Raw genomic sequence first — 129099 nt, forward strand, 5'->3', positions numbered from 1 at the left:
TTAGCAAGGAAAGCATGAGGCTTGGGACTATAATGGTAATAAGGCTTCTTTCGAGAAGGCGTTTCCTGAGGGGACTGCTGCTCCTGGCTCACTACTGCTGAGCTTTGCTGATGAGGAAGTGAACTCTCCTCATAATGAAGAAGTCAAGGATGCCCCAGAGGTGATGAAGCCTGTTGCTGAAGAAGTAGCTCCTGCTGACAACATAGGGGAGAATTAGTTTAACTTGTTCTGCGTCACCTTTTTTATAAAAAAAAAAATGTAAAACTTTTGAATGTTGTTTCTGTTTACTGCCTTAGTGCAGTTTGGATAATTTTGTTTTTATTTTGTGCTACACTTCTGTAGCTGGATGCTCTTTCTAATTTTGTTGCAATGCAACTAAGTATTTCTGTCTTTCTTGCTGTGTGGTTGACTTTTTGTACAGTGTGTTGTGATTGTAGTTGTATCACGAATGTATTACAGTTGTATTACAGTTGTGATGCTACTTACATGTGTTTGTATGCTTTGTAAGGATAGTAGGTCTGTTCTTATCAGGAATGACTTGTCTTTGTTCTGTAGTGAAGGGACTTGTTACATTCTTGCTCAGTAATGTCAGCCGTGTTCCTTGCAAAACAGAAGAAGGTGAGGGGTGGCCATGGGTTTCCCCAACGGCCCTCCGATGCCAAAGTCAGTACTCGTAATGATCGTAAAGCAAATTGACAAAGGATAGAGATAGATGAGTACCTTTCGTGCTGATTTTGGCTGTTGGAGATTTTTGTGTTTTTGTGTTTTTCTTTTCTTTTTTTTTTTTTTTTTTGTAAATTAAAAGACAAAATAGAAATAATAACTGCGTACCTTTCTTCAGAAATGATATAACTTTAAATGTGCTGCGTTCCAACTTCGCTGCACTTCTTTTCCTTCTGCATTCCTGAGTCTGTATGCTCCATTACCTACTACCTTAGTGATTTCATAGGGTCCTTCCCAGTTGGGTGCTAGCTTTCCTGCATTGACTTCCCTGGTGTTTTCGTATACCTTCCTGAGAACCCAATCTCCTATCTTGAAGACTTTGATTCTGACATTCTTGTTGAAGGATCTTGCTACTTCCTGCTGATATGCTGCCATTCTCATTTGCGCGTCCTCCCTGAGTTCCTCCACTGTGTCTAAGTTGTGGATTAGTTCTGCCTGGTTTCTTTCTTCTGTCATTAGCCCGTACCTCGCTGTAGGTACTTCTACCTCTGTTAGGATTACAGCTTCACATCTGTAAACCAGTGAGAAAGGGGTATGACCTGTAGCGCTTTTAGGAGTTGTCCTGTCTGCCAACAATATGTTGGGTAGTTCGTCTGCCCATTTTCCCTTGGCTCCTTCCAGCCTTTTCTTCATGTTGTCTATAAGGACTTTGTTGCTCGATTCTGCTTGTCCGTTTGCTTGTGGGTACCTTGGTGTAGATGTGATAAGGGAGATGTTCCATTCCTTACAGAACTTGGTGGTTTTGTTGTTGATGAATTGGGACCCATTGTCTGTAATGATCTCTGTTGGTACTCCGAACCTGCTTAGAATGTTCCTCTTTATAAATGAGATGACGTGCTTATCCTTGATTTCCTTGTATGCTTCTGCTTCAATCCATTTGGAAAAGTAGTCTGTCATTGCTAAGAAGTAAACTCTCTGTCCTGATGACGGGGGTAGCTTTACTATATCCATTCCCCACTTCATAAATGACCAAGGTGTCAACGTAGGGTGTAATTCTTCTGATGGCTTGTGTGTCAAGGGCGCATGTTTTTGGCATGCTAGGCATTTCTTGGCGAACTCTGCTGCATCCTTCCTCATGCTGGGCCAGTAGTATCCCATTCTAAGTGCTCTGTCGGCTAGATTCCTTCCTCCGGAGTGATTTCCGCATTCTCCACTGTGTAGGGATTGTAAGACCTGCTGAGTTTCTTTTCCTTCCAGGCATCTTAAGAAAGGTCCTGCTGCAGATTTTTTGAAGAGTATGTTGCTGATCAGGCAGTACTTGGAGGCTTTCTGAGCGAATGCTTTCCCTGTTGGTTTCGTGTTGCCCAAGAGGTATTCTTTCACAGGCGTTGTCCAACTGTTGTCTTCTTCTTCTATAGGGCCTGCTTGAATTTCGTAGACACTCATGGTTGACTCCTTCTCTATGGCTGGTGAGAGTACGTGTACTAGTGGGATTACCCCGAATTCTTCTGGATTGATGTTTGACCCTAAATTTGCCAGTGCGTCTGCCTCGGTGTTCAGGTTTCGGGGTACTTGTTCTATCTTGAACTCCTTGAATTCTTTGATGAGCTTCTTTGTGACTTCTAGGTAGGCGATCATTCTAGTGTCTTTTGCTGCATACTGCCCGTTGATTTCGTTTACCATGAGTAGAGAATCAGAAATGACTTCAAGGTGTTGTATCTTCATGTCCTTTGCAACGGTTAGCCCTGTGATTAGTGCTTCATATTCAGCTTCATTATTGGTAGCTTTGAAGTTACACCTTATTGCCTGTGCTATCTTGTCTCCTTGGGGTGATGTTAGTACTACTCCTAAGCCTACTCCTCGTATGTTTGCTGCACCATCTGTATGGAGTGTCCATTTCTGCGCAGTTTTTGGTTCCTGTAGAGCTAGCACTTCCTTCTGCGCTTCTTCTTCAAGTGTAGGGCTGAAGTCTGCCACGAAGTCTGCCAAGGCTTGAGATTTGACCGCTGTCCTGGGTTCGTACTGTATGACGTACCTGCTCAAATGTAAGGCCCATTTCTCCATCCTTCCTGACATTTCTGGTTTTCTCATGATAGCTCTGATGGGGTAGTTGGTTCGTACTTGTATGTAATGGCTCTCGAAGTATGGACGTAACTTTACTGAAGCAGTGAACAAGGCTAGAATGATTTTCTCTAGTGATGCATATCTTGTTTCCGCGTTGAGTAGGGTCTTGCTTACGTAGTAGATTGGAAATTGTTCCTTTTCTTCTTCTCTTGTGAGAACTGCACTGACCGTCCCTTCAGATACTGCAAGGTATAGTTGGAGTGGCTCTCCTTCTTTGGGCTTGGAGAGAATAAACGGGTTGGCTAGATATTCTTTCAGTTTCTGGAATGCCTCATCGTGTTCCTGTTCCCACCTGAACTCTTTGTTCTTTTTTAGTACCTCGTAGAAAGCTTTATTCTTTTCTGAAGACTTTGAAATGAACATGTTCAGCGCCGCGATTTTCCCTGTTAGGCTCTGTACATCCTTCTTGGATTTTGGTCCCTCTAGGTCTAGGATGGCTTTGACTTGTTCCGGACTGGCTTCTATTCCCCTTTGTGTAACCATGTATCCCAGGAACTTTCCTGATTGTACTCCAAATGTGCACTTTATGGGATTTAGCTTCATGCCGTATTGCTTCAGGATTGTGAATGCTTCTCCAAGGTCTCTGACGTGATCTTCTGCCTTCTTGGATTTAACTACCATATCATCTATGTATACTTCCATTGTGTTTCCAATTTGTTCTTCAAACATCTTGTTTACCAACCTTTGGTACGTTGCCCCTGCATTCTTCAATCCGAAAGGCATCACCTTGTAGCAGTATATTCCTTGGCTGGTGATGAAGGTTGTCTTCTCTTGATCATCCTTGTGCATGAAGATCTGGTTGTAACCATTGTAGGCGTCCATGAAGGATAGCAACTCGTGTCCTGCTGTGGCATCTACCATGGCATCGATATGAGGTAAAGGGAATGGGTCTTTTGGGTAGGCCTTGTTGATGTCCGTGAAGTCTATGCAGATTCGCCATATCCCATTTTTCTTCCTTACTACCACCACGTTGGCAAGCTATTCTGGGTACTTTACCTCTCTGATCTTTCCTGTCTTCAGTAGGTTTTGAATTTCCTTGTTGATGATCTTGTTCCTTTCTGGCGCGAATTTTCTTCTTTTTTGCTTCACTGGTGTATGCATTGGATCTACGTTCAACTTGTGGGTGATAACTTCTGGGGAAATGCCTTTCATCTCTTCATGGGTCCAAGCAAACACATCTTTCTCTTCTTCCAGAAAGTCGTAAATTTGCTGTCTGAGTTCTGCTTTCAGCTCTGATCCTATTCTGACTTTCTGATCTGGATGTATGGGGTTCAGCTGGACTTCTGTAGCTTCTTGCTCTTCTGATATACTCAACTTCTCTTGGCCCAGCTGACCCTCTGATTGCTATGCTGAACTCTTTTCTGCAGATGTTGCCTTCAGTGCTATCTTGTAACATTCTTTAGCTTCCCTAGGATCTCCTCTGATTTCTTGAATTCCCCATCTAGTAGGAAACTTAATGACCTGATGGTACGTAGAAGGGATGGCTTTCATTTCGTGTATCCAGGGTCTTCCCATAATCATATTGTATGAGGATAGAGTGTCGATCACTAAGAACTTGACTTGCAGGTTGATCCCTTTTGCATACGTTGCCAATGTAATCTCCCCACTTGTCTTCTTGGTTTCCCCGCTGAATCCTACTAGCATTGTTGATTTGTTGACGATATTCTTCTCGTCTATGTTCATATGCTTCAAGGTGTCTAGCATGATGATATTTGCAGAGCTTCTATTGTCAATTAAGATTCGCTTAATCATGCAGTTTCCAACTGGGAGCGAGATCACTAGGCCGTCATGATGACCTTCTACTGCGTCGTTTTCTTCAAACATGATAGGGATGTCTATCTTTGATTTTTCCCTCTTATCTGGTTGCTCTTTGTTGCTTTCTTTTGCGTGCCGCTTTGCTGCTGAATATGTTAGACCGCATACTTCTGACCCTCCTGATATGAAACAGATGGTTTTGACAATTGGAGGTGGGGGTGGAGGACCTCCTTGCTTGGGCTCTCTGTCCTTCCCTGAAGCTTTAGATCTATCTGACAAGAGTTCTTTGAGGTAGCCTTTCTTTAACAAGTATGCAACTTTCTTTCTGAGCGCGACACATTCGTCAGTAGTGTGACCGATATCCGAATGGAAATCACACCATCTGGATGGATCCTTCTTCTCTCCAGGCCTATCACTCCTTCTGGGCCATTGAACAGTATCTCCCATCTTGTTTAAGGTCCTTATTACTCCTGCAGGATTGACATTGAAGCAATACTCGTGCAACTTGGGTGGGAGCTCAGGATCTTCCCTCCAATCAGAAAACTCTCCTTCGACAGCATTAACTGATCCTTCATCAAAGCGGGAACGCTGATATGGCTTGAATCGATGATCTCTTCTGGGGAAGTTGTTGTTCCTTCTTGACGGACGATCTTCATCCTTTCTGAGCTCTGGAGTCTTCCTTGTATACGCATCTTCCTCGAATCTGACTTGAGCCATCGCCTTAGCTTGTACATCTTCAAAGGTTGTGCATGGATATTTGGTTAATTCCTTGTAGAGTTCACTGTGATCTAGCAATCCTCTCCTGAACGCTTCAATGGTTGTGGGAGCATCACACTTGTGTATTCCAATCTTTTCCCTGTTGAACCTGTTAAGATAATCCCTCAAGGATTCACCATGTCTTTGCACAACACGGTATAAATCCGATGACTGCTTCTCTATTTTCCTGCTGCTGGCGAACTGGACTTTGAATAGGTTTACCATTCCTGCAATAGACCAAATTGTCCCATTATCTAAATTAATGAACCAAGTTAAAGCTGGACCTGATAATGTGGCTCCAAAGCCTTTGCACATGATGGCCTCTCTGATGTCTCTAGGGATTGAGCTGGTCATCATCTTCTGCTTGTAGAGGGATACATGCTCATCAGGGTTTGTCGTTCCATCGTACATGGCCATGCTGGGTGTGCTGAACCTCTTTGGCACTTCTACCATGGCGATCTCTTCTGAGAAAGGAGACTCTATATAGCCATCTGACGCTTCTTCCTCCATGGGCTTTGGCATTCCAGGGATCTTGGCGATCTTGGCTTCGATTGCTTTGAGGTACTCTTTGACTATCTTCTCTATCTTTCCCTCCTCAGATCCTTCTTGACCATTCTGCTTAGGGGTTCCTGCATTCAAAGAGTCAAGGTCTAGGGTTGTTTCCCTAGTGTTAGATCCTTTTTCCCCATTAGGGGTATGAAAGGTACCTGACATATCAAGCTGCATGGCTATACTTTCAGTGTTCTTTCTGGTGTTAATGGTTTTGGAAGCGACTGATTGTATTTGGCTACGGAGGGCTTCATTTTGCTTGGTGAGACTGGTAAGCTTGGCTTCAGTTTGAACCTTTTGGGCCAACAGTGTTTCGATTTGGCTTTTTTGTTGGTCTAAGGTCTGACGGAATGCGTTCATTCCCTCATTGATTTCGGCCATGGTAAAGGGTACTTGGTGCCCAGACATGGTGTTTGTATTGGTTTTTTGGCGAATTGGTAGGTTAATTGATTATCAGCCCCACGGTGGGCGCCAAATTGTTTAGGCAAATCTCAACAAGGACATATGAGAATCTGCTAGGTTTGAGGGGTAATAACAATCATACTACCAAAAGCATACAAAATAGCGATAAAGCAAGAATAAAGCAGTAGATAAGGCTTTCCAATCAAAAGTTTAATTTCAAAGCTAATAATATTTGAGCTAGGTCAAAACGGTTAATTTCAAAGCTAATAATTGAGTCATATATCTAAAGAGTAATATTTGAGCTTAAATGCTGGAAATCAAACAAGCATTTAAAGAAAAACAATAGACAAAAAGAACTAACCTGTATATTTTTTCACATAATGTTGTAATGATTCTCATATGGCTTGTTAGTTTATAAAATCTAATAGTGTTTTTATTGATTATATCACAAAATATGTTGTTTATATTGGCCAACTTAGTTGATCTATATTTATAAGATATTTGTTTATATGTTTGCCTCCTCCCACGAGGGACTATGTATAATTATTCCATCATATATGATGGAAGTAAGTGTTCTTGTAACATTATACCAAACAATAATTAATCCCACTACTATATTCTAAAGAATGTTGACAATACAAGCTACTAGAGTGAGATATAACTTTTCACGAGCTGCTTACACAACCAGAGGAGTATATATATATATATATATATATATATATATATATATATATATATATATATATATATATATATATATATGTATATAACTTTATATGTTAATAATCACAATGTAGCAAGTGTTGTATTTTTTTTTTTAATATTTTTTTTTAATTTTTATAATTTGCTCTTTATGTATATTATGGCTTATGGCTGCAACCTAGCTATGTACAATTAAATCAAGGACCATTAGTGGGGTGTTTGCATCATGAGCTCTAATGAAATCAAAGTGGCCTATATAAATATATAATTGTATTTACTTTCAAACTTACTATGAAACAACTTTATAAGTACTTATTAATTTTTTTTATGTATATTCTATAATTTTGTTATGCATATAGAGTATAGACCTTATTTTTTAAAGTTTCTTATATTCAGGAGCCTATTATTGCTGGTTAACTCATTCAAATCGAGCATATAACTTATTTGGTGTTTGGGTGTGCGTGCTTCGATTAGATGAGCTACATTTCTATATTTTATCTTGTATTTTATTATTGTTTTTAACAATTTTTTAATGTAGCTCGTCACATGTCATGATAAATATGGTATACTTATCTTAGATTGTTGCTTGTTGGTTGTTTGTAGAGATGTCATAATTATTCAAATTTGTGTTGGCTTAGTATTCATTCTTTATTTACTAATTACGAGTAAATACTACTATTCTTGAATCTTTAATATCTTTTAGGCCATGAAATGCACATTTATTTTTTAATATTGTAAAGAAAATTTTTTGGCTAGGCAAATCCCTTAAAGTTCTTTAAATTTGTGCATGCTATGTTCTTTATCATTAATTATGTGTTTGTAGAAATGGATCGTAGTTGGATATCAACGTCCAAGCCGGGTGACCCACAATATGAAGTTGGAATACGGGAATTTATTAATTTTGCAATGAAAAATGCTGGTGATCAATCTAAGTTACCATGTCCTTGTTTCAAGTGTCATAATTTTTTGTATAGACTGCCGAAGAAATTCTTAGCCACTTAAGCAAAACGGTTTTTGATAGAACATATACCATTTGGACATGGCATGGGGAAACTAATGAAGGAACTTCTACAACTGCTAAAGGAATACATGATGCTGAAGGTCTTAATCATAATGGGGGCGATAGGTTAGAGGACATGATGCGAGTAGCCCAAGATAAGTTCAATGAAAACCCAGCCACATTTGAGAGGATGTTAAGTGATTCTGAAAAACCCTTGTACCAAGGCTGTAAGAAGTATACAAGATTATCAACTGTATTGAGATTATATAATCTGAAGGCAGGTCATGGTTTGACTGATAGCAGTTTTACCGACATTCTTGAGTTAATAAAAGACATGCTACCATACGAAAATGTCCTTCCAAGACGTACATATGAGGCAAAAAAAATATTGTGCTCAATGGAGTTACCCTATGAGAACATCCATGCTTGCCCTAATGATTGCGTACTTTATCGAAATGATCTTGAATCATTTAATGAATGTCCAGTGTGCAATGTTTCGCGTTACAAGAAGAAAGAAAGGGTGCCAGCTAAGGTGTTGTGGTATTTTCCAATAATTCCAAGATTTAAACGCTTGTTTTCACATGCGAGTGATGCAGAAAAGTTAACTTGGCATTCTGAGGGGCGAATAAAAGATGGGAAACTTAGACACCCAGCTGACTCCCCTCAATGGAGGTTTATTGATGCAAAATTTCCCAAGTTTGTCAAAGAAAAGCGAAATTTACGCCTTGCATTGTCCAGCGATGGTATGAATCCATTTGGTAATCTAAGTAGTAGTTATAGTACCTAGCCGGTAGTTTTGGTTACTTATAACCTACCTCCTTCTTTATGCATGAAAAGAAAGTACATGATGCTCTCTTTATTAATTTCTTGGAAATGACATTGATGTATACTTAGCGCCCTTTATTGATGATTTAATGATGTTGTGGGAGAAAGGTGTAGAAGCGTTTGATTCACATCGAAATGAAATGTTTAATTTGAGAGCTATGTTGTTTTGCACCATTCAAGATTATCCAGCTTATGATAATCTTTCAGGGTATACAGTGAAAGGAGAATCACCTTGCCTAGTATGTGATGACGGTTTGAAGGGAAAGTGGTTATCAGCTTCTCATAAGACTGTTTACTTTGATCATCGCCCTATTTTGCCTATTAATCATGAATATCGAAAGAGGAAAAAACCATTCAATGGGGAACATAGATCAAAAGTCTTGAGTGGTGAGGAAGTGTTTGAAAAGGTTAAAGGTAACCTTTGGGAGGAAACATAGATCAACTCTTCCTACAAATGGGTACAAGAAATGTTCTAATTTTTGGCGCTTACCTTATTAGAAATTCTTTTTTGTTAGACATTGTTTAGATGTGATGCATATTGAAAAGAATGCGTGTGATTGCTTAATTGGCACATTGTTGAATATTAAAGGGAAAACAAAAGATGGTGTCAATGCTCGTGATGATTTAAAGGAAATGGGAATAAGAAGTGAGCTCCACACTGTTGATGGCATTAAAAGACATTTGCCTCCTGCAGCTTTTTCATTGTCACGGAAAGAGGAAAAAGTGTTTTGTGAAAGCTCCAGAGGGATTTTCTTCAAATATTAGCAATCTTGTTTCAATGGAAAATTTAAAACTTGTGGGACTTAAGTCTCATGATTGTCATATTTTGATGTATCATTTGTTACCAGTGGCTATTCGATCAATTTTACCTAAAAATGTTGGATATGCTATTATTCGGTTGTGTTCTTTCTTTAATGCAATGTATGACAAAGTCATAAACCCGAGAGACTTAGATCATTGGGAAACTGAAATTGCTGTCATTATATGTCAATCAGAGATGTTCTTCCCTCAATATTTTTTTGATATTATGATTCATTTGCCCATTCACTTGGTGAGAGAGATTAGATATTATGGGCCAGTTCATTCAAGGAATCAATGGCCTTTTGAAAGGCAAATGAAAACTTACAAGGGATATGTTAAGAATGCCTTTCATCCTAAAGGTTGTATTGCTGAACGACTCTTTTATGAAGATGCTACTGGATTATGTAGTGAATATGTAGAAAATGCAAAGGTTATTGGAATTCCTATATCTCGACATAGTGGAAGAACGGAAGGAAAAGGGATCATTGGTCGTAAACATCGTGACTTGTCTTATGAGCAGTGGCATCGAGCTCACACATATATTCTTTTCAACGAAGATGAAGTTGCACCATATGCTAAGAAACATACCGCCTTCCTGAAATAGTGCAATTGTAAGATGAGTCACAAATCATTACTTAGTGAACATACTAGATCATTTAGCACTTGGCTAAAGGATCAAGTAATGAGAGAGCTTCAGGATCCATCACATTCCATTTCTGAACGACTAAAGAGTTTAGCTGGAGGACCCAATTTTAGAGCATCCTTTTACTCTGGGTATGTCTATAATGGTTGCACATTCTACATTGAGGAACGAGATAAAATCAGTACTATGCAGAACAGTGGTGTAGTAGTTGAAGCCGAAGCTATGCACTTTGCTAGTGCTAAAGACAATCGTCCTACCTACGGTAAAATGTGGTATAATAGGATCATTGAACAAATTATTGAGATGCAGTATAATGATTTTATAATACCAATTTTTGGATGCAAATGGGTTAACAACACCGGAGTTGAATATGAAGATATAGGGTTTACTTTGGTTAATTTTTGATAAGCTTGGTCACGAGGAAGATCCATATATCTTAGTTAGCCAAGCAAAACAAGTGTTTTACATGATTGATCCTACTGATAAAAAAAAGGTCGGCTGTTATAAAACCAAGATCTCGGCATGGCATTGATGAATATGATGATGATATTGAGTTAGAGGAAAGTTCTTCCACACAGGTGGTTTAACTTGAAGATGTCATTAACGACCACGGGGATAATTTATTGACATATGTGCGTGATGACCATAATGAAGGCATTTGGGTTGATAGTGATGATGACAATGTATCTCGAAAGCGCCGACGTAAAAAGTGATAAGGTTTGTGTAAATAGGAAATTTATATTGTTGTCTTTACGTTAAATTATTTAAATTAAGTATTTGTTTCACATGTGATTACATGATATAAATTTATATACTCTCTTATATTTCATTAATGAAGTTTGTGCCTATTTGATAGTTTGCTTTATTATTTAACTTACTGCATCTTGCAGGCTAATGGCGAGAAAAAGAAAGCAAGTACGTCCACCTGAAGGTGATACAACCAATGGGAATGAAGATGATTCAGATGCTGAACGACTTAGTCGTGAAGATGAAAGGGGTCTTACTGTATTGGCTGCTGTTGGAAAGGCGATTCAAAATGGGCATAAGATCCCTTTAGAGTGGGAACCTGTTACCAAGATGCCATGTGGAGAACACAGACTTACTTTTTCCACCTACATTGGTGTAATAGTTCGAGAACGGGTTTGCATCACTTATAAAACATGGAAAGACGTTCCAGATCAACTCTTAAATGATTTGTATGACAGAATTAAGGTATGATCCAATTATAATCAATTAACAACTTATAAAATTCAGTTGTTTTTTTAATTAGTTTTAAAATAATGTTTATTAATATTAAGAATAATGAATGATGATGCAGAAGGGTTTTGTAGTGTTAGAAGAGCGTAAACCATATATCTTGCAGCAAGCTGATGACAGATGGAGGGCTTTTAAAACTAGATTGAGAAGAGATTGGCTGTACCATAAAAATAGTGGAAGGTTAAGAGAAAATCCACCAAATTGGAAATATCCTTGGATAACTCTGGACGTTTGGAAAAAGTTTGTTGAAGTGAGCACTACTGATACGTTTAAGGTATGGATTTCATATCATGTTTGCACTAAGTTAATAATTAATATATTAATTGCACTAACATAAAGTAGGAATTATACTAGGTTCAGGTCTTTCTAGTTTTGAAAAACATGTATCCTAATTGCTTCTATATAAGCTAAGCAAGAATCCTACGATACACAAAGTACAGTATGCCACATCTTGGATGTGTTGTAGGATGCTAGGATACTTTTGTTCTTCCTTTGGCAATATGATTGCAGGTAGACTGTGGGGAAGGTTATAAACCACACCTAAGCTGCGGAGGAGCCTGCCATGGCCTTATTTCTTGCCTATTCTTGAGAGCACTTCTACTAATTTGCAAGGAGTATTAATTAGTACCTAACTTTAGACCCAAAGCCAAAACTCAATTCATACCGGTCGAGCTAATTTATGCAGTACTTTCAGCTTAGTGTCTAATATTTTTTTTATACTTCTACTAATGATGAACTGATGTTATTTTAAGGCGGTGAATGAAGATAGTCGAGCTCGGTCAAAGCTCAGAACTTCAAGCTATTGTGGAGGCCCACTAGGTTATCAATACTACCGAGATAAGATAGTAAGTTTTGTTATCAAGTTCCATATTTATGTTAAATTAATGATTAATATTTTTATTTTGATGCATTTTCATGGGGATCTTGCACCAATTAGAGTGGATTAAAAAACTGCAATTTGACAAAGTTAAAAAAAATAAAAATAAAAAATCACACAAAATCAATAATCAAGCATAAGAGTCTTGTTTTTTCTCATGAGTTAACATTTATCCTCTTTGTTGTATAAAGGGATCCATATTGAGCAGGTGCCTCGGCATGAGGCTTGGTTGCGAGCCCATTCGCATTTCAAAGATGGAAAATATACTTTTAAGAATCCAACTGATCTAGAGACAGCTAATGCAATTGTATGTATTTGTACATGTAGTATGAATTTATGACCATACCAACATGCATTTGCTACTATTATGCTCCTAAATTTATATGGTTTCTTATTGTTGATATCAGAATGCATTAAAAGGTCAAGTGCAGAGAGGTGAAATTGTTTTCCAGAATCAGCGTGATGATATCTTGGCTCGAGCACTCAAAAAGAAGGAGCATGGTGGTCGTGTCAGAGGCGTTGGATCTGGTATAACAAATAAGCAGTACTTTGGGTTTGCAAAACCAACACCACCTAGCGAATTGCTTAGACAACTTAATTATGTTACGTTAGAGATGGCAATGCTGAAAAACCAAAATAATGCCATAATGTCTTTTTTGCTATCGGGCCAAAACATAGAGGGGGTTAAGAAATTGGTGGCCAAGCAGGTGTTTCAATAGGTCAAGGTAATGGTCAGTGCCAACCCAGCAATGCTTTTGCTCAATTGTCAAATGCTGCCCAAATTACTAATTCATCTGAATTTGGACTGGAAAGAGATTTTCTTACTAAATTCCTAGACAGGGATGTCAGTCAAGGTGGTGAAGGTGTCATAAGTTCTCATGGTATACAATACCCTCCATCGCAAGATCATCTTGAAACTTCAGACATTCAACCTCATAGTAAAGAGCAAGAAAATGAGCCAGAGCCCTATCAAGTTTCTTGGCCCGAGAATGCCAATGCCGAATCTTCCCAACATGAATACACTAGTGTTTCTTGGCCCGAGACATGATAAACTACCTATTAGCAATCTTCCTGAGGTATTATAACTATCATTTACTACTACTACTACTACTACATAATTACATCATTTTATAAAGTTGTCTAAATTGCTGAGATGCATTGAACTAACCTTAGATGTGTTTCATACTTGCATTATCCTGCAATAAATTACTAGAAACTAGTTCGTATTGTTTTTTAAATTGCATCCAAAGTAATGGAAAGTATTTACATTAAATGAAATTTATTTTGTTTCTTGGCGATATCTTTGACATAGCTAACATATATCTATACTAAATGATATACATGTATGTAAATAACAAGGGTATGCATGATTGTTGCTTGGCGATTGAAGAAAACAAAGGAAAACATTAGTGGTTAAAAATCATTTTTTTTATTTGACCACTGGTAATCATCGAGTCTATACTAGAAGATCTTGTGTCAACTGCATTACTTCCTTGTCCTACTCAGGATTTCATGTTTGTATGTCAAGCAAAGGAATCATTTGTTCCATGGCCAACTCGGTTAATTTTTCCAAAGAAAAAGGTATTCTTATTTAGTTTTTGCCAGTGAAGTCATTTTTTTTACTTACTAAAACACTACAAGTGTGTTTGCATATGATTGTAAAAATCTAATTTATATCATTACATCTAATTTACTTGTTTACTTTGTTGCACAAAACTCTTAAGGTTGATAGTCAGGTTAAAGATATGGAGAAAACCCCTATCTCAGGAATTCCATCCACACAAGTATCATCCAAAAAACAGTATAACATCACTAATGAAGATTGTGCCATGGTGACCTCTGGTTTATTAGAAGTTTTTAAGAAGGAAGCTATGGGAATGAGACATAGAAAGGAGACCATATTTTTTTTAACAATCCCATTTAGTGTGTTTCACAACGAGATTGTAGTTCTTCTTGATTACGAAGAGATGTTTGATTGGTACTTCCAAAGAGAGGTTGGAGCATCTCATATGTCGATTTTCATGAGGTATGTGCCTAGATAATTAACATTAGTTTTTCTTTCATATTTATTTTTATGAGGTATGTGCCTGTATAATTGAAATCTGTACATTTTATATGCAAGTACTTGAGCAAAGGGTGTAAAAAAGAGAGTATATCAGGGGTGTATGGTTTTTGCGACGTTAATTTTATTTCTCCGCTAACTCCGACAGAAGAAGGAGGAAGCCCCAGTTTCTCACCGTGAGAAACGAATTCGTTTCTCATGGGGGCATTTTTGTGAATAAATCAACAACTTTTTCAACTTTATTCAACTGTGGAGCCCACAATATTGAAAAAGTTGTTGATTTATTCACGAAAATGCCCTCATGAGAAACAAATTTTGTTTCTCACCATGAGAAACAGGAAATTTCCCCAGAAGAAGGAGCTCGATCTGAATATCTATGTAATGTTTTTGGGTGCAATGGTGGCAAGAATATTAACCAACTTTTTTTTTGCTCCGTACCATGATCAGTGAGTGATGTTTAACCCCTTTTTTCTTATACTTTTTTGTATATCGATCTTTGGATAAACTAATGAGCTATATATAGTTGACATTGGAGGTTAGCTGTCATATGTCCATGGCGTGGAACTGTATTCTGGCTTGATCCAGCCGGAGTTGAAAATGACATTCCCGAATTCGCTCGTCAAACCATTAACGAGTATGTATATTTCGATTACAAATATATCTTATATATAGTATCATTTGTCATCTAACATTTTTGTGAAAATTGTGTAGCGGAATTGTGAAATTTAGCATTATTCATCAAAAGGATATCAAGAAAATGAAAAAAAAAACCGACAACTTTGTGGCTTCAACCACAAGTATGTGATCTACACTTCAATTTTTAAGCACACTGTGATTTATATGCTCTGAACAATCAAATTTTATAACTCAATATTTTTTATGTTTCACTGTGATATAGTGTCTACAACAATATCAAGACACTAAAGACTGTGGATATTATGTATGCCGCTATATGCAAGAGATAATATCAAGAAGACAACAAGTGGTTCCAGAAAAGGTATCTTTTATTATTCACATTAATTTTGTGTATACGCCTAATTTAGTACGGCTAAAATATGGAATTTCTTTTATTCTGCACAATCTTTGATTAGTATATCAATTAAAAAGATGTAAAAGCACTAATTACAAGTGGAAAATGATTCACCTACTAGAAGTTCTATGCCTCTATTAATGTTTTCTTATTACCAAATATCAAGCACTAAAATATCAGAAGCAAAACTTTAAGTAGTCACTTTACAAGACTTTCTGCTGAATTTTGTATTACAGATATATATAAGCTTTTATTTCAATAATTATTTTTGTAGCATGAAATCTAGCTTAAGTTAAAGCAAGAACACACAACTTTAAAAATAAAGAATCCTGTTGTGAGGTTTCTGATGTATAGACTTGAGCTTCTTTCCATGCCCTTATGAAGTTGTGGGTTTCAATTTTGCATGTTTTGTCCTAGCTGTATGTTGTTGTGAATATAGGTGCAGCTTTATTTATTAATTTAGAAGAGTTATAGCAAGCATATATTACATTGCCTTCTCTTTAAATCACGCGGTGCACACATGGAGTTGTACCAAGATTAATGATAATATGACCATCCAACTAGGCATGTACTTTATATATGTTTTAATGACATGTACTGTATACTGTATAGTATAATCTCTAAAAATATTAAAATATTCTTGATACGTCTACAATTTAATTTATATGACTAATCTAAAAATAATTCATGATTTGCAGTATTTCCCCCAAGTTCCCGCTACTTACAATCAAGAAATGATTGATGAGATACGCGATACGTTGGTTACCTACGTTTTAAAGCATAAACAAGTCAACATTGATGGTATGGCTGCTGATCGTCAGTGATTATTATACATATTGGACCATCATATATTTTGGGAATCATGCTTATATCTCATATATGGAGGTGATCAAATGGGATAAAGCTCAAACTTTGGAGTATTGCGAAGTTTTTTTTTTTTTTTTTTTTTTCATTGAAAAAACAGATAGCTAGTAAGTTTAGTCAATATTTTTAATTTTTTTTAAACTTGCTTATAGTAAGTTAGTAAAAAAAAAAATTGTATATAAAGTTTGTTATTAATTATATAAAATGGAATATTAAATTTTTGAGCAAAATTTTGGATAGTTTTACATTAAATTTGATTTATGCTGTATCAAGTACATAAACAGGTTGTAGCAATTGTAACGTAAATTATTATGGGCATTTGTATAGCCGATACAATCCTATATATATATATATATATATATAGCAATTGTAACGTAAATTATTATGGGCATTTGTATAGCCGATACAATCCTATATATATATATGTATATATATATATATATATATATATATGTATATATATATATATATATATATATATATATATATATATATATATATATATATATATGACTTGAACCGAACCCAACTTGAACCCGAGAATGACCCAACCTGATCATAACCGGCAAATTATTATGGTCGGATCATTTCCAAGTCAGGTTCAAGTCAATAATTTTCTTTAATATAAAAAAATTAAAAAATATTTATATACTTGGAAATGATCCGACCTGATTATAACCCTCAAATTATTGACTTGAACCGAACCCAACTTGAACCAGAAAATGACCCGACCTGATTATAACCTGCAAATTATTGACTTGAATTGAACCTTACCCGAATTCAAAAATGACCGTAACTCGTTATAACCCATGAAAACCCGAATTATAGCTGACCTATTATTCACCCGACCCGAATGTAACTCGACTTGTTATTAACCTGGCCTAAACCCGACCGAAACCTGATAAGATGTAAGATCCAACATAACCCGACTCAAGCATGACCTAACCCGAACCCGGCCGACCCGCATAGGTTACGATATTAACCAAAATTGACCCACACTTAGTCAGATCCAAACCCGACCCGTTTACCCGAATTGGCATCTCTAGTAAATCGGGTCGAGTTCGGTTCGGGTCACGGACCATTTTAGGTCGGGTCAGGGGTCGTGAAATGCTCAACCCTAACCCAAAGTTTCGGGTTCAGTTCAACCAAATGGATTTAAAACAATTTTTTTTACTATGTATTTAAATTTTTTTTGCTAATTTTTAGAAATTTCTGTTTTTTCCGGCTTACATTGCATTTTTTCCCTACGTTATTTAATCAATTATTCTCTCTAATATATTTTTAGTCATGAGATGCCTTTACATAATTTAAATCGTCACCATTTCAACACAGTACATTAATTCCTAACTCATCTAAAATGTTAATAAAATTGAAACTTTTGAACATCACAAAATTTAAAGGAGAGACCAACATTATTATATATTAGGAGTATAATATCTCTCAACATAATAGACCTATCAATCAGTGGTGACGGACTAACGGCGATATGAGTTATGCGGATGCAATTTGTGTGGGTCGATAGATGGTGTTGGAGGTGATTGGTGTGGACTTAAGCAAGAGTTAAATGAGATAGGTAAATGAGAAAAAGAAATGAATATCGGAACGATGATAGACAAATGATCAAACTTAACCAATTAACTAGGTATTAATTTTCAAATAAAACATAATATTGGGTCAACAAGTCGGGTTTGAGTTGGGTTTGACCCACAAATTTACGGGTTAAACGGGTTCGAGTTAAATTGGGTTATTATGTGTCAAAAATTTTGTTCAAGACCCACAAAAACAGGTCGGGTTTGGGTCAAGTTTACGTGTTGGGTTTACGGTAAAGGTGGGCACGGGCCGTGCCGACACGCGGGCGGCACGGGCCCGGCACGACTCCGGCACGGCCCGGCACGGGCACGGGTGGCGGCACGGCACGGCACGACGGCCCACCTGTGGGCCGTGGGCCGTGCCGTGAACAAAAATCCGGATTCCGGCACGGGCATGGCACGTGGCACGGCGGGTGGCACGGTGGCCGGCACGCTGGCACGACCCGCCGGCACGGCCCGACACGAAGCCAGGCACGGCCCGGCACGGCCCGTGCCTTACCGTTGGAAAACTAGCCGTTTATGGCCGATCACAACATGTTTATCGTGGATATCTTCCATCCATGGAGGATAAATGGCGTAAATATTACACCGATATTCCTATGATTTATATTTTTGCTTCTATTTTAGATCCTAGACAAAAATATGATGGCACCTTTTTATTAATTGATATTTATTATGGTAACATGAATTTTGAAGATGATGTTGAAACTTTTAAGAATAAGGTGACGGATGAGTTTTTTAATTTATATAGAGTTTATGAAAGTAAATATGGAACCATGTCTCGATTTGCCCCTTCTCAAACATCCAAAAATGTAAGTAAACGGGCCAAAGGTTTATTTGCACAAGCTGCTAACTTGATGTCTAAGTATTCAGGTACAGAATCATCATCATCTAGGAGAACACAAAGCGATGTTTCGGAGTTGCAAATGTACTTAAGTTACGACTTCATGAAAGGCATGGACGATGAAGAGAAGTTTGGCCTCGACATCCTCGATTGGTGGAAATCACAAGCCGTGAAACATCCAATTTTGTCGGCAATGGCTCGTGATATTTTTGCTATCCAAGTCTCCTCCGTTGCTTCCGAAAGAGCTTTTAGTGCGTCGGGAAGAGTTCTAGACGATAGAAGAACAAGACTAAAACCCGAAACACTTGAAATGTGTGTTTGCTTCAAGGATTGGTTGGATGCCGAAACTCGTTCTCAAGATCGTACTTATGCACAAAACGATGACGATGAAGGAACGTCGACTTCTTTTAGTTCTCATACTTCTCAATCCACTCAATTGGCGGATGAACTTGAACCTCTAGGAGACGAAGATGAAGATGAAGACGAAGGAGAAGACGAAGACGACCAATAATAATTACATGATTACATATTTACATTATACACTATTGTATTCTTTTTGTATTATCGAACTTCGTATTCCGTAGAATAAATGAAGTTATTCAATATTCATACACTATTGCACGATTTTTAATTATCATCACTTATTTTGTAATTTTGTATTATTGAATTATCGTACATTCGTACTCGCTACCGTCATATAATAAAATAAGTTATTCTTCAATTTTTTGTGTTTTCGGATTATCGGACTCGTATTTTTTTTTATTATATGCATTGTTGTTTTTAATTCGTTTTTTTTATCATTTATTTTTTTTTTTAAAAAAAAAAAAAAAAAGAGTGGCACGGTTTGGCCCGCGGCTCGGCACGGCACGGCCCGCTAGGCACGTGGGCCGTGCCGTGGGCTGGGGTGTGCCAATTTCAGGCACGGCACGGCCACCACCCCGGCACGGCCAGGCACGGCCCGCGGCGGCACGTGCCCATGTTTAGTTTACGGGTTGGGTCGAAAATTTATAGGTCTAAATGTGATAATATGCTGCTAGGTTCCTTCGACATTAGACTAATGATCCAAGGTGTATGGTGTGTGGTTATGTTGAGGAAATCATCGAGCATATACTTAGACAATGCCTTGCAGCTAGAGCAGTTTGGCGTAAGTTAGGGGTGGATGTGCAATTATCGAGCTTTATCCTTCCTTTTCAAGATTAGCTGTTAATAAATCTTAAGCATTCGAAGGATATAGACATGGAAGGATGGCCTTTATACTTTTTCGTTAATTGCTGGTGGTTTTGGAAGTGGAGGAATTCTAGAAGTTTTGATAGAGATGTTTCAATTCCTTTAGATCAAGAGAGTTTTATCCATGCTAGAGTTGGTGATATCCGCATTGCCTATGCTAAGAAGGATGCTCGAACTCGAGGAAAAAGGAAACATGTTGAAGCCTTTATTAGGTGGGAAGGTCCCCCGTTGGAGTGGGTACAACTACAAACTAATGGGGCTGCCAAAGGCAACCCGGGACCTGCAGGTGCGGGGGGGTCATTCGAGATCACTTTGGTGAAGTTCTGGAGCTATTTGCAATGAATTGTAGGACTTGCAGCTGCACTAAGGCCGAGTTGTTGGCTGTTCTTAGAGGGCTTGCTTTATCCTGGAATGGAGGGCATCGAAAGGTGCAAGTGAGGATAGATTCAGAGGTGGTGGTATGCCTACTGTTGGGAGATAATCCTACTAGATCTCCTTACATTCTCATCATTCGTAAATGTAAGGCTTTAATTAGGAGGAATGGGTGGAAAGTGAGGATTGAGCATTGCTTTCGGGAAGCGAATAGGGTGGCTGACTGGCTTGCTAACCATGGCGTTTCTCAAGATGAAAAGTTGGTGTTTGATAAGTGGTTTATTTGACCACTTATTGTGTTAATTTTAACCCAATTTTGCAATCTTTTCCCCTCTTTCTAACCCGTTCTTGAATGAAAATGTTGTATCTCGGCTTCGCCCCTTTCTTTGCTTATGTTTGTCCATGGCTTCAGGTACTATATCTCAATTTGACAAGCACTCAAAGCATTGAGTGATGTACATGGCCTGAAGACAAAGAAAGGAGAGCCCGCTCCAGGAGGAGCGAACGTGCACCTCCTCTGGAGCGGGCGCTCCTCAACTTAAGCAACATTCTGCCCAAAATCCAACCCTTTGAAGAGCGGGCGTGCACTCTCCTCAGAGCGGGTGCTCCTCCCTTGAAGATTGAATCTGCCACAAGCTGAAGAGCAGGGGAGCGGGCGTGCAGAGCCTCTGGAGCGGGCACTCCTCCTCGATGTTTTGAATTCTGACTTTCTCTGAAGCAGGTTGGAGAGGGCGTGCAGGACCCAGGAGCGGGCGTTGCTAGCTGAGGAGCGGGCGTCCTCATTGTGGAGCGGGCGTCCTCATTATGGAGCGGGCGCTCCTCGCTGTAAATCCGTTTTATTTTAATGAATTTTCCTATGTGTTTCGGGGAGTATAAATACTTCCCCTTTAGCTCATTTGTAGAGGGAGAGCAGTAGCCTAGTTTTTAGAAACTCCTCTTAGTTTGAAACATTCCTCTTAGTTAATTTAGCTTAGTTTTCATCAAATCCAATCATTGTATTAGTGAAATTCAAGAATTATTCTCAAGATTTGACACTTTGTAATCAACATTTGAAGCTTCAATTAGTAATTTCTTCAACCTTCTTCTACTGAATTTCATATTTTACTTGGTGTTTGCATGTTACTTGAATCCTTTTAGTTCTTGATAATTTGTTGTTGGATGATAGTGAATTCAATTGTTAACCATTTTTCCCCAATTATTGAACTAGTTAAAACCCTAATACTTGTTTGCATGTTGATAAATATGAGTTGTGAGTAGTCTTCTTGCTAAGGGTTGGGTGAAGCTCAACCTTTTAGGTTAGTTATGCAAATGTGGGAGTAGCATTGATATTTGAATTGCAATTAAATTGATTGTATGAGATTGCTTGTTTTTTCTTCATGATAGGATTAGCTACCCTTGATTTAGGAGCTTGATAGCATGATATGCTTAGTTTGACATGGAAATGTGAATAGAGCATGGCATTACTTATTGCAATTTGATTATGTATCTTCTATTGCTAAACTAATGAGGAATCTAAGTTTAGTAGTGTGAGTTGTTTCTTAATTGTATGAGGTTGATCTTACATATAGTCCTTGCTATATTTTGTCTATTTTACTCCCCGTTTGCATAATTGTCTTGGTTGAGTGAATCTCATTCCCTAGTGTCTTTAATCCATCATTTTAGAACCATAATTTGTTTGTCTACTTGACGAACCCTCATTTCACCAAAGACTTCGAATTAGTTTAAGTGTTAAGATCTTTAGCAACCATATCCCGTTCCTTGTGGACCGAACTCTTACTTGTCATTATGCTTAGTTTGTAGGATGTTTGTTTATAAGTGAGTTTGATTGAGTGTGGAATGTGCGACCATTCTAACGCCCATCAGTGCTCTTTGAGGCGGCCCCATTGGGTCTTCGTACTATTTTATTGGAGGATTTGGGTGGTTTAGCGATACCTAGGATGGTCCCTTCTAGGGATGACATCTAGTTAGGGGTGTTCAGATCCGGGTACCCGGGTTTTTGGGTACCCGAAATAGCCGGTACCCGGATCTCCGAGTAGTTTAAAACTCGGCCCATGACCCGACCAGAGAAAGTTGGGTACCCGGATTTCGAGTACCCGATTTTTTCGGGTCACAGGGTACCCGGATGTTCTAATTTGATATGACAGTAATTTTTCCAAAATGTGAAAAATTATAAACAATCTAACAATCACTACCCAAACTTCACACAATTAGAAGAAGTTAAGAACAACAAAATTTACATACAATTGGAAGAAGTCAATTACAACTAAATTAGATCTTTTACTGTATTGAAGATTAAATTAAATTAAAAAAAAAAAAAAAGAAATCCAGATTTTCGTTAGTAGCTGACATTATTCACCAACACCAACTATCATCATCATTCATCAACACCAACCATTATACAGCATCTTCCTCCCCTGATTCTAACCCAGAAATTGAAGACCTAGTACTATCAACCACCATCTTTCTTTAATTATAACCCAAAATAAAGACCCTTTCACAAAAATCGAACCACCCACCGATGAATATATATATATATATATATATATATATATATATATATATATATATATATATATATATATATATATATATATATATATATATATATATATATATATATATATATATATATATATATAAGAGAAAGAGAGAGGTATAGATGGAGATTAGTGGAAAACCATAGAAAGAAAGAGAGAAGAGGAAAACGGCTGGGTAGAGGGTAAAAATTGGAAAGACAATAAACTATAAACCCTAACAAGTAAAAACAGTTATTGAAGATTCCAGAAGGAAAAAAAAAAGACTTAACAGGTATTTCGGGTACCCGTGAGCAACATAGATCGGCCTATGACCCGACCCGATAGCAACACAGATTTCCCTGGTCGGGTACCTGACCCGAAAACTGACAAATTTTTTTAAAAAATATCCGACTACTTTACACCGGGTCATCGGGTCGGGTCATTTGGGTCGGGTATTTTTTAACACCCCTACATCTAGTGTATTGTTTTTTTTAGTTTTAGTTTCTTGCTTTGTTTTTTCTTTTTAGTTTGTTTATGTGTCTTCGTTTTTTTTTCCTTCTAGTTTGTAGTTTCCTTTATTCTTGGGGCTTGCCCTTCGGCTTCACAAAAAAAGAAAGACTTATTTTATTAAAAAAAATCATCAGTCCTACCCCATCACCGCCCAGCTACCACCAACCGTAACCCATCATCTCCACCCACAAGCCCAGCCAAATCCCGACCTTCATCCACCACCTAGTCACCAAAATCCACCAACAGACCCCACACCCGTGATAGCCCCAACGAATCCTACCCCTGCTTACCATCCCGGCCAAAACCCTATCCTAGCCTTCCACCGTGAGATCCAACCACCAGCCCAATCACCGACAACATAAAACAGCCGCCAAATCACACCATAATCGCCTTCCCAGCTCCAACCGCCCAGAACATCAGCCTAAATCTTCATCCTTTCATGACCAACAGCCCATAAAAAACATTCGATATTGCGGAGAAGAGTGAGGGCTTGGGGCGGTGCGGGATAGGGAGGGGGATGAGTGGCGTTGCGGGAGAGGAGGTAGAGGGGGAAGGGACCGGTGCCGGTGGAGCTTCACGGAGGAGAAGATGGTGGGGATCGTTGCCGGTGGTGCTGTAGCAGGGGGAGGCAGTTGAAATAGGGAAGCGGATAAGTAGTATTGACGGGAGGAGAGGTTTTTTTTTGTTTTTGTTCTTTTTTTATATATATATATAATTAAGTTTTATTTAATTAAATCATTTTACTTAAAAAAAACAAAATTTGAAAAATAAAAATAAAAATAATAAACCTAAGCAATCACTATGTGCACGTGTCCGAGTTAACCTTTGAAACAGGTTACCGGTTTTTTATCCTATTTAAAGAAGATTCATGTCAAAGGTCATTTTATTCCGAAATAATCAAAAGGTCGTTTTATTTTTGGAAGACCGCTGAAAGGTGGTTTTATTCTTGACAATTTTTCCAATATTATTATAAGATTAAAATCAACCCATATTAGCTAGAACCCCGATTTCAGAAACCTTAAAATTTCGCATAAGTTGTGTAGATTGAGGCATATTTTTAATCTCCGTCGATGTGTGAATGTATTTAGGAGACAAATTAAAAATTATGAATTGGTGATTAATTTCTTCCATGGATGAAGAACCTTGAAGAACAATGAAGAATAGTTTTTTCTTTTTTTTTTTTAGTTTAATCTTATGTTTGGATTTTAGTAAAAAAAAATGATTTTGTTAAAATAATTATGAAAATAAAAAAAATAAGATTTTCGAAAATCAAAACCTAATTTCCAGAAAGAAGAAAAAATAAAAAAAAAAAAAAAGTTTGACCAAGCATTTTAAAAAAAGGAAAAATCAACCATTGATTTTAAGAATAGTGATGGTCATAATAGCGATAACTATCATATTTCAGACGCACTAACACATATTTAGTGAACAAAACTCATTAGATTTTGTAGTGTTTTCGTGAATGTAACTTTGTATACTATCCCTACCTTATAAAAAGTAGGAGATTGTTCTTATGAATAGTACACGGACCATTATACCCCTTAAAATATTTGTTACCTTATTACCCTCGTATGAAGTAGAGCTTGGCGACTCAATTAGATGGATGAATTTGAAAGACCCACAATTAATTAGAAATTAATTGGAGAATGGAATAATAATCTTTAAAATTCTTTATATTGAATGGGGTTATGATATAATTACATGACAACATTAGTCAATGGACACAAAATGTATTGCATTATGTTGGCATTTTTTTTCTTTATTTTGTGAAGGCAAAAAATAACAACTAACCCATAATTGTGTTTAAATTAAAGGAAATTGAGACTAGTGAAAATAACCTATGATTGTGTCGAAATAGATATACTAGGAAGTTAGGAAACCAAATTGACTACGGTGAAAAGGGGAAGAAAGCAAGCAAGGATTCAAGGAAATTATCAAGGATGGACAAAGAGGTTACAAGTGGAGCTGCATAGAGCTAATATTACTGCAAAACTAAATTCTTAGAAGCATTTTGTTCGAGTTTATTTTCCAATTAATTGTTAACTTCTGAGCATTGTTAAATCATGTGTATCTGAGTACTGAGTATTATATATTAATGCCATTACTATGTATTGTGATGTACCTTTGACTGCTATATGTTGTACCTTGTTGTTTCCAATTAGGTCAATGAGCGCAAAAGATATATTAGCACCGTAAATTCCTATATAAAGTGTTAACATGTTGCTTCTAAAATCGTATGTTATCTTTATGAAAAGCTACCGGATCGTCTAGATGCTTTCTCTTCCTCACTACTATAGTATTTGGTATTTTTGAGTCAAATATCTTGTCCTTTTCATGTGAAGTGCAAACACAAGCCAAGAAAAATTAAGCCGAAACAATAGATAGATAAATCTGGTCTTACTAGTGCTTTAGCCATATAAAGTGCAAATACAAGCCAAGAAAAATTAAGCCGAAAGGACTTATCATCCCGCGCGCAACGCGTGCGTTGACTGCCCTAGTAAATCTATAATTAGTAACATTGCATTATTGGAAAAGGGATTAAGCAATTGACATTACTGCAATATGCCAACATTGCCTAAGCTAGTGAATACTGAAAATGTTCATTTATGTGTGGGGCTAATACAAATGTACAATAATGTCTTCAGAGTCATTTGATGTAGATAGGTGAAGATGACATGAAGGACTAGGGAATTATAACATTTTAACAAAAGATTAAATTTCTCTTGGAATTTTTTTACACAAAGTGGTCCAAAATTGAATAGTAATTTGTACTCTATTTAAACATTATCAGGATACATGACAGACTAATATGGTACAATAATGCAATATGCAACGGTTCATGTCAATAGTGTGGCTTTCCACAAATTCGAAAGGAAGAAAAGATTTCCTCTTTAAGGGAAATTGTTTCATGAACCCCTGAGGTTTAGAAAAATGCACCTGAACGTGTACCTTTGAGGTTTGTATAAAATTGCACCAAATACTCTTAAAGTTACAATAAATGTTAATTTTGTTAAATTGAGACTCTCTAAGTATCAAATTATATGAAATTATTATAGTTTAATGTTACTTTAATGCTAAATCATTTAAGTATAAGTAAACTTAATTAATAAAGCAAATTCTAACACCCAAAAGTTTAGGATTTAGAATGATTGACAGAGTTTAAATTTTAATGTAATTTATGCTTTTAGGCGGTTTTACTACATAAATATAAAGTACTAAAAGTGAGTCAATGTGTGGGCATGATTTTAATTTGATAAGTCAATGATATGTGCTTTTGTTAGAGGATTAGGGCTATTTGGTGCATTTATTTACAAACGTCAGGGGTACATGGTGCATTTGAAAGTTTTCAAGGGTACACGGTGCATTTTTTAAAACCTTAGGGGTACACGAAACATTTTCCCGTAGAACAATTAGTTAGGCTACTAAAATTAGGAATAAAAGTTGATGAAGTATTCTGCTGAATGGAAGCAATTGGTGGTTCCTACAGGCGGATGCACGATACGCATGGTGCATTCTTTTTTAAAAAAAAAAAGCGAAAAGAACATTATATAGAAACGTAAAGAACATTTAGTTAAAGTGAAACGAACATGTTATAGAGTTGTAAATAACACTGTATAGGAATGTAAAGAACATTCAGTTAAAGTGAAAAGAACATGTTATATAATTATAGATAACATAACATGCTGTTAAATAATGTTCTTTGATTGTCTGTATAATGTACTTTTATTTGTGACATAATGTTAATTGTTTATTTCGAAATGTTTTTTGAATTTTGTCTTTAGATTATGGTGGTTGAATAAAAATAATGTTCATTATCTTTTTTATTTTGAAGAAAAATAATGTTCATTATTATATTATCATTAGAGGTGATCAAAAATTCGGGTCGGGCCGAGCCTTAACATAATATCTCGTGCCCAAACCCGGAAAATGAAGTGGGCTTTTCGGAATTTTTTTTCGGGCGGGTTTGGATTTTTAACTAAAAATGCATTTTTAGGCTTGCCCAAACCCGCTCTATTTTCGAGCAGATCGGACCGAGCCAAAATTGATCACCTCTAATTATCATGTTTTTTTTTATTAATATTAGGGATATTCTTTAGATACATATGAAGAACATAAAGTTGGAAGTTTTTTTTTTTTTTCTTTTTCAAAAATAGCTATATGTTCTTTATAAAACAACTATATATTCATTACAATACAACTATATGTGATGTTTTTTTTTCCAGAGCATCATGCATCCGCCTCCATAGAAAAAATTTCAGACGAAAACATTTCCTTGATAGAACAATAAGCTGGTAATTGTCATATTCTTTTTATAGAAATAAATAGAAGTGCGATTAATTTTGATATAAATACATAGAAGCGAAGTGAAAATTGATATGATAATGCTAATAACAAACAGCATGCGGTATCAGTACAAACTGCTAACATAGTAGTACTCAAATGAAGATCAATGGATAGGAAACCATAGTAAGTTTATTCATATTTAATAAAGGTTGTGAGGAAGGCGACGTATGAGGATAGCCTCAACCGGTTTAACTTTGACGTTGCTTAGTCCAAAACCTTGAGTCATGTCGACGGGTTCATCTGATGGAGTAGAGATCTCAAACCCATGTACCAAATTAGCAACGATAAACTGCATGGCTCGAAGAGCAAAGGATTTACCAGGACACATCCTTCTACCACCTCCAAATGGCAAAAAATCATAATTTTGGCCTCTAACATCGTAGTCCTTGTATGTCGTCAGCAACCTTTCAGGTTGGAAGTCCAATGGATTATCCCACACTTTTGGATCTCTCTGTATTTTGTGAAGATTAACAAACAGCTGAGTACCTGCTGAGATGTGGTAACCGTTCACGGTGCAGTCTGTAATGGATTCTCGAGGGACTGAAAGTGGTCCAGCAGGGTAAAGTCGCATACTCTCCTTAAGAACTGCTTGCAAATAGACTAACTTTGTGAGGTCTGATTCATTTACCTGTCTTTCTTTGCCCACCACAGTGTCTATTTCAGCTCGAGTCTTGTTCATGACGTCTTTATTGTTGAGTAGCAATGACAGCGTCCATATTAAGGTCACTGATGTGGTTTCTGCTCCTGCTAATATCACCGTCTAGGAGAAGAAATTTTATTAAATCATTTCTCACATTAATCTTATTTTGATTTATTTCAACCTGTAACAACTAATAAATCATAACCTGTTTATAAGTATTGTTCTCATTATTTATCTTCTAGAATTTATCTTCTAGAATTAATTAAGATTTGTTAACTGATAAATATGAAATCATATACGTATAAATATACTTACCATACATGTTGCTTTAATGATGGTTTCTGTATCAAATTCAGAAGGCTTTTGCTGTTCTGTTTCAAATGTACTAAGCAGCACATCTATAAAATCCTGATTTTTTTGTGCCGTATTAGAGCTTCTTGCTATTTTGTGCTCCTCCAACCATCTTTGAGGTAGGCGATCCATCTCTTTTGCAACCCTCTTCATCTCTTTTTCATATCCTCCAAAATCGAACCACCTCAAGAAGGGAACTGCATCAGCAGGAACAAAAGCACCTGCCAATTGGAAGAAATCCTCGATTGCTTTTGTACACCGATTATATTCCTTACCTTGGCAGGATTCCTTCAAAGTCTTTCCTGAAATTTGCTTTACTATAATATTCAAGCTCAAGTCTTTTAACCACTCTGACATGTCAACTGATGCAGAACCAGAAGGTGATAGTTCTGTAATCTGACAGTTATCATAGAGGACTTTTATGGCTGATCGTACCTCTGAGATCCTTACATCTTTGCACATCTCTATGCGATGATTGGACAAGATCTCAACGATTGCAATCTTACGTTGCTCACGCCAGTATTGCCCATATTGACTGAAGCCAAACATGGCTGCATTGTAAGTCACAAGTTTGACAAAGGATTTTATAGGCCGGTTTGCAAATACGTTGCCATTGATACCGTCTAAGCACTCTTTCGCCATCTCTCCTGAGCTAACAACCAAGGTGCGGTTTACACCAAGATTGATCATGAAAATTGGACCATATTTATCAGCTAATTCTCCTAAGCTTATGTGAGGAAGCCTTCCTAGAAGATGTAGATGGCCAATAAAAGGCCAAGAACTAGATGGTTCGGGTGGCATTTTTCTGGCCTTATTAGTGTTACTTTTCCATCTTAATAGGCAGTAAAGGAATAGAATGATGGCTAGGACGCTCACGGCTTCAGCCGGGTGCTTTATGTGGTTGTGAAACTCCATAAAATTTCTTTGGTGATCTCAACTAAGATTTTGGTTGCTAATATTATTTGATGTTTGATGACTATTCTATGTTATATTGTTATGTTCATTAGTTTTAGTAGGGAACACGACATGATTGATTTGCCAAGGGGTTGCGAATAGGAAATGATTCATTTGAAATTTTGTAAGTTTTTGACTATTGATTTGCCAAGGGGTTGCGAATAGGAAATGATTCATTTGAAATTTTGCAAGTTTTTGACTATTGATTTGCCAAGGGGTTGCGAATAGGAAATGATTCATTTGAAATTTTGTAAACTTTTGACAATTGATGTACATTTTGAACATTGTATACTACTAAAAACTGGTCAAATCAAGACGGTTTATCATGTGGTATAATTTTTGAGTAATACTAAAGATATTTGAATCTGTAGATGTCAATTATCATTATCACTAATGTAAACATTTTTCTTGACTTGTCAAATCCTTCACACTATGTTTGGATAACAATAGTGAAGGAAAAGGGAGGGGAAGGAAAAAGAGGGAAGGGAAAGGGAGGTAAGGGGAGGGAGAAGGAGACCTTTCATTTTCCTTCCAAATCTCTCCAACAATGGAGGGATTTGATTCATTAAAAGTCTTTTCTTTCCTCTCATCACTTCAAAGGTGAAAATCTGAAAACCATTTTTCTTGACCTGGATTGTTGGTGATAAAATATATAGTACTACAAATTCATCCCACTAATCATAATTTCAATTTAGAACCCGTGCAATACATGAGGAAAGAATCTTATTATTATTAGTTTGACAAGTACATATAAATTCTATTGGTGGCGATGAATCAACAACCATTCTCGGACTAATAAAGTGTGTAAACATGGTCCTGGAGACGCGGATTGAGGAGGACTTTAAGTGCTGTGACTTTCAAGTTGGTAATTCCAAAACCTTCATTCATGTCGACAGCTTCATCAGATAGAGGCGATACATCGAAAGCATGGAGTAAATTGGCTAATGCAAATTGCATGGACAGAAGAGCATAAGTTATTCCAGGACAACTTCTTCTGCCACTTCCAAAAGGAATGAGTTCAAAGTTTTGACCTCTGACATCACATTCTGTATGTGTAGTAAGAAACCTTTCAGGCCGAAACTCCAATGGATCAATCCACAGTTTCGGGTCCCTTTGTATCTTTGAAATATTGATAAAGAGTTGAGTGCCTGCAAGGATCTGGTAACCACTCACGGTACAGTCTGTAATGGCTTCGCGTTGTGTTAGTGGCACGGCTGGATATAGCCTCATAGTCTCTTTTAGGACGGCTTGCAAGTAGATTAGTTTCTTGAGGTCCGATTCTTCGACTAGCCTGCCTTTTCCTACTTGGTTGTCTATCTCAGTTTGAGCCTTTTTCAGTGATTCTCTATTATTCAATAGTAATGACAATGCCCATGTTAAGGTTGCTGATGTTGTGTCTGTTGCTCCTAGTATCATTGCCTATTTAGAGTTGATCAATGCAACCAAATTATTTGAAATTTTCACATCAAGTGTCTTCAGCATTAATAATTTGATGAAATTAGAGTTATAAAGCAATCACATAAGGGATGCATATGCATTCAGATCTGTTATCACTTCTACAATCCCTTTTTGTTTGCATCATGGGCTCACTTTTTGTCAGAGCTTTTTGGGTCAAATGGTGCAAATAGTAAGGGGCGGAGGGATTATATTGTTTAACATTAGTCATTGTTGCGTTGCAAACTTATCTTTTAACTCCATTGCAATTATTTACCTATAATGATGGTTAGAATTATGCTGTATCTGATCATATTCCCAAAAAAAATAAAAAAATAGAAAGTATCATGTACTATAAAATAAGTTTTTAATGTGCATTAGAATTACTTACCATGCTAATGGCCTTGATGATTTAATCTGCTTCGTGCAATACAGGATCATTCTTTCTTGTTTCGATAATACCAAGCATTACATCAATGAAGTCCTGTTTTTCTTTACCCTGATCTTCAAAGAGTCGTCTTGCTTTATGCTCATCCAACCAACCTTGAGCTACATGATTGATTTCCTTTGCGACTTTCTTCATAGCCTTTTGATACCCTCCAATACCCAACCACCCCAAAAATGGAAGAGCATCAGAGGGAACAAAGACGCCTCCCAAGTCGAAAAAATCTCTTAACGCCTTTGTACACCTCTTATATTCTTCCTCACCAGGATAAAACTCCTTCAGTGACTTTCCAGCTATCAATTTTACTGAAGTATTACTGCTTATGTCATTAAAACATTGCTTCATATCCACTATGAAACTACTATCATTACCTGGACTTAATTTTCGCTTGATTAAATAACTTTCATAAATGGCTTTTATGACTGATCTTACCTCTGATGTTCTTTCGCGTTCTAACATCTCAAGCCGATTATTGGACTCACGCCAGTACGGGCCATAAGGGCTATATCCCAGAAGGAGAGAATTGTAACCCAAATGCTCTGCAGCCATCGAGCAGGGCCGACTAGCAAAAACTCTGTCATTGGTTTGTAGGCACTCTTTAGCCGTCTCTGATGAGTTTACAACTAAGGCTTGGTGGACACCAAGCTTCATCATGAAAATCGGACCATACTTATCTGCTAAATTCCCCATTATTATGTGAGGAAGCCCTCTTCTTAGAAGAGGTAGATGGCCGATAATAGGCCATGAACCTGATGGTTGTGGTGGTTTTCGCTTGGCATTATCAGTCTTCCTTTTCAGGCTACAAAGAAATAGTATGAACGCAAGCATGCTCGTGCCTATCGAAATAGCTGGTAGACTGATTGAGCTGAGTAACTCCATTTCTAGGTGATTTTCTTTTGTGGACTGATTTCAGATTTCAGAGTTACTGAAATCAAATGGTCTTACAAATTGTAGTGATAACATTTCTTAGAAAAAGACTGAAACGATCGTTGTTCATAGTATCCCGGTGTCCTATGATGGTCACCATCACATATTAGAGGTATGAGACAAACACATTTTATGAGTATTGCTATAAACTATCATATTATGTATTACTTTGGTGAACGCAATTACACATTAGTACATAACTTTAATTAATGACAGAATAAGCAATCTAATTGTTGCAATATGACTATTTATGAGAATGTTACCAAGAATACTAATAGAAGACGTGTGAGGCTAGAAAAATTACATAAATATAAGCCTAAAGTTTCTCATTTTTGTGTCATCTAATAGATAGATAAAGACAATATGAACTGCTATGAAAATGAAACTTTTGGCTAGCTTTTCCCATTCCCACGGAAGTTTTCAAATTTGATATAGATCCTAAATGACACTAAGTAATGCATGATATTATAACTTCGTTGATCATGTAGATATTTGATAAACTCCAACACAACCACTTTTAACACTATGCCACTAAAGCTAGAAATATGTTTTAATACAGTAGCAGTTTTTGAACCACTATTATTTGCCATTCTCAAAATTAGGTACCTCGAAATGTATCTGCATAATAACATGCTAACAAATGCAAATAGAGAATAAAAAAGCTACAATAATCCAATAAAATTAACTACCAATCTTTCCCTTGCATATTATAGTGTCGATTTCCATTGACATGGTCTTCAAGACGTACTTATAAGCATCAAATTTTTTAAATTCGCAATAACCAAAATTTTAAAAAGTTGATACATAAATGAAACTATATATTGAGACAAATCAAATAAACAATATGTCACATGATTAAGTTTTTTTTGTATATATTAATGAAAATTTTGTCATACTTTTTAGAATTTTATCATAATACTATTGGAATTGAGCACTATATTATGGGATAGAGTGAGTGTTATAAAACATACGGAACTAACCTGAATTGATTAATACTTATGCTTCTTAGTAGTTTCAACACTTTTATTTTCATGTTTGTTAATGCATGAGTTCAATTGTAAAAAAAACAATAAAAATTATAAATAATAGTTGATGACATGATTTAAGTATACTTTAAGATGACATGATTAATAAGATCCACTTAATTACAAATCTCTATCTTTCAGGAGAAAAAAAAAAAAAGAAAAAAGGTTAAAGATAATCAAAATAGTTTATGTGAAATGTGAAATTGTGAATAGGGTAATAAAACATTCAAATGCAAATATTAAGAAACGGTATTATTATCATAAAATCTAAGCACAAATTAGCTTCACAGCAAGTCGAAATTTGCAATACTGCCGTGCAATTGAACTTCTTGAAGGCTTCAATCTCGAAGGCACATAACACCATTTTCTTGGCTTATCTAGAATAATGGCTAAGTACACATAAAACCAATCTCACAATTTACTTAATTAGAAATTGATGCAATTTCAAAATTCTGTATTTTTAGAGGTCTTGTAAACAATGATAGCTTACTTGTGCTTAAAATGCTAATGGAAACATGATATGGCAAATGCTAAAAAAAACAGCATGCTAGTGTCAAAACGTTATTATTAGAGTTACACAAATGAAGATCAAATTTATTGCAATATCATAGCTACTAATACAGATTGTGAGGAAGGCGATGTGTGAGGACAACTTCAAGTGGTGTAGCTTTGACATTTGTTAGTCCAAAACGCTCTGTCATATCGACAGGTTCATCTGATGGAGTCGCAATCTCAAATCCAAGGACTAAACTAGCAAGCGTAAATTGCATTACCTGAAGAGCAAAGGATATACCAGGACACATTCTCCTACCACTTCCAAATGGCAAATATTCATAACTTTGGCCTCTAACATCGTAGTCCTTGAAAGTCGTTAGAAATCTTTCAGGCTCAAAGTCTAGAGGATGTTCCCACACTTGAGGGTCTCTGTGAATTTTGTAAGGATTAATAAAGAGATGAGTACCTGCTGGGATGTGGTAACCGTTCTTGATGGAATTTTGTACAGGCTCAATTGAACTTCTTGAAGGCTTCAATCTCGAAGGCACATAACACCATTTTCTTGGCTTATCTAGAATAATGGCTAAGTACACATAAAACCAATCTCACAATTTACTTAATTAGAAATTGATGCAATTTCAAAATTCTGTATTTTTAGAGGTCTTGTAAACAATGATAGCTTACTTGTGCTTAAAATGCTAATGGAAACATGATATGGCAAATGCTAAAAAAAACAGCATGCTAGTGTCAAAACGTTATTATTAGAGTTACACAAATGAAGATCAAATTTATTGCAATATCATAGCTACTAATACAGATTGTGAGGAAGGCGATGTGTGAGGACAACTTCAAGTGGTGTAGCTTTGACATTTGTTAGTCCAAAACGCTCTGTCATATCGACAGGTTCATCTGATGGAGTCGCAATCTCAAATCCAAGGACTAAACTAGCAAGCGTAAATTGCATTACCTGAAGAGCAAAGGATATACCAGGACACATTCTCCTACCACTTCCAAATGGCAAATATTCATAACTTTGGCCTCTAACATCGTAGTCCTTGAAAGTCGTTAGAAATCTTTCAGGCTCAAAGTCTAGAGGATGTTCCCACACTTGAGGGTCTCTGTGAATTTTGTAAGGATTAATAAAGAGATGAGTACCTGCTGGGATGTGGTAACCGTTCTTGATGGAATTTTGTACAGGCTCAATTGAACTTCTTGAAGGCTTCAATCTCGAAGGCACATAACACCATTTTCTTGGCTTATCTAGAATAATGGCTAAGTACACATAAAACCAATCTCACAATTTACTTAATTAGAAATTGATGCAATTTCAAAATTCTGTATTTTTAGAGGTCTTGTAAACAATGATAGCTTACTTGTGCTTAAAATGCTAATGGAAACATGATATGGCAAATGCTAAAAAAAACAGCATGCTAGTGTCAAAACGTTATTATTAGAGTTACACAAATGAAGATCAAATTTATTGCAATATCATAGCTACTAATACAGATTGTGAGGAAGGCGATGTGTGAGGACAACTTCAAGTGGTGTAGCTTTGACATTTGTTAGTCCAAAACGCTCTGTCATATCGACAGGTTCATCTGATGGAGTCGCAATCTCAAATCCAAGGACTAAACTAGCAAGCGTAAATTGCATTACCTGAAGAGCAAAGGATATACCAGGACACATTCTCCTACCACTTCCAAATGGCAAATATTCATAACTTTGGCCTCTAACATCGTAGTCCTTGAAAGTCGTTAGAAATCTTTCAGGCTCAAAGTCTAGAGGATGTTCCCACACTTGAGGGTCTCTGTGAATTTTGTAAGGATTAATAAAGAGATGAGTACCTGCTGGGATGTGGTAACCGTTCACGGTGCAGTCTGTGATGGCTTCTCTAGGGACTGAAAGCGGCCCTGGAGGGTAAAGTCGCATTGCCTCCTTGAGGACTGCTTGTAAGTAGACTAAATTTTTGATGTCTGATTCTTCGACTTGTCTTTCTTTACCCACCACATTGTCTAGTTAAGCTTGTGTTTTCCTCAGGACATCTTTGTTGTTGAGTAGCAACGACAGTACCCATGTGTATGGGATGATATCTGGGTATGACCGATATCTTGTGAAAGCACGTGACCAAACCCTGAACAATTGTGAGAGGATGCCGATATGTCCCAGAAGGAAGACATGTCGGCTTGTCGGAATTCAACACGTGGCAGTAGAAGCTCGACACTTGGCACAGAAGGTACTGCATGGATGAGAGCCACCTGTCAAGGTAGATCATTATAAATAGTAGGTAAGACCTCATTAATGAGGGTATTAATTACACATTCTCTCTCTCTCTCTCTACCTTCTCTCTCTTACTTATCTATTTCTCTTAAACACTTTCTGACTTTGTCATCGGAGTGGTTATCCCCGGACCACCCTGGGGTTAGCTAACTTCTTCTCATTGTGTAGGTTCTCAGCTTACCGATAGGAGTATCAGAATCTCAGATCCGAATTCTTGGGGAAGTTAGGTTCAGACAGAAACAATTTGGCGCTAGAAGGAGGGGACATTGATCACTTCTATCGCCTAAGAACCTCACACAAAACATATATATAATTAACCACGATAACCATGACCGGGAACAATGGAATACCAGTAGAACAACCCCAGATGGAAATAGTAGATGAAACCCATACCCTAGAGGGTAATCAGTTTCATATGCCGATAACTCCCCCTGCAGGAGGAGGGGAGGCAGAGGATCCTATGGCGGCATTCACTCCAGATGAATTGGAAACGGCCGCAAGGGTGATGAGTGCAATGAGTAGGAAGAGAAAGGAGGCTGAGGCGGCACGGGCCGAAAGAGAGGCTGCTCAGGCCGATAGAGGAGCATCGCACCGTAATCAGGAGGAGCAACACAATCAGTTGATGAACTCGTCGGGGAGACCCCGACATGAGTCGCCGGTAAGATCGCATACAACGTCACGGCGGGTTGAACAATCCTCAAGTCACACCGTGAGTATCAGAACTCAGCAGCAGAGAAGTCCGCAGGTAGAGGGGCAGGCAGTGCGAACAGTGGTGCAGTTAAGGGCATCCCCATTTGCCCAGCACATCTTGGATCAGCCAATGGAAAAGGTGAAAATGCCGACTTGTAGATATGATGGAAGAGGGGACCCTGCAAGATTCATAACGTCCTATGAGGGGCACATGATGCTGTACACCAACTCGGACGCAGTCTGGTGTAAAGTCTTTCCGACAACTTTGATTGGGGCTGCAGCCGACTGGTTCAACAACCTTGAAGTTGGGTCAGTGGATAGTTTTGAAAGATTGACTGAGATGTTTGTGGGTCAGTATGTCAGTAACAGCGTGAGGCAGAGAACCTCTGGAGAATTGATGGCCGTGGAGCAGAAACTGGATGAATCTTTGAGGGATTATATCAGGCGATTTAACAATGAGGCAAACACCATTCCAAAATTGCAACAGGAAATAGCTGTGATGGCTTTAATGAATGGATTGGTTGGTATCTTACAAGGAAAAACCTGCCGACGTTAGCAGCGGCGTTTAGCAAAGCTCATGATTACATAAAGAGTGAAGAATTAATGAAGACAAGTAGCAGACATGCCGTTGCCGGAAAGGGTCAAAGTCAGTATGAAGGGACATCGTCTGGAGGAAGTAGGCCGAGAGCACCTGCCCCGGGAAGGGGAGGAGGAAGCCGGCAAGATACCAGACCGACAAGGCTGCCAATGAGATATAGCACCTACACTCCCCTGAATACACCAAGGGCAGCAATTTACTCAGTAAATCAGAACAGAGAAGATTGGTCAAGGCCGATTCCCATGAAGGAAAGGCCAAGGGATGTGAAGAAGTATTGTATGTTCCATAGGGATGTGGGACATTATACGGAGGAGTGTACACAATTGAAGGACAACATTGAGGAATTGATCAGAAAAGGGCACTTAACACAATATCGGTTGAATGCAGGCAGGAATCAGCAACCGGCACAAGCAGTTGAGAGGCAACGGATAGAAGCAAGGCCTGAAAGGACGCAAGGAAGAATAGTCCGACAGGGGGATGCAGGAATACCACCGTTATCTACTGGAAGGGTAGATGTGATAACGGGAGGACCAATTCATGGAGGGACAGTTAGTGGGGAAAAGAAGCATTTGGCGGAGCACCGTCATCTAGTTTGTGCTTTGGACGTAGACAACCGTCCTCGACCGGCGTCAATACCCCAAGTTGTATTCACGGAAGAAGATGCACGAGGTGTAGTGTTCCCGCACGACGATCCGTTAGTCCTGATAACCAAGATAAATGGGGCTGACATCAAAAGAGTGCTGATAGATGGAGGTAGTTCAGCAAATGTGTTGTTTATGCAAGCTTTTAATGAGATGAATATAGGTAGTTCAGCCGGTATCGTATCCTGTGATCGGGTTTAATGGGTCGACTGTAAGGCCATAAGGGAGTATTGTGTTGCCGGTAAGGATGGGTGATGGGCCACAGGCAAGAGATGTGATGGCAGAGCTTCTGGTGGTGGATGTTAAGTCGGCTTACAACGCAATTATCGGCAGACCGATAATACATGACATGCAGGTTGTTGTATCAACTTACCATCTGGCAATAGCCTATGTGTCGAATTTGGGTGCTGTAGAGAAGGTGTATGGGGGTCAGGTTATGTCAAAAGCTTGTTATGTGATAGCTTTGAAGAATCCGGTTGGTAATGTTACGGTACCATGTAATCCAATAAGGGAAGGTGAGCCAACTGTTCAGGATTTAACCATGACAAACTTTGATGCAAGGCCTGAGGAAACGTCAAGGCCGTTACCATGGGGAGAAACTGTCCAAATTGAATTGTAACCAGGCGACCCGAGTAGAACAGTGAAGGTTGGGGCTGATATGGATGTGGATACTAGGTGTAACCTGATAAGCTTATTGCGTGAGAACGCCGACGTCTTTGCGTTCTCAGCAAGAGAGATGCCGGGAATACATCCAGAAGTGATGGAGCATAAGTTGAATGTGGACAGAAAATTCAGGCCGATAAGGCAAAAGAAACGCAATTTCTCAACTGAGAAAATAGAAGCAATTCAGGCTGAGGTAAATAAGCTCTTAGCGGCAGGGTTCATTGAGCCTTGCACATATCCAGAGTGGTTGGCAAATGTAGTAATGGTTAGAAAGCCGACAGGGAAGTGGCGAATGTGTGTGGATTTTACAGATCTCAATAAAGCTTGCCCTAAGGATTGTTACCCATTACCCCGGATAGACAGGCTGGTAGACTCAACCTCTGGTCATGCTATGCTTAGTTTTCTGGATGCATTTTCAGGATATCATCAAGTCAGCATGCATAAGGCTGATAGGATTAAAACGGCTTTTATAACAGATGTTGGTGTATATTGTTATAAGGCAATGCCGTTTGGGTTGAAAAATGCCGGAGCAACCTATCAGAAGTTAGTGGACAAAATTTTTGAGAAGCAGAAAGGACGGAATGTTGAGGTGTATGTGGATGATACAATAGTGAAGAGTAAGGAAAAAGGGGACCACATGGCAGATCTGAGAGAAACATTTGAGACTTTAAGGAAATATCAAATGAAGTTAAATCCAGAGAAGTGCATGTTTGGGGTTAGATCAGGGAAGTTTCTAGGCTTCATGGTCAGTGAACGGGGAATAGATGCAAATCTAGATAAGGTGAATGCGGTACTTCAAATGAAACAACCAAAAACCATTCGTGATATACAGAGATTGACTGGAAGGATGGCAGGGTTAACCAGGTTTATCAGCAAGTCAGCTGATAAGGCACTTCTGTTTTTTGTGGTATTAAGAAAGAATAAGGCATTTGAGTGGGGAAAAGAACAAAGTGATGCCCTAGAGGTAGTGAGGAATCATCTTAGATCTCTTCCCACAATTTCCAGGCCCGAGAAGGGAGAAGTGTTGCAGTTATATATCTCGGCATCACCAAAAACGGTAGCAGCCGTTTTGTTAGTAGAAAGGAAGAAGCAGCAACAGCCGATATACTTTGTCAGTCATGTTTTGAATGCGGCGGAGCGTAGATATCCAGTGATAGAGAAAATGGCGTTAGCAGTAATAGTGGCAGCTAGGAAGTTGAGGCCTTACTTTGATGCACATCCAATAGAGGTGCTGACCAATCACCCTTTAGAGAAATCACTGCATAAAATGGATACATCTGGTAGGTTGCTGGCATGGGCAGTTGAGTTGTCGGAGTATGAAATAAGCTACAAGCCTAGAACATCAATTAAGGCTCAAGCATTATCAGATTTTATTGTTGAAACCACATACATCGATGAAGAGGAGAAATTGGGAACATGGCAGGAATCAGTTGATGGATCAGCCACAACAACGGGGGCAGGGGCTGGAATTGTGATAACGGCTCCGGATGGGAAAATGTTTGAATACGCCATGAAATTTAAGTTCAAGGCAACAAATAATGAAGCCGAGTACGAAGCTGCGGTAGCCGGAATGCAATTGTCAATAGCAGCAGAAGCAAAACGGCTAGTTTTGACAACTGATTCCCAGCTGGTATCAAGTCAATTCAGTGGGGAGTATGAAACCCGAGAGCCGGCAATGGTGAAATATTTGGAGAAGATGAAGCAGTTAGCAGCTCAATTGCAATACTTTGAGATTAAATTAGTTCCGAGATTGAAAAATGCTCAAGCAGATGCGTTGGCAAGATTAGCAAGTTCAAGTTTTAACGACTTGGAAAGGACAGTCATGGTGGAGGTTTTAAAGCAGAGAAGCATAGATGAGATGTCGACAGAGGTGTTATGTGTTGATGTTGGGAATCAATGGTATGACAAAATATTGGCATACATCGTTCATGGTGTAGGGCCGACAGATAAGGGGGAGCTGAAAAGATTGCGGAAGGATAGTGTGTGGTTCGTTATGTACCAAGGCCAGTTATACAAAAGGGGGTTTTCACTACCATAGCAAAGATGTATAACGGATTTTGAGTCAGCAAGATTGATAGAAGAATTGCATGAGGGAAGCTGTGGTAATCATCTCGGAGCAAGAGCCTTGTCCAGAGAAGCAATGAGAAAGGGGTACTATTGGCCGACAATGAATGCAGATGCAATGGCTTACGTTAAAAAATACGAGAAGTGTCAAAAGTTTGCCCCAGTTATCAACTTGCCCCCAAATGACCTGACTCCGATATTAAATACAATCCCTTTCGCCCAATGGGGAATGCATATAATAGGCCCGTTCCCATCGGCCACGGGTGGAAGAAAATTTCTGATAGTGGGAATTGACTACTTCACAAAGTGGATTGAAGCAGAACCGGTAGCGAAGATAACAGCATCGGAAGTGAAAAACTTTATGTGGAAAAACATCTTCACAAGGTTTGGGTTGCCAATGGCGATGTTTTTTGATCATGGAACCCAATTTGACTGTAAGCCGGTCAAAGATCTCTTAACGATGTACAAGGTGAAATTTGCTTATGCAGCAGTATGCCATCCACAATCTAACGGCCAGGCAGAAGCAGCAAATAAGCAAATAGTAACGGCAATTAAGAAGAAGATCGAAGATGCAAAGGGTTTGTGGGCAGATTTAATACCGGAGATATTGTGGGCAAACAGGACAACAGTAAGAGAAGCCACAGGTGAATCACCTTATACTCTAGTTTTTGGAACAGAGGCAGTCATACCAGCAGAAGTCGGGTTGCCGACATTTAGGGTTCAGCATTACTGTGAAGACCAAAATGATTTACTCCTACGACAACAGTTAGATTTCTTGCCAGAGCTAAGAGAAAAAGCAGCAGTTAAGTCAGCTGCATTTAAGGAAAGAATGTCAAGAGCCTACAATAGAAGAGTATCTCATCGGCCGTTAAGTGTGGGAGATCTGGTACTACGAAGAACAGCGGCAATCGGTAAAGGGAATGAAGATGGAAAGCTGACTGTAAGTTGGGAAGGGCCTTATCGGATTAAAGATGTCATCATCCAAGGATCGTTTTATCTGGAAACTTTAGATGGGACACCTCTAAAGAATGTATGGAACTCAGCTGTATTGAAGAAATACTATGTGTAATGTACAATTTTTATGTGAAGCTGATATCAAGAAGGATATCAGTGATAAATGAAGAAGTATTCAGACAACGTGTATTGGAAAAGGCATCCTCCATTTAATAGAACACCGTTAAATGGGACGGACAGCTCAAAACCGCTTCCGTGAAGTTAATAGATATACAACCTGATCAATTGTATACGTTAACTCACGAGGTTGCTGGTTCAAAATATAATACCGGCCAAATCAATTCGAGTATACGCCGATATGAGGCGTAGCTCAGAAAGTGATCGCCGAGAGGGTACCTAACTGGCTGAAACAGCAAAGCAGTAGGTGACCGATGTTATAATCAGAACCAACAACGAACGATTACTGCTCAGTGTACATAGCTCTAACATGAACTATGTACACTGGGGGGAGTAAGGAATGATATGATATTTGTGATATTTATAATACGTTGGTAACTTTTAAAAATAAAAAAATCATCAGCTAATGATCTGATATCTTTATAAGTTCACGATTGTTGAAAGTTGTCAGATGTCAGACAAACCACCAGGTAAATCTTTATTTTTTGCAAACTATCTCTTACATATTATAATTTGCAAGGCAACACAGTTATCATAACATTATGAAAACAAGCAAATTAGAAAGTGATAAGCAGAGACAACACAGTTACGATAAGGGGTGTAAAAATTTGCAGACAGTTAGCAGATAACGAAAACAAAAATAAGTTTACATGACAGATAAAGTTGACAATCGACAGGCATCACCACAAAAAAGGAGTATATGCCGATAAAACAGCATTGTCAAAATAAATGTTAGCACATACAAAAGACAATAAAAAAAGAGTTACAGCAGGTAAGGCCCAATAATACAAGACCCACAAGAAGATGTCGGTGATGACTGCCCGCCCCTTCAAGATTGTGCATTGAAGATTGTGCATTCTCAGGCACTGGGGAGTCCAAGATGCTGGGATCTTTGGGGCCGTCATCAGCACTTGGCGCCAGGTTGTACAAATCCTCTTCAGAGAATTGCTGCGCCTCGAAGCCGGAAGGGGTCTTGTAGGCTTCCTCGTTGAAAGCCTTTTCAACCTTGGCCCAATCATCCTTTTTCCAACCAGCGGCGTGGGCAACACATCTCTGAGCTGCCGTCCAACCTCCATCAAAACGATCTTGAAGCTTGGAGCAGAACTCATTGGAGGCTATATAACGGCCAACCGCTCTCTGACGAATACCAGGTTTGTCGGCTTCCATTTTTGAACCTTTTCTTCAAGGCTCTTAATTTTAACTCTGGCATCTCGGAGATCTCTTTCAACCGAGGGAAGGCGCTCAATGGCCTTATTCTTCTCGGTGATCTGAGTCTTCAGACTCTGCACCTCTAGCTCGAGACTGGCGACCCTCTCCGCCTTAATCTTCAGCTCCGACATCTCCCTGTCATCTTTCTCCTTTATTTTCTTCAAATCATCCAAGGCTCTTTCAACATTGCTGATGATTTCCTGCATGGCACTTTGGCTGGAAGAGGCCTGATGATGTTTCTCCTGATAGTAACGGTACATCTCAACCAGCTCAGTACCACACATGACAGCCTAAAAAAAAATAATAAATATATGTAAATAAATAAAAGTTAAGAGTTAAACGAACAGGATAAGTACATGACAAAGATGAGAACAAAACATAAAAAAAATATAAAAAAAAAAATATATATAAAAGAGAAAAAAAAAAAAAAAAAAAAAAAAAAAGGTACCTTCATCATTTTATGCATATGAGTAGCAGCAAGGGGGCCGATTGGGCCAGCAGGTCTGTCCATCGGCAGAGTAAGGTTGCTCAGAAGTCGGTAACCGAGATTCCCACCTTGTATTGGGTCATCGATAATCATAGATTCATTCCGACCGACATCCATATCAGGTTGCCAACGGTCTCCGGAATGGCCAGCAGGGACAGCGAACCCCTTCAAAACTTCATCTGGAAACCTTCCAGAGACTCGTTCAATCCATTGATTGGACCGATAAGTCAGGGCCGGAATGCTGGAATCTGACCCAACCGTAGTAGGAGCAATTGTGGTGGTCGCCTGAGGTTGACGAGGGGATTCGGCAGAAGTGAGATCTTCGATCTCAACACCCTGAATAACCTTCTTCACAATAGCCTCAGGGCTCTTAGCTTTGTTGGTGGGTGGAGTCTTCTCGGACTCCGATTGGTCCTTCTTCTTCCCACCACGCCCTTCGGGTTGTCTAGGGCTGGAGATCACAATTCCACCTCGCCAATTGGCCAGGGATGTCGTCTTTCTCTTCTTGGCGTTGTCATCAGCCATGATCTCAGCTCTTCTTTTGGCACTGATAGTTGGAGCGCGGCCGCAAACGGTAGCAAGAGTGTCGTAGGGGCTTGAAGCTTTAGGGCAACGTCTGACAACTCTTTTCCCGTCGGAAGATAAGCCGAGTTGCTTATTGTCCAACTTGTCAATACCTGAGAATAAGGAATGTAAGTACAATCAATTAGGTACAGATAATTTAAAAAAAAAAAAAAAAAAAAAAAAAAAAAAAAAGAGAGAAGGAAGAGAAATACAATAAAATAAACAGTACCATAATTGTCAGTCCAACAGAGACCGACACGAGATAACGGCGCGTTGCCCAGAATGTAACTCACATTCGGCACCCACACCTTAGGAACTATACGAACCTTGCCATCACCTTCATCAAATTCTGAGACGTCAAAATGATTGACGGCTCTCTCTTCGTGCTTACCAAGATCCCTCTCGGGGATTGAGTCAAAACGAGGATGAGGCTGGTAAAAGGTTCTTTTTAGAGGAAATTCCTCAGGAACCGACATGAAAAAGAACCTCACTTGCCAGCCCTTACAACTTGTCAATTTGGGGTGGACGGTATATTTGTGAGGTTGGGTATACAAGGACCACCACCCATCTGACTGACCATCTCTCTTCAAAGTAATCAGTCGTCTAAAAACGTTAAGGGTTAGGGGATAGTTTCGATATAGCATGACCCAGATGGTGGCAATAACGGCCCGTATGGTAGGAGGAGTAACCTGAACTAAACAGACATTCCAGGCTTTTAGGATTTTTGCCACAAAGGGGTGTAGGGGAAAGCGAAGGCCGAAGTCTAAATGCTTCATATAAACGGCCACGGAACCTGCTGGACAATCTAATACTGAGGCTCCAGAAGGGGGAACTGACAGCTCATACCCGTCAGGTAAGTTGAAGAATTTCTTAGCACGGCGGCAGTAATCTTTTTCAATTGCCGTTTTCCTAAAAACATCACTTATTTTCGCCTTGGCCACTTTTCCATCTCTGGCAAGGGTAATAGGTTGTCGGAATTCAGCTCCGTCAGTCTCGGAGTTATAGCCCTCGTCCAGATTCTCTTCCTGGATAACCTCTGCCGTCAAGTCAACAATGTCATCCCTACTCTCATTGTTGATACTGTCTTCTTGAGTCTCGTCATCTCCTAAAACCGAGTTGACGGCTGAATCATGAACTGGGGATGACGGACCCTCCTGAGGATTCGCAGGGATATCAGCCACTGGTTCTTCTTTAGAAGAACTTACAACCTGACCTTGCCCAGGTCTTTTGCTGGATTCTACTGCCTTAGCGGCCTCAGCTGCCTTAGCTGCTTTGGCGGCCTCAGCAGCTTCACGGGCAGCAGCACGAGGCTGATAACTGGTTCTCTTTACCCTTGGCATGGTGTTTATACCTATATTGCCAACGTTAGTGCCGTATTGATTAAAATAGCGTTTCCCAGCAAAGCTGCGTAAGTGATAACGAACACTAACAGGCTCAACGTTAAGAATTTCGGTATCGGCAGGGATATCAGGGTTACTAGGGTGAAAAGCACTTTCACAGTGAGCAATGGTCCTATGTATCATAAAAGCGCGTTTTTCTTCTTCAGAAAATAACGTCTCAAATGGATAATCAATATTATCAGAAAGGGAAGATGAATTACCCTGGTTACTACCAGTTTCTTTGCCTAGGGATTGCCTAATTAAACGACGCCTAGCATTACTAAGGTTAGGGAAATTCTCTTCGACACTATCTTCAGACATTTAATTCAAAAATGAGAAAATAAAACAAACATGCAAAATCAAGGGGTTAAGGAGCGGCAATACCTTCGACAAAAGTCGCTGATACGATGAACTTAAACTGAGAAGTGACGAAGAAGAAAAGCACGCCGAATATACTGAGAAGCGTAGACCGAAATCGGGAAGAGTCAGAAAAGTAAACTCTTTGTTGAAGAACAATTGAGACGGAGAAAAAGCTTTGGAAAGATGAAAAGTGAAATGAAAAATGGCGGAATTTTTGATCTAAAAGAAAAAACTGAAGAGTCAGTTGAGGTGAAAGGCGGTTCAGAAATCCAACGGCCCTGAATCGACAATCAATTTCAAAAAATAGCGGTAGGATTTACGACACGTGTATTAATTTTCCCGCTTTAAAAAAAAAAAAAAAAAAAAAAACGGTTACGCTTCCATATTGTAATACGTGGACCTTGTCTGCTATCGGCATACAAGGTCACTTGGGGGAGAAAACGGAGTTTTTCACTCCCAGGTATTTCATAACAAGTAGACCTTGTCTGCTATCGGCATACAAGGTCACTTGGGGGGGAAAACGGGGTTTTTCGCTCCCAGGTATTTCATAACAAGTAGACCTTGTCTGCTATCGGCATACAAGGTCACTTGGGGGGGGAAAACGGGGTTTTTCGCTCCCAGGTATTTCATAACAAGTAGACCTTGTCTGCTATCGGCATACAAGGTCACTTGGGGGAGAAAACGGGGTTTTTCGCTCCCAGGTATTTAGTAACAAGTAGACCTTGTCTGCTATCGGCATACAAGGTCACTTGGGGGGGGGGAAGAACGGTTAAAAGCCAATAATAATGCAAATGGATACAGTACAGGGTTATAGTACAAAGATTGTCTTCTTACAAAAATAAAATAATAAAATAGTAATAAAAGTAATAAATAAGAATAAATCTTCTCAGCAAAAGAATATAGAGCTTAAAAGAATATAGAAGCAAATCTTCTCAACAAAAGATGTGAGTCTCTGAGATATTCTCAAGCTTCGTCTGATAATGTGTCTGAGTATAAGCCAAGCGGGTATAACGAACTGCGGCAACGGCAAGGTCAGTAATAAAGTTTTGTTAACGTACAGTGCGTGACAGAGTACAAGAAATGTTGTCACATGAAATTTCCAACATAAGGTGAAATTTGAGGAATGAGAAGTGGAACCCAAAGTTTGTCTAGTTAGGTTAAGTTGTTGCCTACATTAACTGAGAACGATGACGTTTGATCATGCGTCCTCACTTGGGGGGCTAATTGTATGGGATGATATCTGGGTATGACCGATATCTTGTGAAAGCACGTGACCAAACCCTGAACAATTGTGAGAGGATGCCGATATGTCCGAGAAGGAAGACATGTCGGCTTGTCGGAATTCAACACGTGGCAGCAGAAGCTCGACACTTGGCACAGAAGGTACTGCATGGATGAGAGCCACCTGTCAAGGTAGATCATTATAAATAGTAGGTAAGACCTCATTAATGAGGGTATTAATTACACATTCTCTCTCTCTCTCTACCTTCTCTCTCTTACTTATCTATTTCTCTTAAACACTTTCTGACTTTGTCATCGGAGTGGTTATCCCCGGACCACCCCGGGGTTAGCTAACTTCTTCTCATTGTGTAGGTTCTCAGCTTGCCGATAGGAGTATCAGAATCTCAGATCCGAATTCTTGGGGAAGTTAGGTTCAGACAGAAACACCATGTTAGTGTTACTGATGTCGTGTTTGATCCCGCCAAAATCAATGTCTAATGAATGGAACATGGATAGGAAAAAAAATACATATCAATCCTACACTGTTTCGCAACAATCAAAATTTGCTAGTGAGTATGAGCAAATCTATTTATGTAAAAGTTTTTACCATGGAAGCAGCTTTGATGATAGTATCTTCATCAAATTCGGAAAGCTTTTCCTGTTCTGTCTCGAATATTTTAAGCATCACATCTATAAAATCCATTTCTTTTGCCACTTTCGAGCTTCTTGTCTTATGGTCCTCCAACCACATTTGTGCTACTCGATCAATCTCTTTTGCTACCTTCTTCATTTTTTTTTCGTACCCTCCGATATCCAACCTTCTTAGAAAGGGAAGTGCATCAGCAGGAACAAATGCACCTGCCAATTTGGAGAATTCCTTGAATGCCTGACCACACTGATTACATTTCTCAGCTTGATAGAATTCCTTCAACAACTTCAGCCTACGTCGTTAAACAATTGTTTCATTTCAACTGATGAACTCCCCTTGATCCTACAATCATCAAAAAGGACTTTTAAGGCTGATCGTACTTCAGAGATTCTGACGTCTTTGAACATCTTTATTCGGTGATTGGATAAGACCTCCATGGTGGTGATCTTACGCATCTCACGCCAGTACTGGCCATATGGACCCATAGCCCATATAGCCGATTTGTAACCCAAATGTTCTACAAATATTTTTTGAGGCCGGCTTAAGAATGCCTTGTCATTCGTACCATAAATCTCTTTAACCACCTCTGCTATACTCACAACCAATGCTCGTGTAAAACCGAGCTTAATCATAAAGATTGGACCATATTTGTCAGCTAACTTTCCCAAGGTTATGTGAGGGAGTTTTCCTAAAAGTAGTAAATGGCCAATAATAGGCCATGAACCTGATGGTTCAGGTGGATCAAATTTGGTTTTATTATGGTTCTTTTTCCATCTTACTAGGCAGTGAAGGACTAGTATGAACGCAAGCACGCCTGTGGCGGCTTCAACCGAGAACTTGATGGGGTTGTGAAACTCCATTCAGAGCTTATTTCTATTTGGTTTAGTTGTTTAAACTCTGAATTTTGATTTTGGTCGTAAATAGTTTTTTTTACTGTTTTCAGTCTTAAACAAAAATGTGCAATTCCAACCACAGAGTAAGAAATATCATATATACTTGGTTAGTTGCTGATATATTTTGAAGATTTTTCCTAGCTTATCTGTAATTTGTTGTTCTTTATATTATTTGATTTAATTGTTAGTGGGGTTATATGTTGGTGATATAGTATAGTTTTCTGGAAAACATGACATGATTTGATATGAATTTGAGATTAATAAATTTTGTCTTGCATTGCTGTCATGGTAAATGTTCATTGGCAAGTGAGCATACCTTTGTTTGAAAATTCTAATCATTTTTTGTATTGTCTTGTATCTTGTTTAATTTTTTTCGATGAATTTCTAACCATTTAGCATCTTTCATAAGCCACCTCGTACTAAGTAACTTTATACTTCCCTTCATTCACTTTTAGTTGCAACAGTTTGACAAAAAGAATTTTCACAACTTTTGTCAAACTTTTTCAAGTAAAAGTGAACAAGTTATAAAATGGTTTGCTGGCTGACATTTTGTCTTTCATGCCCCCTTATTCAAACTATTCCCGTTAAAATATACATACCAAATGTAATATTTTCCTCAAACAGTGTTGTCTTTAAAAATTTCTAATAATTTTCTTAAAATTAAGCCATTTTATATAGGATTGATGTGTAGGGATGATGATTTCGAACGCTCTCAAAAGTTTTTTTTTCTATTCTTAAAAATTAGAAGAAATTAAAAAAATCTACCATTAAAGAATAATTCAAACTGGTTCATACAAGTATGACAATCTTAAAAGATCAAACATATAAAATATAGTGAAAGAATATTAGCAGTTTAGTACAGACTAATGATAGGACATACATAACTTTAGTACTTCACACAAATAAAGATTAATTATAAAGGTGTTCAGGTTGGCGATGCTTGAGGATGACTTCAAGTGGTGTAACTTTGAGGTTGGTTATTCCGAAACCCTCAGTCATGTCAACAGGTTCGTCCAAGTGAATTGAGATGTCAAATCCATGGAGTAAATTAGCTAGTGTAAACTGCATGACTGTAAGGGCGAAAGATATACCAGGACAGATCCTCCTTCCACTTCCAAAGGGCATAAATTCAAAATTATGGCCTCGAACATCATAGTCTTTGTGAGTTGTGAGAAACCTTTCAGGGTGAAAATCTAAAGGGTTTTCCCAAACCTGTGAATCTCTGTGTATTTTGTAAAGATTAACAAAGAGTTGTGTGCCAACTGGGATGCTGTAACCGCCGACAGTGCAGTCTGTGATGGCTACTCGAGGGACTGAGAGTGGCACAGCAGGATATAGTCTCATAGCCTCCTAAAGAACTGCTTGCAAGTAGACTAAATTCTCGAGGTCTGATTCTTCCACCTGCCTTTCTTTGCCCACCACGTTGTCGAGTTCTGCTTGAGTCTTCTTCGGGACATCTTTATTGTTGAGTAGCAGTGACAGTGCCCATGTTAAGGTTACTGACGTAGTGTCTGCTGCCGCTAAAATCATTGCCTACCAAGTAGAAGAACATAACATTTTTATCTAACTATTGATTATTATATCAGACATTCAATCAATCAATCAATCAATCAAAGCCTTAATCCCAAAAGTGGGGTCGGCTAACATGAACCAAATTTGATTATTCCGTGTAGTCATCAACATAAATCTTTCTCCTCCATCCCTTACGATCCAAAACTTCATCCTCACGTAAATCCATGCACTTCATATCCTTCCTCACTCCTTCCAACCAAGTCATCTTTGGTCTCCCTCTCCCTCGTTTAATCCCTCCATGGTCCCACTCTTCCACTCTTCGCACCGGTGCACCCTCGGGTCTCCGTCTTACATGTCCAAACCAACGCAGACGATTTTCCCTTAATTTATCTACAATGCCCGCCACACCTACTTTCTTGCGAATAACCTCATTTCTGATTCTATCTCTTAAAGTGTTTCCACACATCCACCTTAACATGCGCATTTCCGTAACCTCCATCTTTTTAATATGCTCTTTCTTAGAAGCCCAACATTCTGTACCATAGAGCAACACTGGTCTTATGGCAGTCCTGTAGAATTTTCCCTTCAACTTTAAGGGAATGCTGCGGTCGCATAACACTCCCGTGGCCGCTCTCCATTTAAGCCACCCTGACTTAATCCTGTGGGTCACGTCTTGATCAATGTCACCATTCTTCTGGATGATCGACCCTAGGTACTTAAAACATTCACTCATGGTCAAATCCTTTCCATCCAAACTCACCACTTCATTGCTTGTCCCCCTCTGAGTGCCAAAACGACATACCAAATATTCAGTCTTACTCCGACTTAGCTTAAACCCTCTAGATTCCAACCTTTGCCTCCATTGCTCCAACTTGACATTAACCCCATCCTTAGTCTCATCCACCAAAACGATATCATCTGCGAACAGCATACACCATGGAACCTCATCTTGAATTGGTCTAGTTAATTCATCTAGAACCGTTGCAAAAAGAAAAGGGCTTAATGCAGACCCTTGATGCAATCCGGTTGTAATAGGGAAATCTTTTGTCAACCCTCCGCATGTCCTCACATTTGTTGACACATCCCGATACATATCCTTAACTAGGTCTACATACCTTCGTGGGATACCTTTCTTCAACATTGCCCACCAAAGTATCTCTCTTGGCACCTTGTCATATGCCTTCTCTAAATCAATAAAGACCATATGAAGATCTTTCTTCTTTACCCTATAAAACTCCATCATTTGTCTTATCAAATGGATTGCCTCCATAGTAGATCTCCCAGGCATAAAACCAAATTGGTTATCTGAAATGCTTGTGCATGCCCTCAACCTTTGTTCAATCACCCTTTCCCACAACTTCATAGTATGGCTCATAAGCTTAATTCCTCGATAGTTAGAACAATCTTGAGCGTCTCCTTTGTTTTTATAAACCGGGACCAAGGTGCTCTTCCTCCAATCTTGTGGGATCCTTGTAGCCGTCCATATCTTGTTGAAAAGGTTTGTTAACCAATCAATACCAATCTTACCCAAACACCTCCACACCTCTATCGGTACCCCATCAGGGCCAACCGCCTTCTTAGGTTTCATCTTCCTCAGTGCAATCTCCACCTCTACTCTCCTAATCCTTCGCACATACTCCATGTTGATTTCTTCATCACTCATAGAGGTATCTCCTATCACAACTCCATTACTTCCATTAAATAATTCATCGAAGTACCCCTTCCACCTGTCCTTGATGCCCTCCTCTTGCACTAGGACCATTTGGTTCTTATCTTTGACACACTTCACCATGCCAATATCCTTCCTTGCCTCTTGTCTTCTCTTTGCCATCTTATAAATGATCCTTTCTCCCTCCTTGGAATCAAGCTTTTCATAAACCTCCTGATATGCCTTTTCTTTTGCTTGGCGAACAGCTGCCTTTGCCTTACTCTTAGCCTCCTTATACGCTGCAAAGGTTTCATCACTCCTACATTTTCCTAAGGCTTGATAGCATTCCCTTTTTTGCTTAATTACTGCTTTCACCTCTTCATTCCACCACGAAGTATCTCTCTGTACCGAAGTTCTTCCCCTTACTTCCCCTAAGACCTCTTTGGCCACTCTTAGGAAACAGTTCTTCATTCGTAACCAAGTCATGTCCGGATCCACCTCTCCATCCCAATCCGCTTCTTCAATTACCTTTTCTGTAAAAACCTTAGCTTTTGCATCCCTTAGGGTCCACCATCTTATCCTTGGTTCTTCTTGTCTAACTTTTTTCTTCGCCTTCTCTTTCAGACGAATAGTCATTACCAATAGCCGGTGTTGGGTGACCACACTCTCCCCTGGGATAACCTTACAGTTTATGCAACTTTGTCTATCTATGCTCCTTGTGAGCAGGAAGTCTATTTGAGTTGCATTTGCTCCATTCCGAAAAGTTATCAAGTGTGAATCCCTCTTCTTAAACCAAGTATTAGCCAAAATTAAATCATATGATTGGGCAAAATCCATAATAGCTTCACCACCGGCGTCCCTCTTCCCATACCCAAAGCCTCCATGGACACTCTCATAGCCATCTCGGCTCGCCCCAACGTGCCCATTTAGATCCCCTCCAATATATAACTTCTCTGAGTGGTGGACACCCTGCACCACCTCGTCTAGGTCCTCCCAAAATTGTCGTTTCTCTTCTGCATCTAAACCCACTTGGGGAGCATAAGCACTGATAACATTCACAATCTCCTTGCCACATAGCAACTTCAGCCTTATCAACCTATCGTTCTTCCGATAGACCTCGATCACCTCTTTTGCCAACCTCTCATCGAGAACCACACCAACTCCGTTCCTAGCTCCACCATTCCTTGTTCTGTGGCTCGTTTCTTGCCCAACATACCATACCTTATACCCCAAAACCAAGCCTCGAGCTCCTTCTCCTGTCCATCTTGTCTCTTGGAGGCACATGATGTTCACGCGTCGTCTTTTCATTACTTCTACCAATTCTGCTGATTTTCCCGTAAGAGACCCCACATTCCAAGAACCAATCCGCAAACTAAATTCTTTTCTCCCACGCTCCCTCCTGATCCCAACCCCAAGCCCTTGATTATTTGACACCACAATTGGGCAATATGGCGCGTCGCTTCTGGGCGACGACCTAGCAACCCTTACATACTTATCACTGCACCCGGGTCTGGGAAGTGCAGCGCGTCGCTCAGTAGGGAACGCCCCAATGGCACGCCCTTGCTCATTTGACACCACACTCGGGCAATGTGGCGCGTCGCTTCTGGGCGACGACCTAGCAACCCTTGCATACTTATCACTACACCCGGGTCTAGGAAGTGCAGCGCGTCGCTGAGTAGGGAACGCCCCCACGAAAATATCTGTTTGGCTCATGTCATGGGATGTGACGAAGTTTTATACTGGCTGTCACTGGCCTACCGTAACCCTCCTCCTTTATCCAGGCTTGGGACTGGCAGCGGGAAACCCACTGGCGGAGTTGATTATTATATCAGACATTAGAAAGTAAATAATAAGTCCTTTCTTGGTTAGTAGAATATGATTTAGCACAAATAATGTTACATACTTCATATTACATTAATTTGAGGTTGGAAACTTAACAATTAGATATTTAAGTAAAACATGAGTATTACATTTATTTCATTTCTACCAATCATCAAAAATGTCGTCTCTAACCTATAAACAAGTATGAAGAAATTCTTTAAGACAGTCTCAAATAATGTAAGCTCAAATCAAAAACAGCCTAAGTTTAATTCATAGCTGTAATCTTAATTGATCTACTGCAGCAAAACATGATTTTGGTGTTATTTTTTCTTCTTGTCAGAAAATTAGATTATCCAATAAATTGATATCATCAAACTCAAATTTTACAAACATGCAAAAAGTTCTTACCGCACAAGTGGCTTTAATGATTGAATCCTTTTCGAATTTGGAAGGCGTTTCCTGTCCTGTCTCGAAAATCCCCAACATCACATTCATGAAATCAAGCTTTCCCTCTTCCTCTTTGGATCCTCTTCTTTCTTTATGCTCCTCCAACCACTTATGCAGCATATGATCAATCTCTTTTGCCGCGGCTCTCATTTTTTTCTCATACCCTCCAATATCGAACCATCTCAGAAAGGGAAGTGCATCAGCAGGGACAAATGCAGCTGCCAACTCGAAGAAATCCCTGAATGCCTTTACACACCCGTCATATTCTTCCCCTTGGTAACAGTCTTTCATTGACTTGCCCGAAATTAATCTTACTATAGTGTTCATACTTACATCAGTAAACCATTGCTTCATGTCAGTTGATTCAGACTTAACATCTGATATACTCTTCATGGCTGATCTTACCTCTGAGATTCTGACATTTTTGAACATCTCTACCCGATGGTTTGACAGCAGCTCGATAGTGGTAATCTTACGAATCTCACGCCAATATTGACCATATTGGCTAAACCCCAACATCGCACCATTGTAAGCCAAATGTTCTACAAAGATTGTTTGGGGACGATTTAAAAATACTTTGTCATTGGTGCCGCCTAAGCACTCTTTTGCCATCTCTGCTGTGCTCACGACCAAGGTTCGTTGCACACCGAGCTTAATCATGAAGATTGGACCGTATTTATCTGCTAATTTACCCAAGGCTATGTGAGGAAGTCCTCCCAGAAGATGCAGATGGCCTATTAAAGGCCATGAACTAGATGGTTGAGGGAGTTTTCCGTTAGTATCCGCCTTCTGTTTTCGTCGAAACAGGCAGTAGAGAAATAGTATTAAGGCAAGCAAGCTTGCAGCTTCAGCAGAAAACTGAATGGGTAGTCCAAATTTAAAATCCATTTACATTTAGAGCTCTTTTTGGTGCTAAATTAAGAATATAAATCTTGAGAAATTTTTATTTTTTTTGCTGTCAGACAACTTGTTAACAAGATTCATTTTTTTTTTTTTTTTTTTTTACAAGATTGTTCGATCACTTCTATGTATAATGGGATTTTTATTATATGATATGATTAAATATTTTATTAGGGAATTAGCCAATTACTAATGCTTAGTTGCTGAAGAAAACATCTTTAAATAAACATGATGATGCATGTAAGCTGTTTCTTTTATACTACTATAGAAAAATTATTGGCACTTTGCATTGACTTTTGTTTGCATCGTGATAAACGATCAATAAGCTACAAATTACTTTATTCATTTTAAGCAATAATGTAGGATATACATTAATGTATTGCCTCTACCTGACATATATCAGATCAGATCTAGGATTATGCAACATGGAATGACGAATTCGAGCAAAAACAGCTATGCAAATTTTTGGGTCATCAATCGGGTGCGAGTCAAGTCTCGTTAGGTCAGATCATTTCAAATTTAAGTCATGTTACACTTTGGATATTAAAAACTAGATTGGCTCACTCCGAATTAGGTGGAGTAGTATTGGGTTGGACTAGGAGGAAACCTCGACTACAATCAAACTTGTGGCTAGGCTTTGGGGTCACCAAAAATTAAGAGTTTTTGCATGTATCTGGTTTCGGGTGTACAATAAGTTTAATGTACATCCGGTTATTGTGTACCAAAAGTTACCAATATTATCACAAAAATTACCAATAGTTCTATAAAAGTTAGCCTTATTACACCTAATTACTTTTATTCTCATAAAATTACCCTTAAACCATCAAAAGTTACCTAATTACCCAATTACTTTTATTCTCGCCTTAAACCATCACAAGTTACCCATAAACTATCAATACCCATAATTAGACCTGGCAAATGGGTTGTTCGGGTCGGGTATAGGTCAGGTCAGTTAACATTCGGGTCATGTATGGGTTGGGTCGGGTCATTTTGGGTTTCGGGTATGGCTCAGATAGGTATCGGATTGAGTTCGAGTCGGGTCAATTTTGGGTCAGGTATGTTTAGCTCGGGTCATTTTCGGGTCAAGTATGTTCAGGTCATTTTCGGGTCAAGTATGTTCAGGTCATATTCAGGTCGGGTCAAAATCTGGTCGGGTTATGTTCGAGTTGTTCCATTTGTAGATCTAACTCAAATCATAATTTTATATTTTATTATTGTTATAATAAGAACTATGATAACACGATATTATACATGATTTTATATGTGATATTTGGTCATATTTTATTGTGTCTTCTTCATTTTCCTAATCTTTTTGAGCTATTATTCTTCCTATTTCGATATTGCTCTTCTCGGTTTGTTTGCTTTTGTTTTTATAGGAATAGGGCTCGAATTGCGTGGAATTTATTTTAATCGCGAGAAACTTCTTTATATGGAGCGTTTCTAGCACCAATGGAGCATCAATGGAGCATTGTGGCAGCCTGCTCCACAACTTAGTTGTGGTGTGCAATCTCTTGGCCACAACCTGGTTGTGGGCGTTGATATTGGAGCAAAGGAGAGGCAAGGACAGCCCGTTCCACAGCCTGGTTGTGGCAGTTTTCTTCGTGCCACAACCCACTTGTGGAAGCACGTTTTGGTGGCGTTTGAGAGTCCTATTTAGATAAAAATACCTAGTTTTATGCTAGGATATAAATAGGTTTTAGATAATCTTTTATTTTATCACTTTTATTCATTTTTCAGATATTATTTTTAGACTTCTTTTTGGGTATTACGTTCTTCCATATTATTTTCTAGGGTTTTGCTTTCAAGATTCAAGATTTCATAATTAATTCCAAGTATTGATTTCTTCTCTCAATTCTCTTATTTTATTATTGTTAATTATGTTTTCTTTATTGATTATCATTATTGTTTTGATTAATATGTGTGAGTAGTTTCCTTATTCCAAGATCTAGCGGAACCCGAATATGATTAATGCATGATTTAATTCTTTAAATTCTTTAATGATAGTTGCAATTGATAAGTTTAATTGATTGTGCTCATGCCAATATTAGATTAGGGATAATTAGTATTGTTATTAATCCATTGTTTTAATCACAACGGGAGTTGGGTTTTGACGAGTTTGAATAAATCAATTAAGGGTTTGAAGTTCATCACGGGAGTAGTTGAACGGATGATTAGGAAGTTAGAGTAATGTGCTCAAGGTCTTTAATTTGCATGATTCCACGGAAGTAGGCTTGATTGTGATTAGAGAAGCCATTGATAACTCGGGAGAGACCATTGGTATTATATAGGGATTACTTTTCCTCATTAATCAATTGAATTATATGTTAGGGGTAGACCGACTATTGCATTAATTGTATTCGTGGTGATGCTTGATCTTAGATGTTTTTAGCATTGATTTATCATATTATTTAGTTTAATCGCTTTAATTAGTTCCTTAGTTATTGATTCTCATTTATTTGAATTGTTTACTTGCTTAGTAATTGCTTGAGTCTATATAATTAGTTGAACCATAGTCTCTTGGGATCCGACCCTTGCTTTCCCGTCTACATAGTAGTGGTCTTGTTAGGTTATTTTTGTTAGGTACGCGACACGCCTATCAAATTTTGGCGCCGTTGCTGGGGACTAACGGTTTATATACTAGTTACTTGTGATTCGTTTTTACTAAGCTTTATTTGTTGCTTCGGCTATTGTCTCTTGTATTTTTGATTTCTTTGCTTTTAGTTCTTTGTTGCATGCAAACTCGACGTTCAGGGTCAGACGATCTAACACCACTTGATTCTGAAATCGAAGCAACTGCAAGGAGACGAGGAGGTAGAAGATGAAAGAGGAATCAAAACAAAAGAGACATGGGTGATCCAGGAAATAAATCTCTTTTAGAGTATGGAATTCCTGATACAACAACTGGACTTCTTTCTAGTATTGTCAGACCACCGGTCACTGCTCAGAGTTTCGAATTGAAGCCTCAGTTCATACAGTTTATTTACAATGATTCTTTTGCGGGTTCACCGAATGATTGTCCTGTAACTCATATAGACAGTTTCTTGGAAAAGTGTGATACTATGAAGCTCAACGGTGTTACTGATGATGCTATTAGACTTCGCCTTTTTCCTTTCTCACTACGGGATAGGGCGAAGGAATGGTTACGAGATGAAGGTACTGGTTCTTTTGATACGTGGGATAAGCTTGCCAAGGCCTTTCTAGTTAAATTTTTGGGGCAAGAGAAAACTGCGAGACTAAGGAACGAGCTTGCTACCTTTCATCAATCTGATGATGAGTCTCTATATGAAGCTTGGAGAAGATTTAAGCGACTACAGAGACAGTGTCCTCACCATGGTATTCCTGAGTGGATGCTAATCCAGACATTCTACAATGGTTTGACCCATGAATTTCGCATATATATTGATACTGCGTCTGGAGGTTCTATCATGACAAAGAATCCTACTGAGGCGAAAGAGTTGATTGAGAAGATTGCGGCAAATGACAACTACAATCCAGGAGGACGACGCAATGCTAAAAAGGGAGGTATGCATGATGTTAATGCTCTAACCCTTTTAACTAGTTCTGTGCAGGCGTTGACAATTAAGGTCGACAAGCTTCAAGCAAGATCTTCTTCTGGCTCATCTGAAACTTGTCAAATGTGTAATGTACAAGGTCACATTGCACCTGAGTGTCCGCAAAACACTAATGAGATGTCGATTGAGGAAGCCAATGCATTCTACACTTCGAATCCCAAAAGGCCATATGACCCACATTCAAACACATATAATGAAGGTTGGAAACATCATCCAAACTTCTCTTACAAGAATACCCAAGCTCAACAAAATCCAACTCCACCACCACCTCGAAATACCAATTATAATGCACCACCACCTGGTTTCCAACCAAGGCCACCTCAAGACCAACAACCTATACAACCTATGCAACCACCCCCACAAAAATCCAACTATGAGCTTATGATGGAGGAGTTTATCTCTACCACCAAAAGTTCCATCCAACAGTTGCAAGCTCAAGGTAAGCTCATGGAAAATCAAGTAAGTCAACTTGCTCACCAAGTTGGCCAAGCTATGAAGACTCCAAACACCTTTCCAGGTCAAACAGAGTAACCACAAAAAGGGCATATGCATGCCATAACTTTGAGGAGTGGAAAGCAGTTGGAAGATCCTCCCGTAAGGGAGCCATCAAAGAAGGTTGTTGAAGAGGTAGTCACAAATGAGAAGGTGATTGATAGTAGTGCACTTGAGGAAGAACCAGGGACATCGACTCTACCACCACTTGCTCCATATGTGCCACAAGTTCCTTTCCCACAAAGGTTGGCTCAAGCTAAGTTAGAGAAGAAGTATGGAAAATTTCTTGATATTTTGAAGAAGCTTCACATCAACATTCCATTCTTAGATGCAATATCCGAGATGCCATCTTATGCAAAATTTTTGAAGGATATGCTCTCTAACAAGAAGATGCTATAAGAGAATGCTACTGTTGCGTTGAATGCAGAGTGTAGTGCTATTTTGCAAAATACACTTCCTAAGAAATTAGGTGATCCGGGTAGCTACTCAATTCTAGTGAAGCTCGGGGATATAGAGATCAACAAGGCATTATGTGATCTTGGTGCAAGTGTGAGTCTCATGCCGCTTTCTATTTGCAAGAAACTTCAAAAGGGCGAATTAAAGCCTACGCGCATGTCTCTACAACTTGCGGATAGGTCGGTGAAGTTTCCTTTGGGTATACTTGAAGATGTTCCTCTTCGCGTGGGAAAATTCTTTATCCCATGCGATTTCGTTGTGATGGAGATGGAGGAGGATGCACATGTCCCCATTATACTTGGTAGACCATTCTTAGCCACTGCAGGTGCAATCATTGATATGAAGAATGGAAAAATCACTTTTGAGGTGGGAGACGAGAAAATGGAGTATTCGCTCTTGAATGCTATGGGAACTCCTTCCACGGGAGAGACTATTTGCCAAGTGGATGTTCTTGATGATTTAGAACGTGAGCAAATTCCCTTGATTAGAAAGGATGATGCACTTGAAGCAGTGTTGGTGGGAAGTGCCAATGAGGAAGATTGGGAAACAAGGGAGTACACGCGGCTACTTGAGGACGGAAAAGCAAATCCAACCGCCGCTCTAGTGAAGGAAGTCCTTAGTGTATCAAGTGTTGGGGAGAGTACTACGCCTCCCAAGGTAGAGTTGAAACCCCTTCCCTCCACTCTTAAATATGCATATCTTGGTCCTAATAATACATCTCCTGTTATTGTTAATGCTGAGCTAAATGACACGAAATTAGAGCATTTGCTCACCGTTTTGAGAAAATACAAAAGTGTTATTGGGTACACCATTGATGATATTAAGGGTATTAATCCCTCATTTTGTATGCATAAGATAATTCTTGAGGACGATCATACCTCCTCCATAGAACCCCAAAGACGACTTAATCCAAATATGATGGAGGTAGTTAAAAAAGAGGTTCTTAAATTGCTTGCTGTAGGAATAATTTACCCTATCTCAGATAGTATGTGGGTTAGCCCTGTACAAGTAGTCCCTAAGAAAGGAGGTATGACCGTTGTTAAGAATGACAAGGGTGAGCCAATCGCCACTAGAACTGTTATAGGTTGGCGAATGTGTATTGATTACCGGAGATTGAATAAGGCCACCCGGAAGGACCATTTTCCCCTTCCCTTTATTGATCAGATGCTTGAACGTTTGGCTAAGCATTCCTTTTTCTGCTACTTAGACGGATATTCTGGCTTCTTTCAAATTCCCATTCGTCCATGTGATCAGGAAAAAACTACTTTCACATGTCCCTATGGCACCTTCGCCTATCGAAGAATGCCATTTGGATTATGTAACGCTCCAACCACGTTTCAACGTTGTATGATGGCAATTTTCTCAGGTCTTATTGAAAATTCAATGGAAGTTTTTATGGATGACTTCTCTGTCTATGGAACATCTTTTGATGTATGTCTTGAAAATTTGGAAAAGGTGCTCCATAGATGTAAAGAAGTCAATTTAATTTTAAACTGGGAAAAATGCCATTTTATGGTACAACAAGGAATCGTTCTAGGCCATGTGGTATCACATAAGGGTATTGAGGTTGATAAAGCAAAAATAGAGGTCATTGAGCGACTACCCCCTCCTAACTCTGTAAAAGGAGTTCGGAGCTTTCTTGGTCATGCAGGATTTTATAGGCGATTTATTAAAGATTTTTCGAAAATCGCTAGACCTCTAACTGAGCTTTTGGCCAAAGATGCCCCATTTGTATTTACTGATGCTTGTCTTGAGGCTTTTAACAGGTTGAAGGAAGCTTTGATCTCCGCCCCCGTTATGCAACCCTCGGATTGGACCTTACCATTTGAGATTATGTGTGATGCTAGTGACTATGCGATAGGGGTTGTCTTGGGGCAACGGAAGGATAGAAAACTTCACGCTATTTATTACTCTAGTAAAACTCTTGATTTTGCTCAAATGAATTATGCCACAACTGAAAAAGAGATGCTAGCGGTAATTTATGCAATAGAGAAGTTTCACTCATACCTTGTTGGTTCGAAGGTAATAATTCACACAGATCACGCTGCATTAAAATATTTGATGACTAAGAGTCACGCCAAGCCACGGTTAATTCGATGGGTCCTTTTGTTGCAAGATTATGACATCGAGATAAGGGACACGAAAGGGACTGAGAATGTCGTTGCAGACCATCTTTCTCGCCTCCTTCTTGATAAGGGGGATGGAGATGACCTCCCCATTGATGATTTTTTCCCTGATGAACATTTATTGGCACTTTCTCAAATTGAATCACCTTGGTATGCTGATTTACCTAATTTTTTGTCCACAGGTACATTGCCCCATGGCTACTCATCTTAACAAAAGAAGAAATTCTTTTATGAGGCAAAGAGACATTTTTGGGAGGATCCATTCTTATACAAATTATGTGCGGATGCAATGATTAGAAGATGTGTCCCGGAAGGTGAGGTAAACCATATTATTTCTCATTTCCATGACTTACCATGTGGTGGACATGCAGGTCCTACAAAAACGGCCGCGAAGATTTTACAATGTGGTTTCTATTGGCCAACTTTGTTCAAGGACGTCTATGCATATGTTAAGGCATGTGACCGTTGTCAACAAACCGGTACTATTTCAAGGAAGCACGAGATGTCACTCAATAACATACTCGAGGTCGAGTTGTTTGACGTGTGGGGGATAGAATTCATGGGACCATTCCCTTCTTCCTATGGTAATCGATATATTCTAGTAGCCGTTGACTATGTCTCAAAGTGGGTTGAAGCAATTGCTACTCCAACTAATGATGCTCGGGTGGTAAGTAAATTCTTTAAGAAAGTTATTTTTCCTCGTTTTGGTTTACCACGTGCGTTAATTAGTGACAGGGGAACACATTTCTTGGAGAATCGGTTTGAAGCAATGTTGAAAAAGTATGGAGTGCAACACAGGGTTGGAATTGGCTATCATCCACAAACTAGCGGTCAAGTTGAGGTGTCCAACCGAGAAATAAAATCTATATTAGAGAAAACAGTCGCTAGGACAAGGAAGGATTGGTCGGTTAAGATCGATGATGCGTTATGGGCTTACCGAACGGCATTTAAAACGCCAATTGGTACCACTCCATATAGATTGGTGTATGGAAAGGCATGTCACTTACCCGTCGAGCTAGAACACCGAGCATTTTGGGCCATCAAGAGTTTAAATTTCGATGCTCAAGCAGCGGGTAAAAAGAGATTGTTACAATTGAATGAGCTAGATGAGCTTCGTCTTGAAGCCTATGAAAGTTCGGAATTTTACAAAGAGAAGACCAAAAGGTGGCATGATAAGGGTCTTGTGAGAAGAGAATTTAAGGAAGGAGATCAAGTCCTTTTATTCAACTCTAGATTGAAACTATTTTCCGGTAAGCTTCGCTCTAGGTGGTCGGGTCCATTCAAGGTTTGTAAAGTCTACCCCTATGGTACTATTGAACTATGGAATAAAAATGGGGGTACTTTTAATGTGAATGGCCAAAGAGTGAAGCACTATCGAGTAGGTGATCCAATTGACGAAAGAGTGGACATCACACTCTCGACACCATCACAAGACAAATGAGCAAAAAGGAGGTCGAGCTTAAGACCTTATAAACAAGCGCTTTTGGGAGGCAACCCAATTTTTCCTACTCTTAAGTTTTTTTTACTATTATTTTATTTTATTTTTTATTATTCTTTTCATTTTAATATGGAGTAGTTCTTTTTAGATTTTTTTAGTACTTAGTTTCGTTTTTTTTACTGTTTTTATTTATTTATTTATTTATTTTATTTATTTTTTTTTTTCCTTAGTGCGTTAGTCTGTATGTAGTAGTAGTCTAGTTAGTGCTTTTATATTTTGGAGTATTGTTTTAGCTTTTGTTTTTACCTTATTTTGTCTTTAGTAGGTTAGGTAGTTTTATTTTTTAGCTCCTTTAATTCACTCAGTACCTAACCTCTTTCGTCTTCTTATGCAAATATGTGAAATTGTGAATGCAGGGGAAAGCAACTTACCACAAAGATTGGAGTCTTCGCATCACAGCAAGTTTAACAGCCTAGTCCACAAGCTAGTTGAGGCAAATTCGATTTTCCACAGCTTAGTTGCGGCAACATTCTCATTATGCATCGAAACTTTGAGCAAATCAGTTTACTCCGCGGTGAACAGTAGCCAACCACGGACAGCCTGTGGCTAGGTACCTGATGAAATAAAAAGGAAAAGGGGAAAGAAATTCGTTAGGCAGAATAGTCCGCAGCATCATCGCGTCACACAAGCAGCCACCACAGTCATCCTGCTACCTGATTTTGTAAATAATTAAAAAAATAAAAAAAAAAGAGAGATGAATAAAAAGAAAAGGGAGAAGAAGCATAAACGCAAGGCAAGAAGGAACCTTACAGGGAAAGCAAACCCTTTCAACCTCCGCCGTGTTCTTGATTGAAAAAACGAACCCCTTCGATCTCCGCTCTGTTCTTGATTGGAAATCGCACTACTGGGTTCGAAATTTTCTGAAATTCTGGTTGTTATCGTGCCGATTCTTGATTCGACTCGCCATTCCTGGTGGTTTTCTTGCTTGATTTTGTGGCAGATTGAAGGTAAAAAATCACGGCAGGTATATAGAACTCAATCCTCTGTTTTGACCGAATGTTTCTTGACTTTTATCCCTTGTCACTGCTACTAATTTAGGCGAAAAAACTCTTGGGTATTTTTGACTAAATTTGTTGTAATCATAGGATTGATTATATTGAGTTCGGTTGCTTTTAATTCCTGACTTTCTTGATTGCAATTTCGGCTTGTATATCCGTGCTTAAGGTTGGGGATTATAATTTGTTTCTTTCTGTGAGACTAAGATTTCCTAATGGCACGTACTTCAAGTGTTCGACAAAAGAACGGCACTAATAACTCCACTCTTAAGGCAAGGTCACCTTTTATAAAGAAAGGTTCATCATCCAAGAAGAAATCCTCCATTACTAAGGAAAAGGTGTCATCGACCAAAACTAAGGAGAAAGTGGTGGTTGAATACTATGACATTAAATTTTGTGATGAAGAGCATAAGGCGAAATATGAGAGATTGTTTGAGGGAGGAGTAACTGCAACTCGTTTCTGTGATGTTGATGCCTTAAAAACTCTAAATATTGAAGATGATGTTCAGTGGCTTTTCTCTAATGTTGGGTGGGGTAATTTTCTCATGCATAAATATCCAACATATAAAAGAGTCACCTTAGAGTTTTTAAGCTCCTTGAAGGCAGTTACTTACTCAGAACCAGGTTGCGGTGAAGGGTCTATTAGTTTTCAATTGTACAATGAAGAGTATACTTGGACTTTGGCAAGGTTTAATGAGGTGCTTGGGTTACCCCCTGGTGGCTTGAGACGAACTCCCCTACGTTGGTCTGCAAATCCCGTTTGGCAGCTATTAACCGGTGAGAGTACATACGATTCAAAGATGAGCCCAGCGAATCATATTCGCCATCCAGCGCTTAGATATGTCCAAAGGTTATTAGCTAACACTGTATTCGGTCGTCAAGAAGGGAGCAAGGCTTGAAAGGATGAATTATTCATGATATATCAAATGCTTCATGCTCAACCCATTGACACAGGTGCATTCCTCATCAAGCAGATGAAAGAGTTGGCAAACACCACTACCAAAATGGGAGCAATTGTTCTTGGTGGTCTCATAACTCCTATTGCTCTTCATTTGGGACACAAGGAGCGTCTTATGAAGGAAGAATCCATTGAGGGAACCGATTGCATAGACATCCCTGCATGTTCGTTAATGGGTTGGATTCGCAAGAAAGATGGCACCACTCTTTGGTGTATTCAAAATGATGAAGACGAATTACCCCCTAGAGAGGCATTATCTCTACGTGATAAGGCTAACTGGTCATTTGATGGTGTTCATCCTCGAACTCGGACTCAAATTCTTTCTGAGCCAGTGCCTGCACCATATGTCTCTAGTTCATCCTCTACATTGACAGAGAAGGTTCTCACAGATATCCTTACTTCAATAGATAAGATCAATAATGAGCAAAGAGAGATTAAAGAGCAATTGGTGTCAATATCCACTTTTCTTGGTACCTTGAGCAGTTGGATTCAATCAGGAGGATCTCAAAATCTTCCTCATTTCCCTCCTCAATGAAGCTTTGTGAGTATTTTTTTTACCCCCTATTTTATTTATGTCATATTATTGCATTGTGGACATTGCAATATTCAAGTGTGGGGGGAGGTTTAGTATAGATTTATTGCTTTGCTTTCTTAGGTTTAGTATAGATTTATTGCTTTCTATTGCTTTTTAGTATAGTTTTACCGCTTTGAAAAATGAAAAAATAAAAAAAAAATTAGAAAAATTCAAAAAATACAAAAATACGTTCCAATGAATGATAAATCATGCTTCCCTGTGCCCCATACTTAAAATTGTTTTGATTCTTGGTATATGATGATGAGTATTGTGGATAAGTTAGCCATGATTTGATATTTGATTGCTTGGATGCCTTAACATTCGTCAATTTTGCCCAACTACTTGTGAATATAGTGCTTGACTAGTTGATTTGGTGAGGAATGTGTGTTAGTTCCTGGTATGTCAATAAATTTGAGTATTGGTTTGTGACTATAAGTAGTGTTTTACGACTCATTATTATGCACATTGAGGAGGACGAAGGCGTTCATTCTATTAGGTGGCCTTCAGACGATATTAGATACATTTGTTCCCTTCTTGCTACCCATGTTGTTGCGTGTGTCTTTTTATTGTTTATTTAGCCACATTACAAGCCGATTTTGCCCCATTGGTTACTAGTCCCAAGCTTAGCTTGGGGGAGCTATTAGGGAGTGAGGTGAGGAAGTTTGTAGTGTGCTTATTATTTGCAAAAATTGGGTGGTTATGAGAAGTTGTTTATTCTTGATTGTGGTTTATTTTTGATGATTATGGAAGTTAAATCTTTTGAGAAAAAATAAAGCATGATGTAAATTTAAAAAATGAAGTTCAAGAAAAAAAGTGAAAAAATGAGAAAAAGAGTGAACTTCAAAAGAAAAGAAAAAAAATTGTCATATGTTCAAATGTTCTAAGTGAAGGTTGGTCAAAAGAAAGTAAGAAAAAATTTGAGTTTCAATAAAAATTTCAAATTTGAGAGTTAAAGTTTGTTATTCGCTCAACTGTTACATTATTATATTTTTATGAGTGAAATTTGTAAGTGTTGGGATTGTTTGATATGTTTGGAGTTATATTTGGTGGATTTTTGGTGGAGTTGAGTATGTTGGAGATGATTGGTCATTATTTATTTTTGACTTTGATTTTGTTAGGATTTGGCTCCCTTTTAGCATAGCTTTTCTCTCACATTTTCCTAAATATTTCCTACCCATTACCCTAACCTTACATTACAAGCTTTAAAGACCTTCCGACCTTTGTGCATAGAGTTGTGTGAATGTGAAAGTAGTTACTTATCAATGCAAGGAATGACTTGACATATTCCGAGTCGACTATTAGGTTGAGTGTATGTCTTTTTAAACACACGAGTGCGTGAGTTGGGAGGGCATCGTTCACATGATGGGGTTGGGATGGAGAGCGATCGAGTACATCTTTTACTCACCACATAAATGAGAGTCAAGTGTGTGAGCACTAGTCTTGAATTCTATATGCTCTTGTGGTTTGCTCTATTTGACAATTGTTAGGGAGGATGAGTGATTGGATGGATGAGATTGGTTGATTTTGAAGCATATTTGTTAGATTTACCTTGAATTGGTTGTTCTTGATTTTGATTATTTTTGGGGTGAAGTATTGATTTATTTATTCATTGCTTTACTCGAGGACGAGCAAAGGTTTAGCTTGGGGGAATTTGATAACACGATATTATACATGATTTTATATGTGATATTTGGTCATATTTTATTGTGTCTTCTTCATTTTCCTAATCTTTTTGAGCTATTATTCTTCCTATTTCGATATTGCTCTTCTTGGTTTGTTTGCTTTTGTTTTTATAGGAATAGGGCTCGAATTGCGTGGAATTTATTTTAATCGCGAGAAACTTCTTTATATGGAGCGTTTCTAGCACCAATGGAGCATCAATGAAGCATTGTGGCAGCCTACTCCACAACTTAGTTGTGGCGTGCAATCTCTTGGCCACAACCTGGTTGTGGGCGTTGATATTGGAGCAAGGGAGAGGCAAGGACAGCCCGTTCCACAGCCTGGTTGTGGCAGTTTTCTTCGTGCCACAACCCACTTGTGGCAGCTCATTTTGGTGGCGTTTGAGAGTCCTATTTAGATAAAAATACCTAGTTTTATGCTAGGATATAAATAGGTTTTAGATAATCTTTTATTTTATCACTTTTATTCATTTTTCAGATATTATTTTTAGACTTCTTTTTGGGTATTACGTTCTTCCATATTATTTTCTAGGGTTTTGCTTTCAAGATTCAAGATTTCATAATTAATTCCAAGTATTGATTTCTTCTCTCAATTCTCTTATTTTATTATTGTTAATTATGTTTTCTTTATTGATTATCATTATTGTTTTGATTAATATGTGTGAGTAGTTTCCTTATTCCAAGATCTAGCGGAACCCGAATATGATTAATGCATGATTTAATTCTTTAAATTCTTTAATGATAATTGCAATTGATAAGCTTAATTGATTGTGCTCATGCCAATATTAGATTAGGGATAATTAGTATTGTTATTAATCCATTGTTTTAATCACAACGGGAGTTGGGTTTTGACGGGTTTGAATAAATCAATTAAGGGTTTGAAGTTCATCACGGGAGTAGTTGAACGGATGATTAGGAAGTTAGAGTAATGTGCTCAAGGTCTTTAATTTGCATGATTCCATGGAAGTAGGCTTGATTGTGATTAGAGAAGCCATTGATAACTCGGGAGAGACCATTGGTATTATATAGGGATTACTTTTCCTCATTAATCAATTGAATTATATGTTAGGGGTAGAACGACTATTGCATTAATTGTATTCGTGGTGATGCTTGATCTTGGATGTTTTTAGCATTGATTTATCATATTATTTAGTTTAATCGCTTTAATTAGTTCTTTAGTTATTGATTCTCATTTATTTGAATTGTTTATTTGCTTAGTAATTGCTTGAGTCTATATAATTAGTTGAACCATAGTCTCTTGGGATCCGACCCTTGCTTGCCCGTCTACATAGTAGTGGTCTTGTTAGGTTATTTTTGTTAGGTACGCGACACGCCTATCAAACTACCAATTCGGTTTATGAGAGTGGCTACAATTAAAGATGGACAATTTGAATTATTTTTGGTACCAAACATTTTTAGTTCAATAAGGTAATTTTAGTTTGGGATAGTATTGGGTCTGTTCGGGTCAATTTCAGGTATCAGGTTTGTTCGAGTCAAACAATTCGGGTCAATTTCGAGTCAGGTCAATTCGGATGTCGGGTCAAGATCAGGTCAACTCCATTTTTGGGTCGGGTATGGGTCGGGTCAGGTCATTTTCGGGTCATTATATTGGGTCAATTTCGGGTCATGTGTCGGGTAATTCGGGTTGGGTCGTCAGGTTTGGATCAGAATTGTCAGGTCTACCCATAATGCACAAAAATTACCCATATTTCTTTCCTATTTTTTTCGCCACTGCACAAAATGTACACCCGATTTTGTTATCAATATTAAAAATTGAAATTCCATTAAAAAACACATTAAAATGAATCTAATAAGATCCCACATGAATATATCTTTTTATATTTAAAAATTGCAAATGTTAGCCAAAATAAAGTTAAGTTAATGAATAAAGTAAAACTTGTCATAATAATAAGATCTATTAATCTATACAAATTTTCAAAAAAGACGGGTGTACATTAATTTAATGTTAGACAAGTTAAAGTTATTTTTAAAATATTTAAAGTTATCTTTTATACTACAATAGTTATTACTTTTATATTATGTAATCACGAATGTATAAGAAATTACACATTAAAATAAAACTCAAACTAATGACAAATTAAAAGTTATCTTTTAAGGGGTTTAAGTTACCATAGTTAAAATTGTCCTTAAACTAACCATCTTACAATAAAATTAACTTACACCAGCCTTACACAAGACTCATTGAGTTATTGATTAATCTATCCCACAACCCTAAGGAAAGATTTTGATTCATTTGAATGTCACTTATTATATTGTCACTCTATCTATATGCAACTATGGGCATAAGCGCACAACCAAGCCTTCGAGACCTTTTAAGTGCTAGGCTACTTGGATAGGAGCTGCAAGCCGGTGAAATCTTGTGAAAATGATTTATGTAGTCCAAATGCCCAATGCCAAAACTCTGATGGGCAAAGATCGAGCTTATCTAAGAAACATCTTCAAAGTTTTCATAGAGGGTCTAAGCTAGTTTTATGTTCTATTCTTAAACATTTGAAAATAATCAGATAATCTACAATTAAAGAAGATTTGAAGCTGGTTTATACATGGATGACAATCTTAAAAGTTCAATTAAACAAAAATATATTGTGAAAGTTTACGAATATTAGCAGTTTAGTACACTAATGATAGAAAATACACGATAATAAAGATCAATTATAAAGGTTTTTAGATTGGCGATGCCTGAAGATGACTTCAAGTGGTGTAACTTTGAGGTTGGTAATTCCGAAACCCTCAGTCATATCAACAGGTTCATCCGATGGAATCGAGATGTCAAATCCATGGAGTAAACTAGCTAGTGTAAACTGTATAACCGCAAGGGTGAATGATATACCAGGACAGATCCTTCTTCCACTTCCAAAGGGCATAAGCTCAAAATTATGGCCTCGAACATCATAGTCTTTGTGAGTTGTGAGAAACCTTTCAGGGTGAAAATTTAAAGGGTTTTCCCAAACTTGTGGATCTCTCTGTATTTTGTATAGATTAACAAAGAGTTGTGTACCAGCTGGGATACTGTAACCGCTGACAGTGCAGTCTGTGATGGCTTCTCGAGGGACTGAGAGTGGCACGGCAGGATATAGTCTCATAGCCTCCTAAAGAACTGCTTGCAAGTAGAATAAATTCTTGAGGTCTGATTCTTCCACTTGCCTTTCTTTGCCTACCATGGTGTCGAGTTCAGCTTGAGTCCTCTTCAGGACATCTTTATTGTTGAGTAGCAGTGACAGTGCCCATGTTAAGGTTACTGATGTAGTGTCTACTGCTGCTAAAATCATAGCCTACCAAGTAGAAGAATAATAGAATATATCATAATTATTTTACTACGAGTATTGATTATTATATCTGACATTAAAAAGCAATATATCCTTTCCTAGTTAGTAAAATACCAAGTATGAATAAGTCAATAAACACTATGAGGTTGGAAACTTATTAATTCACATGCAATTAGATAATACTGTTGTAAAACTTATTAATGTTAAATTTTCCAAATTATACCAATCAGCAGAATTGTCATCTCTGAATTGTAGACAACTCTGAAGAATTTGTTCTTTACCTCGTTATGAAAGTCTCAAAATTACATCAAATCACAGGCCACATAAGCTCAATTCACAACTTAAACCTCAAATATGAACTAAGACATAATGAAAACATGCTGTCAATATCTTTTTTGTTTTTGTTACGGATTGGTTCTGCTGTCAAATATGAACTAAGACATAATGAAAACATGCTGTCAATACAAAATGAGTTGTTTTTTTTACCTCTAATGGTGATACCATACTCACTTCTCAATTTAGCAACTCATGTGAAGCCTAATTTTCCAATGGTGAGACTTTTTAAAATATACAAATGTCACTTTCAATTTATGACTCACCAAATCCATTTCCTTTTTAATATCAAATATTGTAAGATTAAAAAAAGGTAAAACTTAAATAAATTACAAAATATATTACAATATTGACAAGGTTCCTACACTTTTTGTCAAATGAGACTCAAAGTTGAGTATCTAAACTTAGCAATTTTCTTTTGGAGTTGCTAACTTTAGATGCTAACTTTAGATACCAACTTATTGGTATACATTGCAAAAGATACTCTCTCTCTCTCCTAAAAAATACTCACTTGAGTCTCACCATTGAAGAGGGTCTAACACCAAATTTTTTTTTAAATTAAATGCAAATGGAAGTTAAGTTTGGACTGCCCATTCAATTCTCTGCTGAAGCTGCAAGCTTGCTTGCCTTAATACTATTTCTTTACTGTCTGTTTCGTCGAAAACAGAAGGCGGATACTAACGGAAAACTCCCTCAATCATCTAGTTTATGGCCTTTATGGCCATCTTCATCTTATGAAAGGACTACCTCACATAGCCTTGGGGAAATTAGCAGATAAATATGGTCCTATTTTTATGATTAAGCTCGGTGTACAACGAGCCTTGGTCGTGAGCACAGCAGAGATGGCAAAAGAGTGCTTAGGCGGCACCAATGACAAGGTATTCTTAAATCGTCCCCAAACAATCTTTGTAGAACATTTGGCTTATAATGGAGCGATGTTGGGGTTTAGCCAATATGGTCAATATTGGCGTGAGATTCGTAAGATTACCACTATGGAGCTGCTGTCAAACCATCGGGTAGAGATGTTCAAAAATGTCAGAATCTCAGAGGTAAGATCTGCAATGAAGAGTATATCAGATGTAAGGTCTGAATCAACTGACATGAAACAATGGTTTACTGATGTAAGTATGAACACTATAGTAAGATTAATTTCGGGTAAGTCAATGAAGGAATGTTACCAAGGAGAGGAATATAACAAGTGTGTAACGGTATTCAGGGATTTCTTTGAGTTGGCAGCTGTATTCGTCCCTGCTGATGCACTGCCCTTCCTGAGGTGGTTTGATATTGGAGGGTACGAGAAAAAATGAGGAAAGTGGCAAAAGAGATTGATTATATAGTTGAAAGGAATTTAGTTTGCGGATTGGTTCTTGGAATGTGGGGTCTCTTACGGGAAAATCAGCAGAATTGGTAGAAGTAATGAAAAGACGACGCGTGAACATCATGTGCCTCCAAGAGACAAGATGGACAGGAGAAGGAGCTCGAGGCTTGGTTTTGGGGTATAAGGTATGGTATGTTGGGCAAGAAACGAGCCACAGAACAAGGAATGGTGGAGCTAGGAACGGAGTTGGTGTGGTTCTCGATGAGAGGTTGGCAAAAGAGGTGATCGAGGTCTATCGGAAGAACGATAGGTTGATAAGGCTGAAGTTGCTATGTGGCAAGGAGATTGTGAATGTTATCAGTGCTTATGCTCCCCAAGTGGGTTTAGATGCAGAAGAGAAACGACAATTTTGGGAGGACCTAGACGAGGTGGTGCAGGGTGTCCACCACTCAGAGAAGTTATATATTGGAGGGGATCTAAATGGGCACGTTGGGGCGAGCCGAGATGGCTATGAGAGTGTCCATGGAGGCTTTGGGTATGGGCAGAGGGACGCCGGTGGTGAAGCTATTATGGATTTTGCCCAATCATATGATTTAATTTTGGCTAATACTTGGTTTAAGAAGAGGGATTCACACTTGATAACTTTTCGGAATGGAGCAAATGCAACTCAAATAGACTTCCTGCTCACAAGGAGCATAGATAGACAAAGTTGCATAAACTGTAAGGTTATCCCAGGGGAGAGTGTGGTCACCCAACACCGGCTATTGGTAATGACTATTCGTCTGGAAGAGAAGGCGAAGAAAAAAGTTAGACAAGAAGAACCAAGGATAAGATGGTGGACCCTAAGGGATGCAAAAGCTAAGGTTTTTACAGAAAAGGTAATTGAAGAAGCGGATTGGGATGGAGAGGTGGATCCGGACATGACCTGGTTACGAATGAAGAACTGTTTCCTAAGAGTGGCCAAAGAGGTCTTAGGGGAAGTAAGGGGAAGAACTTCGGTACAGAGAGATACTTCGTGGTGGAATGAAGAGGTGAAAGCAGTAATTAAGCAAAAAAGGGAATGCTATCAAGCCTTAGGAAAATGTAGGAGTGATGAAACCTTTGCAGCGTATAAGGAGGCTAAGAGTAAGGCAAAGGCAGCTGTTCGCCAAGCAAAAGAAAAGGCATATCAGGAGGTTTATGAAAAGCTTGATTCCAAGGAGGGAGAAAGGATCATTTATAAGATGGCAAAGAGAAGACAAGAGGCAAGGAAGGATATTGGCATGGTGAAGTGTGTCAAAGATAAGAACCAAATGGTCCTAGTGCAAGAGGAGGGCATCAAGGACAGGTGGAAGGGGTACTTCGATGAATTATTTAATGGAAGTAATGGAGTTGTGATAGGAGATACCTCTATGAGTGATGAAGAAATCAACATGGAGTATGTGCGAAGGATTAGGAGAGTAGAGGTGGAGATTGCACTGAGGAAGATGAAACCTAAGAAGGCGGTTGGCCCTGATGGGGTACCGATAGAGGTGTGGAGGTGTTTGGGTAAGATTGGTATTGATTGGTTAACAAACCTTTTCAACAAGATATGGACGGCTACAAGGATCCCACAAGATTGGAGGAAGAGCACCTTGGTCCCGGTTTATAAAAACAAAGGAGACGCTCAAGATTGTTCTAACTATCGAGGAATTAAGCTTATGAGCCATACTATGAAGTTGTGGGAAAGGGTGATTGAACAAAGGTTGAGGGCATGCACAAGCATTTCAGATAACCAATTTGGTTTTATGCCTGGGAGATCTACTATGGAGGCAATCCATTTGATAAGACAAATGATGGAGTTTTATAGGGTAAAGAAGAAAGATCTTCATATGGTCTTTATTGATTTAGAGAAGGCATATGACAAGGTGCCAAGAGAGATACTTTGGTGGGCAATGTTGAAGAAAGGTATCCCACGAAGGTATGTAGACCTAGTTAAGGATATGTATCGGGATGTGTCAACAAATGTGAGGACATGCGGAGGGTTGACAAAAGATTTCCCTATTACAATCGGATTGCATCAAGGGTCTGCATTAAGCCCTTTTCTTTTTGCAACGGTTCTAGACGAATTAACTAGACCAATTCAAGATGAGGTTCCATGGTGTATGCTGTTCGCAGATGATATCGTTTTGGTGGATGAGACTAAGGATGGGGTTAATGTCAAGTTGGAGCAATGGAGGCAAAGGTTGGAATCTAGAGGGTTTAAGCTAAGTCGGAGTAAGACTGAATATTTGGTATGTCGTTTTGGCACTCAGAGGGGGACAAGCAATGAAGTGGTGAGTTTGGATGGAAAGGATTTGACCATGAGTGAATGTTTTAAGTACCTAGGGTCGATCATCCAGAAGAATGGTGACATTGATCAAGACGTGACCCACAGGATTAAGTCAGGGTGGATTAAATGGAGAGCGGCCACGGGAGTGCTATGCGACCGCAGCATTCCCTTAAAGTTGAAGGGAAAATTCTACAGGACTGCCATAAGACCAGTGTTGCTCTATGGTACAGAATGTTGGGCTTCTAAGAAAGAGCATATTAAAAAGATGGAGGTTACGGAAATGCGCATGTTAAGGTGGATGTGTGGAAACACTTTAAGAGATAGAATCAGAAATGAGGTTATTCGCAAGAAAGTAGGTGTGGCGGGCATTGTAGATAAATTAAGGGAAAATCGTCTGCGTTGGTTTGGACATGTAAGACGGAGACCCGAGGGTGCACCGGTGCGAAGAGTGGAAGAGTGGGACCATGGAGGGATTAAACGAGGAAGAGGGAGACCAAAGATGACTTGGTTGGAAGGAGTGAGGAAGGATATGAAGTGCATGGATTTACGTGAGGATGAAGTTTTGGATCGTAAGGGATGGAGGAGAAAGATTTATGTTGATGACTACACGGAATAATCAAATTTGGTTCATGTTAGCCGACCCCACTTTTGGGATTAAGGCTTTGATTGATTGATTGATTGATTGATTGTTGGAACATTAGAGTAAATTTATCTAAGAATCCATCATATACACTTAATGTTGAAACCAAATTTGAAAAATGAGTAAAAACTAAAAATTAAAGTTCTTACCGTGCAAGTGGCTTTAACGGTTGTATCAGTTTCGAATTTGGAAGCCGTTTCCTGTCCTGTCTCGAAAATACTTAGCATCACATCCATGAAATCTAGCTTTCCTTGTGGCTCTTTGGAGTTTCTTCTATTTTTACGTTCATCCAACCACCTTTCAACTATATAATCAATCTCTTTTGCCACTTTCCTCATTTTTTCTCGTACCCTCCAATATCAAACCACCTCAGGAAGGGCAGTGCATCAGCAGGGACGAATACAGCTGCCAACTCAAAGAAATCCCTGAATACCGTTACACACTTGTTATATTCCTCTCCTTGGTAACATTCCTTCATTGACTTACCCGAAATTAATCTTACTATAGTGTTCATACTTACATCAGTAAACCATTGTTTCATGTCAGTTGATTCAGACCTTACATCTGATATACTCTTCATTGCAGATCTTACCTCTGAGATTCTGACATTTTTGAACATCTCTACCCGATGGTTTGACAGCAGCTCCATAGTGGTAATCTTACGAATCTCACGCCAATATTGACCATATTGGCTAAACCCCAACATCGCTCCATTATAAGCCAAATGTTCTACAAAGATTGTTTGGGGACGATTTAAGAATACCTTGTCATTGGTGCCGCCTAAGCACTCTTTTGCCATCTCTGCTGTGCTCACGACCAAGGCTCGTTGTACACCGAGCTTAATCATAAAAATAGGACCATATTTATCTGCTAATTTCCCCAAGGCTATGTGAGGTAGTCCTTTCATAAGATGAAGATGGCCATAAAGGCCATAAACTAGATGATTGAGGGAGTTTTCCGTTAGTATCCGCCTTCTGTTTTCGACGAAACAGACAGTAAAGAAATAGTATTAAGGCAAGCAAGCTTGCAGCTTCAGCAGAGAATTGAATGGGCAGTCCAAACTTAACTTCCATTTGCATTTAATTTAAAAAAAAATTTGGTGTTAGACCCTCTTCAATGGTGAGACTCAAGTGAGTATTTTTTAGGAGAGAGAGAGAGTATCTTTTGCAATGTATACCAATAAGTTGGTATCTAAAGTTAGCATCTAAAGTTAGCAACTCCAAAAGAAAATTGCTAAGTTTAGATACTCAACTTTGAGTCTCATTTGACAAAAAGTGTAGGAACCTTGTCAATATTGTAATATATTTTGTAATTTATTTAAGTTTTACCTTTTTTTAATCTTACAATATTTGATATTAAAAAGGAAATGGATTTGGTGAGTCATAAATTGAAAGTGACATTTGTATATTTTAAAAAGTCTCACCATTGGAAAATTAGGCTTCACATGAGTTGCTAAATTGAGAAGTGAGTATGGTATCACCATTAGAGGTAAAAAAAACAACTCATTTTGTATTTTAATACTCAAATTTGAGTCTCACCATTGGAACTGAGTGGGCAGTCCAAACTTAACTTTCCATTTGCATTTAATTTAAAAAAAATTTTGGTGTTAAACTCAGAATATGTGTCTCAAGACTATGATTTTGTTCTTTCTGACAACTTATCAATAAGATTGTTCTATGTTTGAATTATAGAATTCCTTGTTTATATGATACTTGTGATTTTTAGTTATTAAATAATTTATTAGCCAATGATAAGAAACATCTTTAAACATGATGATGCGTGTACTTTGTTTCTTTTAAATACCAATTTAAGATTATTGGCATTTGTATTGACTTTTGTTTCAGCGTGATAAACGATTAGTAATAAATTACAACTTGATAAATTCATTTAAACAGTAATGTAACAAATACTTTGATGCATTGCCTCTTCCTGAAATATCAGATAAGATTAGATCAGGAAGAAATATGAGACATGGAATCGCACATTCAAGCAAAAATAGCTATGCTAATTATTGGGTCATTGTCGGGGTTCGAATAGGTCTAATTGGGATGGATTGGTCAATTATGATTTGAGTTATGATCACTTTAAGTTTTTGTTGGGTATGGCACATTGTAGGGTATATTGTGGGCCAAGTGGCGTATAAGGGTGAAAGTAATTTGGTTTAAAATCAAATCAAACCGAATAAATAATATGGTTCGATTTTTTAGAAAAAATACGATGCGACTTAGTTCGGCAAAATTAAAAAAAAAAAAATACGACTTGCGGTGCGGTTTCGATTTTAGGTTTAGAAAAACCAAAAACCAAACTTTACACCCAGATTTAGGCCCAATATCTTATACAGCCCAAAGCCCCAAACCCCCTTCATATAAAAGTGGATCAGTTCATTTTTATATTTCGGCACTTTCTCAATCTCTTTGGTTCTACATGTCTAGTACCTTTTAATTTGCAAATTTGTGTATTAATTTCAGGCCCAATACTTTGTATTTATAAAATCATATCCAAAAAAAGTTACTAATCAAAGCCCAAAACACTAGGCCCAAACATTGGGTTTTTTTTTTTTTTAGGATTGTTTTGGACCTAGTAATAATACGGTGCAGTGCGAATTGAAAAATCTCAAACGTATTAATATGGTTTTGTTTTGATTTGGGCTGTAAACCACACCACAGATCGAGCTTTCACCCTAGTGGCACAAAAGGCTAAGATTAACAAAATAGCAGGGCAGGCTACAAGGGAACACCCTGAGTGACAACTCAAACCCCTTTTGAGGGCCCACCTTTGTTGTTTAATTTTTTCAAAATTTTAAATTTTTTTCAATAGATAAATATGAAAAGTATTCAGTAATATCATCTCCTATTTATTCTTTCTAGTTATAGATAAAAGCTAAGAAACACATGCAACGCATGTGTGTAAAATATAAGAAACATCTATATTCTTCTCTTAATTCTAAAAAAAATAAATAAAATAAAATAAATAACATATAGTGGTCTAGAAGATGCAAATTAAAAATTGGTCATAAAAAAATAAATATTAATAAAAATTATAAAAATAAAACTGTTATTGATAAATAATTTATAAAAAAAATTAATTATTAAATCGTTCTTAAAAAAAATTGTTATTAAATTATAAAAAAAATTCTATTTAATAAATTGTTATTAAAAATAAAAATTGTTTTATTATTATTATTAAATTTGTTATAAAAATAAAATTCTTATTAATAAAAATTTTAAAATTTGGATAATTTGAATAAGTTAAATTTACCTCCAAAAAATTCTCTTCACTGTATAAATTAGACAAGGCCATAACTATGCCAATAATTATCATCTTGCCCACTTCTATGTCTTTCATCTCAAATCTTGTGGCGCCCAGCAAAATTATGATCCCTTGGTCGAAAAATCATCAAATAATTTGCATTAATAATCCAACAATAATATAAGGAGTAAATTATTTTGTTGGTGAATAATGTATGAAATTCGCCTTCATTGTTCAGGGAACTTTTTTATTTTTCACTTTAGGCCCTAAAAATGTCCAGAATAGCACTGCAAAATACGAATATACTTTTATAATGATTGCAGATATTTCAAACAAAAAATAAAGAAAATCAACACATTATAATTCCACGCACAACAATCAACATACATCAAAACATTAGTATTTAAATATTACTCCCCCCCTCCTCAAATTTAAGTGTTTGTTTCTATTAACACGAGTTCACTATTAGTTATTGTCTTCTTTGGGCCCTACTAGGAATGACAACAAATCGGATTCAAGTCGAATGCGGTTAAGTCCGAATCAGATCTATTTAATAAACAGACTCTGGACTCGGATCCGAATCCGAATTCGAATCCAAAAAATCAGAGTTCGAATCTGATTCGACTCATTTTTTTTGGATTCGAATCCACTCTGTTTATTCGGACCTCCAAATGATCCGAATGATTTTTTTTTTTTTTTTTTTTTTTTTTTTTTTTTTTTTTTTTTTTGTAATGTATAATATATCTATAATTGCTTGTATTTTCCCTAATAAATTTTATTACTTACTCCGTATATCATATTGGTGCATAAAAAATTAGGAAAAACATAGGCTAAAAAGTCATAATTAGCCTAATAAAAATTAGCTACAAGCAAGCATGCAATTGTCTTAAGTCATAATTAAAGCATATCCTCATATTCGGACTCGGATCAGATTGGACTCGGTCAGATTTTGCGTAGGGTCCAATTCCGATCCGCCTCATATTCGAATGCGGATCTTTTTTATCGAATTCGGATTCGGACTATTTTTAAACGGATTTGGATCGGATTTTTTTTCTTCGGATCGGGTTAAATTCGAATTGAACTCGAATTAAATTGCCATCCCTAGGCCTAGCATTCAAGGATTTGCTTTGGTGCAAGAGAGAATTCTTATCCAAAGGCCTAACGTCGCATATAATTATATAAGGTTGAGGCCAGGTACTAACACCAAGTACAAATTAAATGTTGAGATATCAAATTAGAATGATTAAGAAGGAAACTGATTAAAAATGTACAATATTTCAATATAAGGGAGGGAATGGGGAGAAAGAGAAAGAAGAAGATCATGAGTTAAAGAGGGAGAAGGAGATCTGAAGGTGAAAGTTAGGTTCGCCGCCTTTTGTGCTCCTTCTTAATCATTCTTTCATATAAGGTGCATATATATGACGCTCCAACACCGAAAGTTGAGGAGTGCGAATGACGTTTTCCTTATAAGGGTTTGATACCTGAACCTGGTAGAGACCTTTTGGGTAGTATTTCGGTCTTACACCAAAGCGAATCCTTAGAGGACAATATTTACTAGTAGGCTCATGTTAATAACCTAGGGTGTTATAGATCGATTTCTTATATGGGGTAATTAAATACCTTAATCTAGTAGTTAGAGACCTTTTGGGTAGGACTTTTGTCTTGCGTGGTTTGAAGAAAACCCTTGCAGGTTAGGGCCCAAAGAGGACATTGTCTTCTAATGATCTCATTTTAACTTGGGGTTAGGGCTGCAAACGATCCAAGTCAAGCCAAGTTTTAGTTTGTTCGAACTAAACTTGATAAGAAATATTCGTGTTCGAACTATCTTGAGCTTGAACGAGCTTTTAAAAATCTTGTTTGAGCTGGGCTCGTTAAAAACTTGGCTTATTTGAGCTTTATTCACGAACATACTCGTTTGCATTTCGAGTTTAAGTTCGAGCTTGAACGGGTTTAAATCGGGCTTGATAAAATAAACAAACCCTAATTTATCATTTAAAATTGTTTCTTTCAAATTTTAACACATGCATATAATTTTATATAAGATTTTTATATTCTTTCTATAGAAAAAGATAATGACGGAGCTTTCATGCCTTTACATGATGAAATAATTAGTATGTATGAATAAAAGATATATAAATTGTTCGAGTTTTAATTGGGCGTGTAAAAACTTACAAATGGACTTAAACGAGCTGTTCATGAACATTCCCGAATTGAATATGATGTTGTTCGAGCTTTGTTCATCTATTTTACGAGCTTAAATTTTTTGTTTAAGCTTGTTTGTTAGCTTAACAAATGAGTTTTGACCAAGCTTTGACCGAGCTTGTTCGCGAGTAGTTTACGAACGTATCAACTCATTTACACCCCTAATTGGGGTGTTATGGGGTGTTATTACAGGATGGATGTGGGTGAAGATAAATACTCTAGTCTTGTTGTTCCAAAATGTCAGCATCTGTTTCTCATTTTGAACCAAAATAAGACAAGTTGAGAATAAATACAAAAGGTGAAGCACAACATTAAAATTTTGTACAACACTAGGGTGGCCTGCGCGAGCGATGGGTGCAAAGAGGCTAGCTAGCTCTTGCAAAGAAGTTGTGTTGGCATGTATTTACACCTTTGGTTTAAGTGGTAGTTTTAATACGTAATATTTGGTTTATGTGCCTATGTGGTTTGTTTGTAGAAGGATTGAAAGCCACCAAAATCTTTTATGATGAATATTTTTTAAAACCCTTGAAAGTTTGGCTGTATTATCCCAAAATTATTATTAAATATTATTTAATTGATTTGCATCCTTTCATATCATATTATATATCCCTTCATATCTTAAGGGGCAATTGTTAGTTTTCTTAATTGATTTTCATATTTCAATAATACTTAGTATAATATTTTCTAGCGTGGTTTAATTTTCATCAGATGATTTTTTTGTGAGTTTAGGTCATACGGAGTAATAATATGTGAAAATGTTACACCTAAAAACTTAATAATGTAAGTTCTTTAATATTCTATGACCATCTAACATCTATATCTAATACTAAAGCAATAACCACTTAGTTATATTTTTCCTCTTAAATTCCTTCATTTTCTCTCCCATAATTAATACCAGCTTTTTTTTTTTTTTTTCTATAATCGATTTTCCTTGATTTTAGGATTTATAAGTTCTTTATACTTCTTGATAACATCTGTTCGATCAAATATCACTATTTAATATGAATCTCATTCACAATTCCATAACGTTGTATATGTTCCATCAAACAATGTACATTTCAAAAGCTAATAAATCTTAACAATAGTTACAGTTAAAGTACGACAAGATTGTAAAAAAGAAGAGCAACCAAGAAGGAATAAACAGTCTCTTGATAATAAAAACAGTATCTTTGTACATATAGTTTTTTTTCTTTTTTAATAATAATAATAATAATAATAATAATAATAATAATAATATCATATGAAGTATAAAGATGAATTCAAAAAAAAAAAATAAAGGCATTACAAGTTTTTATTAAAAAAAACCATGTGATGAGAGAGATATATTAAAATAGTATAGCTTTTCATGCTGCATCTAAAGAAATGGTCGATTATAGGAAATGTCTTTACATCTATACTAAAAAAAACGTTCCTACGAACATCTGTATGTAACATAGACTCTTCATTACGCCATGCTACATCACTCACTCAACTCCTCATTACGCCACATCATCCACTTAACTCTTCATTACGTCATGTTATCTCAACTAAATTAAAAAAATATAGGGATAAGAAGGTTCGAATGACACTCAACCTCTTAGAAGAAACATTATTGTTTTACCATTTAGGCTAATTATCAATTATGATCAACTGTTGCACACAAATTAATACTTCCTCTATTTTTATAGTTGCAACACTTGTCTTTTCACATTTGCCGATACATGATTTCAATCGTTAAAATGTCTTTAATTACCATTATGCAAAAATTATAAACGTTTGATGTTAAAATAGTATAAATCGAGACGAACCTAACAAGATCGATCTCACATGACTATATTTTGCTAGTATAAATCATCACAACTAGTCAAAGTGAAACACACGAATAATATAAAAGTCAAAAGGTCAAATTGTTGCAACTATATATATAGAGGAAGTACGTACTATACTAAAGTTTTGAATTCACATCCAAAAGTAAAAATTAAATATTGCTCATTTATAAAAGTAGCAACATGGGACAACGTCCGGACTACACACTAGTTGCATTTTTTTAAAAATAAAATGAAACTTTTACCATCTTTAGTATAGGTCATTTTGATTTTTACAAACTTTGTAAAGAAAAATTCCACCTTGTACTTTCTAAATAGTATTACAGAGTACTTTTGCATACATGTACAATAATATTCAAAATTAATTTAGAATAACTTTTTGTGAATTTAGGTAACTTTTAGACTTTTTTGAATAACTTTAATCAAAAAAGCATAAATAACTTTTATTATAACAGAATAATTTATATATACAAGGTAACTTTCATTCATTATACGGTAATTTTTTTATCATTTTAAAGTAACTTTATAGCAAATACACAATATTTTATTATATATCCAATTTTTTTTAAATATTTGTCTTCCAAATATATATTTCGTGTTTACCACCAAATAAATATTCAAAATCTCATCCTAGTGGAGCCCATCGACAAATCTTTCCTTTTTTTAATTTAATTTTATTTATTTATTTATTTTTTTTTACATCCATTATATTCTCTCAATTCTTATGTACAATTGCATTTTACTCAACGATTAAAAAGGGTTAGGGAAAATCCAGTCAAAGGAGTAAATTGAGATATATTTTATTAGGATGCACACCCGATACTTCGATCTGGGTCACACACTTGGCCTATGATGGGTGAGTTTTCCAATAAGTATTTTTACATACGGTGAGGCTCGAACCCGAGGCCTCCCTTAAACGTCATCAAGTTGCTTACTACTTTAGCTATCAAGTTACACTTAAACATGGGCAACGGGTCGTGCCGTGCCACCGCGGGCCGTTCCGTGCCGTGCCATGCCGGTGCCGCGGCGGGCCGTGCCGTGTCGTGCCTAATTTTGGCACACCCCAACCCACGGCACGGCACGGCCCACGTGCCTGGCGGGCCGTGCCATGCCGGGCCGCGGGCCAAACCGTGTCAATTTTTTTTTTTTTAAATAATAAATGTAAATAAAAAACGATATATATATATTTTTTAGTACAACTTAATTTTATATAAATAATGTGATTAATTTATGTTTATGTTAATGTTATTATATTTTGTTTTGAACAACTTTATTTTAAATAAGGTTATATAAATTATTTATCTAATTATGTTTAAGTTTAAATAAACAAATAAAAACAATTTTATTAATTTAGCAAAAAACAATAATGCATATAATAAAAAAAAAAAATTACGAGTGCGATAATTCGAAAACACAAAAAATTGAAGAATAACTTAGTTTATTATATGCTGGTAGCCGGTACGATAAATCGATAATACAAATAATTAATGATAATTAAAAATCGTACAATATTTGGTGAATAACTTCATTTATTATACGGAATACGAAGTTCGATAATACAAAAATTGTACAATAGTGTATAATGTAAATATGTAATAATGTAATTATTATTGTTCGTGTTCGTCTTCGTCTTCGTCTTCATCTTCTTGTGGTTCAAGGTCATCGGCCAATTGAGTTGATTGAGAAGTATGAGAACTAAAAGAAGTCGACTTTCCTTCATCGTCGTTGTTTTGTGCATAAGTACGATCTTGAGAACGAGTTTCGGCATCCAACCAATCCTTGAAGCAAACACACATTTCAAGTGTTTCGGGTTTTAGTCTTGTTCTTCTATCGTCTAAAACCTGTCCCGACGCACTAAAAGCTCTTTCGGAGGCAACTGAGGAGACTTGGATAGCAAAAATATCACGAGCCATTGCCGACAAAATTGGATGTTTCATGGTTTGTGATTTCCACCAATCAAGGATGTCGAGGCCAAACTTCTCTTCATCGTCCATGCCTTTCATGAAGTCGTAACTTAGGTACATTTGCAACTCTGAAACATCGCTTCGTGTTCTCCTAGTTGATGTTGATTCCGTACCTGAAAACTTGGACATCATGTTAGCAGCTTGTGCAAATAAACCTTTGGCCCGTTTACTTACGTTTTTGGATGTTTGAGAAGGGGCAAATCGAGACACGGTTCCATATTTACTTTCATAAACTCTATATAAAGAGAAAAACTCATTAGTCACCTTATTTTTAAAAGTTTCAACATCATCTTCCAAATTCATGTTACTATAATAAATATCAATTAATAAAAAAGTGCCATCATATTTTTGCCTAGGATCTAAAATAGAAGCAAAAATATAAATCATAGGAATATCAGTGTAATATTTACGCCATTTTTCCTCCATAGATGGAAGATATCCATGATATTCATATTGTGATCGATGTTCGGCAAAAAGTTGTGCAAGTAAACATGCATTGCTAAGAAAAGAATGGGAGCAAGGATTATATACAGAAGAAAAACAATGTGTCATACTATATAGTAATTGTAAAAAATTCATATATTTTTCACAATTAGCCCAATCATCTTCTAGTAAAGCACATTGTGGAGATTTCATATTATAAAAAAGTGTTAAATCAACCTTGTACTCGATTGCCCAACTCAACATTTCATAGATGGAGTTCCACCTAGTTGGACAATCCGGTGCTATTTTTATAGTCTTTCTCCTTTGTTTCTTGCAAAAACCTTTCCATTCTTGATATCTCAAGTTAGAGCTATTAACAGACATAATAGCATTCCTTATTTTGTGATAAAATGGACCAATTGCTTGTGTTCCATCCTTCACACACAAGTTAAGAACATGACAAATGCATCTAATATGAAGTGCTTCTCCATCTAATACTAAATCGGTCAATTGGGGTTTAACCAAATTCGCATTATATGTCATAGAAGTTGCATTATCGAAAGTCATAGACATGATTTTATCCCTAAGACTATATGCATCAATGGCTTCCATTAAATGATGAGAAATGTTAAGACCGGTATGAGGGTATTCAAGCATTTTAAAATGAATGATGCGTTTTTGTAACAACCAATCATTATCCAACCAATGACAAGTAACACATAAATAGTGAAGTCCATATCCACTATCCCATGCATCGGCAGTTAAAGAAACTCTACTAGGAAGATTAGCCAATTCATTTACTAATTTCAATTTATACTCTTGATAATTCTTCATGGCAGCTGATCGAACGGTTTTTCGGGAGATTTTTTTGTGTTTGGGTTGTAGTTCTCGGTTAATGTAGTTGTTAAAGGCATCATTTTCGGCGAAAAGAAAAGGTTGTTCGGCATGTACAATCATTCTCCCAAGTTCATCCCTATCTCTCTCATAACTATAAGTGAAGCCTTGTGGATGAAAATGAGAAATTTTGGGTTGGGTTGGATCATTAGATGGTCCACCACATCTTTTTGAATGTCTAATAAGGTGTCCCGTCCCTCCCTTGGTATCGGCCGAGAAAATTTTACTACAAGTCCGACACCGGGCTTTGGTTCCATTTTTATTCAATTGATAATGTGCCCAAACTTCACTCTTTCGGTTGGTTTGAGCAAATTCCTTTTCGGTACACCACTCTAATATGTTAGGATTTTGGGTGTTAGGCATTTGGGTGGATTGTTCACTCGACCCGGAGGCTTGTGTTTGGCTACCTTGGTTACTAGGAATAGAAAATTCATGTTGTGATCCGTATAAATGAGGTGAGAAATGGGTTTGTTGAAATCCCGAACTAGGCATAGTCCAAGGAGCCATATCATCCATTTGTTCGTGCCCTCCCGTGGTTTGGGGATGAAAGAAAGGGGTGGAAGTGTTTGGAAAGGGCATGTTAGGGGAGTGAAAGGACATGTTAGGGGAGGGAAAGGTGTTGGGGGGGGGGCATTGAAGTGTTTGGGTTTGGTGATTCCCTACGTTTTGACTTGGCTTTTTTAGAGGAGGAGGAAGTGTTCGGGATTGATGTCATGATATTTAATAATAATAACAACAACAATAATAACACAAATAACAAATTAACAATAACAATAATAATAACAATTGACAACAATAATAATAACGATAGCAATAAGAATTAGTAAGTAGTTTTTATATAAATTAAGTTTTCAAAAATAATTATAATAATAGTAGATTACTTAGGTCAATGAGATCCCAGGTAGGAGAGGTTAGGAACGACGTTGTCCAGAGCCCAAGTCCCGCCTTAGACAGATTTCACTAACAATCTAAATTATCCACAATAAAAATAGAAAGTAGTTTTTTTATATAATTAAGTTGTTCCAACTTCCAAGAAAACAATAACAACAATAATAACAACAACAACAACAACTACAATAATAATAATAAAAATAACAACAACAACAACAACAACAACAACAACAACAATAATAATAATAATAAATAATAATAATAATAATAATAATAATAACAATAACAAATTAAAATAAAGTTGAGTTAAATCTTACAATAACGCTTCAATTGCTTTCCCAAATTTATAATTTCCCGAGTGTAAATATAAGATTTTTTTTTATATATATAATTTTGGTAGTAGACTAATAAAAGTAAAAATGTAAAATTTATAAGAGAGTAGGAATTTTTTTTTCTTTGCACAAAAGAGAAAGAGAGTAAGATTGTAGGAATTAGAGAATAAAAGAGAAGAGATGAGTTGATGAATTGTGAAAATTTTGGAGGAAGAAATGAGGTATTTATAGGGATTTTGGGTGGGAAAAATAGCCGTTTTATAGCCGTTTTAGAGCCGTTTTATAGCTATTGGAAAACGGCTACTTCCAACAGCTAGGCACGGGCCGTGCCGGCGTGCCGGCCCACGTGCCGGGTCTCGTGCCGCCCGCCGTGCCCGTGCCATTTTCCGAACTTTGTGTTCAGGGCATGGCGCACGGCCCACTGGTGGGCCGTCGTGCCGTGCCATGCCGGCGTCTTGCCGGGCCCGTGCCGCCCGCGTGCCGGCACGGCCCGTGCCCACCTTTAGTTACACTAAATTCATTCTCATTACCAATACTTATAAACGGATTTAAAATGGGCCGTAATATCTTAAGTTGTTTACCACTTGAGCGAACTCTTTACTGATTAAAAAAAAGGTGGGGGCATTCCTAGCATTGTTCAATAGAAAGCCCCCAATAATTAGTAGAGCTGTCAATTTGGGTATTTCGGGTTGGGTTTGAGTTAGGTCAATTTTAGTAGGGTCAACTAAGGTTAGGTTAATTCGGGTTAATAGCATTACCTATGCAGGGGTCAGGTTAGGGTCGGGTCACACTGAGTTATACATCCTATCGAGTTTAGGTTGATTCAACTCGGGTTGAATTCAGGTCGGGTTAGTAACGAATCAGGTTAAATTTGGGTTTCAACAGGTTATAATGAGTAAGGGTCATTCTTAGGTTCAGGTCGGGTTCGGCTCAGGGCAATAATTTAAGGGTTGTATTCAGGTCGGGTCACGTTCGATTTTGGTATCGAAACCTTAGGTTAATTCGGATCTCGGGTTGGTTTCAGATTTGGTCATTTCATGTTCAGATTCGGGTCTTAAATACTTGGGTTAACTCGGGTTTAGGCCGGGTTGGTTTCAGACTTTCAGGTTAGGTCATATTGGGATAGGGTCACCATAATCGGGTTTGGGTAAATTTTTCAGTTCGGGTTAGCTTCTAACAACACCAATTCAAGTCACCACTTTCCCGAGTTCAAACAAGCCAGGTCATGATTAGGGGTGCTCATAACCGGGTACCCGGGTTTTCGGGTACCTGAAAGTGCGGGTACCCGGAAGTGCGGGTAGTTATTCTATCGGCCCATTACCCGACCCGCTAAAAGCGGGTACCCACTTATCGGGTACCCTAAATTTTAATAATATGGACTTAAACCGCTGATTTTATTAAAAAATTGACTTTTTTCATTAAAAACAAAAAGTGATGTTTTTATCTATTAAAAGAACCTGCTGATTTCATTAAAACAAAATTTTGATATTTTATTCTCAAAAAAGTTGATGTTTTCACAAATTCACAGTGAACCTGCTTCCACCAACAAACTAGCAAAATCACATTAAAAACCTGCTTCCACCAAAAAAAATAACCTGCTGGCTGCTGTAAATCCCTGCAATGCTTCCTATATGGGGCTGTAAACCTGTTTTAGTATAAATATTCTCATAACTCAAACAAATTCTAATTCAAAGTACAAAATGCAAACCAATGTTCAAAGTGTCCAGAATGCACAAGCCATAGCCAGAGAGTTTAAAGAGTCTACATCAAATTAAAACAACAAAACAACCAAATAAATTACAAAGTCCAAACAATGTCTCAAAGCCACAAATCAAACTAAATGGGAGAGGGGATAATTTTAGTCACTTGTGACATCCGAAGCTTCAATAGTTTCATCAATGATAATTGTTGGTTGCTCCGAAACCAAGTCTTTAATCCCTACAAAAGATAAATCATTAAAAAAAAAACATGAATCAATTGTAGAATATCACAAAGGATAAAAAGTAAGTAATAAATTAAGTTATAATCACCTTCTTCTTCCATATTCTCCAACTCAAGCAAGCTTTCCTCAATAGCAATAGGGGTATTAGAATGACGCATCCAATCTTGGCCACAAACAAGAGCTTCCACCATTTTAGAACTTAGAGAAGTGCGAAAGGAATCCAAGACACGCCCCCCCGTGCTAAAAGCGGACTCCGAAGCAACGGAAGAAACCGAAATTGCTAGAATGTCACGAGCCATTGTCATAAGAATTACATATGTTTTTCCTTGTGCACTCCACCATACCAAAATATCAAAATCTCCATTATTAGGCTCTAGTTTATCCCCTAAATACTTCTCTAATTCGGTGATTCCTTTGGAAGCATCTTCATTACCACTCTCCCTCACAAAGCTATTCCTCAATCGAGATGCATTAAGAAGACCCCTTTGTTGTTCCATCTCACCCCTTTCACCATGAATAATAGGCACACTAGAAGAAGATGGTTTCACTTTGTTTGCATAACAATCAAATAATGAGTTCAATGCATCTTAAATACGTTGGCATAAAATAAAAGAATTGCTAACATCATAGGAACTACGCACAACATACTCCGTATACTTCATCTTATTCCTTGGATCAAGAACCAAGGAAATAAACATCAAAATGTTAATATTACGAACATTTGGCCAATACTTATCAAATTTCAACTTCATTTGTTTTGCCATTTTCCTCACATCCTCATTCGGGTCATTAGCATAGTTATCTATGGTGTACCCAATATCATAAATCTCTTCCACAAAAGTATTACCCGTCACATAACGAGAACCAAACAACTTCAATGTGGCATTATAAAAGATTTCAAGAAAAGGCAAAAAAACTTTCAATTTTGTCCCAATCCTCATCATCGGGAGCACCCCCCACCGGTTGCTTCATAAGCTCTCTAGTGTAAGGAGAGAACTTAGTTTTCATATTTTTAAAGGCTTTTCTGAACACTAATGCAGTTTTAAGCATCAAGTAGGTGGAATTCCACCTTGTTTCAATATCCAAACAAACAAGGCCTTTACAAGTGATGTTCTTTTCTTGTACACAAGACTTGAACTTTAACAACCTAGAAGGAGAAGACCTCACATATTTCACAGCAGCACGTACTTTGAGAACAGAAACATTCACATCTTTCAAGCCATCTTTAACAACCAAATTCAATATGTGTGCAGCACATCTCATATGCAAACACTCACAATTCAACACACACCCATCCTAAAGGTCAAAGATTTTTTTCAAGTACTTTATAGCTAAATCATTTGAGCTAGCATTGTCAACCGTAACAGTCAAAACCCTCTTCAAATTCCATTCTAACAAACACTTTTCAACAGTTTTACCAATAAGCTCCCCAGAATGACCAGCAACAGGACAAAAGTTAATGATTCTCTTATGCAAATTCCATTCATCATCAATAAAATGAGCAGTAAGACACATATATGACAAATTTTGAGCAGAAGTCCATGTATCCGTAGTAAGACAAACTCTAGAAGACAATTTCTTGAAAAAATTCTTTAACTTTTTCCTTTGTTCTAAAAAAAGACCATAACAATCCCTCGTAATAGTAGCACGTGAGGGAGTAGCAAAATCAGGAATAGCAACTTTGCAAAATTGACGAAAACCTTCATGTTCAACAAAAGCAAATGGCAACTCATCTACAATCAACATTTTAGCAAGTGCTTTCCTAACCTCATCATGATTAAATCTCCACAATTTAGGAACATTAAATGTCTCAACATTCCTATCAGTATTAACTTTAGTTCTAGACTCAAAATCTAAAAGTGTTTGTTTTCTATCAACATAACAGGGAGACTTTTTACACCTATTACTGTGACGTGACATAGCATTAGTACCATTTCTAGCAGTACAGGTAATTTTTCGCCCACAATAAGCACATTTAGCATGATTTTCATCATTAGGAATCTCATGAAAATGTTCCCAAACATTAGAGGATTTTTTTTGTTTACCTCCAACATTTTCTGTTTTTGATTCCTTCCCAACCTTCCTGTTTTTTTTAGGCATGGATGAAGCCTCCTCTAAGATCTTAAAGTCATCAGATTCGTCATCTCCATTAGTCTGATTCGATTTTTCCCCCATCAAGTCATCAGAAGACATTTTCTGATCAAAGAATTAACAAGCAAAGCTTCAATAACTTGAGTATAATCAAACATAAGCAGCGAAATTAACCAAAAAAATGTATTTGAATGACTATAATCATACATAATCAGCAAATTAACCCAACAAAATGTAATCATACATAATCAGAAAATTAACCCCAAAAAAATTCGAAAAAAACCCCAAAAAATGTAATTAAAAATTACTTCAGTATAATGACTATAACCACACATAATTAGCAAATTAACCCAAAAAAATTCGAAAAAAAACCCCAAAAAATGTAATTGAAAATTACTTCAGTATAATGACTATAATCACACATAATCAGCAAATTAACCCAACAAAATTCGAAAAAATAAACCCTAAGAAATGTAATTGAAAATAACTTGAGTATTCCTCAATCGTACATAGCGAAATTAACCCAAAAAAACCGACAAAAAACCTTAAAAATGTAATACAAAACAACTTGAGTATAATCAAACATAAACAAAGAAATTAACCAAAAAATTCGAAAACAATACCAACCTTACGCGGCTGACGGTGAGGACTGACAGAGGAAGGACGTTCACCTGAGAGGGAGGAAGGACGTTCGCCTGAGAGTTGAGAGTGTGTGTTTGACTGTTTGGGAATTGAGAGAGAGAAGAGGAGTGAGGAAAAATGGAGTGGGGCTGCTACCTGCTAGTATGCTACTGCTTGTCTGAGAAAGTGAGGAGAGAGAAGAGTAGATGAAAGTAAGTAACCCTAATTTGAGTTACAGCTAAGAAATTTTTTTTTTAAAAAAAAAAAATTCCGGGTATTTAACGGGTACCCACAACACTCAAAGTCCGACCTATTACCCGACCCGCAAATCTGATATTTAGCGGGTCGGGTACCCAACCCGCAGAATTTGGAAAAAAAACAAAATTACCCGCCGGGTACTTTGCGGGTCAGCGGATCGGGTCAAACGGGTCGGGTATTTTTGAACACCCCTAGTCATGATTGAGTTCAGTTCAAGTAAATTACTCGGGTCAGATTATCATCAGGTTCAATTATGATCATAGATATTTGGATAAGATAAAAAGTTAGTGTAATAATCTAAGATAAATTTAGACTCTATTCTATTTACATTTTCTTATTTATGCTTATTTTAGTGTAAATAATTTCAGGCTAGTTCAAATTCAAGTTAATAATTACAAATAAGTTTAGATAATACTCCATATATTAAACTCATATAGATTTGGATAAGATAAAGTTTAAATAAGCTAAGATTATTTCATACTCTATTCTATTCACATTATTTTCGCTTATTGTAGAAAAATAGCTAAGATAAGTTCATACTCTATTTTATTCAACAAGTCGAGTTGATTTTTGGGTCAGGTTAGTAATAGATCAAGTTGAATTTATGTTGGGTTAGTAACGGGGTTGGGTTGAATTCAGGTCAGGTTAGTAACAGGTCGGATTATATTTGGGTTTTGACGGGTTAAAATAGTTTTGGGTCAATCTCACTTCAGGTCGAATTCGATTCAAGTCAATAATTTACTGGTTATATTCAGGTTGGTCATCTCCACGTTGATTCATGTTTGTTTTTGGGTCTCAAATACTCGAGTTAACTCAGGTTTAAGGTTGGTTTAGGGTCGGGTCATATCGGTTCGGGTCACTATTTTTCCGGGTTCAAGCAGGTAGGTTCATAATCAGATTCAAGTAAATTTTTTTGATCGGGTCAGTTATTGGCAGCTCTAGCAACAATCATTAAATATGCATAGTTTGTGATTAACATTATACTATGTAACACAAATATTTTACCCCCAAATCTATTAACGCCCGTAGCGGTTTTAATTTTCCACTTGAAAATACTATGTCAATTTTGCCCTTGATAAACAAAGGCTTATAAAACTTGGTACTTTCTCCATTGTTCCAAACAATTACAAACAGACAAAGGTTCCTGTCGCTGCTAAAAACAAAGCTCCTACAAGAAAACAAAATCGTGGACGCTAAATTGTTCTGATAGGATCACCAAGCTCGATCGTCTTCGACAAGGTAGTGTGGACACTAATTCAATTCACTTGATTAGTTGTTTGATTTTTTTATTTTTATTTTTACAAGTTATTTGCTTTACTACTATACAATCATAGGTTTACGCTTTACGGCTCATTTTAAATCAGTTTATAAAGAGATAATTCAAGTTTATACTATGAGAAATAATTTCTTGTTTATCAAATGGCAATTTTGTAGATAAATTGCATATATATTGATGCTTTATGATAAAAAATTATTTATTTGTACTTTGTACAGCTGGCCACAAAACCTACTTAACTTAACACCGTGAAGTGGGTTTCAATAGAGCAAAGAGAAAGCTTGGAAACAACTTCAATGGCTACTACTTCACCACTTCACGAGCATCTCCAAATTCAATTCTAGAATTTGAATTCTGGAACTTCAATTCCAAATATCATGTTTGGGAAATTCTAGAATTTATATTCTAACATTTCAATTTCGCGAAAGTGTTTGGAGAAATCTACAATTAAAATTCAATAATTAAAAACATTCATAATTGTTCTGTACTCCATAAGCTACACTAAATGTGAAATCATAATCAGTATTAATTTCTTCAATCCCTTTATTATTGATTTTTTTTTTTACCCCAATTTGATTTCTCTCTCCTCAAATTGCTTTGCTTCGTCATCTTCATCATGTTCGTCAGAGCCGACATCGGTAATCTCGATATTGTTTCAAGGTAATAGAAAGATGTGCTATTATACTTGATGAACAATGGTAGAGGAATGAGATTACATGAAGGCAAAAAAAAAAAAAAAAAAAAAAAAAAAAACGCAACATAGTCGTGGAAATTATGAGACAATCAAGCATAACAATTAATTGTTCAATAAATTCGAGCTTCCATTAATGGTAGTTGGGAAGAGAATGAAAGAGAGGAGGGGAAACAAAACAGCAGCAATGCATATGAGCTTTCCAAGAATTTGAAATGACAGCTTATGTCATTGGATTTCAAATTCATTAAAATGGACAGATTTGTTTAAAGGGTTGGATTTGTGTCAAATCCAATTCCAAATTCAAAATGTTTCCAAACAAGTTAATTGGGACAAATCCAGAATTTCAAATGAAATTATGGTTCCCAAACAAACCATGGGTTTTCGTTTGATTTCGGTGCCGAAAATGGTGGCCGACAAAAATGGTGGGTGACGAAATTGGTGGTTGGCGAAAGTGAGTGATGGGAGATGAAGATGCTATGATTGAAGCAGGAAGTAGATGAAGAAGATGAAGCTGTAATGGGTCGATGATGAAAGGAGGAAGAAGGTGGTTGGTGATGAAAGGAGGAAGAAGATCTTGATAATGGATGAAGATGATGACAGGATAAAAAGGTTAACGGTGTTACTCGTAAATTACAAAACTAACCTTCACTATGTGCTGGAATTTACAAACTTACCCCTTGATAAACACTAAATGTCTATCATTTTGAGTAATTCAGGCTCCCTCGTTTATAAATAGTGGTAATGAGAATTAAATTAGTGTAATTTGACAACTATAGTAACATACTAATGTATGTTGCAATTTCATCCCCAATTTCGCGTTTTTTGGGACATTGAATTGTTTAAAATTTTATATACGAAGTACAAATTAATTCCCAGTGCCACCATTCCTACAAGTCGTTAGGGTTTTATAATTTGATTTCATGGGTTTTACTTTTCCTCAGCTTAAATCATGTTTGAGGGATGTTTTAACACTTTTTTTTTAATTCATTGAAATAAAGGGATGTTCTATCTCGTATTACTTGCACCACTTTCTTTGTCACGTATGAAAGTGGCACCAATAGACAACTACCCTAGTTTAAGAGCATGTTTGGTAAGGGTACTTTACCGGAGTCAATTAACCATTATTGTTTTTAATTGTTTGGTTAGAATGGTCTTGGTAACAATTACCTTCCACCTAATTGAGACTGCTCTATAACCTTTGGTATCAAATTATCAATAGTAATTACCCTTCTCAAACACACAAGTTTAAATTGATTCGTTAAACCAAACAACCTTCTTGTTTGTTTTCTTTCTATTTCGTTTCTAATGTTTATCCAAAGCACCTCCCTAATCTATAACTCGATACTAATTAGTCCTCCTTTCTTGATATATGAGTTACATGTGCAAGCATTTAACTAAATTTGTTACAATGCATAGGTTCATGTACATGTTAGTTGCGAATGGGTTTGCATGAGAAATAACTTCTTTCAACAAATTGGCTAGATGGGGCATGCAACTTTCTGAGTCATACTGTAGTGAGTCCTAGTGACTAAGATAATGTAAGTAGAATACAATATTATTAATTCATCATTTGGATGCTATTTGTTGATACTTTATTATTGTTGTAGATTTCTAAATAATTTTGCAGACAGAAACCATATAATAAATAAGTACTGAAGTCTGTCAGTATTAGATCAGTTGCATCATCCTTCATTCACTGTTGTTAGTGGATGTTGGTTGATTCGTTAAGGGCGCCTAAAAACAGATTTTATAAGAAGGTATGCCATCTTGGAAAGACCAAAATATGCAGCTTAATGTAAAACATAAAGTTGTAGTAAAATCCTGTCCATATTAGTACATAGTAGTGCAGGACATACAAAGTGGTATTCGAGTGAAGATTAATGAACAACCTTAGTAAAGGTTGGAAGGAAGGCGATGGGTGAGGATGACCTCGAGTGGTGTAGTTTTGAGGTTGGTTAGTCCAGAACCTTCAGTCATGTCAACAGTTTCACCCAATGGAGTTGAGATGTCAAATCCATGGAGTAAATTAGCTAGTGTAAACTGCAGGACCGGAAGGGCAAAAGATATACCAGGACATATCCTCCTTCCACTTCCAAAAGGCATAAATCCAAAACTTTGGCCTCGAACATCATAGTCTTTGTGAGTTGTGAGAAACCTTTCAGGACGAAATTCCATTGGGTCTTCCCACACTTGTGGATCTCTGTGTATCTTGTAAAGATTGACAAAGAGTTGTGTCCCAGCTGGAATTTTGTAACCACTCACGATACAATCTGAAATAGCTTCTCGAGCAACTGACAGAGGTGCAGCAGGGTATAGTCTCATAGCCTCCTTGAGAACTGCTTGCAAGTAGACTAAATTCTTGAGGTCTGATTCTTCCACCTGCCTTTCTTTTCCAACTATCGTGTCTAGTTCAATTTGAGTTTTCTTCAGGATATCTTTATTGTTGAGTAGCAATGATAATGCCCATGTCAAGGTTATTGCTGTAGTGTCGGTTGCTGCTAAGATCATTGCCTTCCAAGTTCCAAGTACAAAGAAAATGTTAATTGTTTTAAAATTTATCAACAATTAAAGAACTATAAATTTGATGGAATTTATTAAAGAGGGGCAGAGGTTTAAGCCAACGATACAAAAGAGGGTTAGGAATAGCCCATTACTATCTCACTAGTTATTATTATTCCTGACATTAAGCAGTATTACATATTTCTTGGTTAGTAATGTATGGATTAGCTCTAATATCACTTTGTTTCGAGATTAGAGCCAATAAAATAATGGTAAAACTTAGGTTTGCATATTAGTTCATTTTTATCAATCAGCACAGAACTCACTGACCTGTTACAAGTTTACAACCTCTAACAACTGTATAAGTCTAGCTCTTTTTCCAATGTAAAATAAGTTCAATTAGTGGCTGTTATAGCTTAGTTTATAACTAAAATGACCTCAGATTAGAAAAAAGCTATCATGAAAACATGTTTTCAGTATCATATTTGTTTGCTTTTGTCATAAAATTAGATTGTTCAAGCATTTATCATGCACTGATATTTCATGATATAGAAATCAATTTGGTTCATGTAGCCCGACCCTGCTTATGGGATTAAGGCTTTGATTGATTGATTAATTGATAAATCAATTTTAATGCTTACATAAAAGTTCTTACCGAGCAAGTGGATTTGATGATTGTATCTGTTTCACACTTGGAAGGCTTTTCCTGTCCAGACTCGAAAATACCAAGCATCACATCCAAGAAGTCCAGCTTTCCTTGTGCCTCTTTAGAGTTTCTTTTTTTATGTTCATCCAACCACCTTTGAACTATATGATCAATCTCTTTTGCTGCATTCTTCATTTTTTTCTCGTACCCTCCAATATCAAACCGCCTCAGGAAGGGCAGTGCATCAGCAGGGACGAATGCACCTGCCATTTCAAAGAAATCCCTGAATGCCTTTACACACCTATTATATTCCTCCCCTTGGTAACATTCCTTCAATGACTTGCCTGAGACTAATCTTACAATATGGTTCATGCTTATATCTCTAAACCATTTTTTCATGTCTGTTAATTCAGACCTGGCAACTGATAAACTCTTCATCGCCGATCTTACCTCAGATATCCTGACATGTTTGAGCATCTCTACCCGATGGGCAGACAGTAGCTCAACAGTTGTAATCTTACGCATCTCACGCCAGTATTGGCCATATTTGCTTAAGCCCAACATGACACCATTGTAACCCATACGTTCTACAAAGATTGTATGAGGACGGTTTAAGAATACTTTGTCATTGGTGCCGCCTAAGCACCCTTTCGCCATCTCTGCTGTGCTTACAACCAAAGCTCGGTGGATACCAAGCTTAATCATAAAGACTTGACCATATTTATCTGCTAGTTTTCCCAAGGTTATGTGAGGAAGCTCTCCTAGAATATGTAGATGACCAATAACAGGCCATGAACCAGCTGGCAGGGGAGGTTTCACATTGGTGTCACTTCTCTTTTTCCGTCGAAACATGCAGTAGAGAATAAGTAATACGGCAAGCATGCTTGTAGCTTCAGCCGAGAGCTGAATTGGTATTCGAAACTTAAATTCCATTATGTTTCACAGCTTTTTGTGGTGGTGAACTGAGATGTGTGTTTCTAAAGTAGATTTTTTTTTTTTTTTTTTTTTTTTTTTTTTTTTTTGGACTTCAGCAAGATAGTTCTGTGATGGGATTCTACATATTACATGGGATTCTTCAACTCTGCTGAAATTTGCCTTCTTTGAAAAAACTCCAAAACTAAATTATTGGCGTTTGACTTTTGTTTCCACTTGTTTTACAACAAAAAAAATGTGTCATAAACTGTAAAGGCCTGAGCGAATAAGCTAGAGAAGGCCTCAAAAAGCATCTGAACTTGTGGCTTGAAGCTAAAGCAGAGGTGAACATGGATTGATTACTATATTTATGTTCACTGTTTTTTTTTTTCTTTATTCATATCATTACCTTTGACATACCTCTAATTTAACAAAGAGAAAGGTAAATTTTAAAAAGATTATATATTAAAGCGATTGTATAACAGTATAAGAAATGATAATGACTATTTTTTATATTATGTATAATTTACCAATATTTATCAAAGTAGAGGTATGTGAATAGTGCAAAGTGAATGTTTAAATTACTAAATTAAATAAAGCTGAGTGAGTTATAGTAGTTCATAATTTCATATACTGTTAATACATTTAAAATGTGCTATTTGAATAACTTTCATGAATTGTGTTAATATCTATTTCTTGCCAATTTGAAGTTTGACAGTTTGATGACCACGAGACTTGCAGAGCCATATTTCAACATGGCTCGGCTTAATTTTATTTCTCTTCTTAGACCCCATTTGGTTTGGTGTAAAATGTTTTCATGGAAAATGATTTTTCATTTTTCTTTCCTTTATTTGATTTTAACCTAAATGTTCTACAAAAAGTTTCTTAGGCCGGCTTAATAATAGTTTATCATTCGTACCATAGCACTCTTTAGCTGTCTCTGCTGTGCTAACAACCAATGCTCATGTGAAACCGAGCTTAATGATAAAGATAGGACCATATTTGTCTGCTAATTTTCCTAAGGTTATGTGAGGAAGTCTTCCTAGAAGTGGTAGATGGCCAATAATAGGCCATGAACCAGATGATTCAGGTGGATTAAATTTGGTATTGTTATCGTTCCTTTTCCATCTTACTAGGCAGTAAAGGACTAGTATGAATGCAAGCACGCCTGTGGCCGCTTCAACCGAGAGCTTGATGGGGTTGTGAAACTCCATTCAAAGCTTGTTTCTATTTGGTGAGAGCTTGAAGGGGTTGTGAAACTCCATTCAAAGCTTGTTTCTATTTGGTTTAGTTGTCTGAAACTCTGAATTTAGATTTTTGTTGTAAATAGTGTTTACTGTTTTTCGGTATCAAACAAAAATGTGCATTTCTAACTACAGAGTAAGAAATATCATACTTGGTGGATGATATATTTTGAAGATTTGTTTTTCTTTAGTTGATTTGATTTTCAGTGGGGTTAAATGTTGGTGATGATTTACTTGTAGTTTTTCTGGAAAACATGTCATGATTTGATAAGAATTTTAGATTGACTTTTTGCCTTGCATTTCTGTCAATCTGTCATGCTAAATGTTCGCAAGTGAGCATGCGTATATTTAGATTAGAAGTTTTTTTTTTTTATTTTTTTTTTAAAAAGAAAATTCTAAGATAATGTTAATATCCTCTGTATGTTTTTAGTTGCAACAGTTTGACCAAAAAGTTATGGAAAAATGAAAATAAATGATTCCACATTTGCGTGGTTTGATAATAACAATCCCATCTTTTGATTATTACGAGACAATCCCACCTTGGTAAGCCATCTTCTTTTAATGGACCTTGACTTGTTGGTTATCGATTTTTATAGGTTATATGCCACGTGTCAAATTTTAATAGGTTCATTTCATTTTTTTAATAATAAAAAAAACAAAAGAAAAAAAAACAAAAATGCAGAAAACAAAACAAAAAATTAAAAAAAAAAAAGAACAAAAACCCCAGCCACCAACCTCCCACCGTAAAAGTCTAGCCCCTACCCCAATCACCACCAAAAAGCGGTCGGCCGCCCTCCTAAAGCTTTGAAAGCGGCCGACCGGAACCCACCCACTAGGGAAACGGTGGAGTTTTCGCGAGTGGGTCGAGTTTTTAGGGTGTTTAAGGAGGGTTTTCGCTGAGATGGGGATTTTCAATTAGGGAGGTTGGGTGGGGTTTATCGAGCCTGAGATGGAGGTTTTCGACGGCTGGGTAGGGCTTTTAGGGTGATGGTTATGACGGTCAAGGGATGATTTCGAGGGTAGCTTTTGGTCAGCAGGGTGGTTTTTGGTGTTGTGGGGTTCAGGTCGTTATCGGGGGTTTAAGGTGGCGGCCGATCGATTTTTGGTGGGCCTAGGGTAAGGGGTTAGGGTTTCACGGTGGCTGGGGGTGACTGGTGGTGGTGGATTTTTTTTATTTGTTTTTGTTTTGATGTATTAACTTTTTTTTTTTTTATTTTGGCCAATTATTAAGTGACACATGGCTTTAAAAAAAAACATTTTAACTTGTTTAATAGGTTGTAGGTAAAAAGGTAAATTAAAAGAAGATGACATACCAAGGTGTGATTGTATCGTAATAATCAAAAGGTGGTATTGTTATTGTGAGACCATGCAAAGGTAGGATTAATTACTTCCATTTTTCCAAAAGTTATTCCGAGTTTTAGTCAAACTTTTGCAAGTGAAAGTGAATAGATGAAGTTATTAAATGGTTCATGGCTGATAATTTGTCTTCCATGCCCTCTATTTATAGACTATTCTGGTTAAAAATTGTGGACCAAATGTAACCTTTTCCTTAAAGTGTTGTCTTCAAAAACTTCTTTGTATAATTTTCTAAAAATTAAGCCATTTTATATTGGATTGACGTGTAGGGACAATGATATTGAATGCTCTCTAAAGTTTTATGTTCCATTCTTAAACATTAGAAAAAAAAAATCTGCAATTAAAGAAGAATTCAAACTGGTTCTGTGGTTCATACTAGGATTAAACATGGGTATCGTGCCGTGCCGGGTCGCCGCGGGCCGTGCCTTGGTGGAGCTTGTGTCGGGCTGTGCCGTGTCTGCTTCGCGGCGGGTTGTGCAGTGCCAAATTTTGGCACACTCCAGCCCACGGCACGACCCACGTGCCTGGCGGGCCGTGCCGGGCAGCGGACCACCTCGGTATTTTTTTTTAATATATATGTATATATAAAAAATCGATATATATATATATTTTTTTTTTGTACAACTTTTTTTTTTTTTTTTTTTGGTACAACTTAAGTTTATATAAATAATTGGAAAACTTAATAAGAAATAATTTGAGAATGGACCCTCTATAGTTGGGACTATTCTGATTTAAAACATAGTTGGGATTAAAATAAGAAGGAAGCTAATAGTTTGGATTATTTTTATTAATTTTTCCATATTTTATTAATTTATGTTTATGTTTATGTTAATGTTAATATTTTTGTTTTTGAACAACTTTAAAATTAAGTTTATATAAATAATTTACGTTTAAGTTTATATAAATAATTTTATTAATTTAGTAAAAAAACAACAATGCATATAATTAAAAAAAATTTACAAGTGCGATAAGCCGATAACACAAAAAATTGATGAATAACTTATTTTATTATATGCTGGTATGATAAATCAATAATACAAAAATTTAATGATAATTAAAAATCGTACAATAATTGGTGAATAACTTCATTTTACTATACGGAATACGGGGTTCGATAATACAAAAATTGTACAATAGTATATTATGTAAATATGTAATTATTATTCTTCGTATTCGTATTCGTCTTCTTCTTGTTCAAGTTTATCGCCCAATTGCATTGATTGAGAACTAGTAGAACCCGACGTTCCTTCATCGTCGTCGTTTTGTGCATAAGTACGATCTTGGGAACGAGTTTCGGCATCCAACCAATCCTTGAAGCAAACACACATTTCAAGTGTTTCGGATTTTAGTCTTGTTCATTTATCGTCTAAAACTCGTCCCGACGCACTAAAAGCTCTTACGGAGGCAACGTAGGAGATTTGGATAGCAAAAATATCATGAGCCATTGCCGTCAAAATTGGATGTTTTGTGCTTTGTGTTTCCACCAATCAAGGATGCCGAGGCCGTACTACTCTTCATCGTCCATGCCTTTCATGAAGTCGTAACTTAAGTACATTTGCAACACCGAAACATCACTTTGTGTTCTCTTAAATTTGAATCAGTACCTGAAAACTTAGACATCATGTTAGCAGCTTGTGCAAATAAACCTTTAGCCCTTTTACTTACGTTTTTGGATGTTTGAGAAGGGGCAAATTAAAACACGGTTCCATATTTAGATTCAACTCTATATAAAGAGAAAAAATCATCAGTCACCTTAGTTTTATAAGTTTCAACATCAATTAATAAAAAAGTGCCATCATACTTTTGCCTTGGATCTAAAATAGAAGCAATAATATAAGTCATAGGAATAGTAATGTGATATTTACGCTATTTTTCCTCCATATAAATGGAAGATATCCATCATAATCGTGTTGTGATCGGTGTTCGGCAAAGAGTTGCGCAAGTAAACATGCATTGCTAAAAAAAGAATGGGAACAAGGATTATATACAGAAGAAAAACAATGTGTCATGCTATATAGTAATTGTAAAAATTGCATATATTGTTCACAATTAGACCAATCATCTTCTAGTAAAGCAAATTGTGGAAATTTTTTATTATAAAAAAGTGTTAAATGAACCTTGTACTCGATTGCCCTACTTAACATTTCATAGGTAGAGTTCCACCTAGTTGGACAGTCCGGTGCTATTTTAATAGCCTTTATCCTTTGTTGCCTGCAAAAACCTTTTCATTCCTGAAATATCAAATTAGAGCTATTAATAGACATAATAGCATTTCTAATTTTGTGATAAAATGGACCAATTGCTTGTGTTCCATCCTTCACACACAAGTTAAGAACATGACAAATGCATCTAATATGAAGTGCATTTCCATCTAATAGTACATCGGTCAATTGGGGTTTAACCAAATTTGCACTAAATGTCATAGAAGTTAAATTATCAAATCATAGACATGATTTTATCCCTAAGACTATATGCATCAATAACTTGCATTAAATGATGAGAAATGTTAAGACCAGTATGAGGGTATTGAAGCATTTTAAAATGAATGATACATTTTTTTAACAACCAATCATATCCAACCAATGACAAGTAACACATAAATAGTGAAGTCCGTAACCACTATCCCATGCATCGACAGTTAAAGAAACTCTATTAGGAAGATTACTCAATTCATTTTCTAACTTCAATTTGTACTCTTGAAAATTATTCATAGTAGCAGAACGAATGATTTTTCGGGAGATTTTTTTGTGTTAGGGTTGTAGTGCTCAGTTAATGTAATTGTTAAAGGCATTATTTTCGGCAAAAAGAAAAGGTTGTTCGGCATGTACTATCATTCTCCCAAGTTCATCCCTATCTCTCTTATAACTATAAGTGAAGCCTTGTGGATGGAATTGAGAAATTTTAGGTTGGGTTGGATCACTAGATGGTCCACCACATCTTTTTTCATGTTTACTAAGGTGTCTCGTCCCTCCTTTGGTTTCGGCCGAGAAAATTTTCCTATAAGTCCGACACTTGGCTTTGGTTCCATCTTTACTTAATTGATAATGTGCCCAAACATTGCTCTTTCGGTTGGTTTGGACAAATTGCTCTTCGGTACACTACTCGTATAATGGGTTTGGAATTTGGGTGTTTGGCATTTGGGTGGATTGTTCACTCGACCCGGCGGCTTGTGTTTGGCTACCTTGGCTAGTAGGAATAGAAAATTCATGTTGTGATCCGTATATATGAGGTGAGAATTGGTTTTGTTGAAATTCCGAAGTAGACATAGTTCAAGGAGACATATCATCCATTTGTTCGAATCCTCCCGTGGTTTGGGGATGAAAGAAAGGGGTGAAAGTGTTTGAAAAGGGCATGTTAGGGGAGAAAAAGGGCATGTTAGGGGTGGGGGGGGGGGGGGGGAAGGGCATGTCAGGGGAGGGGATTGAAGTGTTTGGGTTTGGTGATTCCCTACGTTTTGACTTGGCTTTCCCGGAGGAGGAGGAAGCGTTCGAGTTTGATGCCATGATTAATATCTAATAATAATAACAATAAGTCAATAACAATAATAATAACAACAACAATAATAATACAAATAATAACAACAACAATAATAATAATAACAACAACAATAATAATAACAATAACAATAAGAATAGTAAGTAGTTTTTATAGATTAAGTTTTTACTACTACTACTACTACTAATAATAATAATAATAATAATAATAATAATAATAGTAGATTACTTGGGTCAGTGTGATCCCAGGTAGGAGAGATTAGGAACGACGTTGTCATGAGCCCAAGTCCCGCCTTAGACAGAACTCACTAACAATCCAAATTATCCACAATAAAATAGAAGGTAGTTTTTATATAAATTAAGTTCCAAGAAAAACAACAACAACAACAATAACAATAATATTAATAATAATATTTCCCGAATTTATAATTTCTCGAACTTATAATTTATTTTGTAATTAATTTTAATAATTGAGAGAATTAGAGAATTTAAATATGAGAAATTTTTTTTTTATTTTTTTTATTTATTTTTTTTTAGTAGTAGACTAGTAGAATTTATTAGAGAGTAGAAACTTTTTTTTTCTTTGCACAAAAGAGAGTAGGAATTAGAGAATAAGAGAATTAGAAAATAAGAGAGGAGAGATGAGTTGATGAATTGTAAAAAAATTGGAAAAACAAATGGGCTATTTGTAGGGATTTTTGGGTGGGAAATTTCGAAGTTTCCATTGGAAACTACCTGTTTATGGCTATTGAGGAAAAACGGCTAGTTTCCACGGCTAATTGTCATGGGCCGTGCCGTGCCAGGCCGGGCCGTGCCTGGCGGTGCCACGTGCCGACGACCGTGCCGCCTTCCGTGCCCGTGCCAATTTTCAAAATTTGTGTTCACGGCACGGCCCACAAGTAGGCCACCGTGCCGTGTCGTGCCGGAATCGTGCCGGGCCCGTGCCGCCCCTGTGCCGGCACGGCCCATGCCCACCTTTAACTAGGATGATAATCTTAAATGATCAAACATAAAAAAAAAAAATAATTAAAAAAAGGCAAAATTGAATTCAATAGCACCAACTATAGGTCAAGTGTAGAGAATAGCACAACTTTAGCTTAATCGGGTGCACTCTGCATCACAAACTTTTAAGTTTAATTTTTAAGGGCCTGTTCACTTCAGCTTAATTTTAGTTCAGTTCAGTTCAGCTCCAATCAGTTCAGTTCAGTTCAGTTCAATTCAGTTCAGCTCCTAATTTCCTTCTCTCATAAAATATTCATTTCAACTCTATTCAATTCAGTTCAGTTTATATCCAATCAATTCAGTTCAGCTTCAATCAGTTCAGTTTAGCTCAGTTTAGTAAATGTGAACAAGCCCTAAGTTTGGTGTAAAAAATATCATAAATGACTTTGAAAAGAGTTTTTTATTTTAATATTTTTTTTACCAATGCTCACCCTTTTTTAATTTTCATAAATTATTTACTACGTAGTTAATTTATGATACTTAGCACGTGCTCTCTAATTACTTTTCTTTTGACATATTTTGTAACTCATGATGAATTGCAGTAAATTGATTATGTTTGGCAAAATAAAGTATTCTACTCCCTCCGTCACATAATATAGTTTCCGTTTTCCTATTTTGGTTTTGGAGATCCAAAATGTTGTTTTTATTTCTATTTTTGGATAGTATATTAAGACCATTATACCCTCACTTTTTAACTTTACTAAGGGGCTAGAGCGCGCTACGCGCACTTTTAGTTTGTAAATCGTATTTGTTAGACGTATTTAGAAATGGGGCAATGTTGGGGGTTTTTCAAATTTAACATTTAAGTATTTTATGAGTTTGAATTGAAATGCAAAGTGTGTAAGTTGTGTATTGTAATGTAAAAAATTAAATGTTGTTAGAAAATTTTAGTTATTATAATTATTCGTCATATAATTAGGTGTTACGCGTTTATTTTTTATTATATTGGTTAAGCAACGTAAAGGTATTGTTGGGAGATCGAAGTACAAATTGTTTTTTTTTTATTTTTTTAATAAGGTTTGAAAAAGGTCAAGCGTAATGGCCTAATGTAAAATATTATGGAGCTTAATATGGAGCATAACGTGATTGTTTCTAATTTATGTTTTTGTAATGAAATCTCTGTGTTGATCCTAATTATTATTATTCTTTTTGGCATTTTAAGTACTATGTTGTAGGTGAGTTATTATTTTGTAGGTATGATTGAAATTCTTAGTACTCCTTCATGGAAAAAAAAAGGGGGAATCAAAATTGGTTAAGTAAGGAACATATAATCACATCGTTTTCATATTAAATTTGATTAATATAATAAACATCATTTTTTTTTTGTTACGTAACATGATTCATTTTGAAATTGATTGGGCTTGGCTTAGGAAAATGTTTATGGGTGGGTTGATTATTTAGTGGATGTGTAATTATTTGTTATGTGTGAAGGACTATTGCAAAGGTTTTTTAAAAATTGTGGTTATGTATATTAGTAAAATATACTCCAATGGTCTGCAATGTAACGTGTTAAGTAGTATTCTCAATGTGTTGTTAATTGGTGATAAGAATGGTAAGTATTGATTTGTATAATTCTGTTTAATTTATGATAGATGTTAGAGTTTGTATATGTATTGGAAAAGGTAGTGAATAAAATTGTTTTTGGTTACAAAGATTAATTAGTGAAAGAGTTATGGGCAATTTATATTTTACAGTTGAAGTCAATGAGGAATGTGCAATTTTTAATGATATTAATTGCGATTTTGACTTCAGTTTGAACTTTGTGTTGGTGGTCGTGTTCATTTGTGTATATATAATTCGTAGAGCAATTATGGTTTTGTGCATCAATAACTGGTGCGAGATGGCGAGTAGAGGTGGTTGCGTTTCTAAAAGGCGTGGACGCAAGCCTTCTGTGCGAGGGTCTCGGGAAAAAATAGGTGAAACACATGCTTGGTTGAATGATATTTCAGCTGATTGGGAAGGGTTGTGCTTTAAATTTGTGTTTTTTAAAGCATATCATTTAGAAGGGGTTATATTATGGTTCTCCTTTTTAACCCGGTTTAAATAGTGATTGTTTATTATGGATTAGTCTTTTTTGTTATGGTGTTAATTAATGTTTGAATTGATGCAGAATGTTCCGTTGGACTTAGCTAAAGCACACTTTGGTTCGTTTCCAAAATCAACGGATGTTGTTGTGCAGCTTACTCGGTTTGATGCTCAATTGAAAATTAAGAGACGTGATGAGAAGCTTATCCAGTGTTTTATCAAGAATAGAGTTGCTGCTGTGATTGATTATTATGATGTAACAAATTGATGAAGGGGCGATTGTTAGTTATGAGCATGGAAATCCTATAGTGTTTGATGTTACACAACTGAGTGCTGATTTTTAATGTATTTGTGTTGTTGCAAGAATAAGCTCTGATATTGTGTTACTTGCTCATCGTTTCTGTGAATAAGAGTGCTATTATTAGCCTAATGTGTTATGAAAAATAACAATTGAAACAAGCTTAATGTATCATTTGCTTTATTTGTAATGTATGATACTGCTTTGGTGCAATCTTCTTGAGTTATAGGTGATACTAATTCCATAAATCTTTTGGTAAAAGCAAAATGTGAAGCCATGAATAGAATTAAAATGTCTTAGGTGCCTAAGATGTAAGATTATTTATAATTGTAAAGCAAGTACATGTAGCTAATTTTACATTACAATACACGACTTACATATTTTGTATTTCAATTCAAACTCATAAGTCGATTCAAATACGATGGTACGATTTCTAAAATTAAGTTTGTTATTTGAGGTAAGTTAATTTATAAAATTGAGAAAATAAAAGACATTTTGTTTTGTTATTTAACATGATTTTGATTCTAGTCTTAAAATGAAATCGATTACTTATAATTTTTCGGAAAAATTATTACTTGACTTTAGTATAGGTAGTTTTTTGTATGTGTCCAAAATTAAAATATTTTAATTTGGGATTGTTCTTATGTAGGTTTCATGTGTAACAAAACAACTGAAGTACTTCGTCGTATAACGTGCGTTGTACGAAACATCACAACTCTTCTCTTTCTCTGCATGTTATGATAGCTATATGAAAAGCCATGAAAGAAAAAGTGACGGCTTGATTGCAATAAAAGGCAAGAATTGATGTTCATTACACATCCCCCCAAAAGTACTCTGTATTTTCTTGAAAGTTGAAGAGCTTTTCTCTTTGTTTTTCATACCTTCTGTACACATTCTAATCTAAAAACCTTAAGATCACCATGGCCAGAAACGATGACGATACTCCATTCACAAGTGGTATCGGAAATTCCTGGAAAAGCTCAAAGACAATCTTCGGGGTCAGTTTCCGGCAGCCAGTGAAGGTCGATCGCAAGCGACAAAGAAGCTTAAGGGGCTGATGAAGGAAATGAAAGATGTTGACGCGTAGGTAGCAAAGTGCGTTGAGGTTGCCCAGAGGAAAAGCAAGGGTAAGGAACTTCAACTCGGAAGCAAATTTCATACTCCAATTGAAGTTGATAGTGATACTGATGAAGAGCCAGTGAGAATGAGAAGATCTTTAGGTTTTCAAGGTGAGTCATCGAAAAGAAAAGGCCAATGTAGTGGTGCTAAGGTGGTTTTTGGTGTTGGGGTTGAAGGAGGGGAGGATGATATGGATATCAATGATGATGAGGGCATAGTGAAGCATGTAATTGATTCAACAGTGGCTTTCCAGGCTGAAGCAGCACAAGAGCAACCTGCTGTTGGGGTTGAGGATGCTGGTGCAGCGCAGCAGGAGCGGCAACAGCCGCAAGTGAATCAGGAAATGGAGTCTGAGGAGGAGCAAGAAGACGAAGAAGAGGAGGCTCGGGAGTAGGAGGATTCCTAGTATGATATCTCGAAGGAGGATAATGGTTATCCATACCATTATCATTCTCATGAGGTGTCTCACAGCGATGATGGAGCCTATGGTTTTGATTCTGACTAAGTAAACAAAGTAGGGTTTTTTTTTTTTTTTTTTAAGAGTAGATATGAATTTAGGGGCTTATTAGTTATTTAAAGATTGTCTTTATCTATTATGATGTAATATTGTGATGAAAGTATGAAACTTTTAATTATGTTAGATGTTGTGATCGTGGTAGATCATAAGCATTTATTTTGAATATTGTCTATGGAAAGAATATAAGTATTTTGGATATAATTGTGAGTTTGAATATAATTGTTCATTGAAGATGATTGATTTGTTTAGCCAATATTGCAATTTTTATGACTGATAATGATTGATCATTGAAGCTTATATTATGTCATTGTCAAATTAAAGTAGGCAATGTTTACTTCTTGAGATTTCTTATTTGATCATCTATGCATTATATTAGTATTGTTTTTACTATTAGATTAGACTATTGGAGTGACTATTGGAGTGATAAATTTGGAAATTCTTTTAAAAAAATTATGAGTGATAGAGTTCGTGAGTTATAGTGATACGAAACTTGTAGTGGCATCAAATACAATCATAAATAGTTGTGTTTATTGTGAGTCACTTCTAGTCTCTACCAATGACAGAGATGAAGAAATGTGTTTAGTGAAAGTGCCAAACAAAACACATTTCCTAAACTATTTGTACATCTTTTCTTTTTCCACTTTTGGTTCATGTTATATTATAGGAGGATAAAATGGAAAACAACAAACCTACAACAGTGCTAAACACCCCCCTGAGGTTTTAAAGAATTTTTCTAGACAGATATCTCTGCAATAGTCACACCTCATAGCATTTTGAATATGGTTTCTTGTTCTGATGGGTACAGAATGAAGGTTTTGGTAGCAGTTGAAGTAGCTATGACTTCTTGTGAAGCTGGCTATATCCTCAGTACTGAATTATATCTAAGCACAGATCACAATTTACATAATTTGAATGTACTCATCATCTATTAATTGCTTAAGTGCGATTTAAGGCTTTACATTTTTTGCTAAACTAAATATTAGCTAATTTAGCTCCTTCCTTAACCCATTGAGAATAAAGTTTATGAGATTTTATAAGAGTTTCTTAAATGATTTCATGATCTAGGGTCAAGTAATAAGGGAAAGAACAACAGAACTTTTAACAAATGCTGCTATTTAGCAGAATGCATGCATTGATTGTGAAACTTAAGAGTATGTAATACAAGGAACTGCTGAATTCATGTATTAGTTAAGCATGCAAAAGAGTCATTGTTTGTAAGCCTAAGTCAAAGTGCATGCAAGGCAAAAACAGTAAGCTGTTCATATCAGCTATATAGCAACAAAAAAAGGCTTAAATGCTAATCAGAAGAAATAATGTTTGGCAAGTAGTTAGAGAATAGCCAACATGTTAAGAGCAATCAATAAGGTCTCAAACAAGAACATAACCCAAAATGATAAGCAAAGCTTATCGGGAAGGATGTGTTCTGATACGAGCCCTTAGATCAGTAGATTAGGTATTCAGGGGCGGGAAACTGACTGGACCACCCACCTCAGCACCCCTTCCCTGTTCAATGACTGTGCTGGATAGTGTCATGACTAAGATGTATATAAGTAGGTGATTTTACTAATTAAGCTATTTGTGTGATTAAACAGTCACCTTAATTTTCCTCTCAAAAATATCTAATGTAGGCAGCTTGAGGATTTGCTCACACACTGGACCAAAGGCAGTGAGACGAAATGTGCCGGTGTTGTCCGCAGCATCAAAGGTGAAGTTGACTCTGCATTGTAGTGGTGTTAGTGCATTTTAATTGAGAGAAGTAATTAGTTGTACAATATAAGAATGCCAAAATGGAAAATGCTCCTTTCAGTGGAAGTGCATTTTTTGTTAGGGCAATGTGGGCAGAAAAAAGGCACATTTGCAGCAACGCCACAGCGCTTCCCACAACCATCACAACCAATATAAGCAATGATGTTGCTCAATTGTGCATCTGGAATTGTGATTGTGAGTGTGTACACTTCTTCTTGGACACTGTTGTCAACCTAAATGAAGTAGTGTGAGTTAACAAAGTAAGTATTGGTGGCAATGGGATAAGGAGTAGTTGACAAAAGAGCTCACAGTTTTGTTGATGATATGTTCAAGTGTTGTAGGAACTAGTTCAGCGCCTAAAATCATGAATTTAAGTTGCCTTGCCATGTAGTCAGCAATGACATCTGGATGTGCATGGGCCCTATTGACATAAAAAAGGGCAGGAAGAAGTGAATTGAATCAAGGGAGCTTAAACACTAGTTTCTATAATTACAATGTAATTTGAAGAATAATCATGAGCACTATGGTTGTTTACTTACCAAGCTCTTAAAGCTTCAACTTTTTCACCAACAAGGGTTGGGTCAATTGCTGTAGACATGCTTGATTGAAGTGAAAAGCCTGTGAAGATTGTATTAGTAACTTGATTTGGCAGGACATATAAAGGAATAGATGGTGTAGATATGTGTAACCTCTGTGAGTTGCAGGCTTCAGAGAAGTTAAGCTTACAACCATGGGACTGGATGCCCAATCTTTGAGGATTTCACAGTTTGAAGTTGCAAGCTGACCCCATGCAGAGATGACCATGGGTCTAGTACCGGTGCTGCAAATGCAAGGAATAGTAAATTATTATATTGTTGCAATTATTTTGTTGGGGGTGTTGTTGGTGTGGTAACAGAGCTGTTACCTTTCATCAACTATGTAGATATTGCGCACATCAGCAACTCTCCCTGACTTGTCACTTGGCACACATCTTCCATGTGGACCACGACACCTAGCAAATCTAGCAAACAACAACCATTCAGCTCATTATGCTTAAGAAATGATATGTTTTGAGGCAGGAATATGTAATAAAGATAATACAAACAGCTTACCAAATCGGTCCTCTAGACCACTAGTCTTGGGAACATCAACAATAGGAATGTATTCTGGCAAAACAGGCCCCTCAGTTCGATCGACAGCTTGGATCTTAGTCATGCCTCCAAAGGTCAGCTCACATTCTCCTGGGAATGAACTGAATTTGGGGTTCACTGTTCTGACTGGAGCATTAGCAATTTCATACTTTTTCTTGTGTTCAAAGACTTTTTTGAAGAGATCACATTCATCTCCAAACAGAGTAGCTTTCATGCTATTACCCTATAATGCAAGACAACTAAAATTATGTAAAGTAGCATTTAATTACAAATATGAACAACAGAGGTGTAAATGTTGCCATATACCTCATCGTCTTCAAAAACCAGTTTCTGGAACCTTTTTTTGTTAGGAGGAGATCGGATTGGGGACTTTTCTTTCACAGTAACTCGAACTTTGTATACTTTGGTTATAGGTGAAAGTTTGTCCAAAGGTGTGTATTCAGGCTTCATCTGTGGGACATCAATGTTAAAAGGGTTGTTACATGTATTATGATTATAAGTAGATACTTTTGTTTTTTGTTACACTTTATGCACTGTAGACAAAGCTTGTAAACACTTGTAGATAACAGGTGTCTGAGACAAAGCTTGTAGACCTTGTAAACGCTTGCTAGTTCTAGTTTTTGGAGGACCTTTCATAGCAGTTAAGCAACGATCTGAAATACAATGTAAATACTTTCTAATTTAACAAAAAGAGGCTTGGTTTTTGGTGGTGTTGCTTAATTGATAAGTTGCTGTAAGTATATAACAAACAATTAGAAACAGAAATAGATACCGAATTTACTCATGGTAGCAATATAAATTCAGTGTAACACCAACAAATGAGATCTGCTGTTTAGCTGGCAGGTAAGCTGAATCTAATGGCAGCGATGCACCTAATTAAACCTGTGATTGGGAAAAAATGCACACCGGTCAAATTAGCCATTTATTTTGGCTAAAACCAGTGGTTGCGTAAAAGCAGTTCAGTAAAGCATAGAAGCTTCTGGTAGAAAAGCGTTAAATAAAAACATTCTAGTTATCCCAAAAATAAACAATCTGGTAATGTAAAACACGGCAACAGAAGTGTATTTCATTGATCAAGTACAAAAAGATGGAATACATCATACTTTGGAAAAGCAGTACAATAGTTCTTGCCAATTACATGTATACATAGAGCAGTTTCAGCTAACTTGGAACATAAGTACAGATAAATGGTGATACACCATAACTCTAAAACCTCAAACAAACAAAGCAAACATAACAATTATAACTGCAAAGCTATGGCTTTATGTGAAATGTGGTTGCACACTATTCAAACTTCCTACGTTTGAAAAAGCTGTCCAACTCAGCTAGGACTGGTGAGGGCTGGCCACTATAGCGAGCACTGAAAGATGGCCTAGCTCTTGGCTTGTGAGGTGGAGGTGGAGGAAGAGTAGGTGTTGGGATCCTATGGACAGCAGACTTAAGGGTAACACAGCCTTCCTCAACTAAAAAAGGAGCTAAGTGAAGAGCACCCTAAATCCCGAGCACACGCTCCTTAGCTGCTAAGTAGCTATCTCTAGCTAATGAACACTTTATGCCAGCATAAATCCCATTCCCATAGTTCAGATCAACTATGTCAAGATTGTATGCAGTGCGTAGGAAATCAACAGCCTTCCTAGCTGCATCTTGTTTAGTTGCTTTAGAGTCAGCACGCACAGTACTTAAAAAGCACTCCACTCTAGTAGCAATCGAAGATCCGTAAATTGTCACCCATGATACAAATTTCCCAGGGCCAACATTAAAGGTATCAACTTCTGAAATACGCACTTTGGTCTCCAAAGATAGAGTGTGCAAAATATCCATGTAATCAATGCAGACATATTTCTTGCGGCGCTTGTGATCAGGCACAGTTGGCCACTTTACTGGAACTTGCCCTACTCCTCTTTCCATTTCTTCTAGCTTAATACGCTTCATCTGATACAAAAACTCAGAGCGCTCAAGTCTTTTGATTTTCTTAGAAGTGAAGTCTTCAACCTGAATGTTGAATTCCATCCGAAGGGAACGAACAACATTCTCAACAGCCTTTTCACAAGATTCCCTAAATGTTGTAGCTAAACCACCCTCATACACAGAAGGACCCAAGCTTGGATGAGTCTCCATGACAACCTTCACAGCATTCTTTCTCACATCCACCACATAGTAATTTGGCACAGGAAGTTTCAGGTATTCAACAACCTGCTGGAGGAGGCGAGAAAAAGAAATAGAAACTTTCCGAGTTTCATGCCCACCCACCTGTGTGCACACCCATGACATGAGAAAGGTATGTATGCAGCCAATTTTAGCCTAGACATCTAACAACCTTAGCTACGTGTACGAAAAGTCCTAACATAGTTCACAAGGAGGGAATAATTCTAAACACAAACCATAATCACATAAACAAATAAGTGATTCGTAAAGCCATCTAAGAACATGATATTATACTGATGTAGTAGAAGGTATTTCATTTAAAAAATCAAATCAGCTATCTTATATATATTAACCTAATAATAAGCAATTAAAGACATACAACATAGTCCAGCAAAGAAGAATAGCAAACAATATTGGCATAACATAGGATGAATCTACCTAGCTAGTTACACATGTGGCATACAATTTAAAAATTATGACAGATGTAACAAGCAGTTACTGCAACAACCAAATCCGTACAAGAAATGTAGCTAGCTTATTTAAACAGGGAAAACATTGTGCAATGAACATGGCAAATTCAGCAAATAGTAGAAAAAATCAACTAAACCAACACATGAGCCAAGCCAAATGAACATAGCTAGCCTTCAGATACACTTACATCTGGAACTTCATCTGCAGCCATTGCAAGCTCATAACTTTGCACAAAAGAAGGTCAAAAAAAAAAAAAAAAAAAAAGAAAAAATCAGCACTTGACCAAACAAACAAGCACTCTATTACTTTGACACTGCTATGCTCTAGGAACCTAAAACAAGTGATTTAAACATAAGTACAACCAATGTAACCAAACGTAGAATTAACAGTGTTGCTTAGTAAACCCATGTTAGACTATCAAAGGTCAGATAACAAATTTTGAGTCCACAGACTTATTATTAGTAAAGCACAGCAAAGTTAATTAGGCAATAAATATCCCAATATGATCATTAGAGAGGAAGTACATTTGTAAGTCAGGAACTGCAAGTCCAGTAATTGCCTTTTTTGTGCATAGGTAATGATCAGTGAACCACAAAGCTAGGGAAGCATAGCAAGTCAAATGAACTGTTCTTCAGTGTACATAGTTTAAGACCAGTATTCCCAAGCAAGTTGTTAAATGTTCTGTTTTCATAGTGAGAAGTTTCATGTTGTAATGTTATTGACTAATACCAGTGAAACCTACATCTACAATTTGCATTACCTCTAATGTAACCTCCATGGACGTTGGTTTGTATGTTGCGTATGAAAGAAACCAAATAAACACCCCTGTATTTATTAGGCTACAAAGCAGCAGAAGACAAAACCAGCAAAAGTAAGCTAAAGTAAAACACAGCAGGCAATTGAGTACACCAAGTTAATCTTACAATAAAGTAAGCATGCGCCAGATATAATGACAACCTTACAGAGCTCATTATCACTAAACAAGTAGCCAAGCCCACTTCCCAAAATGCAAACAATTTTTGAAAAAAGAGTAATGGTCTTACCCATTATAAACAAAGACAGACCGGTGTGTAATGCAGTGTTTCAGCATCAAAACCCAAGTAAGCTGCCCATCCAAGATCCATTGGTCCAAAGAATGATCTGTTGAAATAACACTAAAAATTGGATCAAAGCTATTCATACAAAGTAATTAACTGAACAACCACATAACCTTATAACAAAAGGCACAACTTCCCAAGATCTAAAACTAATTAATTATCACTTGGAATCTCCATCCCTTTTAAAACTAATCACCTTGCTAAACAGTTAACAATCATATAATTACTTGCTACTTTACTAACTGACATATGCAGAGTAACAGCTAATAAGGCTATTAACGAATGCTGTGCTAATTAGGTGCTAATTAAATTCAAAATTGACGGTTAATAAGGAAATTAAATAAAAATAACAATTAATTAAATTGAAAATGAACGGCTAAGAAGCTACGCAAGTACCAATTAGCACTATGAACATGGACTCCATGTATCTGCAAGTGCTAGAATCGCGCTCACAATAAGAGCAAGGCCAATGGATGACCAAAAACTTTTGGTCATGAAATTATTTATTATTATTCTCTATTATACTTTACCAATGACCAAAATTCATGACCACCCATATTTTAATACCCTAATGGTTGCTCAAGAAAGTTTGGTCATGAACTTTCTCTCTCCTACTTTTATCATACCCCACTATACATTCTCTCTCTTCAATCTCACCCTAATAAATACCACGTGGCACTCTCTCATGCTTTGCCCAACAATTTAGTTTTGGTCATGGGGAAGCCTTGGTCATCACCTAAAAACCCCATTTTTTGTTTATTTTCAATTTTATAATGCTAATATATTATTCTCTCTCCTCATGACCAAAGTATTGGTCACCTGCTGGCCATACTCTAAGCTCCCAATTATATTCAGCAATTACGGCTGCAAATTAATCCAAGAATAAGCTCCAAATCATTTTAGCAATTTCTGAGCAAGCATCAATTGGCATATGAAGATCTACCCCGTGTATCTGGAAAGAGCAGAATTGCGGTCAGAATGAGGCTCCAAATAAATTTAGCTATTTTGCAAAATAATTAATCCAAGATTGACTCCAACTCATCTTAGCAATTACGCCCAAAAAAATTTAGGCTTGAGCTCTATTGCCAAACTCAAAGAAGAGAGATGACTCCCACACGTGTAAAAACAAAGCAACGTGGAAAATACTCAGGGACCACATAGGTCCTCACATGCACAATTGTATAAGGGTATTTCGGGAATCACACTATTGATAAAGAAAAGCTAGTTAAAATGTAGGGGCAATTTGGGTAGTGCATTAGAGGGACCACATGGCATTGCACAAGCACATATTTTTTAGGGTAATTCGGGAAGCACACTATTCATAAGAAATGCAATTTAAAATATAGGGGCAATATGGGAAGCACACTGTTCATAAGGAGTTATTGAAATTATGATACCTAGTGCAATGTAGGGGCAATTTGGGCAGTGCATTAGAGGGACCACATGGCATTGCACAAGCACATATTTTTGAGGGTAATTCGGGAAGCACACTATTCATAAGGAAATGCAAGTTAAAATATAAGGGCAATATGGGAAGTACATTGTTCATAAGGAGTTATTGAAATTATGATACTTGGTGCTTTTATAGGTTTAGGGATTCATTGAACTTTCTAATTTACCCTTAAATTTTGCACATGTCTTGTACTTTTTTTCACTTTCTCTCTCTAACTTTTGCTTATGATTGTAGTTTTCACTTTTATTAATGTACTTCATCCACTTTCTCCTCCTATTTCTTAAATGCCATGAAAAAACACAAACAAGAATTATATTATGGGACGGAAGGAGTAGTGTCATAAATCGAATCTTACAATGCAAATTATACAAATTCATCAATACAACACATTAATTTCAATGAATCATCATAATACCAAAGAATACCCTAATTTCATAAAATTATGAGAAAAAGAAGAATAACTAAATGCATGTATTCAACATAATGTAAAAAATGAGTTTCATAATTTACCAAAGTACAATTTAAAGAATGTCTTGTGCCAATTGATTGCCTAGGATTTTAGGATTGATTTTCGTCTTCTTCTTCATTTATGTTGGTGTTATTCAAGGAGGAGTATTATTTTTTACTATGGGGATATAAGTGAATTATAATAAAGGAAGCATGTTCTTAATATAATAAAGTAATTAAATATGAGAGAAATTTTAAAAACTGGTGAAATTTGTTAAAAATATTTAATTAATAAAAATATAATTTGCAGGTAGAATTTCTATTCTTCAATATCATTTATGACATTTTCTATGCCAAATTTTGTGATTTTAAGTGCACTCGATTAAGGTTGTGCTATTCTTTGCACCCAACCTATAGTTGTTGCTATTGAAGCCAATTTTTCTTTAAAAAAATTGTGAAAGTATATGAATATGAGCAGTTCAATATACCAGGACAGATCCTCCTTCCTCTTCCAAAGGGCATAAATTCAAAATTTTGGTATCAAAAATCATAGTTTTTGTTAGTTTTGAGAAATCTTTTAGGGTGAAAGTCTAAAGGGTTTTCCCAAACTTATGGATCTCTCTGTAATTTGTAAAGATTATCAAAGAGTTGTGTGCCAGCTGAGATGTTGTGACCGCCGACAATGCAGTCTGTCATGGCTACTTGAGGGACTGAAAGTGGAGCAGCAAGATATAGTCTCATGTTAAATTCTTGAGGTCTGATTCTTCCACTTTCCTTTATTAGCCTACCACAGTGTCGAGTTCAGCTTGAGTCTTCTTCAGAACTTCTTATTGTTGAGTAGCAATGACAGTGCCCATGTTAAGGTTACTGCTATACTGTCTACAACTACTAAAATCATAGCCTACCAAGTAGAAGAATATATCATAATTATCTTACTCTTGATTATTATATCTGACATAAGGAAGAAATAAAACCTTTCTTGGTCAGTTAGATATGAATTAGTCAATTAGTACTATGTTTAATTGTTTGGAGGTTGGAAACTAAACAATTAGATAATCATGTTGTTAAATTTGAGCTCTACTATTTAGTTAAATTTTCCCAATGTTAGTGGAGACGAACACTACAAGAGGGGGGGTGAATCGTAGGTGAGTTCCTATTACTACTTTTTGCGGAAATTAATTAAACTGTAAAGGAACTTGCAAATGCACACAGATTTTACGAGGAAACCTTCCAGGGCCCAATTGAAAGTAAAACCTCGACCCTTCCTAAGGGATTTCCAAAATCAAGTTACTCCACTATAATAGGGCAATACCAAATTACAACCTATTACAAACAGACCTTTACTCACAAGTTCCACAATGAACTTGCTGCACAGTAGGACCTTATCCTACCCAATCTAAGTCCCAAACTTAGGTTCACTCGTACTCCCAAAGTACACTTACAGCTTCACACTAGAAACTAGCTCTCTGTATGCAAAATATAAATTACACACTCACCCAAGAACCCAACCAACACAAAATATAAAACATCTAGAATATGTTAGGAAAGCAATGCACGAAACCCAAAACTAATATGACAAGATTATAAGCTTGGGAAACTTACACAAATTAAGCTCTGAGATTTCTTTACGCATAAACTCACAAAAACCAGTCAAATGAGGCTCTCTACTATTTATACAAGAATGACTCGTATACCTAGTAGAGTTTTCAAAAAGTTAAAGATGTTAATTTTCCTAATCTCAAATACACGGTTTTAAGTAAATTAGTTTAGAAGAAAATCTTTTCGAAAAAGATAAAGAAAGATATATTTTAAAAGAAAAATATCTTTTTAACAAATTGATTTTAAGAAATAAAACTTACAGAAAATCTTTTCCTAAAATCTATCTTTTTATCTTTTTTGTTTTTTAGATTATTTGCCAATTATCTTGTCATGCTTCTAATAAGTTTCGTGCAAACCCTAAGACCCAATTATCAACACAAACAAAACAGAAACAAAAGCAAAAATAATAAAGACTTAAAAAAAACAGAACACAAAATTAAACTAAGTAAGAAAATACTAAAAGCATCAAATTAGAAATCAGAAAGAGAGAGGTTTCTGATATATTGAGAAATCTTTGATACTTTCGCAACTGGAACCCAGAACGACTTATCCTTAAAGTTTTCTTCTTCTTTTCCCCCTTTTGGCATTATCAAAAAGTCCTGTTTTTCAAGTTAAATAGCATCTAGCCACATCCCCACAAGCAATTCATCGAGTGTGGGAAACTGAAGGCAGCGCTGCTAACTTCCCTTAAGTTAGTTCCACTTGCCTGCATGAGCTTTCATAATATACAAATACACATATGTATAGGCAAAGTTCCAAAAGCATTCATTAACACCAAAAGATAAACATCCTGCAGAACAATTTTAAAAATATTACAAGCCAAAATAAATTGTTCAAACACTAAAACAGAAATTAAACTTGTTCATGACTAAAACATAAAATAGAGAAATGGCTAGGCAAAAGTGGTCTAGGAGGGCTAGGAAGAAAGTATGTTGGTTTAGGTCTGTAGGAGCTCAAGAATCTTCTTGTTGTCCACTAGATTTTTCTTAATATACTCCTATAGTTTTTCTTCAAGATCCTTGATACTCTTTTGGAACTCAAGCTTCTGCAGTTTGAGAGTTCCTTCAAGGCCTTGCACTTTCCTTTCAAGCTTATGTACTTGCCCTGTGACAGCCTTGAGTGTTGTTCAGAGGTTTCAACTCTCTTGTTAAGCTCAGCCACTTGCCCTGTCAGCACATTCTCTTCTTCAGCATCCAGTTCCAATGGTTTCTCCATGCTTGTCTTAGGTACTGCACTGGACGACAATCTCCTGCTCTTTCTAACAGGTTTCTCTGAAACCTCTTTCTCTTTTCTCTTTCCTCTAACTGTCTTTTTCTCTCCCACTCTTCTTATTTTTCCACTCACTACTTCCAAACTGATTCCCAGTAGTGTCTCTCCATTTATAACATTCTCAGGCTTCTCCTCCAATCCACCATGGATCCCTTTGAGCTTCACCCCAAGAGATTCAAATACTGTAGACAGCACAGCTCCATAGCCCACCTTGTTCTTTCTAGGAACACAGTGTGCTAAATGTTGGTACATTAAATAGGGGAAGTTTACTCTGATTTTCTTAGATAGACAGAAGATAATAGCCATGTCCATTAAAGAGGCCTCACTCTTTTTCTGAGTTCTTAGCAGGATTGACTTTCTCACCAAATTGAATAGCAGTTTATTTAGGGGAGTTAGATTATTATGACTCATAGTGTTCTTCCCCCTTTTTCCACCCAAAAATTCAACAATATCACCCCCTAGATAATCACCTACCTTCACTGTCGATTTTCCTTTTACATACATTTCAAATCCTTCCTTAGGAACCTTTAAAATTGTCCCCAATTTCTCAACATCAAATTCAATTTTATTTTTATTTATTACACTTGAGATTTTTCCTTGTTTTACTGAAAACTTATCACGGAATTCATTCATGGCAGTAGGATATAGAACATTCTTTGAAGCACTAGACAACAAATACTCCCACCCTTGAAATTTAATTAAATCAAGAAATTCCAAAAACCTAGACTGTTTGCACCAAAACAAATCGAGTCTATGGCCTACAACATACCTATCAGCACTTGCAGTAAGTTCTGATTGTTCATTGTCCTCCTTCTCATCTTCACCTTCGCTTTCTTTCTCTTCCTCTTCAGCAATATTTTTATCATCTTCATTCTGATTTTCGTGCTCCAAATCCTCTACTTCCTGCATTTGATCCTCGAGAGATTTTTCCTTCCATTCTCGAACCCTCTGAAGAATATCTGAACCAGTTGTTCCTTCCTTTTCTTTCTTATTCTCTGTTTCCTTAGAAGGTGAGGGTTTTGAACTTCCTGAGGTTTTGGGCATGATGGAAGGGGAATTGTAGTGAACTAAGGTAAAGGTGAGTTTTCTTCTTGTATAGTGTTTTCGGAGTGGTGGGAATTTTCTGAGGAAACAATCTCAGCGATGATAACCATGGTGATGGATGATTTTGATTTTAAGCTTTGAAGATTTTACTGAAAGGGGTAAGTTTGATTTGACAGTGGAGTGAAAAGGTGGGTAAAAGATTCCTTTTATAATTAATGAACCGGTGTGATAGAATTTAAAGGGTTTACTGTTCAGTCATTTAATTGAACAAGTTTAATTAATTTTTGTAAATCAATTTTGTCAGGATGAATTTTTCAAAAATCTTTTCTTTCCAAATTCATTTAATTTCCAAAATGAATTTAATTTCTAAAACTACACGTTTTGGAACACGCTTTCTACACACATGCAATGTACATCACTAATTACTCAAGCAATTAAGCGCTTAATGAACTAACCTTCAATAATCAAACACTTCAGCTATGTTTAGCACACCAAGATTGCGCCAAATGCTCTTTTTGCTTTATTTACATTATTTTTCATTCTGCCATATCTTGGAACTTCAAAAGCAATCAAGTCAGCTTGATCATCCCAAGTTCCAATCTCAATTTCTCAAATCTTTCTCTATTCAAGGGCTTGGTTAGAATATCAGCAATTTGATTTTCAGTTTGACAAAACTCTAACTTAATATTCCCTTGTTCCACATTATCTTTTAAAAAGTGATGCCTAATGTGATATGTTTTACCTTTGAGTGTTGAACTGGATTCTTTGAAATACAAATAGCACTTGTATTATCACAGTAAATAGGAACACATTCAAATATAATACCAAAATCTCTAACCTGTTGCTTTATCCATAGGATTTGTGAACAACATGCTGCTGCTGCCACATATTTAGCTTCAGCTGTAGATAATGCAACTGTGTTTTGCTTCTTGGAACTCCAAGAAACTAAACATGGTCCTAAAAACTGTATCATACCTGAAGTACTTTTTCTGTTAACCAAATCACCTGCATAGTCAGCATCAGTAAAACCATTTAAATCAAAAAAATCACTTCTAGGGTAGAATAGACTTAAGTCATCAGTTCCTTTAAAGTATCGAAGGATTCTCTTTACTGCTATCAAGTGGGATTCCTTTGGATTAGCTTGGAACCTGGCACAGAAACCTACACTACAAGATATGTCAGGTCTACTAGCTGTTAAGTAAAGTAGAGAGCCAATCATACCTCGATACATAGTTTGATCTATGCAAGTTCCAGTTGGATCTTCATCCAACCTAGTTCTAATACCCATAGGAGTCTTATTGGTCTTTGCATTGTCCATCTTGTATTTCTTGATCAGTTCCTTGATATATTTTTGTTGATGGATCATGATTCCTTCTTCAGTTTGTTTGATTTGCAAACCGAGTAAGAAGTTTAATTCACCCATCCTTCTTATTTCAAATTCTCCACTCATTAGGTCAGCAAAATACTTGCACAAAGATTCGTTAGTTGCACCAAACAAAATATCACCAACATAAATCTGTACAACTAAGATATCAGTTCCATTTGATTTTAAAAACAAAGTTTTGTCAATTTTGCCACGTTTAAAATCATTCTTCAAAAGGAACTTTAATAATCTTTCATACCATGCTCTATGAGCTTGATTCAACCCATAAAGAGCTTTGTCAAGCTTGTAGACATGGTTTGGGAACTCTGGATTCTCAAATCCAGGAGGCTATTCCACATAGACTTCCTCATCAAGAAATCCATTTAAAAACGCACATTTAACATCCATCTGGTACAGCCTAAATCCCATGTAAGTAGCAAAAGCAATAAGTAAGCGTATAGCCTCTAACCTGGCTACAGGAGCAAATGTTTCTTCATAGTTGATTCCCTCCTGTTGATTGAAAACTTGTACAACAAGTCTAGCCTTGTTCCTTACAACAATACCATGCTCATCTAGCTTGTTCCTAAACACCCATTTTAAACCAATTGTCTTCTTCTTGTTAGGTCTAGGTTCCAGATGCCAAACTTTATTTCTTTCAAACTCATTAAGTTCAGCTTGCATAGCATTAATCTAGTCAGCGTCAGTTAAAGCTTCAACATAGTTTTTAGGTTCCATAGAGGAAAGGAACGCATAGAATGCACAGAAGTTCCGAAGCTGAGATCTGGTCTGAGTTCCTTTTGTGATATCGCTCACGATTGCATCCATTGGATGTGACTTCTGATGTTTCCAAGGCTTTGGTGTGAAATCCTTGATTGGATACAGTCTTTCTTCATTGTTATTGACTGGTTCTTCAGTAGGAACTCCAACTTGATTCTCAGTTTGCACTTCTTCAGGAACTTCCTCATTTACTATATTCTGTTCTGAGTTTTGTGGAGTTCCTGTTGCATTCTCCAATGTAGGTGCTTCATTTGCTTCTCCTACATTTTCAACTTGCTGCTTCTGCAATGATGTTGATTCCTCATCTGGATCCTGCTTGCGAACAAGTCCAATTTCAAAATCATCATTACAATCCTGTACATCAATCAATTGTTCAGTTTCATCAAATATAACATGTACAGATTCCTCAACACACATTGTTCTCTTATTATATACTCTATAAGATTTACTATTTGAGGCATATCCTAAGAAAATTGCCTCATCACTACGTTCATCAAACTTTCCCAAGTTCCTTTTACCATTATTATGAACAAAGCATTTACAACCAAAAGATCTAAAATAAGAAATGTTAGGTTTTCTCCCTTTAATGAGTTCATAGGGAGTTTTGTTGGTGATGGCTCTAACAGATACTCTGTTGAGGATGTAACATGCTGTGTTCACTGCTTCTGCCCAGAAGTTCCTAGGCAGTCTACTTGAAATCAGCATAGTTCTAGCCATGTCTTCAAGGCTTCTATTCTTGCGTATAACACCATTTTGTTGAGGAGTTCTTGGTGCAGAGAAGTTATAATTCATTCCATGTTCTGTGCAGAATTCATCAAACTTGGAATTTTCAAATTCTGTTTCATGGTCTGATCTGAGATGTATCAATTGATTACCTGTTCTTCTCTATTCTTTCTTCACAAAAGCAACAAACTCATCAAACGTTTCATCTTTACTAACAAGAAAGAATACCCAAGTATACCTTGAATAGTCATCAACAATTACCATAACATATCTCTTACCACTTCTTCTCTGGATTCTCATTGGACCACAGAGATCCATGTGAATAAGTTCCAAAGGTCTTTTGGTACTTACCATCTTTTTAGATTTAAAGGAAACTCGAGTCTGTTTTCCTCTAACACAAGCATCACACACTTTATCATATAGGAACTTAATGTAAGGAAGTCCTTCCACCAATTCCTTTGATCTAAGTTTATCAAGTAAGGTAAAACTTGCATGGCCAAATCTTTTATGCCATAATAGAGGATCATCCTCAATAACACTAAGACATGTCAAACTGCTGTTAGGAACCTCATTGAGATCCACAACATATGTGTTCCCTTTACGAGTTCCTTCTAGGATTATGTTCCTAGTGTCATTGTGGATGATTTTACACTTATTGGAAGTAAAGCTAACAGAGTTACCTTTTTCACAAAATTGTGAGATACTTAACAGATTGTGTTTGAGACCCTCGACCAAAAATACATTATCAATAGCATGGGAACTTGACCTTCCTATTTTGCCAATAGCAACAATATCTCCTTTCATGTTATCACCAAAGGTCACAGTCCCACCATAATAGGCATCCAGTGAGAGAAATCTAGATTTGTCTCCAGTCATGTGCTTAGAACAACCACTGTCGAGGTACCAAGTCTTGTTCCCCCTCATTGGAACCTGCATGGAGAATCAAACGTTAGTGTCAGGAACCCAGGAACCCAGGTTTCCTTGGGTTCCTGTGTAACATGAGTGGGGTTACCTTTCTTAACCCAAATCTGTTCTACATGTTTTTCATTCTTCTTTGTGCTTTTTTCTTTCTTAGGACATTTAACCTGCTTGTGTCCTGTGTGTCCACAGAAATAGCAAACAATACTACTAGGTAGATCTACATACTTCTTTTCCTTTAGGAACTTCTTTTTAAAACCTAGTCCTTTTGTTCTCTTGGTCTGAGATTTAGCAATCCAATCTGGAACTTTATATTCTATGGGTTGCTTACCTTTCCTGACTTTCTCAAGTTCCCCCTCAAGTCTTGCCTTATCCGTTTTTAGATCTTCCAAATCAGATTTTAATTTTCAAAACTCGGATAATGCATAAGTGGAGGAACTTCAGAGTTAGGAGTGTCAATACTAAGTTTTAACAAAGATAATTCCACATTCAAAAGTATGTTATCATGTTTCAGTTTTTCTATAGTTTCTTTTAAGAAAACATTGTCATCAAAGAGACGGAAAAACTTGTATTGAATGTCAAACTTCATATTATCTACCCATTCACTGTTTTCCTTGTAAGTTAACAAAGCCTTATCACTTTGCTGTTTTGCTTTATGTAAATCTTTTAGTTCTTCTTGAATGTCCAAAACAGCACATATTAGTTTCTCTTTAGAAAAATGTCTTAATTCATTTTGAGAAAACCATACCTCAGCCTCGAGTTCCTTTAGTTTGGCCTTTTCATCAGTTTTGGCCATTAAACATAGATGCGCAGTTTCTTCTGAAGGTTGGTCTTCTTCTTCTTCTGAGTCTGTGTCTTCCCAGGCAGCAATCATAGCCTTCTTTACATTGTCTTTAATAAAGTATGACTTATAGACTCTGGAATCCTTGGAGTGATCCTTTCCTTTAGTCTTTCCTTTATCACCTTCCTTGATTGGACAGTCCTTGATAAAATGATCTTTTGAGCCACACTTGAAACAAGTAGTGTCTCTGAAACTTGTAGCCTTCTTGTTCATATCAAACTTCCTGTTGTTCATCATTCTCTTGAATCTTCTTACTAGCATTGCCATCTCATCTTCATCAACTTCTGAGTCATCTAAGTCTTGTGCCTTAAGTGCAAGACTCTTGTTTTTGGAACTTTCATTGTTGGAACTCAGGTGAAGTTCATGAGTCATCAGGGAACCTGCTAGTTGTTCGATATTGAACTTAGTGAAGTCCTTAGCTTCCTACATTGCAGTAACCTTGGATCTCCAGCGTTCATCATGTGGTAGACTCCTCAAGATCTTTCTTGCCTGTTCATCTATAGGAATGTGCCTACCAAGGGAACTCAGTTCATTGATTATATCATTAAATCTTGTAAACATTTCTTCTATGGTTTCCTTAGACTGCATTTCAAACCTTTCATACCTAGACATCAATAAGTCAATTTTAGAACGTTTTACCTCATTAGTTCCTTCATGAGTTACCTCTAGCAAATCCCAAATCTGTTTAGCTGTCTTACACCCCATAATACGATTATGTTCATAGGGTCCAAGACCACAGTGCAAATATTTAATAGCTAGAGCATTCAACTCAAGTTTCTGATAATCTTCTTTATCATAATCAGAAATAAGTTTAGGAACTACCTCGTTTTTGTCATTGGTTGCGGTTACCTCAAAATCACCAGATTTAATCACACGCCATACCTGGTAATTTTCGGCCTTGATGAAAATCTCCATCCTATTTTTCCAATAGGCATAAAACGTACCATTAAACATAGGTGGACGTTGGGTAGAATACCCTTCTTCAAGTTTCTCCTTGTAATTCATCTCTCCTCAAGAACTTACTAAGCAAAGTTATCTGCTTACACGTGAGAATCGTGCTCTGATACCAATTGTTAGTGGAGAAGAACACTACAAGAGGGGGGGTGAATTGTAGGTGAGTTCCTATTACTACTTTTCGCGGAAATTAATTAAACTGTAAAGGAACTTGCAAATGCACACAGATTTTACGAGGAAACCTTCCAGGACCCAACTGGAAGTAAAACCTCGACCCTTCCTAAGGGATATAAAACCAAGTTACTCCACTATAATAGGGCAATACCAAATTACAACCTATTACAAACAGACCTTTACTCACAAGTTCCACAATGAACTTGCTGCACAGTAGGACCTTATCCTACCCAATCTAAGTCCCAACTTAGATTCACTCGTACTCCCAAAGTACACTTACAGCCTCACACTAGAAACTAGCTCTCTGTATGCAAAATATAAATTACACACTCGCCCAAGAACCCAACCAACACAAAATATAAAACACCTAGAATATGTTAAGCAAGTAATGCACGAAACCCGAAACTAATATGACAAGATCATAAGCTTGGCAAACTTACACAAATTAAACTTTGAGATTTCTTCACGCATAAACTCACAAAAACCAGTAAAATGAGATTCTCTACTATTTATATAAGAATGACTCGTATACCTAGTAGAGTTTTCAAAAAGATAAAGATGTTAATTTTCCTAATCTCAAATACGCGGTTTTAAGTAAATTAGTTTAGAAGAAAATCTTTTCAAAAAAGATAAAGAAAGATATATTTTAAAAGAATAATATCTTTTTAACAAACTGATTTTAAGAAATAAAACTTACAGAAAATCTTTTCCTAAAATCTATCTTTTTATCTTTTTCGTTTTTTAGATTATTTGCCAATTATCTTGTCATGCTTCTAATAAGTTTCGTGCAAACCCTACTTAACATATTTAACAACCAATCTAGAAGATAAGATCTTAACTAAATAAGTTGTTGTGCCGATCTATTCTGCACTCGCGGATTGCTTGGGCTTCACGCAGATCAGGACCGAGTTCCTGCTGTCTTCAAGTTCTTATTAGGGAACGTTCCTGTTAAGGAACTTAAATAGTTCTTGTTAGAGAACTAAGTTCCTGTTAGGGAACTCTTCTTTTATCTTGATTGACCTTCTTAAAAACTTTTTCTTCACGTTCTTCAAAGTCAAAGTTACTCTTCCACCACCAAGGTCTACTTCACCTGTCCTTAGTCAAACACTAGAAGAAATCTTTAGTTAAGTTTGCTTGACTTTAAGTCTATCATCATCAAAACTTTAAGCTTCAACACCCAATTATACTATTCAACAGATCAGAGATAAATTACTTCAAATCACAGGCTGCATAAGTTTAATTCACAGCTTAAATGATTTATGAACTAAGCCATAGAGAAAATATGCTTCAGATGTACTTTTTTTTGTTCTTGTCAAATCAGAGCATTAAAACATCCAAAAGTCTATCATACTTGATAATGTTGAAAACATTAGTTGAAACCAAATTTGATAAATGAGTAAAATTGAAGTTTGTACGGTGAAAGTGACTTTAATGATAGTATCAGTTTCGAATTTGCAAGTCGTTTCCTGTACTGTCTCGAAAATACCAAGCATCACATCCATGAAATCTAGTTTTCCTTGTGCCTCCTTGGAGCTTCTTTTTTCTCGTTCATCCAAACACCTTTGGCTATATGATCAATCTCTTTTGCCACTTTCTTCATTTTTTTCTCGTACCCTCCAACATCAAACTACCTCAGGAAGGGCAGTGCATCAGCAGGGACGAACTCAGCTGCCAACTCGAAGAAATCCCTGAATATCCTTACACACCTATTATATTCCTCCCCTTGGTAAAATACCTTCATTGACTTTCCCGAAATTAATCTTACTAGTGTTCATACTTACATCAGTAAACCATTGTTCCAAGTCAGTTGTTTCAGACCTAGCTTACTAGTGCCCGAAA

At 36.9% G+C, this 129099-nt stretch overlaps 3 protein-coding genes, 1 non-coding gene and 5 pseudogenes across 4 annotated transcripts; all 9 read right to left on the reverse strand.

Moving 5' to 3' along the window:
* Nucleotides 1-4131: 4131 nt before the first annotated feature.
* On the reverse strand, nt 4132-5523 carry LOC145578142 (uncharacterized). Its single transcript, XM_081635523.1, has one exon. The coding sequence runs from the start codon at nt 5521-5523 to the stop codon at nt 4132-4134; it is 1392 nt and encodes a 463-aa protein (XP_081491649.1).
* Nucleotides 5524-27851: 22328 nt separating this feature from the next.
* Nucleotides 27852-29618, reverse strand: LOC145578143 (cytochrome P450 CYP82D47 pseudogene; annotated as a pseudogene).
* Nucleotides 29619-30449: 831 nt separating this feature from the next.
* On the reverse strand, nt 30450-31084 carry LOC145578144 (xanthotoxin 5-hydroxylase CYP82C4-like). The gene has a single exon (XM_081635524.1). It carries the CDS (start codon nt 31071-31073, stop codon nt 30450-30452), a length of 624 nt encoding a protein of 207 aa, XP_081491650.1. The 5' UTR covers nt 31074-31084.
* A 419-nt stretch (nt 31085-31503) lies between these two features.
* On the reverse strand, nt 31504-32415 carry LOC145578145 (demethylepipodophyllotoxin synthase pseudogene; annotated as a pseudogene).
* Nucleotides 32416-35413: 2998 nt separating this feature from the next.
* LOC145579314 (cytochrome P450 CYP82D47-like) lies at nt 35414-48776 on the reverse strand (annotated as a pseudogene).
* Nucleotides 48777-49718: 942 nt separating this feature from the next.
* LOC145579315 (cytochrome P450 CYP82D47-like) lies at nt 49719-55125 on the reverse strand (annotated as a pseudogene).
* Nucleotides 55126-58367: 3242 nt separating this feature from the next.
* Nucleotides 58368-58474, reverse strand: LOC145580376 (small nucleolar RNA R71). Its single transcript, XR_014099434.1, has one exon. It is a non-coding gene; the product is annotated as a small nucleolar RNA R71 (small nucleolar RNA).
* Nucleotides 58475-70044: 11570 nt separating this feature from the next.
* LOC145579316 (cytochrome P450 CYP82D47-like) lies at nt 70045-76428 on the reverse strand (annotated as a pseudogene).
* Nucleotides 76429-95873: 19445 nt separating this feature from the next.
* LOC145579318 (cytochrome P450 CYP82D47-like) lies at nt 95874-98112 on the reverse strand. Its single transcript, XM_081636562.1, has 2 exons — nt 97152-98112; nt 95874-96508 (listed from the first exon to the last, which is right to left on the reverse strand). The coding sequence occupies exons 1-2, from the start codon at nt 98073-98075 to the stop codon at nt 95888-95890; spliced, it is 1545 nt and encodes a 514-aa protein (XP_081492688.1). The 5' UTR covers nt 98076-98112; the 3' UTR covers nt 95874-95887.
* Nucleotides 98113-129099: the final 30987 nt, after the last annotated feature.

This window comes from Chenopodium album, chromosome 14, assembly GCF_948465745.1.
Source record: "Chenopodium album chromosome 14, dcCheAlbu1.1, whole genome shotgun sequence".
Taxonomy (NCBI): domain Eukaryota; kingdom Viridiplantae; phylum Streptophyta; class Magnoliopsida; order Caryophyllales; family Amaranthaceae; genus Chenopodium; species Chenopodium album.

Bases quoted from the DNA above. Each gene is read 5' to 3' on its own strand.
- LOC145579318 (XM_081636562.1), bottom strand. From the start codon at position 98,075: ATGGAATTTAAGTTTCGAATACCAATTCAGCTCTCGGCTGAAGCTACA. The intron at 96,509-97,151 runs GTAAGAACTTTT...GGAACTTGGAAG, and splicing joins TCATCAAATCCACTTGCTCG to GCAATGATCTTAGCAGCAAC.
- LOC145578142 (XM_081635523.1), bottom strand. From the start codon at position 5,523: ATGGTAAACCTATTCAAAGTCCAGTTCGCCAGCAGCAGGAAAATAGAG.
- LOC145578144 (XM_081635524.1), bottom strand. From the start codon at position 31,073: ATGATACTAGGAGCAACAGACACAACATCAGCAACCTTAACATGGGCA.